Source organism: Eulemur rufifrons, chromosome 9 (genome assembly GCF_041146395.1).
Source record: "Eulemur rufifrons isolate Redbay chromosome 9, OSU_ERuf_1, whole genome shotgun sequence".
In the NCBI taxonomy this organism is placed as follows: domain Eukaryota; kingdom Metazoa; phylum Chordata; class Mammalia; order Primates; family Lemuridae; genus Eulemur; species Eulemur rufifrons.
The window spans coordinates 43,472,239-43,616,417 of NC_090991.1; the positions used below are offsets into that span (position 1 = coordinate 43,472,239).

Here is a 144,179-nt window from a genome sequence, read left to right on the forward strand (position 1 = left end):
GGCGGGTCGAGGACTCATACAAGGTCTACTTGAGGGTTATGGGCTATTAATCGAAATTAAAGGGCCCCGTAGCTGTTTTGTCACTGGGTCCCAAGCTGCCCTTCACTGAGGCAGGAGTGGGGAGGATAGGGCATGTTTGTCACAAGAGAGTTTCAACTAAGATTCAGGGCACAAGGAAAGGTATCTTACATATCATCCTCAGATAAAAAGAAAAAGGGGCTACTAACTTCTCTAATTTTTCCTAACTTGTTTATGTGACTGCCTAAGATTTTCCAGGGTTTGAGGGAAAATACTAAGCAATGCTAGAGAAAGCAACAAGGAAGTTGTGGGGGACTGACCAAATGTCCAGTCTGTGTGGACTGTGGCTCAGTCCTATCCAACTAAAACAAAAAAATGCTTGCAGTAAGCCCAAGTCCTGTAAGTAGAGTTCCCTGTTCCTAACCCTCTATGCTTGGATCACAGTTATGGGACTAATCCCTACCCATGCTGGAGAATCCAACACACCACTTTAAGAGTGGGAAGAATCTTGAGAACTGTGAAAGCAGTAGACACATTTTGAGAAGTGTTACTGCATGTCTAAGTGCAAACAGAGAGGTTTGGGATCGGGGGAGAGAGGTGCTGAAAGACAGCCCCCAGCACTCCTGAGCAGTATGGCCAGATGTCCAGATAGGAGCCTACAGCCCCCAAACTGGAAGGAGCTCTTTTTTTAATTTTTAATTTTTATTCTTTTAAAGACAGGGTCTTGCTTTGTTGTCCAGGCTGGACTTGAACTCCTGGGTCGAAGGGATCCTCCTGAGTAGCTGGGACTATAGCCTGTGCCACCACACCTGACATGGGAGGAGCTCTTTAATGACCACCTGTCCAGCCTGCTAGCTGACAAGAAGATCTGTAAGACCACATGCTTGAGTTAAAAGAGAAGCTTGACTGAAAAACGCCGCTTTCACATCCTTCCTTTGGTGCTTTTTCTCAAACAGAGTAAACCTAGGAGGGGAAAAATTGCTGTGCTAGAACTCTGGCAGCCCTTTTACAATTCAAAATGTCACTGTGACCTGTAAGCACAGCAGATGAAACACAAAGGGGAATGCTGACCTCAGTCTGACTCATAAATCCATCTTAAAGATCCAGGAAAGAAAAAAAGTCTGTTCTAAGGAGTCTGGGCCGGATACGTATATTTACCTTATATTCAGTTGGACCAAATCTCCAGGCCTTAATTGCACTGTTACACATTCTCAGACTTTCTCGTGCACCAGTTAGGTCGTTCCCAGACTTAACCTGTCCACATACTTCATGCACTTCTCCACTTGATTGGCAACCTAGACTGATAAGCACTGGGTTTATTCATGGCAGCATTGCCCATAATCTTGCTCCATGGTCAAGTACTGCTTTAGACAGCTTTTTGCTCACAATAAAGTAAAAAAGCTGGCATCACTGATAAATACAAACAGAAATGGAAGTATTTTGTAGGGTGCCTTTGAAGTGGACCTGCCCATATAAAAGACCTGAGAATGGACAGTAAATGACCTTTCTGGAAGTTGCATTAAATAACATCCACTAAACAGGGCAAAGATCATGGTCTTTGTGTAAAGGCAAGTCTTCTTTTTGCACCAACATAAAATATATATATAGTCATCAGATTCAACAAAGACTGCAGCAGGTCCTATGTCTAAACAGGTGGGAGAAAGTGAGTTAACAAAATCTTATTTTCATTTCTCTTTAAACCAGTGGTTCCCAAACTTGGAGAGCTTTTAACAAACAGATTTCCACCACCTTTTCGTGGCCCCCTTTCCTACTGATTCAGAATATCCAGGGGCAGAGCCCAGAGACCTGTGTGTTTTACAGCTTCCGCTGGACACTGAGGGCAGCCAAGGTCCAGGGCTCCAGCTCACTCAGGATGTCCAGAGATAATCGCTGCCGCCTTAATCCCTTTTATTTATTTTAGCAAATGTCTCCCTCTAGTGGAAGAGATAAGGACCCAGATAAAGGAGTTTGTGCCTGTCTCATTTGTTTAAAATCCTTCAAAATCTCATTTTAAAATGATTGTGAAGTTGATTTGCAGACAGCTGTTTAAGGAGAGAGTAGCTACCTTTGAAGGAGATTTGAAAGAAAAAGCTAGTAAAACCAGAAAGGGAGGTTACGGTTGAAAGCTCCAGTAACATCTCAAAGGAGCGAAGTCTTTGTCAGGATACATCAAGTCAGATTTTTTTAGTGGTCTCCCTTCCAAACAGAATTGAACTTACAGAACGTGTGGGGTAGTTATGGGATAATTAAAATGATAAAGCAAGAGTCCCTGGTAGCAATTACATTCTTATCTCTTTCCTGTCCTAATGTTTAAGGGAAATTTAAAAATCTGCTGTTAAGGTGAGCAGTTTGGATTTTAGGTAAATAGAATTTTGGCTCCTCCTGTTCTAGGATGACTGGTTTTGCAAGATTGTGACAGTCATTCTGAGAACGTCTCTTTACCACAGAATCCCACCCACTACATACTCTCTTATATTGTAAAAGTGATTATTTCTTATTATTGAGGTTGATATTTATTGGCTATTTGCTGTTGATTGGAAATGTGCAAATATACACTTTATAAGATCATCTTGTGTTATCTGAACCACAGGTCTATGAGGAAGGTATTATTAGCCCCATTTTACAGATGATAACGATAAAATTTAGAAAGGTTAACAGCCAAGTTGGTAACACACAGCTAGGAAGAGGCACAACCTGGATTAGAACCCAGCTATCTACTTAAATTCAGAGCTTGACTAGACAACCCTTGACCCTATAACATGTTCCACCAGCAACTGCTCCTTATTCTTGCTCCTGCCCACAGCATTATGACAAGATGCTGCTATGTGACCTGGAAACGTAGAGAGGCAGTAGCCTAGACTAGCATTTCCCTAGAATGCTAATAACCACCAGAAGATTGTACAAACATTGGGTGATAGGGGTATTGCCTCAAATAACAGGTAAAGTCTCCTGATCTCATCTTGGGGTTATGCAAAAAAAAATGTAAGGAATATAGCAGCCGTCTGGCTTAGAATAGTGAGCTTTTCCCTGGTTTCTGTCCTGAGGGGTAGCTCAGACTAATGCCAACAGGTTATTTGTACACTCACCTCTGAGCTGTTATATTTCACGCCCATTCATGCCAGCTCTATTGCCACCATGGCAAAAAGCCCAAAGTGTCACCAGTTTATTAATATTCTCAAAGGGCAAACATAGCACCAGTATGGAAATGGCCATCCTCTCAAAGGGCCTCCACTTCCTCACTGCCCAGTCCCTCCTAATCCCCTGGGGTCTGGCTTAGTTCCACAGAACTCTCTGGACACTTCCCTCAAGCAGCTCATAAACATTCTTCCTCTTATAAAATCTTAGTGGCCTTGCTTCATGCCTTTTCTCTGGGCCTCTTTCAATTCAGGCATATTAGCAATTCTTTTTTCTTGAACTTTTCCTTCTTAGATATTACCATTTTCTGGATTTCCTCCTGTGTCTCTGTTCTTTTTCCTCCTTCCAGACTGAATATGTTTCTTGAGGTTAATATGCAGAACTTACCTATTTTCTCTCTCCTTTCTCCCTAGGAGAACTTGTTCACTATATTTTATATACCAAGTTTTAGAGTAGGAAGAGACTTTAGCCATAATTCAGTCAGCTTCATTTTGCAGATGACTTCATCTTTGGCCTCTATGTGATTGACTGCCACTCATTCATTCATTTACACATTCATTCTTCCAACAAATATCATTGAGGGCTTCTAAGTACAAAGGACTGGTGCCATAAGGGAATATCAAAGAGTTTGAAAGTTGGTAAAGATGATAGGACATGCACAGAAATAACCAAGGTACAAGGCTGACTGTGGAAAGTGAGAGAGGGTGGGAATAAACTCAGAGAAACAGAACTATGGTGGCCAAGAGGGAGGTCAGTCTGGTGGAAGGAAGGAGGGCAGATGGATAGAGCAGGGATGGCTTTATGGAAGAAGTGGTGTCTGGGTCACACCATCTGTCAGATTTGATAGGGGGAAAGGACATTCTAGGGGGACAAGGAGGATCTGAACAAAGGCCTGGGGAAAGGAAAACACTGTGTAGCTCGTGAAAGCCCAAGAGGATTCATGGGAGGGGGGAGGTTGCACTTGGCTTCTCTGCAGAGGAGTGGTGGGGGATGAGGCAGGGGAGGCAGACAGATATGCTTCATGGTGTGGACACCTACGCAGGCTGGGCTGATCATGTACGCTGTGGTGGCTAGATTCCAAAGATGGCCCCAAACAATTCTCCTCCAATATGCACATGCTGCTCTTCCCATCAAAAGGTGGAACTTATTTTCCCTGCTTTGAATCTGGACTGGCCCTGTGACTGGCTTTGACCAGCAGTGACATTGTGGGCCTTCCCAGACCAAGTCTTAAGAAGCCTGGCAACTTTCATTTCCTTCCTCTTAGAATACTGGCTCTCGAGACACTCCCTCTTGGAACCTCGCCACCATGATGGAAGAAGCCCGTGTCACACGCAGCCACATAGAGGAGAATGAAGCTGTTCTAAGCCAGAGCACTCAGCTGCCAGCCATCTGGGCAAGCCCTCCTGGGTGCTCTGGCCCAGTCAAGCCCCAGATTACCTTTACTAACACCACACAGAGCAGAAGAACCTCCCAACTGAGCCCAGTTAACTCACAGAATGGTGAGAGAAAATAAAATGGCTGTTGTTTTAAACTACTGAGTTATGGGGTGGTTTGTCATGCAGTAACAGATAACCAAAATAGCTACCCATGGGGACACCTTTATTTGACTCATGGGGTAGGCTTGTAACCAATCTGATTCCAAACAGAGCCATGAAAAAAGACTTATTTCCTTTCTGGTGGCAAAGCTAAGAGGTGTGAGGCCCAGGAGCTCTCTCTGTCCTATAAAGAAAGTAAATTCAAAACAAAGAAGTTGGTAAGGAAAGAGAAGCATTAGTAATAATATAGTCAGAGAGCCCTGAACAAGTCTAAGTTCTGATTCTACAGCAGTAGGCCTGAGATCAGCCTGCTCAGCTCTCCTTCCCCAGTCAACGGAACTGTTCCCAAGTTACGCCAGCTAGTTTGAATCGCGTTTCCATCACTTCACAACCAATAAGACTTGATTAAAATGCTGGCCCAGGGTTTCTGAGGACTAAATTGATAACATATTTGACTACATGTAGCCCGTGGCCAACTCTCAATCAAGAATAGTTTTCTTTCTCCTTTTCTCTTCCTGATCACACCTATACCTGCAGAAGTCTTTGTGGTTGAAGGGGAGAGGAAAGAGATAAAAAGTGCATAAAATGCAGGTTTTTGTTGTTTTTACCCCCAACTATTAATACCTTGTGGGCTACCTGAGGACAGGAACTATTTTATTCATATTCCTATTTCCAGTGTCCAGAACAGGATCAAGTACAGGACAGGGACTTTTAAAATGTTCATTGAAAGAACAAGCGATGAGATGCTATATCTTTGTCTGAGGTGGGAGGGAAGGATGGATACAGACAGTTAAGGGAAGTGGAGGGAAATCACATGGAATGATTTTGGTCCCTTCAGGCTTCCACATAACACCTCCCCCCACCCACACACCCAAGCCAGCCTGTGAGAGCCAGTCTCCGTGCTGACTGGACAGTCGTTCCAGACAACGTCCTCCGTCTTCCCCCACCTTTCATCCTGACATGCTTGTTTTGCCCTCACTTTGCAGGACTCTCTTCCACACTTGCCTCAGGTCCCTCCAAATCCAACATTCTTCTAGACTCTGCTCTAGAGCCTCAGACCGTGGCTCTTCTGTATGATTTTTGGTTGAGTCTGCTGTTCCGGGTTGGGATTCCCCTCCCTTTCCCTTACCTGGCGCCTTGTTTCGTTGGATGGTTCCTCCCTTTAGAGTGAGAAGTGCGCAGGTGTGAATATTGGATGAACTCAACCTTCTCAGATAACAAGGCATAGTTTTGACTACAGCTAAAGGTACTCTTAAGGGGGCTGCATGGTATCGTGATCCAGGGCATAACTTTGAAATCAAAGTGCCACGAGTTCAAATCCCAGCTCTGCTTGGCCATTTATCATAATAATTGTGTAAATGTAAACAAAAAACGTAATCTCTCTGAGCCTTGGTTCTCTGATTGTTCTGAGAATTGGACTAAAAAAACGGAAATAAGATTACCTTTTAGGACTGTCCTGAGAACTAGAGCTGAAGTAGGTACACTGTCTTACCGGGGAAGGCACTCCAACTGGTAGCTCATGTTATTCTTGGTGGGGCGATAAATCTGGACTGTACAGTGTCACATCAAGGAGCTTGAACTTGATCAGACTATGTCACTCTCCTGCTTAAAACCTGTCAGTGCCTTTCTTTGCTCTTAAAAATCCAAGACCTTCACCGTGACCCACAGGCTGTGTGAATGGCCCCTGCCTGCCTCGTCTGCCTCATTCGTCCCACTCTCCCTGTTCTCCATGCTCCAGCCACTGTCACCTTCTTTCAGCTCCAGAAAGGGCCATGCCCCTCCCCACCTTGGGGCTTCCTACAACTAACAATAAGCAAAGTCTGTAACTTCCAACGCCTTTAAATGACTATTCACCAGGAATGTGTGTGCAGAAGGGAGAATGTTGTTTAGAGTATGGAGACGAAAGAAAGGTGTTTAAATACCTTCATGCTGTGGTGTTGAAGACTGTTGCTTTGTTCTTGATTTTGAAAGTTAGAAAAATGTACTTTAAAAAATAAACAATGTGGTTGTTTTCTTAGCATCCATTAAAAAAATATTTGTTATTTTGTAGAGAGGGGGTCTTGCTCAGTAGCACCATCGTAGCTCACTGTAACTTCAAACTCCTGGGCTCAAGCCATCCTCCCGCCTCAGCCTCCCAAGCAGCTGGGACATCAGGTGCACACCACGCCTGGCTAATTTTTAAAATTTTTTTTTGTAGTGACGGGGTCTTGCTATGTTTGCTCAGGCTGGTTTTGAACTCTTGGCCTCAAGTGATCCTCCTGCCTCAGCTTCCCAAAGTGATAGTGATAGAATTACAGGCGTGAGTCACCACACCCACCCTTATTCCTTCTTTTTTTTTTTTTTTTTTTTTTAGACAGGGTCTCACTCTGTTGCGGGGCTGGAGTGCAGTGGCACCATCATAGCTTCCAGCTCCAGGAGGGTCCAGAATGAGTAAACCAATCAGCATTGTCTATCACCCTCCCACAATGATTGGTTCTGGCCTGAGCCCTTGATATTAAAAATCTTCAGTGGAGGGCTGGACACGTGAGGACAGGAGTTCAAAACCAGCCTGGGCAACATATGAAGACCCTGTCTCTATACAAATTAGAAAAACTAGCCAAGTGTTGTGGTGCAAATTCTCTCACCACAACATAATTAAATTAGATATTAATAACAACAGGATATCTGGAAAATTGCTGAATATTTGGAAATTAAACCTAACTCTTCCAAATAACCCATGGGTAAAAGAAGAAATCGAGGGAAATTAGAAAATATTTTTAATTAAATGTTAATGAAAAAACAATATAATCTGTGGGATGCCTCTAAAGCAGTCCTTAGAGTGAAAATTATAGTTTTAAATGGCTTATATTAGAAAAGAAGAAAGGTCTCAAATTAATAATCTGAGCATCCACTTTAAGAAACTAGAAGAAGAGCTAATTAAATTCAAAATAAGTAGAAGAAAGGAAACAATAAAGATGAGTGGAAATAATTTAAAAAAACCAGAATATCAGTGAAGTTAAAAACTGATAAATTTCTAGCTAGACTGATCAAGGGAAAAAAAAACCCAAAAATTACTAATATCAGAAATGAAAGAGGAGCCATCATTAGAGATCCTACAGATATTAAAAGGATAATAAGGGAATATTATAAATAATGTCTTGCCAAAAAATTCAATAACGTAGATGACATGGACAAATTCCTTAATGATAATAAATTAGAAAAACTGACACAGGAAAAAATTTTAAATCTGAACAATCTCGTATCTATCAAAGAAATTTAATTCATAATTTAAAACCTTCTCACATCTGTAATCCCAGCATGTTGGAGGCCGAGGCAGGAGGAACCCTTGAGGCCAGGAGTTCCAGACCACCTGGACAACATAGCAAGACCCTGTCTCTAAAAAAAAAATTCAAAAAATTAGCTGAGTGTGGTGGCACATGCCTGGAGTCCCAGTTACTCAGGAGGCTGAGGTAGAAGGATCATTTGAGCCCGAGAGTTTGAGGCTGCAGTGAGCTATGATCGTGCCACTGCACTCCAGCCTGGCTGTCTCATAAATAAATAAATAGATAGATAGATAGATAGATAAATAAACAAATATTTAAAAACAAAAAGAAAAGAGACACTTCCCAACCCCTTTTATGAGTCCAGCATTACCAATGCTAATATCAAAAACATTACAAGAAAATTACAGAACAATATTCCTTAAAAATATATTAACCAATGGATATCTTTTTTTTTTTTTTTTGAGACAGAATCTCACTCTGTTGCCCAGGCTAGAGTGCTGTGGTGTCTGCCTAGCTCACAGCAACCTCAAACTCCTGGGCTCAAGCAATCCTCCTGCCTCAGCTTCCAGAATAGCTGGGACTACAGGCATGCATCACCATGCCTGGCTAATTTTTCTATATATATTTTTAGCTGTGCATATAATTTCTTTGTATTTTTAGTAGAGACAGGGTCTTGCTCTTGCTCAGGCTGGTCTCAAACTCCTGAGTTCAAACAATCCGCCCGCCTCAGCCTCCCAGAGTGCTAGGCTTACAGGCGTGAGCCACCGCGCCCGGCCACCAATGGATATCTTAATTAGCTTGAGCTAATCATTCTGCAATATGTGTGTGTGCGTATCATAACATCACATTGCACCCCATAAATATATACAATTATTTGTCAATTAAAAATAAAATAAAAAATATATTAGCCAATCAAATCCAGCAATATATAAAGATGATAATGCATAATAATTAAGTGAAGTTTGTCCCAGCAATGCAAGATTGGTTTAACATTTGAAAACCAATTCATTTAATTAAACAAGTAGGCTGAATAAAGGAGAAAACTTATATGATTATTTCAATCAATGCTAAAAAAACATTTGACAAAATTCAACCTGTACTCTTGGTAAAAACTCCCAGCTAACTAGAAATAATAAGGAATTTCTTTAATCTCAAAACGGGCATCTATGAAAAACCTACAGCTAAAGTTTTGTTGTTGGTTTTTTTTTTTTTTTTTTTTGAGACAGGGTCTTATTCTGTCACCCAGGCTAGACCCAGCACAGTGGATTCTCGACTAGCTGGAACCAGCAGGGCAGGAGGCACAGAAAGGCAGAGCAGCAGACTGTCAAAGAACTCATTAATAAGAAAATAATTTTAAAAGTGGGGCCAGGCAAGGTGGCTCATTCATGCCTGTAATCCTAGCATTCTGGGAGGCCAAGGCTGGAGGATCACTTGAGCTAGAAGTTAGAGACCAGCCTGAGTAAGAGCTAGACCCTGTCTGTACTAAAAAATAGAAAAAAATTAGCAGGGTGTCATGGCATGGGTCTGTAGTCCTAGCTACTCTGGAGGCTGAGGCAAGAGGATCGCTTGAGCCCAGGAGTTTGAGGTTGCTGTGAGCTAAGCTGATGCCACTGCACTCTACCTGGAGCAACAGAGTGAGACTCTGTCTCAAAAAAAAAAAAAAAAAAAAAAAAAAAGTGGGCTTTTGCCTTTTGAACACCTTACAAAAGGAGATATTCTAATAGTCACTGGACAAGCATATGAAAAGATCCTCAACATCTTTAGTTGACAGAGCAAGACCCTGTCCACAATTAGATATTACTACACACCCACTAACATGGCTGAAATTAGAGTGGCAGTACCAAGTGTTGACTAGGATTTGATGCAACTAGAACTATCATACATTGCAGGTGGGAACGTAAAATGACACAAGTGCTTTGAAAAATAGTTTAGCAGTTCCTTTTATTTTTATTTTTTTATTTTTTTTCTCTACTATTCTCCAATAATTAGGTTTTATTATGTAAAAGATATTTAACCAATAGTTAATGAATTAATGAATGAAGGAATGAACCAAAAAACAAACCTTCTCGGGGTGCAACATCAGACCATGGAAACTAGTGTGGCAGCACAATTGCATGAATAAGAGCTGAGTTTATACTGTGATGAATTATCTTTTTTTCTCTTTTTTTGTTTTTCAGCTCATTATGGGGGTACAAAAGCTCAGGCTATATATATTGCCCATGCCTCCCCATCCTCCCAAGTCTGAGCTTCAATTGTGTCCATTTCCTAGACAGTGCACCCATCCCCTCCCCCCACCCCATCCCCCCCAGTCAGAACTTCAAGCGTGTCCATTCCCCAGGCAGTGCACATCGCACTCATCAAGTAGGTATACACCCATCCCTTCCCCCCAGCCCCGACCTCTGTCCGATACCCAATTGGTGTTATTCCCAAATGTGCACTCAGGGAAACCAGTTTGCTGGTGAGTACATGTGGTGCTTATTTTTCCATTCTTGGGATACTTCACTTAATAGAATGGGTTCCAACTCTCTCCAGGAGAACCAAAGAGATGCCATATCGCCATTATTTCTAATAGCTGAGTAATATTCCATGGTATACATATACCACATTTTGCTAATCTATTCATGAATTGATGGGCATTTGGGTTGTTTCCACATCTTTGCGATTGGAATTGTGCTAGCAGTTCCTTTTAAAGTTAAAGAAATATACTTATCACATGACCCAGTAATTCCACTCCCAAATGAAATGCAAACAAATGTCCATAAAGACTTCTATACAGTGCGCCTTTTATTCAGCATAATGCCTCTGAGAATCTTCCAAGTATTGCATGTGTCAACAGTTCATTCCATTTCATTGCCAAGTAGCATTCAGTTATGTGGATGTATCACAATTTGCTTATCCATTCACCTACTGAAAGGCATTTGAGTGCTTGGGGGGCGGATTATACATGACATTGCTATCAACATTTATTTACAGGATTTTATGTGAACAGAAGTTTTCATTTCTCTTGGTTAAATACCTGGGGACTGCTGGGTCAAATAGTAAGTGTATGTTCAACTTTATAAGAAACTGCCTGACTTCTTTTCCAAAATGGCTACCTCATTTTGCATTCCCAAATGTAAGTAATGGAGCAAAACTCATGTTGCTCTGCATCTTTGTCAGCACTTGGTATTTGAAGCCTACTCTTTTTTCTTGAGACAGTCTTGCTCTGTAGCCCTGGGTAGAGTGCAATGGCTTCATCTTAGCTCACTGCAACCTCAAACACCTGGGCTCAAGTGATCCTCTTGCCTCAGCCTCAGGAGTAGCTGGGACTACAGGCACGCACCAGGACGCTCAGCTAATTTTTAGTAGAGACAGTCTTGCTCTTAGACAGGTTGGTCTAGAACTCCTGAGTTCAAGCAATCCTTCCTCCTCAGCCTCCTGGAGTGCTAGGATTACAGGCATGAGCTACCACACCCAGCTGAAGCATATCCTTAACATATCACTATCAATAAATGACAGTGAACACATGTCCAATCAGGTATATAATACAGAAAATAGAGATTTGGACAATGTGATACAATATAACTAAGGTTGAACTAATAAATACTTTGCAATTTGTACATGATAGTGAAAACATCATTTCAAGAAGGTGTGGAACACTTATAAAAAATTGATATTTTAGGCCACAAAGAAAACTTAAATACTTTCCTCAAAGTAGAAGCTGTACCATTATGTAATAAATGTCAAAATAACGAAAGTTTAAACAGCAATAAAAATAAATAATTATCTAGAGGGTACTAAACACTTGTCAAAATAATTATTGCTTTGGATCAAAGAATAATCTTCCCCCCCCCCCAGGGAAAAAAAGGCATTACTTGTCTCCTGTTCTTTGTAAAACTTTCTTTTGTGTACTGCAGAGACATGTGCTAATTACAAGCCCGCGGTAGAGATGTAGAAATAACCTCCTAAAAACTCCGGCGACTGCACAACTCTCAAACTCTCGGCGTCTCCTAGACTCCCATCTCTATGGTTGGTATGTGACCTGTCCACACTCCGGAGGACTCAGCGAGCACGGCCAATCATCAGACCACTTTACATGCACGTGGTCGGAAGTTTGACTTACTATTGGTTAATGGCGGTAAAGCCCGCCCAACCACCTCCGGTTTGCTCCTTTAAGTAAGCGCTGTACGGGCTTTTGAGCCTTTTCGCGTCTGCAAAGGCTGGGAGGTTAGTTATGTTCGCTGACCGGGCTGTAACGGCTGGGTGGGCCCGGGAGCTGGGTGCAAGGCTCGGGGCCGGCTAGCCGTGATGACATTCCAATTAAAGCACGTGTTAGACTGCTGACGCGGGTGATGCGAACTGGAGTCTGAGCCGGCTGCAGCGGAGATGGAGGGGGGAGGGGACAAGCCGGAGGGCGCACCCCGCTTACCCTCTACGGTTGATCTTACAGGTTTCGGCCCGGCCGAAGACGTCAGATCTCATCGTTCTACGCCCTTTTTTGTTCCCTGTTCCCCTCAATAAAATGGCTTAACCCCAACGCTGGTGTCGGTATGTGTTGTCCGCGACGCGCTGCCTTTGAGCCCCCGTCGCGCCTCCGCGTGGCGCCGGGGGTCAGGCTGCAGCGCCAGAGCATGGGCTTGCGCATAACTGGGGCCGCCTGCTTCCTCCGCGGGCGGCCCTTTTAACCGCGAGCGACATGGCGGCTGCCCGGCTGCCGGGGTAGGCAGTTTTCCAGGCTTTTTGCGACGACTCTGGCTGTAACCCGGCTTATACCAAGACCGGAATGCCCCTGGTGGGTGGGGTTGACGGTGATACTGTAGCCTTTGCCGCATAGTGAGTGGCCCACCAGTGCACCCATACATTCCTCTGCCCTCGCTGAGTTGCATTGGGAACCCTGTGCCTTCCCCGGAAGTCCCAAACTGTCGCCCTTTAGTGGCCAGTGAGAAACGTGCAGGTTCAGTTAAAGGCAGTGTGGGGTGGCGAAGGGCCGCGGGGTACTACAGAGGACCCGGATGAGTTTCGAGTTTTAACTCCTGGCTAAAGTGTAATCGCGACCTATTAACACAAATGAACTGCTTGCTTATTTGGGTACCGTGTGACAAGTGTGGGTCTAAAGCTTTGGGCAAATTAAAACACGGTTGCGAAGATGAGTTACATTTTATGTATAGCTGGGTATAATACCGGAACCTAAATAATTACACAAATCACTTGTTCACAATCCAGGTGTTGCCATTGATACAAGATCTTCCACGTGGGCTTCCACGTGCTGTGCATCAGTTCTGTGTACAAGGCAGCAGTGGTGGGCAAGGAAGCCCAAGTGCTTTATATTCAGTAACTGAAGGGCCCCAAATTAACAGGATTACTAGGTGATTAAGGCTGTGAGCTCCAGGTTGGGAGCAGTTTTGAACTTCAACTAGGTTCCTTAAATGTGGACAGAGGAGATATATATATATGTATGGTGAAGACTGCCTTGCATCCTTATAAGGACTGGGCCGCAAATCACCCAGTACACCAAAGCTGCTATTGCCAGGTGAGGGCCCAAGTGTTCAGTACTGTTTATTCTGTCCCTATTATCTGAACAGGATTCCGTAGAAATAACTTGGATGCTTATCTAGTATTTGACATGAGATATTTATTTTGTGAAACAATGCAAGCGATTGTAAGTCCCCACATACTATTTAAGGTGCAATAGGGTACAGTCGTGTAATCTCTTTACACAGTAGTGCATTTAGTCCTTTGCCTTTAGTTATTGCACAAAAATTATAAAGACCAGTGAACAGGACTCTTGACAGGCAAATTGGCCCACACAATGAGAAATTAGAACAGTACACAGACTGGAATGGTCAAACAATTTAAGTCAAATGTTTTAATGGTGCAATTAAAATAATCAAATAAGGATTCAAATATACTTTTTCAATATATTAATTTCTTTAAGGTCGCGTTCAGGCAAGGTGCTGCTTAAAAAAAAAAAAAAACCACTATTAGCTTTGTCCACAGATGTAAATTATCAAAAATTACCCAAGGTAATTTTGACATCGCAGCTTAAAATAACCAAAAAATGTATTAGGTTTACTTCTCAAAGCAAATTATACAATTAGAGAGCCCCCAACCTTGTAAACTAAACATTCTGACACAAATGCACAAAATTAAGTTGGCAACATTAAAGAAAAGTCACATTAATTTTGAGTATGTAGTGTTGAGCAAACTTTTGGTCTTGACTTAGAGGGCAGTTTTCCCTTTTGGCCATCAGAAAAAGAAACTACCCACAAAACTCACCCCAACCAATTAGATGAACAAAGCATTTAGATTCCTATATAAAAGCTGGAGCACACAGGAAACGCCAGATGGGAAGACTGGCTCTGGCTTTCTGGCCCCACCCCATGAGAGAACAATCTAGTTGTGTGCAGTGTTGCTGTTTTCACATATGCTCCTATCTCAGGAAAAATCAGAATTAGTTAGAAACCAGGTGATTGTACCTCATTGGTAAAAGGCTTGGGATGGTTTGATCTCATGGCTCTGCCTAATGTTCACATAAATTCCACTGTCCCTACCCCAGCTGACAGTGTGTTAGTGTATGTTCTATGGCTACTTGCTTCCAAAATGCACAATTTAATGTGGAAAAAAAGTTGCTTAACACCAATGAAAAGGCTCACAAAATTCCACTCCCCACTTTCCACACATGTCACCACACTGACATTCTCTGGGAGTGTGGAGGGCTGCATACAAAGTGTAGAAGTGAAAAAATGTTCCATTGTGCACCGCTGCCTGAGGAAAAGGTTTGGAGGAGTCAAGGAGGCAAGGGGAAGCCTTCCAGCTGTACAGCTTTGTTCTTAATGTGCTCATATCCTGCCACAAAAACTGGTAGACTTAAAAAAGCGATGGTGTGAATCACCTGTAACTTTTGGATCCACTATGATGATTCTTCCATAGTCTCCTTTGCCAGGTCAAAGCTTCGCAGTAGGCAGTCCAGACACCTGTCACTGGATGCAGGGAATGACACCTCACAGTGGAATGGGCACCGGCAGGCAGAGGGCAGAAGCAGTCCTTTAAGAAACTGGCTGTGGCACATTAAAGGCCAGTGCTACAGCACAGATGGTGGCCAAGAACCCCACACCTTAAACTTTATCTCATAATACTGGGAACGTCCAAGGTCATCCATCATGGCTGATCTGCTGCCTCCACAGATGGGTCCTTCAGGAGGCAGGAAGTGGAACGAGGGTCCATGGCTGAGTGCATTATGGGGATATAAACATCATCCATGTTTGGCATGACAAAAACTTTCTGCAGGAAGATATTAAAGAAGAGCCATGTGGAAGAATGCTTTGCCAGGCTGTCATCCTATTTTGTTCTGATGAGAATTTTAGGCCTTGGACATGTTTTTAAAAATACATATGAAAACTTCCTACACATTCCAAACTAATTCTCCCACCATACTTTAATTTAGAAAGAGTTGAGGAATCACACCAGTCCATGAAGACCAGAATCCAATAAATCAGCTTTGAGGCAGAAGCAGCCTTTCATGTACATATAATAAAGTCACTCATATGAATTGATAAATACTCAACAACATTAATTTAGGAGAATTGGCCTCAGCTGCTCACAGTATTTCCAAATTACTATGTTCAGAACACATATTCCAAGTGAATTTATCTCTTTAAATCCTAGCAATGAAATGTAAGCTAATTTTTTTCCAAACCAGAACCACACAAAGCTATATATGAAAGAAATCTATAGTGAGCACCCAAAGGATAATCAGTGACTGACAGTACAGTGCTTTGCCTCTCTGTTTATAAAATAGCTTCATGTATGAATGTTGGCAATGCCTTCAGTCCTCATGAATGCTCTCTGACAAAAGCATAATTGAAAACTAGCAGGTCACTATGGGAGGGGGCATAGCTTCAGCTTCCCAACCTGTCTCAAAACTACCAGGCACCCATCTCTGCCCCCTCTCCCTTTCTTTTGGTCCTTGTAGCCCAATACCCCCAAAAGGGATGAGCCAGCCACCCAAATTCCTAGTGTAGAATCTAGGAATCTAAGAAAAAGGAAAAAACTGAAGGCAAGAGGTTTTTCCCCCCTAACTGGCTTCACAGTACCTTTCCATTTGGTGATAACATTATGCTTTTTCAGAAATTGGTTACGTTTAATCTCTAGCTTTTGAATAACATGATTTTTTAAAAGGTAGTAACTCAAAATATACCAAAAGAATGTAGGTCTTCTTCAAAAGGTGAAATTCATTACGAAGTGAGTAGTTTGCTAATCCATAAAACCTTGACAGACAACTGGTGCCTCAAATATCTGATAAAAATTTAATGGACATAGTTCATCGCAGGACCTCAGCTGCGCTGCTATTATTATCTTTGGCGGCAGAATGCAGAAAACAGGCTTGGAGAATAAACTCTGGCTTATAGACTCCAAGACGGCACTAGCCTCTGACTCGGGGGTGGGGGGGGCAAGGGCAATATATGTAACCTAAACTTTTGTGCCCCCATAATATGCTGAAATAAAAAAAAAAAAAAAAAGACTGCACTAGCAGCTATCCAGGGGAGGGACACGCCTGATTCATCTAGAGGCTCCCAGGGTAGGTGGGACCTGGCACACAGAAGGGTTCCCGTGAATGTGTGTTGAACTGGACAAACTGAGCAAGGTGGACACCACACCAGGGCAGTGAGCAGCTGCCCTGACCACAGCCCAGGTGCTATTAGCCAATGCAGGCCTCACCTGGGAAAGAACCAAGTCTAGCGAGTTCCAGCAGGCTTACTGTACAAAACATCATCATTTTGCCCTCTGATCCACATCTTTTGGGTTTCCTCTGAAGGCCACTTTGTAACGTTCTGTGGATAAGTTTCAGGGCTTTTGAAACTAAATCCCAAATTTTATGCTCATGTTTGATCAAATGTGTACTCTCCTAGGATGAGGTCCATAGCTTTCATCTCAAAAGAGGATCCTGACCCAGATGAGGTTCAGAACCTCAATTCTACGCAGAGGTAGGTTCCCTTGGTGTGAAACACTAGATAATACGTTTACCTGAAACTCCTGCTCCAGTTTCTTCTCTATCCAGTCTGTCACGTGAACTAAAGTTACTTCTCTCTCTCCAAGTTTTGGCCGAGCTTTCAGCTCCACATATGGTGGCTTCCGGAAACCATACCTTTTTGAAGACAAGTAATAACCACATTTAGAAGCAAAGAAAGGAAGTAGACAAGCATGGACAGCACACATTCCTCATTCACACGGGGGTTTAAAGTGTATTAAAGTCAGTATTTAAAGTGTTCTCTTATTCTGAAAGCCCCTCCAAAAATAATTTAACACAGAAAGTTTGAACCATGAGCTCCCTGTGTTCCCTGGATGGTGTTAGGGTTGGGCTGGATTTAGAACAGTTCTGACAAACTAGGAAAGCCAGGCAGTGCCACTGGAAAAGTCCATGACATGGGCATTACTTTTTGGGTTTTGTTTTTCCTAAAATGGCAATGACCTTTTTTCTATTTTTATAAAAGTAGTATGTGTACATTACGAAATCAAAACATACATACAAGTAGATAAAGCAGAAAGGGAAAGATACTGCCTCTGCCTGCATGTCATCCTGACAGAGGACCCTGAGAGAAGTGGGCTCAATTTCCTCACTCTCCTGTGCATGTCGATTGGTAACGTTCCGCAACCTGCTTTTTCCCCCACACTGTGCCACTCTGTGGCTTCCTAAGGGAGCAGACTGGCCCTCAGAACTGTCAGTAAAGTATCTACACAACACCTTGTGTGCTAGCAAACCATCTGAAAACTTGAATCTGTCATAGACCAACGTTTTTAGAAATACAAAAAATGTCAAATTGTCATAAATGTTTCTAAACACTCTCCATATCTATATTTATCTCTGTGGATCAATAACATACAATTTGGCACTTGAGCATGTGTTGAGTGGCACTACCCTAGAGGCCCTTTTTTTTTTTTTTTTTTATGTGCAAGTGTCACTTGCCAGTGAGGCCTCTAATTTTACCTGCCACTGAGCAGTGGCATTTGTAACTGATAAATCAAAGAACTTGGCAGTAAGTGGAAGAAATGTTTTACCAACTCTTTTTTTTTTTTTTTTTGAGACAGAGTCTCACTTTGTTGCCCGGGCTAGAGTGAGTGCCGTGGCGTCAGCCTAGCTCACAGCAACCTCAAACTCCTGGGCTCAAGCGATCCTACTGCCTCAGCCTCCCGAGTAGCTGGGACTACAGGCACGCGCCACCATGCCCGGCTAATTTTTTCTATATATATTTTAGTTGTCCATATAATTTCTTTCTATTTTTAGTAGAGACGGGGTCTCGCTCTTGCTCAGGCTGGTCTCGAACTCCTGACCTTGAGCGATCCACCCGCCTCGGCCTCCCAGAGTGCTAGGATTACAGGCGTGAGCCACCGCGCCCGGCCTACCAACTCTTACTATTAAAAATTTTTTTAGGCCGGGCGTGGTGGCTCACGCCTGTAATCCTAGCACTCTGGGAGGCCGAGGTGGGCGGATCGTTTGAGCTCAGGAGTTCAAGACCAGCCTGAGCAAGAGCGAGACCCCATCTCTACTAAAAATAGAAAGAAATTACATGGACAGCTAAAAATATATATAGAAAAAATTAGGCGGGCATGGTGGTACATGACTGTAGTCCCAGCTACTCGGGAGGCTGAGACAGGAGGATCCCTTGAGCTCAGGAGTTTGAGGTTGCTGTGAGCTAGGCTGACGCCACGGCACTCACTCTAGCCTGGGCAACAGAGTGAGACTCTGTCTCAAAAAAAAAAAAAAAAATTTTTTTTAAAAGTTTAGAAGATTGTACAGTAAGGAATTAACAGTGGTTATTTCTGAATGGTAAGATTATGGGCTTTTATTTTTTTTCCAGGTTGTTTTTTTCTCATTTCTTCTAATCTCTCACTTTTTTTTTAATAATGAAAATGTTACTTAAAAAATAAAATCTAAAAGGGTGTTTTTAAGTTTTATTGGGTAATACTAATATCAATCATCATCAAATGGTTACTCAATTTAAAAAATCCTCTTCTGATCATTCCTACAAACCCTAATAAACACCAACAATATATATAAATACTAGCATGTTGGTTTTACTCTATGATAGAACACAGAGCTATATATATTTTTTGTCTTTTCATTTTTTTCCCTGTTTATAAACCTTAATAGAGCGATATTTTTAATGTGAGTGTAGTTTATGGTACAATGAAATCTCTTATGCAATCATTGTATATACCATGCCCATTTCATAGGACTTGGAATGTTGATTTTAAATTGATATTCACAGATACTGATGGTGGACCATGAATGATTTATTTTAGTTATTCTCAACCCTGGCTTAATCACTCCCAACTCCCCCCAAGATCCTAGGGGATGGGCCAGGCCTATCTGTATTTTTAGCAAGTCCTCCAGTGATTCTAACATGCAGCTGGATCTGAGAACCAACTCCTCCGACAGGCCTCCCACCACAAATAGCAAGTTCGCATGTTCCTGCCTCCTCAACATCCAGGTCCAACTCAGGGAAGGCCCCCAACTGTCCCGATTCTGCTGGATACGTGACCCCATCCAAAAAGTAGGGATAACAAGGGCACCCACCTCGACTGGATGCTACGAGAACCAGGGATGCAGTTACAACCCAGGCCCGGCAGAAAATAAGAGCTCTTTCTACAAATGACAGCTGTTACTACTGGTGGAACAGTTGGCTTTAGAGAGGGGGAAGACCAAGAAAGGAAACGGCTCATCCCATGAACTTCATGTATTTACCTTAACTTTTCCTACTGTGTGAAGATGAATCTTTAAATATGAACTAGCCAGTCACAGAAGAAAGTACAGTCAGATTTACAACTAACATAAAGGTCCCATGAAAAATGTTTAGAAGTGCTTCTGCCCAGGAGAAGGTATTTTCCATAATCCCAAGGTTGAGCAGGCTGGGATTTTTATGGTCATGCAACAAGAGGAATCACTTGCTGTCCCTAAGGGCCCCCTACGTACCATATTCGGTCAGTCGGGGGTGGTGGAATGTTGACTGCCAAGGTTCCTCTACATTCCTGTACTTCAACAGTTAGCAGAAGGGGTGTATTGGAGACTTCTTCAATCTTCTTTTTAATGAACTCTGTCTCCGTTGCTTTTTGGAAATATTTTGACTTGGTAATTTTATCAACAAACCTCATAATCTTACTTGTTCGATGACCTCCAACATACCTTCAAATGTGGAACACAAATGTGGGTGTTAGTAAAGACCTCTGCTCTTTCACAAACAGAAACTGGAGGCTGTCTGTCCACCTTACTTGAGAGCAGCACTCCTGGGTTCTGCGCTGGGTGAGTCCGTGTTGGGGGCGCCGTCCTGTGCATTGCAGGATGTTTAACAGCCTCCCTGACCTCTACCTAATAGATGCCAGTAGCACTTGCCCCCCAGTCATGACAATAACAAATGTCTCCAGACATCGGCAAATGTCCCCTGGGGGTGCCAAATCACCCCCACTTACTACTTTAAAGAAAGTATAAATGTCAGACAGTGTCCAAGTCTTGAAAATGGAGAGAGCTGGACAAAGTCCTCATGCAAAAGGTTCTCACCTTTCCTCCTTTATACCACTCAAAATACAGAATAAAAATCCAGGCCGGGCGCGGTGGCTCACGCCTGTAATCCTAGCACTCTGGGAGGCCGAGGCGGGTGGATCGCTCGAGGTCAGGAGTTCGAGACCAGCCTGAGCAAGAGCGAGACCCCGTCTCTACTAAAAATAGAAAGACATTATATGGACAACTAAAAATCTATACAGAAAAAATTAGCCGGGCATAGTGGCGCATGCCTGTAGTCCCAGCTACTCGGGAGGCTGAGGCAGTAGGATCGCTTAAGCCCAGGAGTTTGAGGTTGCTGTGAGCTAAGCTGACGCCACGGCACTCACTCTAGCCTGGGCAACAATGTGAGACTCTGTCTCAACAACAACAAAAAAAAATCCAGTGTCCGATTAGAGGAATCTCACAATCTCCATACAGCGAATAGCAAATCATGCTCCATCAGCAGGTACACAAACCAGTAAACTGACTGCCTTTAGGTGGTGTCTTACCACCTCTGAGTGGCAGTTACTTTTCAAAGGGCTTGGGACTTCTTTTTAAAAAATGCTATCTCAAGCTGACTTGTTAACAGGCCAAGAAAACAAGCTTTTGTAATCAGGTCACATCTACCACAAGACTGCCCTAAGAAGGGAGAATATTTGCTTTTTAAAATCCTCCCCAGTTCCAGAGCACAAGGCATAATGGTAAATGTGTAGGGACAACCAACCATTCTTAAGAAGGGCAAGCAGCTAGATTTTTGATAATGCACACAAACTGCAGCACCAGCTCCTCAAACAGGTGAATTTTCTTCTCAATTCCTGTAGGATTTCAATAGTGAATAGGTTGATATTTTCTTACAGAAGTTTCTGAATCACCTGGCTTCTAATGATCGTGGTTTCTTCAACTCCCTTTAAATAATGAAAAGATCCTTATGGAGAAGCTTTTTAAGCACAAAGTAACAGGTAAGGAGAGGCCCCCAAATGAAGTTCATGATCCAAAAGATCAGCAAAGTCATCCAGTTTTCAAAAGTCAACAAAGAAATCATCTGAATGTTTCAGTTTTGTAGGAACTAGCAGCTCAAGAAAGGCAAATGTGACCCAGCTGAAGGGGAGCAGGGCTGCCCCCAAGCACAAGGGAGGCGCTGTGTACTCCATGCTGCTTCTGAAGACCGAGGCGAAGCTCTGCACAAGCAACATGCGTCCGACTTTCTTTCTTACTCACACAGTGAGAAAGACATTTTGGTTGGGACTCTCTTAAATAAGGAAAGCTATACAGGTCTTTTCGCTTTAGAGCCTAGAATTTAAATAAGCCACTGACACTGTTATCAAGGCAAAAACCGTTCACTCAGCGTGGAAGAAGGAAGATCAGAGAGGAAGGAAGGGAAACAAGGCTCACTTCCAACTTGTGCCCCGACCCCGGGAGGTTCCAGGAGCCCTAGCCCACTCACCCTTCGGCTCCTGGGAGAAGCTGTTTGTCTCCCCCACTGGGCTCTGGAGCATCGTCTTCATCGGAGGAGCCAGCGCTGGAGGACTCCTCGTCGCTGTCGGCCAGACAGAACACCCTGGGCCTGCAACTGCACGGGCAGAGAGTCACCACCACAGTCTGCCCCTCACCCCAGCTCCACTCAGAACCAGAACATGCCCCATGCACACACGCTCAACGCCACAGGGGCAGGCTGTAACCGTCATGACATGTTGTCACTCTTGCCAACCCACCAAAAAAGAGGCCCAATCCAAGAATCCTTGGGTTGGCATGGTTGCTCAGGAGACTCTTTAGCGCCAAGTCCCATGACAGGGTCACAGAGGACTTGGGCCCAGAAGAGTCTGCTCTCGAGCGTGGTCAGAAGCACAGGTGAAGGGAATGTGACGCAATCCACACAAATGCAGTGGTTTCACCCGTGGGTGCAGTGCAGCCACATGGGAGGGGGAATGGAAAGAGTGGATAGTTGCAAGGGTGAGGTGACAGCTTATGTTGGTGACATGACCACCTCTCACCAATGATGGGAATGTTCAGGCAAGTCCATTGACACTGGCTGTTCAACAACTATGACGCTTTCTGGCTTAGTTGCCTCCCAAATTAGTTTTGCCTCAAAACTCCTTCCTTACATATCTTACCCTACATGGGCTGCATCTCCTGAGAGTCACAGAAAAAGCTAACAACCACAAGGAATAAGTCTCAAAGGCCTCTAAGAAGCAACTGACATGAGAACCCAGGAACTTTCTTGGAAAAGTACCAATTTAAAGACGATTCTTTTTATTAAAGTAACAAAAAGCCTCCTCGGAGAGATATGTTCCTCGCTCATCTTTCCAGGTTAGACACTCCATTTCCAGAGACATGGGGGCTGCTGGTCACCAGCAGAGGTGGCAATCAAGGTACCCCTCTGAGGGCACTGGAGGCTTCTCAGCCAAGCTTTGGCCCCACAAAAGGCAGTTCCCTCTCTGGACTGTGGCTTTGCTTCAGAGCACCAATAGGGCCATTTCTGAGGCTCAGAGACTCAATTGGGATGAAATGAATGAGGGGCAGAGTAGTCTCTGAACATTATTAAGCAACCAAATGGTTACTAAGCAGAGGCTGGGCCTTATATTTTTGACAAAGACAATTACTTGGACAGAGGAAGGCAGCAGAGCTCAGCTCTTAGCTCCCTGCAGCTGCGATTCTTTGGTTTTCTTCTGAGACTGTCCTTGGGCCACCAGAAACCCACGGGGATAGTCATCTCCTGACCAATGGGGGCCAAGGGAACCCAAGGCCAGAGCACACATGCCGGTATGGATTTGAAGGCCCAGGAGTGGCCTCAGACCCGTGTACTGGGAGGGCAGGACTGAAACCTCCGCCTCTGAAACAGGAGCCCGTTGTAAGAGGACCTGGAGGGTGTCCTCTCTGGCAGGACACACAGATCCTCCTCAACCCCAGCTCTGAAACCTTAGAGCCAGTGCTCCAGCCAATAGGCTGGACTTCCATGTTAAAGGGAAACTCCCTCTGCAGAAACAAAAGCCTCTTGTCCTTGGCCATGGGACAGCAGCTAAATGACGCTTTCTTTCTCCTTCCATCAGATGCCTGGCTGGTCCAGGAAATGCTTATGTGCATCAATCACAGAGCCATTTCAGAGTGTTCTGTGGTTAGGCAGCCCTCACAGAGATCTTTTATTTAAAATGTATATAGCAAAATCTGATTCCCGAGAAAGACTAAACTGGGTCTTGAGGGGAGGAAAGTCAGAGACATAAATCCCCCCGCAAATCACACACCCATCGCAGACACGCATCTGACTTCTCCATCTGTATTATGGCAGTGCTGTCTGGCTCTCAGACCTCGTGCTGCCAGGTATGGAATCTGTCCCTACGGCAAGGTGGTCTGCCCCTCATCCACACAGCACAAAAGGCTGCCTGCAAGGTCTGGGACCACAGTGAGATCTGCTGAGCCTGTCCTGTCCTGTCCCTACCAGTGTGTGTCATCTGGCAGCTCCAGACCCTGGGCAGAAGATGCCAAAGGCTGAGCACTGCGGTAAGCTCTCAGGTTCCCAGTTAATCCTCTGCAGGACAGAGCACAGGACAAATTTTGTGGCTTGAAGTAAACAATTTAGATAATGCTGTATCAGTTAAACCAGATCAGATGATGTGAAATTCTGATTTCGACCAAGTGGTACCTCTACTCTCTGTGCCGGGAGCTGTGCTGTGCAGCAACCAATACTTATTGTGTAGTTAAATGTTTAGCTGGTATTGTTTTATATCTGAACATGCATTTTATGATCTCAGCCTTATGATTTCAGCATGAACATCAGAGAAACAAACACTGCACATCCTTCTAGAAGATGCGCGAGAATGTAATGAGCCTAATTGTTTTAAACACACCTCAGAATTCCAGATGAGTGTGATAGCCTTTCAAAGAACCACCTTAAAAGGCTTATTCCAGTTATGCTGCCTCTGCTAAAAATCTTTTTAGAAATGTATTTGGAGTCAGACACCTAAGAAAAAGTACATTATTTTATCTCTGATACTCTAGTCTCGGACCAAATATTTCTTGGTCTCATAATCACCATCACTTATGATGACTTCCAGCAATTTTTCCAAGATCCAAACCATCTTACAAAGCAGGATGATTTGCTGTCACTCAGGATAGTTAAAAGACTCCAGAAGCAATTCTAAAAAGCAGCTCCAATAAATGCCTTACTGAAGAACGGATAGTTAGATGAAGCAGCCCTGTGAGGTGTTTGCTTTGTGGGGGACCACACTCATAGGAATCTATTAATTTTCTTTTACTTGAGAGAAATCAGTCCCATACATCTGTCACAGACACACATGAACATATACCCACAAACTAGAGTGAGTCGCAGTATCAACTGCCAGCACCCAGTGCCCAGAACATCAGGGGTCTGGAGGCAGAGGGGCAATTTGAGGGACACAGTGGACTACTGACCCAATGCGGAGGTGAGAGGGGGCCACCCTCTGACTTGGGGATTTGCACACTGGGCCTGGACTGCAGTCGTAGAGCAGGAACAAGCCAAGTGCCTTACAGGAAACACTCCAGTCCAATATCACTCTCTATTTAAAGACCACCCAAGATGCAGAACGTTGCCCTTACTGACTCATTTTGTCTTCTTCTGGTCAATTCCTAAAGTTAAGACTGCTCAGCTCACTACCTGAATTCCATTTCGGTACCTTACTGCCCCAAATTTAGGTTAACCACAGTGTGTGACAAAAAGACTATCTGGGAAATAAAAAGACTAAAGGAAAAATGCCCCAAAGTATACAGTGGACACACATTTCAAAGGGAAGAATCTTCACTAGAATAAAGCAACACAGATTTCAATTTCTCAATCTCACCCTCAGGGTGCCAAGGTGAACAAACTTCCTACCAGGAGGAAGGACTCTCACAGGTGGAGCAGCGTCTCCTCAGAGACTCCCCAAGGCGCACAATCATTTGCCTGCTTGAATGGTACTGAAAAAAGTAATGAGAAAAAGCAGAGGCCCTGCCAGGCAGGACACCTAGTAGTGGACCCTTACTAGGAGTGGGGCCCCTGACAGGCGGTTGCGGGTTGAAGCACTTTGAATTAATATTAAGGAAGATGTCAGTACCAAAGATCACATGCTTAGTACAGATACTACATATGCTGACTTTTGTCCCTCCTCTGTGACAGCCTCAAGGTGATTCAGGACTGAGGAAGTGAAGTCGATTCTAAAATCACTCTGGGATTAGGTTCTTAACCATGATGGGCTTTCAGAGGCTGTCAGAAACCGTGAGCCAAATGGTGTATGAGGATCCTTTCTGGAATAAGGATCCAGAGCTCTCAGATTCCCAAAGGAGTCCTTTAAGCAAAAAAGAGTTAAGAGTCCATTTTTCCAGGCTTTTTTCTCTGAAATGAAGTGCTTTTGGATTGCATTCTTCCTAGCTTTTAAAATTAAATGACAGCCAATCACATACGACTATATAATTTAACACCCTTACAGGAAGCAAAATATTTCATAACAGATTCTTCTAGGAAAAAAAATGGTACTTTAGAAATACATTAAAAATTAAAAATAATATCATCAGATTTCTAAAGCAGAGGATTTTTTTTACACTCAGTCTGGAGAAGTGTGGCTTGTTTGGAGACATGTCCATCCTCCGATCAGCCAGAGTTTATGAACTTGAAACTGTACCAAGAAAGCCACGTGAATAAACAGTGAATGTGGAACATCTAAGTGGCAAGGACCTCAGGGACCTGGCCTTGTTGCAACACCTGATGCCCCAAGACCCCCTTTCCAATGGAATCCCTGCACCTGTGTGCCAGCACAGGGCTGTTTCCAAAAAAGGCTCTTTGCACAAATGCTTCTGACTGAAATTTGCTCTGCCACACTCCCATTTCATTAGACCTCATTTTCAAGACCTCTTCTGCCTAGGGTGCTTCATTTTCTAGGCAGCTGGTTCTGGAACGCTGCTGTCATGAGGCTGGAATTATGGTCCTTGGCTGTTCGTGTGGGTGGGATGAGGGCAGCAGCACCAGAAGTGGAGTCTGACGAGCTCTGGACCCCGGCATTCAAACTGGGGAAGTCTGGAAGACTTTCCCTGCCAGGAACACCTCTTAACTACTCCCAATCTCAGCTTTCTCAGGCCTGTGGACTGTGCCTTTATGTTTGGGAACACAATGAAAAGACAGGTTTCCTTGTGGCTTCACATGGGACCAAACAAGACTTAGAACTTATAGGGTATGAAATGCTACATGGAGAGTTGATAAATACCACTCACCAGAAAATACAAATCCACAGATTGCCGAATCCAAACACATTTTAACAAATAGAAAAATGAAAGGAAAACAGCACAGATACAGGTTAGATTGCACACAGCAGGTCAAATTCTCCAATTATTAAAACAGGAACATTTCATTAAGTAACTTGGATAAATCAGAATAATCTAAGAATATGCTCAAATGTATAACCCAACACCTCAATCTGCTATACACAGTGTGACTAAAGACGTTAGTTCAGAGCCGTAACTAAGCAAACATCCGAGCGCCTGTGTCTCATAGGTAGACCCTCAGGAGCTGGCGCCTTGCAGCATTTTCATCATCATACTGTCGATTCCTTGCAAAGGGCTAAAGCTATGAGAAGCAGACTCCAGTCAGCATTGTTAATTTGGTAGAAACAATAATAATCATTTAAATCTGTAGTGAGAGCCGTCATTTTTAAGGTATGGAGGGATGTAAAAGTTCCAGCTTATCCATTGTAGGTGCTTAAGGAAGAAAAATCAAGCTTCATTAATTATCTCACAATTTTGGAATATTTACTAAATCAGACAAACTCTAGGCAGCAGATTCCTCTACAAAGAGAGGAATTTACCAAGCAAATCAATATTGTATTATTTAGGGAAAATGCTTCTCAAAACACTTTAGGAGCACCCTCTTGGCTCCAAAATCAATTGTCTAATTATAAATAATTCTGACCTTGTGATTAAAGCAGATAGATCCCCTGGGGACCTCAGCCTGCTCCACACATTGCTGTTTGTGGTTTAAAGCTGAAAAAGGAGCTTTATTAGTGATCTATACTGCTTGTCTGAGTTGGTGATGCTGTCTGGTAATTAGATACCATGTGCACCACCGTCAGCACTGAGGTCAAAAGGACCTGTCACAGCTGAGCAGAGCTGGGGACTCACAGTCTGCTGGGGATGAGACTAGGAACCGTTTCCTGAAACACTCTGAGGTCCAGAAGCACTTACACAGATGCTCGCTCAACATCCAGCGGCTACTACACATCAAACCCGCTTCTCAAAGGCTGGAGGGAGAGGTTGGATTAGTAAATTCACATATAGCCCCTTACCCTTCTTTGCCAATTTCTCCAACCTTCAGGGCTTCAACAAGAGGCTCTTTACCTAGTTTGGTCAAATTCATTTTGGTCTCGAGAGTCATCAGAAAGGACCCATTGTAGGACATTTCCAAATCGATCCAGAGTCCTGGAGAAATGGGGAATAAACAGAATTGTTTTCCCCCCCCCAAAAAATACATGACTATAAATGACAGTACAAAAACTTCTATTTTAAAGTTATCTACGTGGGCACCACATTGAAAGTCTATGTATCGCTTGTACTACTAACACAGGCAGGAAGAGGACTGTGAGAGTGCTGTACTATCAACACACACAAGAAAGAGTGGTCTGCGCATTTGGTCAACGGCCAGCATTTCGGTATCCCCTAAAATGGCCACGGGGAATTCAGTGCACATGTTAGCGCTAGAAGGGTCCCACCCTCTGACTTCTTCTTCTCACATGTGTATGAGAACACAGACCCAGTAGAAGGAGATGGCTCGACCCAGGGCAAAGTCAGGACAAGGTGTGCTGATGTCCAGCTGGTTACAAGGCCGAAGGGAAGTGCAGAGACGTCACTGCAAGCTGGATTGCTTTTTAAGCACACATGAGAACCACTCCCTTTCTTAAAATTATCCAGTGGAGGGTGAAGGGGTGCACAGAAAATGGTTCAGATTTAGTATGGCATGATAGGAAGAGAGACAAAAATGTTTAGAACCTTCCTTTCTTTCTGGAAATTACCTAGTAATGGAAACAAAAGAATCAACTTTCAATACCCAGGATTATCCAGATAAAGTCAGTACTCTGTACCTTAGTTTAAAAACCTGTTCCTTAGGAAAGATACTAATGGCAATGACATCATATCTAAGAGGCGTGTGGCTTCATGGAATTTCACCGTACAACCACTGACCAGTAGTCTAAAATGCAAACACGGTTCTTCTCACGACCCTCTTCTATTCGAGGATTCTACAATTTGGCAGGTAAGGCAGGCTATGCTGTGATGTTTCAGACTCAGAACCCTATAATATTTCACGGACTTTCTATCAAAATGTGATCCTTTAAGTGGGTGTTTAAATGTTAATAAACTTTTACAGATCCTCATACGACAAATGACAACATCTAAGAGGAAGCAGGATGTTCATCTAAAACCATGTTTACACACGGCGGCATTTTCAAACAATTACAGTAAATAACCCATCCCTCACATGGCCACCACCTCAGATAAAAGCACTGCTCAACCTCAGGAAGCACTAATGGTGTAATTCCTCACTAAGGGCGGACATTTCTATTTTGTTTTCAACAAATTCTTTTTACCATAATGGAAGGTAATTATTTTCCATGAGTGAGCTGGTTTAAGTGATATGAGGATCAATTGTGATTATCTTTGCAGCAACACTCATGAAGTTGCTTTCTGTCTTGCTTACATTAAGCAGTTAAAAATCATTAATGAGCTTGATCTTCAAAGGCACTATTACTGGAAATAAAGGGTACATCTGCTTTAACAAAGACATTAACTAACAGAGTCATTAATCACTCCCAATAAAAATGGGATTAGAACAAAAGACTAGATATTAATATATTTTAAACTCAATATAAAAAGAACATCAGTAAAGAAGATATTTATTGCTGTATAATATCTCCAGCTCTATTTAATTTGAATTAGCAGATTCAAACTATCTGGTTATTATACGTATTCAAATATAATCATTTCTTTTGAAAATCCTAGTCAGGTTTCGAATAAATATTAAAAGTATGTACTGCCTTTGAAACCTGACATATTGAAGTCACCAGAATTTTACTTCTTACAAAATGGAAGGTTTTGCTTGTCTGTTTTCTAAAAGAGGGGATATGGAGATAGGCTTGGTAAACTGCCAGCTCGTACCCTAGTCACTGAGACATTCTACCCAATGACGTGTGGTCCAGTGTCCCTGCCAGGAGCTGAGGGCAGGAGGGTGAGGGAAGAGCACGGAGCCAATCACATGGACTGGGGCTTGACCCTCACTGGAATTTCTCAACCTCTGCATCAGTGTCCTCATCTGCACAAGGGAGACCGCACTGCCTCTTCAGGGGAAGGCTGTGTACAGCCCAGCACCTGGCACAGCCTGGCCAGGTGGCTTCCCTTTTTCTGCTGTCGCCAGCACACTCTTATACTCCTTGCTCCAGCCTCCCTTGCCGCTGTCTCCAGGGAAGGGGCTGCGCTGGGCAGCTGCAGAGCCTGGCATCTTGGGACAAAAGGCCTGGACATCTGACTGGGCCTCCACTTGGGGGAGGGGCCTGTTCTTTATACCACTGAATATGCCCCACCAGGCCCACCCACAGGGCGTTGCTCAGCCCCGGCACTCAATCAGAATATGAAAGAGGCCAGAATGGTTTAAGAATTTATAAAAACAGATATAAATGGCAAATATTCAACCAAATTAATATGATGTGTTTGCATTCAGATGAGGGTAAGCAGACTATTTTAGCATTAGGTGCAAAGATAATCTTGCTTGTGTGACATGATTCAACAGGCAGAAAGTACCCTGAAAACTTTTGCAAGAGCACGCGAAACTTGTGCAACTTGGAGCCCAGATTAATGGGTTATGTAATGGGTGAGTCAAGAGGCCCCTGCCTTGTAAGACTGAAAGATGCAATTAACAGTTACCAGAAAGTTTGTCCTCCCCTTGGGGACGAATGTAGCCACAATGGGAAGATGGGGACATACACTGTTCCATGAGCAGCATCTTAACTCTGAGCTAAATGCTACTTAATCTAGATGAATGTAGTTACAGGGATTTTTCTTTTGTGCTCTTGACACATTAAGACTTGGTTGTGAGGCATTTCATTTAAAATGCTGCTTCTACAGCCATCTGCTGTGGGTAGTGCTCGAGGACAAAAGCCAGAAGTCGAGGAGCAGGACACTTTTTGATGCCTTTATAAAGGAGTAAGGTAGTCCGTCATGAGACGTTCTCTGGAAAGTGGGCGGCACCTGATTATCAACAAGCCCCTATAAAACTGGCACTTCATTCAGCAGCATGTGGAACATGACTGACAACAGATATGACAAGCTTTAGTCAGTCTTCCTGCAAGGACCTGCAAGGAACTCAGATGGCTGTTTTTCCACTCTTCAGCGTCATGGGGGAAGTATCGGTTACCACTGCCACCACTACTCAGAGGGATATTGAGGCAAAAACTATAGCTCATTCCACCAAAAAGTGCTTGTTGAATTTATAATGCACAATATCAGAGCTAAAGACACTGAGATGAACCTCTGCCCTCTAGAACTATATGCTTGAAGAATAAAAATGACCTAGGTCACTAGGTGCAGGTCACCCCATGATGACACAAGAGGTCATAAACATGCCTTGTGCATGTCCCCAGAGACAAGGGGTGGGTACAACCAGACAGAGGTTCTTCTGCCTTCTCCCTGGTTTTCTAGTTAACAAACCCCAGGGCATCAGTAACAGCCCTGCTGTGGCCACATAAATCTAGTAATTTCATATAGCAGTTCATTGTTTTATTACTTTTTTTTTGAGACAGGGTCTCACTCTGTCCCCCGGGCTGGAGTGCAGTGACATGATCATAGCTCACTGCAGCCTCCAACTCCTAGGCTCAAGTGATCCTCCTGCCTCAGCCTCCCAAGTTGCTGAGATGATAAGTATGTCCCACCACACCCAGCTATTTTTTTGTAGAACCAGGGTTTCACTATGTTGCCCAGGCTGGTCTCAAACTCCTGGCCTCAAGTGATCCTCCCACCTCAGCCTCCCAGAGCGCTGGGATTACAGGTGTGAGACACCGCCTGGGCCTGTTTTATTAGTACACTAAAGGCATCAGTCTCATCAGAATAGGCTTCCCAGGGCACCTGCTACTCGGAAGGAGTTAAGGGAACTGGAAGCCTTGCTCACCTGAGCTTGGTCCTCATGTTATTTGCTCCTCCATTTCCTTCTACCTATAATTATTAATAGCTGATTTTCACTATGAAAGTCAACATTTGGCATTCAAAGAACAAAACTTCTTAAAATGGAACATTTGATAATATGTTATCAAGAACAGATGCTGGAGTTCTTTGGCTCTCAGAAGAACACAGTAGTGACTGTTTTGTTCCTGGCAAATAGACTGGTGCCATATTGCTCATTCAGATACCACAGAAAATTAGCAATTCTTTGTGTTTGGATGTGTCTCTTATGACAGACATAATTTTTAGTTTTATCTACCTGTAACTGTTCTCTGAACTAGAGCTCCACCTCTTCAAGTCTGACCCAGTGGCAAATGAGCATCTCTTTCCCCACCCCACCCCGGCCCACCCGAGTTCCACAAAAGGACACATTTTCCCTCGCAAAACATGATCTGGTCAGTGTGTGCACCACATGGCCGTGCACTTCAGGCCTGGGCGCCACGCTGGCCACAGCTGCTCTCCTCACATCACTCTTGAAGAGGGTGTGGCGGGAGGGCTGGGCAGGGCACCACTGACTCTGGCTCCAGTTTCTGCAATAATCAGTTGGCAAAGTAACTTCAGCCCAGCATTGGATGACAGCACCAGGCACTATAGGTTAAGGTCTGGAACAACAGTGCAGACAGCGGACACCTGTAGTCATGACTCAGGGCATCTCTGGAGATGGACAAAGTTCCTACTCCTGGGGGATGTGGTATTAATAGTATTTCCACAAAATCTGAGAACTTCAGTTGAAACTTGGGCTGTTATTTGGGTATCTCGAAATAAGGCAGAACCAGTAGGGCCTCTGCCCATGGTGGACAGTGACTATTTGCAGACTCAGATACAGGCAACAAACATCCTGAAGACTAAATGAATTAATCTAAACTTGAGGTCCACAGTCCACACCCTTGGTTCCTTCTGACCCTGCTGACACCTGTGGGCACTGCTCTGCAGCCCCCGTCCCGGGCACAGAGGATGAAAACCTGGCTGGCTGACAGAAACAGGCCCCAACCCAGCTCCTTCAGGAAGCCTTTACTAAGTAGCAGCAGCAGCTAACACTGATGGTTTACTACACGCCACGTGTGCTCTGAGGCTGAGGAGTACAGTTAATCTTCACAACAGACAAGGCAGACACTACTGCCTTCAGCATGTTAAGGACGAGGGAACTGAAGCGTAGCGTGGTCAGTAGCCTCCCATGGTCTCTGCTGGACAGTGTAGCAGCAGGGCCCGCAGGCCGGTGGCCTGGCTTAGGCCATTGCCTCCGGCCCTGGGCCTAGAAGCCAAGGAAAGAGAGTGGAAAGGTGAGGCTGCCGATGACCTTTGGCAAGTCACCCCCACTCTGGGCTTTGGCTCCTACACGCATGGCAGGGTCCGGCTAGGTGATCTCTGATTGCTCTTCCGAGTCTGCCCACTTCTTCAAGGGATTTGAAAAGAGCTATCTATACACTCTAAATTGATTTTTATCTGTAAGAAAAAAGGTTAGAAGAGAATGTACCAAAAAGGTAACCCTGGCTATCTCTGAATGATGGGAGGATAGGTAATGTTTTCCTTTTTACCTTTTCTGAAAATTTCTGTTTTCCCCATGATGAGTATTTGTTGAATGGATGAATGGGCAAACACTGACCTAACAAAGTTAATAAAATGACTGGAAAGAGCCTGGCTGATAGGGAGGGCCTGCTAGAGCCCAGACGGCAGGCCCTGGAGACGGCAGCCCAGGAAGGGGCTGAGGGGAGGGGTGAGGCCAGTCCGGGGAGGGAAGGGTGATAGAGACAGACTTTTGGACCTTGCTGTGTGGCCTACAGGGAAGAAAGGAGACCCACGTACACCCCACAGGTAGAAGGGCTAGTTCTAGGTTGTGTGTGAAGCGGTGAGGGGTCAGAGCTGAGGGAGGACGGGCACAGCCAGTTTCCAAGGGACAGAGCTTGTCCATTTTCCAGCCACCTGCCATTGGTGGGAAGTGAGAATGCCCTGGGAAAGATGGGCATTTTCCCTCATTCACTACACTAGATACTGGTGTGTGTCCTGGAACTTGGATGGGCCAATATGGCCAACATATGCAGTTTCATCCAGAGAATTACAGACTTTACTCCTCTTAGCAGCAAGCCATGAAAGCTGAGAATAGCACTTTTCTTTCTGTTTATCATGGTAGGATCTGTTAGCTTTGACCTGTAGGATGGTAACAGGACACCACAGCCACCCACATTCTAAATTCTCTGACAGCACATCCGAGGAAGCACTGATGACAGTAACAGTAACAATAGCTAGCTCTCATAAAGTGCCTGTAAGTGCCAGATGCTGTTCTAGGTGCCTTTCATGTATTGACTCATTTAATCCTCACAATCAGCCTAGGAAGTAGGTGCCATTAGAATCACCATTTGAGAGATGAGGACATGAAGGGGTTAAGGAACTTGCCCGAGGCTGTGGACCTGGCAGTGGGCTCTAGAGCTATTACTCAGAACCAGCACTCTGTGTTGCCTCAAGAGGAGCATCCTGAGGGTAGAATAATCCAATCAGTCTATAGCCATACCACCCTGACCGTGTCTGATCTCATCTGATCTCAGAAGCTAAGCAAGGTCAGGCCTGGTTAGTACTTGGATGGGAGAATAATCCAACCAGCTGTGACCCGAATATCCCTCCAACAAATGAGCACAAGTCAGAAAATATATATATTTTGTGAGACAGGGTCATACTCTGTTGCCTGAGCTAGAGTGTGGTGGCATCATCATAGCTCACTGCAACCTCAAACTCCTGGGCTCAAGCAATCCTCCCACCTCAGCCTGTAGCTGGGACTACAGGCATGCGCCACCACATCCAGCTAATTTTTCTATTTTTTGTAGAGATGAGAGGTCTCGCTATGGTGCTCAGGCTGGTCTTGAACTCCTGACCTCAAGCAATCCTCCCATCTTGGCCTCCCAAAGTGCTAGGATTACAGGTATGAGCCATGGCACCTGGCCAGGTCTTTTTATTAAAAAAATTATTTTTATTTATTTATTTTATAGAGATAGGGGGTATCTCACTTTGTTGCCCAGACTGGTGTCAAACTCCTGGCCTCAAGTGATCCTCTTGCCTCGGCCTCCCAGTGCTGGGATTGCAGGCATAACCCACTGTACCTGGCTATCTTTAGGTCTTTATTGTTCCCTTCTTTAGTAACATTTTTTCCCTCGTTATACAAGCAAGCAGATCTCTAAAACTTTCCCTGGAAGGAGTTAAATAAAGCCCCAAATGGATTTAAAAAATCTCACTGCAGCTCTTGCTCTAGAGGATCAGTTAAAAAGTTTGAGACTTGGGTGTTTGGTGAATTGTATTCAAAGCCTGACCAAAGTTGCTGTGGGAAGCTATAGAGTTCAAAGCCACAGGGACACTTCTTAGATGCTGCAAAGCCCTGCTGTGGCCCTGCTCCCCTCTCCTTGGAAATTTCTACGAATTCAGCAAAGGACAGCCCTGAGATAAGAGACTGCTAGCTATTAGAAAATACCCGCACATACACGAATTATTTACCTTCTTTAAGCCCAACTCTCAGGAGGTTTGTGTTAGCTGATCATTTATTTATACCAGCTTGCTACAAGTCAATTTCTAAAGAGGCAAAGAGCAAAGGGCAAGAGAGGCTGCCTGAGTCAGAGGAGGAAAGGCAGCCCTGTACATGGAGGGGCAAGGAGTCTAGCTATGCAGTCAACATATGGACATGTATCTTTTAAAATTTAGCATGGGGTTAAAAATGCTATAGCTAAATCATCTGCAAAGGATTGAAATCTTTTCTAGTTTTACTTTCAGTGAACCAGAAGGGACCAAACCCAGGAACACTAAGATTTATCAAGTATAGACATTGCTGAGGGGTTACAGGTGATCTCAACATGCAGGTATTAGGTGGTCTTCTGGATTTGCAAATAATATCTGCTCTATCTTTCTCTGAAATTGATGTGATGCTAAAAACTAGAAATACAGGCTGTCAAGTAAAACATTGCTAGAGAGATCTGCTAGAGCTCCTAACTGTACGGCTAGAAAAATCTCTTCATATTTACATCACGTGTATTTAACAGCAGAAAAATGACTTCACTAAATATGATTCAAGAGCCATTTGATATAGTCAAACTGAAAAGTAGCTTCTATAATCTACAAAGTTTATAAAACATTTACTTCAAAACAACTATCACTCTCTTGAAAAACCGTAATTATTTTTGCCCCTACCTTGTTCCTAAGCCATTTTAGGAATGATGTAAATATGGTCTAAGCGGAAAGATGCTCACTTGGTCAGGATGCTCCAGTGAAAAAGTTGGGGAGAATTTTCCCTGCATGCTAATAGGCTCTTTTTGCCTACCTGGCTCGCTCCTCTTTTTTTAATAAATTCCTGCATACTAAAATTTCCCTGTCAAGTCCTTTTAAAACCATATTTATGGTTAATGTGACACAAAAGACACAGGTCTTACCTGTGTAAAATTACCATAATTTTATTTAAACTCTCTCTACATTCTAATCAACTCTTTCCTCCCACCCACAAGAGTAGTCATAAATATTATATCAGTAACATGTTTAAAAAAAATCAAATTTGAGGCAAAGCATGGAGGCTCACATATGCCTGTAATCCTAGCACTTTGGGAGGCCAATACGGAGGGCTGCTTGAGCCCAGGAGTTTGAGATCAGTGTGGGCAACATAGCAAGACCTTTTCTTTACAAAAAATAGAAAACTTAGCCAGGTGTGGTGGTGTGCACTTGTAGTCCCAAGTGCTTGGGAAGCTGAGGCAGGAGGCTTGCTAAGCCCAGGAGTTTGAAGTCTCAGTGAGCTATGATGACATCACTATGCTCTATCCTGGATGACAGAGTAAGACCCGTCTCAAAAAAAAAAAAAAAAAAAACCAAATCTGAGAATGTTCCTCTAGCACAGAGCCCTGCTCTCAAAATATTGTCTTTGAATATACAGTATATCTTCATTTTTCAAACATTTACTAAGCACCTACGGAGTATATTAATAGTAAGAAACATAAAGATGTAAGACATGAAGGTCAAATTTTGCAACCTAGAAGTCGGGGGAGGTAAGGGTATGAATATATATGAGGAGAGGCAGCTCCTGGCAAGGGTCCAGGGCCGGGGCAGCTGCACACATGAGGCCGAGAGAGGCTCGTGCCCTGGCAGGGGCTGCTACTCACACAAAAGCCCAGGCCCTGTCAACTGGCATTCGGGCATCTTTGGGGTGCAGGAGGCCCTGTAATTACCAAGAGACTAGAAGGCTTAGGAGGGGGAACCATCCAAATCAGTTTAAGACCATGATTGTTAAGAACAAAAGATACTCCATAAGAACTAGGGTGGTTAAAAAAGTCCCCAACTGCCTCCAAACACAAAGCCTTGATATTGAACCTGCCAGGATGGAAATACTTCGGTGTTCAGATAAATGGTCAAGTCCTCTCCAGAGTCAATTAGGAGTTACCTTGGTGATCAACATAAGGCTTGAAGGCCTGAAGGATTTTTGGCACAGCCACTCCCATGTCAAGTTCCGTCAGAGTGAGCTCATTCATAAAGTAGGGGAGCTGGAGGGAAGAAGCAAAAATGAGTGAGACACGTGAGTAACCTGCTAGAAATGCTGATGAGTTCGAAGTCAACATGCTTTTGGAGGGGATGGTGGTCAAGGTTTTGGGTACACATCATTTATTTAATCAAAATGTATTGTGACCATACCATGTACTAAGATCGTCCTCCAGACAGAGCCTGAACAGGTCAGGCAGATGCCTTGCTCTCGTGGGGTTTATACTGGACAGGCAGCAAGGTAAATAAGTAGACAAATAATCTAATTTCAGAGCATGATTAGTGCTACAAAGAACATGAAGGAGATAATCGGACAGAGGGAGTGTGGGGTTGGTCGGGGTGGCTATTTTGGCTAAGGAGGTCAGGGAGGGCTTCTCTCAGTGGCATTTGACAGAGATCTGCCTGTGGAGAAGGAGCCGGCTGCACTGGTTAGGTTAACAGTACCCAGAGTTGGCTGAAGTATAGGAGAATGGACCTCTCTTAGACTGCTCATCGGCAGTAAGAAATTGCTACAACATTTCTCATAGGCAAACTTACCACATGTATTAAAATTCTTGAAAAAATAGCATCCTTTTGACCCCGTGTGGACATTTTCTATCTGGCCCCCCAGGCTCCACACTCCACCCTGAGTGGCTGGTCTGTGTGAGCTGGTCAATGGCCTTTCTCACCTGCCTGCTTCTGCCTGGGCATGGTCACTGGATACCCAACATGCAGGGGATGGAGAGGCACAGGGAGAAGAGTTGGGCATTTGTCCCCTCCCTCTAGTGAAGGCCACAGCTGCCCTGCCTCGGGTTCCCTGCCTTTGCCCCTTCAGGGAGAGTACCAGCTCCCCACTCCTGCCAATCCCAGGGTGTGCATTCTCCCTCAGGGTTTCTCTCCATCTGCCCACACCTCTATAAATCTTCCCTTCAGTACACTCTCCCCTCGGTTACTTATTTAAGTGCATAATCTGCTTCCTACTGGAACCCTGAATAGTACTCACCCCAAACCTATCAGTAGGAAATTATTCTACAGAAAATAACATAAAAGCACTAGTCTCATGCTTAGAAATTCCTACTTCATCTCAAGATTATCCATCTATATTTCCTCCACCTGGATTTGTGGGTGCGTACATATTTTTAAAAAATCTTCACTCCATTCATAATTTTAGCGTAAGTTGAAAATTAGCAATCCAGCTCAATCTTTTTTCCCAAATGGTCAGTCAGCAATCTCAACCCATTTAGTGAGTACAGTCTGTACTGTCAGCTTTCAACAACACCAGCTTCCCACTGTTTTCCACTAGGATCAAACTGCTTTGATTACTGCAGTTTTATAATACATTTTTAAGTCTGGCAAGTCCCTCTCCTTTCTTTTCTCCCAGAATTTTCTTGTTTTCATGAGTATTTTTCCAGTTGAACACTAGGATACTTTTATAAAATTTAGAATAAAATTAAGAGTGTTTTTTATTTAATTTTTTTTTTTTTTTGAGACAGAGTCTCACGCTGTTGCCCGGACTAGAGTGCTGTGGCGTCAGCCTAGTTCACAGTAACCTCAAACTCCTGGGCTCAAGCGCTCCTACTGCCTCAGCCTCCCGAGTAGCTGGGACTACAGGCATGAGCCACCATGCCCGGCTAATTTTTTCTATATATTTTTAGTTGTCCAGACAGTTTCTTTCTATTTTTTTTTAGTAGAGATAGGGTCTCGCTCTTGCTCAGGCTGGTCTCGAACTCCTGAGCTCAAACAATCCACCTGCCTCGGCCTCCCAGACTGCTAGGATTACAGGCATGAGCCACCGTGCCTGGCCAAGAGTATTTTTTAAATGAAACATAAACTAAATATTTCTAGTAAAACAAGGTAGCATTTAGTCCAGCATGGATTTAACACCTAACATGGCTAGATCTCTTCACCTGTTTCTCTGCAAAGAAACAAACTTTTATGATTCACCAGTTAGAGAACTTCGTCTCTGAGTTTTTTGTGGGGATGGAGGGGTTACATTAAAGAGGTTATAATGTCTGTGATGAACAAAACGTGAGAAGAGACAGCATTCAAATGTGCATTTTTGAATTGGTGGTTGCTGTATTCGGGAAACCTTTTTCTGATGCATCCATGTTGTTAGTGGTGTTAGCCTCTCTACCAACCTACAGAATGCTACTTGGCCAAGAATGTAACCAAAATCTTACACACCTACCACAGTCCTTTTTGTCTATTACTGTCATTCTAATGCCCAGTGTTTCAGAAGCATGCCAGGTCAGAGAGATTTCCAAGGGCTAGCCAGGGAAGAGTGCCACCTCCAAGGGTGTTTTTATGGGAACATGAGTCTGATACAGAGGCCCAGGAGCGAATATAGACAACAGGAACATAACCATCCCTCCTCTTCCTCTGTCAAACACCACCCCCCTATTCTACACCCTCTAGTCCCTGCAAAGGCAAAGGAAGGCCTGAGACAGGATCTGAGACAAAGGAGGACCCTGAAGGGACTGGGGACAGCTGGCAGGAGAGGGTAGGCTCTAACTACCAGTAAGAAGAATGGAGAGCAGAGACCAGAGGGCCTGGTTTCCCACTTATTCACCCATCTACCCAACCCCAAGATTCTAGAACATCTATAACCACACGCCCTCCCCACACTCCCTCCTGGTTCAGATCTCTGCCCTAGAGCAGCCTCCTTCTGTTCAGGTCACTCCTGTTCTTTTCAACCAGCAACTATTTTCTTCGCACCCAAAGTATACCACAGTGAGACAGGAACCCAAGGGTACATTCTTTACCCTCCTGAGTAAACTCAACCGGGGACTGGACCTTCAGGTGCATGGCACCCTCTCAGGTGGTGGGTGGTAAGTCAGAAGCCATATGCAATCACAGCAGCATTTGCTGACACAGGCACAAGAGGCCATAACCGCTGAGGGCCCCAGGGTGGTACTTGAGCAGCTGGCCAAGGGCAAGGGTGCACTTGCTGTTGGTGCAGAAACTCAGCTTGCTTCAAGCCCATCATTGGGCACCAGATGCACACACAGGGCTGCTCTTTCACAACATGAGTCATTATGACGTGCAAGGGTGACAATGCGAGACTGCAGAGCAAGGGCAGCAAAGTGTTCTCCCTACGTCAGGCCTTCAAAGGAAACCAAGAGGTGGAGAGATCTGTGTCGCAGGGGGCAGCTCAGCCTCCTCCAGGCACCACTTTTCTGTCCCCATTCCAGCTCTTGACTGGCTGTTAACCATACCCACTCACTAGGTTTAACGTTTAGCTCTTCCCAGGGCTATTTGGTTATTTGGTGCTAACAAGAGTTCTTTTGGCAGGGTTGGTAACAGCTTCAGAATTTGGTAATATCCTTCTGCTTTCCTGTTTATTCTGTTGCCAGGGTCTCCTCTGGTCTGCAGGGCACATCTTGGGCCAAAAGCTTACGTGGGGGGTGGAGGGCGTGGAGACACGCTGTCGGGGGCAGTGAAGAGAACACAGTGTCCACCTCTGAACTCTGGCACTGCTGGATCCAGGCCAGCAGTTGGAGAGTTTCTCCATTCTAACTATTTAGTACTTCTGACCTCAAAAGACAAAAGGAAGCTTAAGTTTGTGAACTAAAAAAGCCCCCATGACCGGCAAAACGAGAAAATGAAAATAGAAGACTTTCTCTCAACTTCCTCCGGGAGGAGGGAGGCTCCCTTATCCTACGATTCTCCACCAACAGGCAGAGGCTCTGGAGACTTCCCGCCCCAGAGAGAAGAGTGGGACCTCTCAAGTTGGTTTTGTAATGTATGTAACGGGGAGCGGTGTCCTGTCTGGAGCTCAAGCATGCCCTGCTTTCCTTTTGCATGCTGCCAGGTGCCACCACCCTCCTGCTCAGGAGAACTCCTGCTCAGAGCTCTCCATATGGCAGGTTTGCAAGAGAAACCAGCTCATGGGGGAGGATCTGTGTCTCCCCGAAACTGACTCCAGGAAAAGAGCAGGGCTGGCGTCCATGTGCCTTGACCTGGGGACTCAAGCCCGCCATCGTTTCCAAAAAGGGAAAGAGGCTGAGTAAGCTCTGGGTAGGCTGCTGACAGCTCATCCCCCAACACATGGGTCATGGCCACTTGCTGATCCCCCCATGGAACTAGCTAGTAGAAGCAGAGTCAACGCTCAACCTACCTCAAGAGCACAAACAGGCTGACACCTGTCAACAGAGCACTCCCAACCCCCGGCCCCAATTCTGCATCGTAATCTGCTCTTCTGACTCAGAAGGCAGCCCCACTCCCAGGGCTGGGGAAGGGATGACACTGGCCCACAGATGGTAGACAGAGCTTGACTAAGCCAGAAGAAGTTCTGTTCTCTACCAAAAGGAATGACAGAAATCAAACTGAAGCTCTCCCGTGCCCCTATCTTCTCATTTTCTTTTACTGTAGCTCACAGTTCCTTAATCTGGAGCCCTCGAACTCTCTGAAATCATGAGCAAAATTTTGTGCATTTTTCTAGGGAAAGGTTGCTGCTTCACAAAGGTATCTATCATCCAAAAAAATTCAGAGCCACTGACATAAGCCACTGACCATGTAAATATTCAGTAAAGATTCGGGGATCAAAGTGACTCTTCCTTGTCTGGGTCTTCATTGGGTCAAAAATTTACTTCTAAGGAATCTCAATGAGGTCTCTGTGGGCAAGTGAGCCATTAATGACAGTCATAGGAACACTCTCACAGTCTACACTCACTTCCAAGTGCGCCTGGACATGCACCAGGAGCATTTCTTCAGCAAAGAGAGAGCCCAAAATAAAGCACCATCTGGCCAAAAAGTAAAGGTCAATCGCAGACACATTTAGAGTGTAGCGCTAACTTTCCCAGCTTTGAGAGGGAGCATGGCTTAGGAAAGAAGTCTCAGATGAGCTGGTATTTTCCTCAGTGTGTATGCTATGTGGCCTAGACCACCGTGGGGCTGGGTGGGCTCTGGACATATAATTTAAGTTTGTCTCTAACTTAAATATGACAAAATTATATAAGACAAATCAGTTACAAGAGCTGATATTTTCCCAAACCAAATTCTGGATTATCACCTAGAGTGGACAACGAGGGCAACACAAGAAAAAAATTAAACAGGAATGCCCACTAAGTCCCCGATGCAGTCAATCATAAGATCAAGGTTAGTCTGTGATCAAGGTCAGACGTGTTGTGTGAGAAGGACTTACTACCCTCACGTGTTATATGCTTAAACTAAGTTAACTGCACTTAAGACATACGGGTACAAAACTTCCAGAACTTAAGAAATACAGAGAGTTATAAGCCTCTTGTGTGGAAAGTTATACCTTTATTTTGCTGAGTTTCATCTGGATCTTCTTAGACACCAGATCAGACCAGTATTTCTCTCCTAAGAAGTCCCAAAATATTCTTCCAAGCAAGGCATTCACCCAGGCTTCCTGTTCTTCCTCCTCAGAGGGTGGAGCCTCTGGCAACTGGCAAAAGAAAAGGGACCAAAATTAGCTAGAAAGCAACTGGAGAATAAGACAGGTGCTTATTTTTATAAAGTCACTGAAGGTCCCTCCCTATAGAAATGGGAGACCACGTGAGTTGTACTGCTTCCCTGTAAATTACAAGTCCCACATTGTATTGGTGAATAGAAAAAGGGAGAAACAAAAGCTGCCACCATAGCTAAAACCTCCTCTTTTGTCTATTTTCTTTTTCTACCAGTCTTCCTGTGAACCAGCTACTCTTTTATACAACTAGCACAGACAAATTTCCCTGCCCCCAAATTAGATTGGTATCAACATTGTACATCAATGACATATCTAATCAAACGTCTGCCCACCTTCTGTCCGGCTAAGGCCTGCACATGTAATTGTTAAGCTGGTCCTCATCCAGGCAGAACCCCCAGTTTCCCGATGGCCAGGACTCCTAGGTTCAGCCTGATCCTTGTGAGGTCAACATACCCTTGGGATGCTTAAAAATACTGGTGCCTGGGACCCACCCCCAGAGACACTGATTTATGTGGCCATCATGGCCATCAGGAGTTTCAAAAGCTCCCTTGGTAATGGAATGAACAGGCGAGGTTAAGAGCCACAGGTCTGGATTAGAGAGAGCTGCTCTCAGGGCTTCCACGAAACTTCCACAGTTGTTCTCACTGCTCAGCCCGGTGAAATACCCTGAGCCTCACTTCCATTTGATACAATCCATCTGAAGTGTCTGTCGTGGCCAACGTGTGAGGTAGGTGAAGAGCATGCCCATCTCCAATTTCCTCGGTTAATTATCAGACTACGGACTCTGGCCTGGAGGGGTCAGGGACAGGGATAAAGAAGGGGACAAAGAAGGCCATGCAGCAGCAGCAGAACCTCAGCAGCAGCAGAACCTCGAGGGGGTGTGGGATTTAAGTGGTGAGAACAGACAATGGGCTCAGAACTCAGCAAAGCAGCAGCAGTTGTCACTGCCCTTACTACCGCTGTCCACTGACCATGCGCCAGGCCCTGCTCCTTCTCAGTTCGCCTCACTCACATCTTACGATACCCCAGAAAGACAGAAGCTTTACGTCCATTTCAGGGATGAGAGGCCCCTAGTTCAATGGTGCAGCCTGACTCAGAGCCTTGCTCTCCCCGCTGACTACCTACTTTGTCCTCTGTGTGTGTGTTGGGGTAGGGAGGAACTAGCCCCCTTGTGTGACAAACATATTCCTATGCTGAGGTCTCTAATTAGACTATAGCCTTACAGAAATAACAAGCTTTGGAAAGCAAAAATCCAAAGATCTAAAAGTGCAGAAATCTGAATTGTTTGCCCTTTTCTCTCCCTCTATGGCTTATAAAAATACACCTGTCGGGCCCTCACCAGGTGGCTGCAGCCGTAACACACATGCTATGGCCACACACCAGACACCTTCATCATCTCCACGCTTCATACTTGTGCATTCACGCCAGTGCTAACTGCGCAGCTGTGACTGTGACCACATCACAGTTGTGTATCTGGGCCAGTAGCATAGTGCACAGGTCACTTGGTGCTCATGGATTTGACACCTGTAAGTCTGATTTCTTGTGAGTACGCTCGAGGCCTATGGCACATGGCTAAGTGCGACTGTCCTGAAGCCTGGTATTTACCAGTCACAGAGCTTGTGCATGAGCGGAGCGAACTGCCAGCACCGCCTGTCCACTAGTCTTGCCCCAGCCTGTGCCATCTCTCTCTCTCTCTCTCTCTCTCTCTCTCTGAGGGTCTGGGGGTTCACTTAGGTTTTTAAGTCACATGTCACCGCATGTGATGGGAGATATTTTATGTTCTAGGAGTCCTTAAAATTCTCATAAAAAATTAAACCCTGGTTTAAAAGAGAACATGCTAGTCATTCCATTTCAGAAGACATGGGTCTGCCTCACAGCTTTTAATGGCCATGCTTTCCTAGTGCTGTAATGTCTTCTGACCTTAACCAAGACATTTTCTCCCACCAGGTCCTGGATGGAAGGGCAGAAGTCTGCATCAGTGAATGCTCAGTCATGCCACAAGTTGTACAGGTCTTTTTGAGTCACTTTCCTCTCTGGGTAAACATCTCCACCCCAGGCCCAAGAGTAACTGGTCCAGCTTTTCTGAGGTTAGTATCTTCGAGTCCCATACAATGATCTACACAGACTTTTATGTAGCTACTCATCGCAGGACAATGCCCACCAGCCACTCAGGCAGAACTAAGTTGCTGCCCAAGTAGGACACCACGTGCCTTATTTAGATTTGAAGCCTTCATAAGAAAATACATTTACTTTTCCCCTTCTCAAGAGGGAGAGTCTACCCTTTATTAGCCTTTCTTAACAACCCTAGTTATTCACAGGAAACAGGTTTAGCACAAAATAGCAAGAAACAAAGGCTATTTCACAATGTATGTCCAAGCCAATGGCATATGATGTAAACACATTTCTGAAATAACTGACAAGCAGGTTGTTTTTTCTTTTCAACAGTTCCTTTTTCTAATGCAAGCTTCTCTCCACAGACTCATCGGGAACAAAGAAAATCTGAGAGCAGGAGAACACTGACAATTCAGCAAAGAAGCTTTATGAACAAAATATGGATTCAACAGTCTGCTAGGAAGGACTCATTTCCAATGAATGTCATAAAAATTTAAGAGCTTAAAGAATAAATGTGCATAAATTTCCTAATATTGCCATTTGGCTACAGGAAGAAATGTGAGGAGGATATTTATTTCATCATTTCAACTACATACATACAGTACGCAATGGTAACTTTTTAAAGACGGTTTTTATTAAGTAAGTTTGGAGAGTTCAATGGTTCAAAGTGAAGCAGGGCTATCAAAACTGTGAGTAGCTCTTGGTACATATTTTGTTAAAAGCCTCTAAAACTAAAGTGAAACAGTACAGATTTACTTAAGATTGAGGTGTGACACTTCCTGTTACAAATGGCTAGGAGGCCAGCCCAGCCTTTTTGTCATAGAGAGAGCACAGCACTTCTGCTAAGTTTGGCCACCTACAATCTGGTGCCACGAGGGCTCTACGTGGGACAGCCTGGCCCAGGAGAAGACACAATGGAGAACCCTTTCCCTGTGTGTGCTTCCTTGTTTCCCCTGATTATAAAAATAAATGCATATTTGTCATAGAAAACAACCATAAGCCCATTACCTTACTATAATTATTTAAAACATTTTTACTATATTTTCTTTCAACCTTTTTTCAATGTTATATATAATTTTAACAATACAGAACGTTTTTAAAAACAAAATTAGATCTGGCTACATCATTTTTTACTGTTTTCTTTATAGCTTTATCAAGATATAATTTGCAGACCATACATTTCACCCATTTAAAGAGTACAATTCATTAATTGCTATAGAAAACAGTTTTGCAGCTCCTCAGAAAATTTTTATTATTATTTTATTTTATTACTTTTTAGAGTCAAGGTCTTGCTCTGTTGTCCAGGCGGAGTGCAGTGGCACGATCAAAACTCACTGTAACCTCAAACTTCTGGGCTCAAGGGATCCTCCCACCTTGGCCTCACAAAGTGCTACAATTATAGGTGTGAGCTACAGTATCCAGACACCTCAAACAATGTACAATTACCATAAATACAACAATTCCACTTCTGGGTATATACCACCCAAAATTGCAAGCAGGGTCTCGAAGAGATACGTGTACACACGTGTTCACAGCAGTATTATTCACAATACCTAAAAATGTGGAAGCAACCCAAGTGTCCATCGATGGATGAATGGATAAGCAAAATGTGGTACATACATACAATGGAATATTATTCAGCCTTCAAAAGGAAGGCAATTCTAACATATGCTACAACATGGATGCACCATGAAGACATTATGCTAAGTGAAATACGTCAGTAACAGAAAGGCAAATACTGTATGATTCTACTTATGTGAGGTACTTAGAATAGTTAAAATCACAGAGACAGACAATAGAATGGTGGTTGCCAGGGACTAGGGGGAGAGGGAAATGAGGAATTGTTGTTCAATGGGTATAGAGCTTCAATTTTACAAGATGAAGGGAGCAGTGGTGGTGGATGCTTAATAGTATGGATGTATTTAATTCTACTGAACTATACTTAAAAATGGTTAAGATGGTAACTTTTATGTACATGTATTTTACCATAATAAAAATAATAAATTTGTAAAAACAGAGTACAATTCAGCAGTGTTTAGCATTTCAGAGTTGTGCAGCTGTCAGCACAATCAATTTTAGAACATTTTCATTACCCCCAAAGAAACTCTGTTCCTATTGGCAGTCACTCCCCATTCTTTCCCAACTTCACCCATCACCCACCATCCTAGGAAATGACTAGTTTGTCTCCATAAATTTGCCTATTTATTTCATATAAATGGAACCACACAATATGTGTTCTTTTGTGACTGACTTCTTTCACCTAGCGTAATGTTTTCAAGGTTTATCCAGTGTATCATTCCTTTTTATTGTAGAATAATATTTTATTCTATGCATATACCACACTTTATCCATTCTTCATTTGGCGAATATTTGGGTTGTTTTCCACTTTTGGCTATTGTGAATAATGCCACTATAAATATTTGTGTACAAGTTTTTATGTTGAACATGTGTTTTCATTTCTCTTGGATATGTATCCAGTAGTAAAATTGCTGCATCATATGGTAACTCTATGTTTAACCTCTTGCAAAACTACCAAACTATCTTCCACAGTGGCTGCACCATTTTACATTCCTATCAGGAATGTACAAGGGTTCCAATCTCTCCACATCCTCACTGATACCTTTTATTTTCTGTCTTTTTTATTATGGTCATCCTAGTGGGTGCGAAGTGGATCTCATTGCAGTTTTGGCACATTTTCCTAATGATGTTGGGCATCTTTTCATGTGCTTACTGGCCAATCGTATCTCTTCTTTGGAAAAATGTGTATTCAGATCCTTTGCCCATTTCTCTCTGTTTTTTTTTTTTTCTTTTTTCTTTCAAATCCCAAACCACGGAAGAACCTTTGCCCATTTCTTAACTGGGTTATTTACCGCTTCATTACTGAGTTGTAAGACTCCATTACATATTCTGGGTACCAGACCCTTATTAGATAAATGATTTGCAACCATTTTCTCCCACTCTGTGGGTTGCCTTTTCACTCTCTTGATGCTATTGTTTACAACACAAACATTTTTAGTTTTGACGAAGTCCAATTTACCTATTTTCCTTTGATTGCTTATGTTTTTGGTATCTTAGCTATGAAGATTTTACCTAAACCAAAGTCACAAAGGTTTACTTCTATTTTAAGAGCTTTATAGTTTTAGTTCTTACATTGAGGTCTATGATCCATTCTGAGTTAATTTTTGTATATGGCGTGAGGTAGGGAGTCAACTTCATTCTTTTACATGTGGATATCCAGTTACTCCAGCACCATTTGTTGAAAAGATTATTCTTTCTCCCATTGATTTGTCTTGGAATTCTTATCTGTATCCTTTTTAAAATTTATTTTTAAATTGGATATATGGCTTCATATTTTTTACTTATTATATGATAAGCATTTTCCAATTCCTTATTTATTTATTTATTTATTTGTTTATTCATTTATTTATTTGGAGACAGGGTTTCACTCTGTTGCTCAGGCTAGAGTGCAGTGGCATGATTATAGCTCACTGCAACCTTAAACTCCTGGGTTCAAGCAATCCTCCCACCTCAGGCCTTCCAAGTAGCTGGTACTGCAGGCACATACCACCACACCTGGCTCATTTTTCTATTTTTTGCAGAGATGGGTTCTCGCTCTTGCTTGGGCAGGTCTTGAACTCATGGCCTCAAGCCATCCTCCTGCCTCAGCCTCCCAAAGGATGGAAACAACCCACATGCCCATATAGGAGAGAGGCTGAAAAAACTATGGAACATCCACGCAATGGAGCACGTTGAAGCTATTTAAAAAGAAGATGGGGGTGGGGTGGTGGGGAATCTATGAACGTATATGGTGTGATTTCCAGAATGTATTGGCAAGTGAAGGAAGCAATGTATAAAAGAATATCCATAGTATACTACTCTTTGAATAAGACAGAAGGGGAGATGAGAAACAGAGAGGATAAGCCAGAAACTAAGGAGGCCCGTTCACTATGGGGCTGAGTGCGAATAGCATGGAGAGATGGAAGGAATAGGGCAGGGGAAGTGAATCTTTTCTGAATATGCCTTAGTATAGCTCTGATTTGGGGAACGTTAATGTTTCCTATGCACAAAAAAGAAAATAAAATTGAGGATGGGAAAAAGGCCCTTATTTGCTCAAGCCACAAAATTAATAAGAAACTGGCAAAGAATTATCTCCATGACTTGTAAAGGAAGGCATGAAAAGTGATACAAGTAGTAGAGGAACGCTGGAGTAGATCTTATTTTCCCAAAATGGTGCAACTGTATTTCCCATTCCACATGCTCCTCCAGGAACTTGCTACTGCTTTGGCAAGAGGTGGAATCTATGCCCCTCTCCTTGGACCTGGGAGGGTTTTCTAACTGCCTTGACTAACAGAGCATGACGGAAGTGGCATCTTACTTCTGAGACTCAGTCATAAAAGGCAACACAGGTTTGGCCTGGCTTCTTCTCAGGCGATGCTTGCCCTGAGAACCAGTCCTCGGGCTGAAGGAAGCCCAGGCCTCGTGGAGAAGAACTGAGGCCCCTGGTCCTCACCCCCAGCTGAGCTCCAATCAACAACCAGCATCTACTTGCCCTCCACGCTGGTGAGCCACCTCAGAAGCGGATCTTCCAGCCCCCAGTCTGGCCTCCCCAGCTGACCTCGCATGGAGCAGACAGAAGCTGTCACCTGCTAAGCCTTGTCCAAATTATAAATTTGTGAGGAAAATAAATAATTGTTATTGCTTGAAGCCACCCCTTTTGGGGTTCTTTGTTCTGCAGCAGTAGATAACTGAAAAAAACATCTATACCTTACCCAAGACCGTCTCCACGGCCAGACCAGCCCGAGAGCCAGGACATGGCCCACACATGCTCCAGGCAGGCCAACGGGATGCAAGAGGCCAGCGCTAAAGCTCATATACCTTCTTCAAAGGCCCCTTTCAAAGATAATTCTCTCTGTTCTCACACAACTCTGCCTCTCTGGTTTCCTAACCCATGCAGCTATCAATCATTAAATTAACAAGGTGGGGTGGGGAGATGTCGACAAGGGCTCAAGGAAAAGCCAACAAGGATGGACACGCAGCAGCACCAGCCAGCTGACACTGAGAGAAAATACCGCAGCCTACGGTCTGGGCAGGTCAGACTGGGGGTGATGGGCCTTCTGACCTCAGCAGCCCCTGCCTGGTGACAGACCTGAGTTTCTGTTTGTTGTACTGAGTCTATAAATTATCAAGAAAAGATGAAGTCATCCCTTCCTGTTCTGCCTCAGGGGGCCAGTAAGTGCAATGTGGTTTTAAAAAATTTTCATCAGACTCAGAAGAGGAAAAAAGTCTGGGTGCTTAATGGGTATGCCAAGTTGTTGGAAGGAGGTTTAGACTAGAGAGTCCTTGACAGAAATGCTGGGCAGAGCTGCTGAGTGTGACATCAGGGACCCCAGTGACCCCAGTGACCCCAGGACACAACACGCACATGTGACACAAACCAAAGAAACAATGCTCTAAAACAGGCTTTGCTTTGTTTTTTAATTTATGGAAATCTTGCAAAAAGCAAGGATTTTATTAGATAATTTTCTTATATTAGTATACAATTCTCCTCCTGATTTTCCTGAATCTGATGCGAGTCTAGACAGCCAATAGCCCAGAATTTGGGGGATGGGGGGTTCACCAGTGGTAAACAGGACATTTCTAGAACAGTTTTATACCACCTCACTCTCCCCAGAGAGAGGTCTCCTTCCCACTATGGCTGGTAACTCAGGGCAGAGGGCAGAGGCAGTGGGTCAATGGCTGGCACAGGCACATGACCTTTTTTGCCCTGGCAAGTTCATACAGGTCAGGTGAGTGGCCTCTTCCACACTAAAAGGATCAACAGAACGAATAAACACCAATGGCTGGCTAAGGCACAAAGGAAGGCACCACATGCTTCTCATTAGGAACAGAAATACGGTAACTATAAGAAGTCAAGCACTAGTCACTGAATGTGGGAAAGTGGCTGCCTGTCCCACAGGTGGAGGCTGTGCCTCCCAACAGTATACACGGTAGAGGCAGGAGGCCTCAGGTCAACTGGGTTTCAGAATGACTTGCCAAACTGGCAGTCACGGCAAGCCTCAGGGCCTCAGATCAGGTGTCGCACACTTATCACTTAGTGGCTGCGTGACTGAGCTACCTAACTTCTCTGTGCCTCAGTTTCTCCACCTACAAAATGGAGAGAATCCCATCTAGCTGGCAGGACTGTCCAAGGGCACAGAGTACTTCCATTACACTGCCTAATGGGACCTGGCATCTGGCAGTTATATGATTTATCTTGTCATAGATGATCCTAAATCAATGTCCAGTGACACTTTGGAAATAATGCTTATGGTAAATCCTCAAAGCACTGCACACAGCTGACCAGGCTGAGAATTTGAGAATCCAGTGGTTACTGAGGAATGAGACCTGGATCACCTGCGATTCTGTGACCACCCCTCTACTGATTTCCCAATTGCTCAGGTCAAAACGCTGGGTGGCACCTCGGCCTCCTTGTCAGCAATCTGCCCAGCTCTTCCTCCCACGCACACCCCAGCCCGGCCCCTCCTCACCCCCTGCTGTCACCACCATCACCTTGGTCCACCCTTCATTGCAACAATGGCCTCCCACCCTCTCTTTCCCTCCCACAGCCAGTTCTCCACCGAGAGCCACTTGTCTTTTCACACTAAAATCAGTCAACATCAGTCCTTGCCCCAAACCCTCCCCGGGCTGATCCAAGGAGGCCCTGCCGACCCTGCAGCCTCCCTGCCCGCCTCTCTTTCCCTTGGTCACTGCCCAGGCACACTGGCCTCGTTGCTGTTCCTCAAATATTCCACCCACTTGCCCGCAGCAGGCCCTCCCCGCTGGAATGCTCCTCCTACATGTAACACTATGGCTCATGCCCTGATGTCCTGCAGGTCTCTGCCCAAAGGTCACCTCCCCAAAGAGGCCCTCCCTGGCCACCCATCTAAAATAGCAGCTCTGGACACTTTCTGTCCTCCGTTATCTGGCTTTATTTTAATTCTTAACCACCACCTGATGCTTGTTTCTTGCTGTCTCCCTGAGGTCTGGGCCCTTCTCTGCCTTGTGCAACACTGTGTCCCCAGTGCCCAGAACAGGGCCTGGCACAAAACGGGCACTCAAAGCTCTTATGCATGAAGAAATGAGTGTAAGTGGAAGAGCAGAAGAGCCCTGGCCCTAGCAGCCAGCTTTACCTTTTTCCCAGCTGTGGGGCTGCTCTCTGCACTCTGCACAGGGCTCCTTTGGGGGCTTCGGCTTTCCTGGGGGACACACCTGCCCATGTACACACTGTAGTCTAGAAGCATCTTCTGCCGTACGCTGCCCACCAGCTCCTTCTGCTTCGGCTGTGACATGATCTCCTCCACGCTGCCTTTGCTGCTGCTGCGGCTGTGGGTCAGGTGCCCAGAGGGACTGTTGTGTCTGCTGTGCGCAGGCAAAAGCCCTGGAGCAAATAAGTGACGGCTGTTAATCCCATGAAGACAATGAATGCAAAGTAACCAGGCTCAGGAGAAAAGCAGCTAAAATGCTACCATAGGACTGTTTAAGAAGTATTTATAAGGTTATTCTCCACCCTGAAAAAATACCTTTTGCTTAATGACAGATAATTTTTAGAACAGTTTTTATTCCTTTCCAAGATCATTTAGGGTAATGGGAGTAAAGAAATACATCTGGGTAGGTACCTTTTTCTTTTTTCCTGGTGATCTTTTAGGAGATCAAATGCAGGACTGACACACCCCACATACTGGTGGACTTGTGATTGCTATCAGGGGCAAATAATAAATGGGCAGAAAGCTAATTAATTGTTCGTCCACAGCTCACAGCAATTCCAAAGATGCCATCTTTCGTTCAACAAATTATTCATAAGTACTTTCTCAGGGCCAACTCCATGCTAAAAAGAAGAATTAAGACATAATCCCTGCCCTTGAATTCAGACACCTAGACAGATAAATCACAATCTTCTGTTACAAGTGCTGTAACTGTAGCACGCACAAAAGACTCTAACGACAGAAAGAAGGGGTTGACTACCTCTGCCCAAGAGAGTGGAAAGGCGCTTCCCCAGAACTGACTTTCATAGTAGTGACATCTGGTCTGTCTTGAGGGGACAGTTGCCATTTTCTTGGCCCAGGTTGGGGAAGAACACTCCAGATAGAGAAAACAGCATACAAAAAAAGCAGTGACAGGGCACAGCATGTTTGGAGAGCAGTGAGAGACTCAGTGAAGTTCTATGCAGAGTACACAGGGCAGACGGACAGGAAATGAGGATGGACAGAGTAGCCAGGAACAGACTTCAAAGTGCCTCAAAAGCAACCCTGGATTTAATATTTACCCTGTTGCACTAGAGGAGCTTTAAGCATGGGAAGTGCCTGATGCTAACAATTTCATTTAGATTTACTCTGACAGTCAGGTGAAGGGTAAAGTGGTTAAAAATCAAATCATTTTATATATTTCTGAGAGGCTCCAGCCATCTGAACTGCAATGGCCCAAAGCCTCACACAGGGTCACACAAGCCATTTCTTAATTTAAATTTTAGCGAGATAATTTCTAGCACTTGAATATTTGAGATTTTACATTGTATAACTCATAGAAATAAAATTCCTTTATAATCCTTACTATCTTCATACCATTTTCATGTTCAGAATTATGTTTAAATGTTGGGATAAATGCTATATCAAAAACATTTAAAAAATAGATGAAAACTGGCCAGATGTGGTGGCTCAAACCTGTAATCCTAGCACTCTGGGAGGCCGAGGCGGGAGGATTGTTTGAGCTCAGGAGTTCGAGATCAGCCTGAGCAAGAGCGAGACTCCGTCTCTACTAAAAATAAAAAGAAATTAGCTGGACAACTAAAAATATATAGAAAAAATTAGCTAGGCATGGTGGTGCATGCCTGTAGTCCCAGCTACTAAGAAGGCTGAGGCAGGAGGATTGCTTGAGCCCAGGAGTTTGAGGTTGCTGTGAGTTAGGCTGACGCTACAGCTCTCTAGCCCAGGCAACAGAGTGAGACTCTGTCTAAAAAAAATAGATGAAAACTAAATGCAATGTGATATCCTAAATTGGATCTTGGAAGAGAAAAATGACTTTAGTAGAAAAACCAGTGAAATCCAAATAAACTCTACTAGAGTTTAGTTAATTAAAAAAAAAAAGAAGAATAGGCCAGGCGTGATGGCTCACGCCTGTAATCCTAGCACTCTGGGAGGCCGAGGCGGGTGGATCGCTCAAGGTCAGGAGTTCGAGATCAGCCTGAGCAAGAGCAAGACCCCGTCTTTACTAAAAATAGAAAGAAATTATCTGGCCAACTAAAATATATATAGAAAAAATTAGCCGGGCATGGTGGCGCATGCCTGTAGTTCCAGCTACTCGGGAGGCTGAGGCGGTAGGATTGCTTAAGCCCAGGAGTTTGAGGTTGCTGTGAGCTAGGCTGACGCCACGGCACTCACTCTAGCCAGGGCAACAAAGCGACACTCTGTCTCAAAAAAAAAAAAAAAAAGTCAAATGCTTTGGTTAAGTCCATAAATGACATGCCACTTTTGAAGTTGTTCTGGGTGGCCCCTGAGGATCTAAGGCAGTGTTTCCTGGTGGTCCTACACCCTCCCACTCTTCTGGGCTACTTGATTCTGAGCTTCAGTGCCTAGACCAGTAGACCACTGTATTTCTAATAGAAATATAATCTGAGCCACATATACAATTTTAAATTTTCTAGTAGCCACATTAAAAAGGTAAAAAGAAACAAATGAAATTAATTTGGATACATTTTATTTAACCCTCTATATTTAAAATATTATCATTTCAACATGCACCCAAAATAAAGTCATAATGAGATATTTTACAATCATTTTTGGGACTAAGACTTTAAAATCCGGCGTGCATCTTGTATTTAGAGCACATCTCCATCTGCACTGGCCACACTGCAAGTGTTCAAAAGCCACATGGGGCTGGTGCCTACTGTATGGGACAGCACAGGTTCAGACCTACCAGGAGAAGCAAGCAGTGGCTGGTGCTGAGGAGTTCTTACCCATTTGAATTTTATTTTATTCAATGTTAGGGGTTGAATTATGTCCCCCAAAAGATATGTTGAAGTACTAACCCCCAGTATCCAAGAATATGACCTTATTTGGAAATAGGGTCATTGTAGGTATAATGCATTAAAATAAGGTTATACTGAAAGTAGGATGGGCTCTTAATCCAATAGGACTGGTATCCTTATGAGAAGAGACAGAGACACACAGAGACAAAGCCATGAGACAATGGAGGAAGAGTTTAGATGCATGCAGCTGCAAGCCAAGGATCCACGGCCACCACCAGAAGCTAAAAAGAGGCAAGGAAGGACTCTAGGTAGGGTCTCAGAGGGAACATGCCCCTGCTAACACCTTGATTTCAGGCTCCTAGCCTCCTGTACTGTGAGAATAAATTTCTGTTGTTTTAAGCCACCCACTTTGCAGTATTTTGTTCCAGCATCCCTAGGAAATAAATATATTCAGTAATCTCCCTATTCATCTTGAGTTTTAGTGCTTTAGGTATTTCCAAGGGACTCCTTGGATCTCAGTGCTGGGATGGGATGAAAAGCTGGCATTGACACTGATATTATAGTCGGTCAGCAAAGGTGGCAGGTAAGGGCCCAGATTGTGTTCGAGAGGAAAGAACCAAAGCAATCTGAAGCACCATTTGAGACTCATGTAACCCACAGAACTCCACGGTCAACACAAAAGCCCTGTTAGAGAAAGCCCCAAAGTGGCTCCGTTCTAGTCTTTGTTCCAGATCCATCTAAGAAAGCTTTCCCTAATAACGCCCACACCAACCTTGTCCTTCTCTGATCTCCCACAATTATTGGTTGCACCATGCTTTTTAGTGCAGTAATTTGTGAACATCTGACTCACATAGATCAGTTTTGTCTAACAAGCACAGCACCTCACCGACAGGGGTGCTGCTGCTTTTTACTGGTTTTGTGTCCCTTTGCAGCGCCATCCCAGCTAGAGGTGAGCAAGGAGGTGCTGCATGGTTATCCACCCGAATGACCAGGATGTGACCCGAAACGTCAGCAGGCCTGAGGACTCTGCATTTCTATGGCAACCTCAGGCCTGGAGGACACGGTGTGGGTCAGGAGCTCAAGAGTGCCAGTCTGAAGCATCTCCCTGACTCACCTGCCTTCTCGTCACTGGGGTTCTTCTGTTGCTGCTTCTCTCAGAGGAGTCACACTATATAAAAGTAAAATATAATCCTAGGGAACCAGCAAAGGCTAATAAACATACATGTGCAAATGGATCCATCATTGGTTAAATGTTTTGGTACAAAGGGTTGCAGTGATCACCCTAAAAGGTAAATGAGTCATGAGAACACTTTAGAAGGCAGACAGTAATCAACCCAGGGTGGGCTTCCTTCCTTCCTGCTTGGCATTCTTTCTCTAATCCCCCTAAAGGCCCTTTAAAAATGCATAAGCATTTAGCACAAATGTCATTACCTGGTTTACTTCCAGAGACACCAGGTGGCTTCTTGATTTCCGACTTCAGCTTAGATGCCAGAATAAATCTCCTAAACCACTCCTCTTTTTCTCGGCCAGTTCTCCCAAAGAGATAGAGTATCTGATCTCGCTGGCCAGATCTTGCTCCCTCTTGAGGGTGGGGTGGCTTCTTAGGGTCCTCACTTCCCTCAGTTGGAGGCTTCTCTTCCAAAGTCTCCTTATCAGTCTGAGCCTTAGACATAAAGTCATCTTGTCGACCAAGCTCGATACAAATGGGGTACTTTTTATTCCAGATTCGTTTTCGAGCCAAACTTTTCGGTACAAGATATATCTACAGAGAAAGGGAAATGATTTACATACCAAGTAAAGACTGGCTACACTGTGCATTAATATTACACATAGTACAAATGCAAACTTTATAGAATTTTTGACTAAAATGATGAATGTGAAATAATTTCTACCACCTGTTTATAATATGACTATAGAAACTAGAATAAATTTTGGGGAATGACTTGTTATTCTTCAGAATCATTTCAGAAAGTAGATGTTTAAGAATTTGTAAGAGTTACAAACATCTGTGATTTTCAGGTAGCAGTACCACAATAATGTTTAGCTGATTATCATCAACTAAGTTTGGATATCAACTGAGTTTAATGACTCTGGGCCAAACTTAAGCTGGAAAAAAAAAAAAAAAAAAAGAATTATCATCCAGGATGGCAAGCTCATGTTAACCTTGAGTGTCAACCTCAAATTAAGAATAAATTTATACAAAAACTATTTTAAGTATTTCCATCATTTTGGGGATATCTAAAAATCATTCAGATGAGTTACAAGAAGAACAGAGGACCTATATATAGCTTTGAGGAATAAACAACTTACATTTCTCATAAAAATAAAAGTATATAATACTTTATCAAAATGTAGTTATTTTGCATATCCATAATTTTCACATTTGCAGAGCTTTCATTAGTTAGTGCTCTAGAACAACTACACATAGCTTTTTGTTTGACTGAAAGAATTATTATTATTATTATTTGTGGACATGGTTGTCTCACTATGTTGCTTGGGCTGGTCTTGAACTCCAAGGCTCAAGTGATCCTCCGGCCTTGGCCTCCCAAAGTGCTGGGATTACAGGCATGAGCCCAGCCAGAATTAACTTGAAAGGCAGAATTCTGAGTACATGATGTCCTCATTCCTCAAGGTGTGGTCCGTGGACAAGCAACATGAGTACCAACTGGGAACTCATGAAAATGCCAGCTCTTGGGCCCCACCCAGAGTTGCTGAGTCAGAATCTGCATTTAACAAGATGTCCAGGTGATTCGTATGTACATTAAAGTGTAAGAGGTACTGTCTTAAAGTATACTGATACTTATTAATGAGAAGCAAAACCAAAACCAAAACCAAAAAACCTTTTCAGGAGGGAAAAAAAGCAGTAAAACAACCAAGATTCCAATGTAAGCTCTCCTTCCAAAATTAGCTGGGCTCACCTTGCTGTCCGAGAGGTCATAGATTTTCTGGCTGATATAGGTGACCTCTGGCTTAGTTTCATTGTAGCTGGCCCTCCTGGATATATTTTTATTCGGCTTTGAAAGTCTTAAGATTCCACCCTCAAGTCGAACAAAGACTGAATGTGTCAAAGTTGCATGGTAAGTTTCTGGATCATAGTTGTAAATCTCATTCATCCATCCCTGATGAAGAAAAACTCCCATTAGTAAAATTAGAATAAACACAAATCTGATTTAGTGTGAAAATGACAAACACTGTTGTATTCAGGACACTGAAACCAAACCTGACAATAACACAGGTGTCAACTTATTGAGCACTAGAGGTGGCTAAGATAAGAGCTTAGCTGGAAGGATAATCAGGACTGGGGATTAATTTGATACATTTTTGATAAATAAAAAATCTGAATGGCAATGTCTATTATCCTAAACAAAAGGTTCTTTTTTTAAAGCTTACAAGCAAATCAGGAAACTCAAAAGTTTTGTTCATGTGACTGAGCAAGTCTCTCTGCTTGACCTCCTTTGCGAGTGAGTAATCCCACTCAGTCCAGCCTTCTTAATTAGCCAAACAAACGCTCTGCCCAGCTCAGCTGCAAACAAACTTTGAAACTTCATATTAATTTATGTTACCATTCTAGGACCCAGGGAACACCTAACATTCCATTTCTATCTCACTACAATATATATCTCATTGAAACCATGTAGTAAAGCAGATTATTATGAATTAAGCATTAAATAAATCATAAACATTAATATAATCCATAATATGTCAAAGTTTAAAGATATATAGAAACTTGAAAGAGTAAAATTGTGCCCCAGGTTCCCTTCACCCCCACTAAATGGATATAAATGTACTCACACACTGATTTTTAAAAAGAGCAAACATATTGAAATGTCCAGACAAAACACACACACACACACACACACACACACACACACAGAGCCCTAACACACCATAGAACTGTGCTAATGTCATAGCTATAATCAATATTCATCATTTAACACTCTGCCTGCCCCAAAGTATTTTTTCAGACATGGGTAGCCCATATCTCTTTAAAAGAAGTTCTCTAGGAAATTTTAATTGATACATTCCTACTCCCTTCTTGTTATAAATATCTTTGTAATGAGCAGAGAGATGCTAAAGATCACTACGCTGGAGCTGGGATTGCCATTCTTTTTAAGGAATAGCCATTTCCATGGTAAGCAAACATCTCACACTAAAGTCTTGAACTGAAAGCCTCTAAGAATGAGGACTCCTCAGAATTCTCTTTTATTTATTCATCCTTTTGTCAAACCATGCATTGAATCTATGTGCCAAGTAATGTCAGGAGTTGATACAAAGATAGATAGACAGACAGATTGACTGACTACAGTGCGGTGGCATCATCATAGCTCACAGCAACCTCAAACTCCTGAGCTCAAGAAATCCTCTTGCCTCAATCTCCTGAGTAGCTGGGACTACAGGCACACGCTATCATGCCCTGATTTTTCTATTTTTTGTAGAGACAGAGTCTTGCTATTGTTCAGGCTAGTCTCAAACACCTGGCTTCAAGAAATTTTCCCACCTTGGCCTCCCAAAGTGCTAGGATTACAAGTGCGAACCGCAATGCCTGGATAGATACATAGATTTTTAAAAAGGACAGGATCTTGACCCAAGGCTGCCCCAAAACAGTAGAGAAGAATTAGGTCTTTATTCCACTATCCTAGAACCCCACTAGAGTAACCATGAAAGAGAAAAGTTTTCAAAAAAAAGAGTACCTAAGTGTGAAGTAAAAATGGATAAATGTACCTCTTTGTCATGGGGGAAAGGGTGTGAAATTTATGAGCCAATTATACAGACTTGCACACCTCAGTAGATTTTTTTGCATGAGCTGAGGAGATCTCTTCCTCCTCCCAATGAGTCACTGCCAGGAACAGAGTCTATTCAGCAATACTGAATGAGCAAGCAGTGGCCATGGGAAGAGGGTATAATCTAGGTGCTTGTAAAAAAAAAAAAACAGCAATGATCAGAGCAATGAAATGAAAAGGAGACAAACACTGCAGATCACAGTGGGACCTGGAGTGGATGGTACGGTCAGGGTATTCGTTTGGGTGGATGTCTTTTTGCTAAGTGTAGAACTAAGTACATTCTTTGGTTCATAGTTTTTTGTATTTTTCATTGATCTGTTCTTATGGCGAATTACATTCATTGACTTTCAAATGTTGATCCATTCTTACACTCTCAGGATAAATGATGCATTTATTGGTCATGCTGGGCTGAAGTTGAATTGTAATAGCTCACAAGAGCTGATTCTACACATCTCTTCCCAACTCCATGTTCAGTGACTTCATGTTGGTGGCTTGCAATTGGCCAGGGTGGGAGTTTATCTACCATGGAAATAAATAGGCCTTTTCTAATATAAGCTTTTAATGCTATTAATTTCCCTCTAAGCACTGAGTAATTTTTGATATGTTGTATTTACAATTTCATTCAATTGAAAATATTTTCTAATTTCCCTCATGACTCTTTTTTTGGAACCATAGGCTGTTTAGAACTATGTTTAATTTCCAAATATTTGGGAATTTTTCAGATATCTTTCTTATTGATTTATAGTTAATTTCATTATAGTCAGAGAATATGCTGTATATAATTTCAACTCTTTTAAATTTGTTATATGGTCTATCTTTTCCAAGTGCACTTTAAAAATATGCATTCTGCTGTTGGGCAGAGTTTTCTATAAATACATTTGTCTTTTCAGACACAAACATGTTCACTAAAGATCTCCTGACACAGAATATACTTCTTATCTTCTTATCCAATTTGGCTGAAGAAAATATTGTCTTATATATAACAAGTTTACTAGGGCTAAAGTTCTAAAGACAACTAGATTAATGAAGAACTTGAAACAGGTATGATTTTTCTGGTACGCTTTAGAGCTGTGTTCAAGGCCAGGTTATATTTACTTGCATAGCTACTAAAACCAAGAAGAATCCATGGAGGGAAGGAAGTAGGAGCTGATGAAAACATCTTAGGGTCAGGGAATCAAACGGCAACTTGCCATCAGTGTCATTTATGCACATTTGGCCATATGGTCCCCTGTACGGGATTCCTCTTCTTGAATCATTTCGCTCTGAGTGTACATCTCTGGCTACCTGAATAGAGGCTACCTGAGGATAGAGAGCATGTGTGGTATACCCCTGTGGTCTATCATAACACCTTAGCTGAGATGGTCAACATTCATTTAATAACTATTTTGAATTATGATAATCATAATTTGATATAAGACAAATATTACTGCAACAATATATCTGTATAAAATATTTTTCATTAGTTTCTAGCTATGTAGGATCACAGAGATATGTAAAAAAGCCAATAGAATTAACACGATGCTGGAATTTTGGACAAAATTCCCAGCATTACACTTATCATCCACTCACCACCACCGAAGGGAAAAATGAGACAGGCATTATATTATGAAGTTGTTCTCAAATAAAAGGACAATCTCTGCAAAGTAATGTAAGCTGTGGAGAATTTTTCTTTTTGAAACTCCTGAGATTGTACAGGTTAATTATCTGATTTATGAGTAAGAGAAACTTAGTGATAAAAGGTTGTTTCTCTCCAATTGCTTTCATTTTGTCTTTCCTAAGTGAGAAAATGAAGAATTATCCAGAGAGGTGCTGTCCAATGGAAACTGAATGTGAGCCATAAATGTGAGTCATGAAAATATGTAATTTTAAATGTTCTAGTAGCCACACTAAAAAGAAAATAGCAGGTGAAATTCATTTTAACAATATATGTTATTTAACCCAAATATCCAAAATACTATTTGAACATGTAATCAATATTAAAAACTATTACTGATACTTTACATTCTTTGTTTCATACCAAGTCTTCAAGATCTAAACACTTAGAGCACACCTAAGCTCGAACTAGCTGTACTTCAAGTGCTCAACAGCCATGTAGGGCCAGTGGCTACTGTATTAGAGACTGCAATAGGGGCAGTTCTTGGATTTGAGCATTTTTAGCCCTAGATGCTTGGCTCAACCAGAATGGGCAAAATCTTCCTCTTTCCTCTTGGGAACAATTCTAACAACATGCAGTCTTAATGGTAAGATCCATCTAACTCAGTACACGGCAGTTTTATGTTGTTTTACTAGGTGCTTCAAATGAGAGAAGATAATCTAAGTAATCTCCAGATGAAATAGTCTATTGTAGAAATTTGAAGTCCTTTTTAAAAGCTAATCTGCACTATTAAAGACTCAAGAATATTAATAAAAGTAATCTAAATAAAATGCTTTTTTAAAACTCTGATAGTTCTAGAGGAAAATTATTAATAAAAGGTAATCAATTTATGGACAAAGTTTTAGCTTTGTTCTTTGATTTTTAGATTTAGAAAATAAGACACACGGGTATGTCTTGGGACACAAGGCACTATCAGCTCATTGGTTCACAGGACAGACATGCTCAGATGACAGCCATCACACTGTCCAATTTCTTTTGTCCCAACAAACTGCTGCCCAATTACTGCTCCTAGGAAAATCCATGTCCCTGCATAACAAGAGCAACCATTTCCACAGTGCTTTGGGGATTCGGTTTTTAGCCACAAAGCTGTCACTTGACCCAGCAGCCTGAGCTACTACCTTAGCTGAAGAGCAGCCGCCACAGAGTTCTTGCTGGGCTGGAGCCTGTGTCCTTACACACGACCACAGTTCTGAGGTGAGTATAAAGTTATCCTTCTTTGTGCACAGCTCTGACAGACACAGGTCACCCTCTAGCACTCATCAAATTCCAGGAATCCTAGAACAACCTGATTCAGAGGCATGTGAAGGAGAGAACGGTACTTTCACAGTGCAAAAACACAAAATCCGACCTTCTACTGCACTACTGGGAGGCAGAGGCGAGAGGCAAGAGGTAGGCCTAGGAAGAGCATCTAAGAAATGCCTTCCCTTGGGAAAGCCTGGAGGGGCCCCAGATTTCCTTCTTCCACTTGGGCCTGGCCTTCTCCCCGTCCCTATCTTTTCAGACTCACCAGTTGCTGTGGTTTCTTCTTCCTTTTCATCTTCAGTTTTCCTCCTCCCTGAACTACCATGCTCCTTTCTTTGTGTTAAAGATCTATCAGAGGCTAAAGCCTACAGCTACCAAAACCAAATAAATACAACCCACGAATCAGGATTTGAACTGCATGTCTGTTGTGAACAATCATTTGTTATCTTCAGTGAGATCCTACCTTGATCACATCTAGTTACGTGAAAGGCCACTGGACAAAACACACACAAAGCACAACCCGCCTGCCTTAACAGAACTGCTGAGAGTCGGACAGACCTGGGTTCTAATCCTGCCTCCACCACTTACCAACTAGGCTCACCTGTAAAAGGGTCCAGCACGACCTCTGCCCAGCTTCAAGCCTCCCTGATCCCCACCTCACTCTATGCTAAAGTCAAAATGATTTTTCTCCATACTGACAGTACTTTATTGAGGTACAATTTGCTTATGCTTAAAATGAACAAATCTTAAGCATATAGGTTTTTTTTTTAATGCTAATACTAGTATTACTAGTATTCATAACAGTTGCTGACGTTTTAGCTCACATTATGATCCAGGTACCTCAGGTGCAGTATCTCCTTCACTTCTGCCTACCCCCAACGATTTTACAGGTGAAGAAAGTGGCGAGAGAAGGTGACTGATTTGCCTCCCAAAGTCTAGAGACTGGCAATCTGGGACGTAAACCAAATGAGGCACGGGGTCCTATCTCAGCTCCACAGCACAGTCCCAGCTGCAGTCTGGCTAGGGCCCAGTCACCCCTCAGGTCATAGCAAAGATGACATTCTCCCAGGAAGCCTCCCTGATCACCGAGGCTCAGCCCTTTGTTACTCTTCTCCTATCACTGTGTCTGTTCACTGCCTAGTTTACTTAACTGGGCTACAAACTCCACAAGAGCAGGGATCATGTCTGTCAATCACAGTTGTAACAAATGTCTGTTGATTAAATACATGAATGAAACCTAATTCAGAGAGGGTGGCTGTGAGGATTAAAGGAAGTCTGTGGAAAGCATGAGCAAGCATGACAGGCTGGTGTGCCCCTCGTCGCCTGTGCGTACAGTGCCAGCTGCCTGAGTGCAGACTAGCCAAGGAACAAGCTGAAGCCTTCATGAATGCAAGGAGCTGGAGAGGTTACTTTTCATAGAGAAAAACCAAGTTAAAACTGCACAAAATAACATAGAACAAGTAAATAAGTAATCCCAGAAAGAATCTTAAGAATAAAATGTTAAAGCTTCTCAGTACAGAAATGGAAGCCCGGTGATTGGAGCCCAGATTTCCTGGCTATCTAAGGCTTTTTCCAGTATATTACAGGCTTCGATAGGAAACCTTGAGAGGATCACAGGAGGTGCTATTCAATCCAGGTGTCCAGGCTGCATACTGGCCTTAGGAAGGCTCAGGCCAAGAGGCCAGCCAGGCACAACTCTCCTTCGGTCCTTTCCAATTCTGTCCCCAAGGCATCCCTATCCACCTGAAATCAGGTTGTTCTTGCAGAAAGCAATTTCCCAGTGCAAACCTAATCACCTTTGATACCATTAATCAGCTAATTTTTTCCCCCAAGACTTGACCAACTCTTTGGATTTAAGCTACACATGGAATTTCCAGATTTCAGTGATCAATTATGAGATCTTGAGATTAGCACAGCAACCCCGAGGCCTTCACCCTGTTCTCCATATAGTGCCCAACTATCCACTGCTCAGCTGTTCTAGAATTCTATTTTTTTGAGACACAGTCTCACTCTGTCACCCAGGCTAGAGTGCAGTGGCATGATCATAGTTCACTGCAACCTCCAACTCCTGGGCTCAAGCAATTCTCCTGCCTCACCCTCCTGAGTAGCTAAGGACTACAGGTATATGCCACCATGCCCAGCTAATTAAAAAAAAATTTTTTTTACAGATGGAATCTCGCTAAGTTGCCCAGGTTGGTCTTTAACTTCTGGCCTCAAGCAATCTTCCTGTCTCGGCCTCCCAAAGTTCTGAGATTACAGGCATGTGCCACCACACCTGGCCTGTTCTAAAATTCTTAACCCTGAACTTCTTACCAAGGAATTTTTCCACCTTTATTTTGTTATGAGACATAAGGGTGAGTATTAAAGAGATATAGCACATAGTTAGCAACTCATTCCATTTCAACAGCTCAACCAAAAACACTCAGAGATGCTCTCAACCACACTAAAGCAGCTCAGACAAATCTTGTTTCTTTCTGAAGCTGGAACTGTTAAGATGGAGACAGTGCATGTCACTGGGGACAATGACCCAGTCAGCCAGGCTGCAGCTCTCTGGCCCACAGACTGGTCCTGTGATGGCATTTGTAAAAGGTCAGGGCTTTCTCTTCAATTCTCTGCTGGATTTAGAAGCCACATATGACGGAAAGTACAAACCACAATCTATAAAATGGTCCATTTAATACTTGGAAAGATTAAAAGCTACAATTAACCTTTTCCAAAATAATAAAGTCTGGAAGAACTACTGTTGTGCTCACTTTCAGTTATAGTGCCAATCAGGAGTTCAAGGCCAATGCTCTCTTGCCCCGCTTGATGCTGAGCTGGCCAGAGAAAAGTGCCGGCCCTCTGGCCTGAGGAAGCAACGGGAATTTCTCTATCTTTAGTGTGCCGGGGGCCTGACTGACACCAGGAACACCACAGTGCGTTTTCACCTACTCTTATATTGCTATGCTGGCATTGACTCTGCCTGCCATTCAGATCCCTTGTGTCATTCCTTCATCTAGTCTACCAGGGAAGCAGCAAATCCTAAACACAAGAACAGAGCCAGGACCTGAGGCCAGTGCTGCTGAAAATCATCTCTGAAGCACACAAAAAAGGTGATTACTCTTCAGTACCCAAAACTAAAACATAAGCAGGATTTTGTCTTTACCAGGCTTAAACCCTTTTTGATGTATTAACAGTTTAGAACTGGAGTCATCAGTTAAAAGACAGCATCACAGATCACAGAGTTTGAGAATATGGCAGGAACAGCCTAATAAACTTTACAGAACTTCAGATACAAATTTGATTTTATCCACGAAACACAAGCAGATCTACAGCCATACAGAATCCACACTATGAATGACAACCTCAAGCATATAGACAACATTCAAAATAAATGTTGCTCAAAGATACTATGAAGAACATTAAAAAAAAAAAGTCTATTAGGGGAGAGAAGCATCAATGCCATCCACATCTTCCAACTGCCTGCTTCAAGGTCACCTTCACACAGCAGTGACATCAGAAAGACTGGAATCAGGGCTAGAGTCACAGACTGTCTGGGAAAGTAGCCTTTAACCCAGCTTTCCCATCTTCAGGGCAGCATCTCCCAAACCCAGGCGACCATAGAACACTTTTTAATTTATAATGAATTGGCAGATAGTAACAGACTAGGCAATAATGTGCACACAAATTAGAAAAATAAAATAATCTCAAATACAGCACTGAAATAACCAAGGTCTGAGTTATGTTAATACATGATAAACATTAAATCACATTAACAAGTGTTGAAATTTTAAGATAAATAAAGCAAATCTGAACTTTTCAGATCATACATCTTTATCAGTTAAACAATTTTCTAAGTATGTACCAGCAATATATACCTTTACTTATAAATTATATACATGTTCTAATGTAATACAGCTTTTATAAAAAATAAACAATAGAAACAAAGAGAAAAAAATGAAATATTAGCCTTTTTGCTAATTATTAGTTTTTCCATCATGACAGCTTCATACTGTCTTCAGTTGACACCTTAAGGACACAATATTTATACTCAGAGGGAGATTCATCGTTGATGATAATGGATGTAAATCCATTATTTCAAATAGTCTCAACGATAATTTCCAAAGTTGGGGCCAAAGGTCAATATATGGTCATTTATATGTTAAATATCTGCAAGGCTCATTTACTTTCTTAGCTAGAAAGAGCAAAAATAGATGACAGAAACTTTAATATTTTCTTGACAGTGTCTTCAGCAACCCATTTTCGACACCGCTGAAAGAAGCAACAGAATCAAACAGTGAGTTAACAACAGTGGCCTGGGCATCAACACAAAAGCATGCTCACGCCCTGGACCATCTGCTTGCAACCTCATCTTTGGGGTATAGCAAGCCTCTTCTTCTTTTTTTTTTTTTTTTTTTCTTTTATTTCTTCAGAACCAACAGAAGAGAAGATTTTTTTTATTTTTTATTTTTTTTCTTTTATTTCTTCAGAACCAACAGGAGAGAAGAAGCAAGCCTCTTCTTAATGGTTAGTTATTATACAACAAGAACAGTCTTCAATGTATCCAGTACTTTCCTTATGTATTAAATATAAATTTGACAATGAAAAGATAGCTAGCATTGATTTTTTTTTCATAGTTAATACCTTTCTCTTCCAAAAATTTTTGAGAAATCCTAGACCCACAATGTCCCATAGCCTCTTTTCTCACTCCACAGATGACACCTAGAATAAAACCAAAGAGGATGGCCCTGGAATACCTCACTGGTATTGAGGATGCATTTTCAGGATGCCATAAAGTGTATTTATATACAGGTAGAACAAAATGACAGTTCAGCCACGCCATAAGTTAATGAGTTGAATGGAAAACTGGCAAAACGTTGATAACTGTTGAAACTGGGCATTGGGTACAAGGGTAGGGGCGTTCATTTTACAATTCTCCCTACTTTTTCTGTATATTTGAATTTTCTAAAATAAAAAGTTAAAAAGCAAAAGTTCAAAAAAAGTCATTCTGGGATCACCTGACATCCTTAACCACATTGTTCCTAGAATTCAGGAAGCACGTTCCACACAGTTGCCTCTCCAGCCAACTGCAAAACGCAGGGTAGCTGCTTATAAGGGAGAGCAGCCTGCATTGAAACACCTCCCTGGATAAACTTCTCCAGCAACAAGGGGCACCGAGAAACAGCCATGTTTATAAAAGCCATGCATAAAAACTCAAGTAACACATTATAGGGGCAGGATATTTTCAGTTAAGTATCATGTAGAAAGAAATGCTTTTATGCTCATTGTACTCATACTGAGGGTTATAAAAGCCCAACAAAAAGCCATCCAAGTCTCTTTTGGCTATAATAAGGGTGTTTTCTCCTAAAGATTTTCTCACTCTAACTTCTTAAAAGAATTTCATGACATTGAGAATAAATTTACAAGTTGAAATTTCTTCCCCAAATTGATAATGTCCACCCTATAAAATTAATTCTTTTATATATCAAAACCAAAGCCTGTATTCAAAGAACCTAAATATTTAGAAACCCTATACCTCTAAATATCTAAGGGACACAATCTAAAGAAAAAGGTTCTCCAAAATTCAGTTCTATTAGTCTCCACAATGGTGTAAATATAATTTTAGTCCACCCTCTACTTCTAGGCCATATCTTTTAAATAGGGACAGATTATCGCTCTGTACACTGACATCCTACTGCTATGTTCTGCTGGTGGTTTATAAATCCAAGATAAAGAATTTGCTCATAAATATAATTTAAAACTGCATCTGAGTCACACACTCAAACATAAATTCAAGAACCTTATGAAATCTTCAGGAAGCTTTTCATGATAAACATGGAAAAGTCAGTGTGCAAGAATGGCTCTGAATTAAATATACTCCTTGTCAAGTGAGTAGAGTACATTCTTGGGGAAGGACCATCCAATTTGGTTAAGACTACTCAGCAAACAGCCCAAGGCCAAAACGCTGACTCTAAATGCCTCATTCTCCTCACGCCCAAACCCACTTGTTCCCAGGCATCTATTAATAGCTCATCACCCAACCTAAGAACTCCAGAAAGCTACCACATGGGGGATGGTGCTACGACCTCTGCGGCACACACGGGGCTCTCTGCCCGGAGCTAACCTACCCTGTCCACCATGCTCTGAGTCCTGTGAGCTTCTCCTAACGTTTCGGTCTTGGCCCTCACTTTCATGCATTCACGTGTCACTTCCTGCTGAAGGCCTGTGGCAACCTATCTCCTATTTGCTGCTTCTCATCAGCTATGAACTCCACACACTAAGAACAAATGGGCTTTGGAAGAGGTCCTAAGAGTTCCTCTGTGGACTTTGTGACAGCTCTTTGGCCAGACAGAGCCCTTTCCTGCTCATATTCCAGACAGTACAGCTGCTGACCAGCTGGGTTCCAAGGGGAAGATGTGGAGTATCCTGAGGCCTAAACAACCATATGCCAGTCTTTGAGAACAGCTAACGACTTGGCTACAAACTGGTCTTTTTGTCTTATTCCACATACTCAAGACTACTGCAGTGCCATTTTTTAAAGACATATGTCTGCATTGTGAATGGAATAAGAAAATAGACCCAATAAAGAACAGAAAAGCCTTATTTTTCTCCTCCCTTTCCTCATCATGTGAAGTCACACAGAAGAAAAACTGCCTTCTCTTTGAATTGTTTATGAAGCCAATAAAGGAGCCATACTGTTAGTCTACTCCAGGCTGCAAGCACTTCCTGGAACCGTCAATGAGAACTTACATGGCTCAGAGGTTCAAAACCACATGGCTTCCTAAAACACTCCCTGAGCACCCAGCTCCCCGCCTGATGGTTCATGGCTCACAGATGAGTCTACTTAGGAGGTAAAGTATGGAAGATCACTCTCTAGGGCTGGGCCTCTGTATTAGAGATCTAGATCACAGGCAGGTGTTATATAGCCCCCTGTATCAGTGAGGTTCTTTTAAAGGTTTCCTACCTGCCCTCAAGAACTGCATCATTATATCCTGTATAAAAACTAACTAAATAGGACCAGATGCACAGAAAATAACTCAAACCAGCTAACTCCCAAAGTCAAACTATTTTCAAAAAGTGGCTCTTTCCACTTGCCCTAGAAACAGGTTCATAGACCCGTTTTATAAGGAAACGAAGGCCTAGCTCCTGCATCACTTTAAAGTGATAGACTTGGAGGCAGAGTAGAAATCTATAACTCATCACCATGCCCATTTCTCCAACTCTCCACTTAGCACCCACCATTCTTCTACTCCCTTTGCATTCAGGAGGGCAGCACTGTGTGAGCACTGGTCAGAGGAGAGCAGACTTGTTGTCAGACGTCAAGTTTCAAATCCTAAAAAAGATGGACCATTTGGCTTGTCCACTTTGGTGGCGAGAGGAAAATAAGCTTATAGAAAGCTGTACTTTTTAGTAATTATTTTTCATCTTCTTAAAAGATCATTCCTATTAACCTCTGACTACATTTTTTTAAAAAAAGCAAATAGCAGGGATTTCTTTTTTTTTTTTTGAGACAGAGTCTCACTTTGTTGCCCGGGCTAGAGTGAGTGCCATGGCGTCAGCCTAGCTCACAGCAACCTCAAACTCCTGGGCTCGAGCGATCCTCCTGCCTCAGCCTCACGAGTAGCTGGGACTACAGGCACGCGCCACCATGCCCGGCTAATTTTTTCTATATATATTTTAGTTGTCCATATAATTTCTTTCTATTTTTAGTAGAGACGGGGTCTCGCTCTTGCTCAGGCTGGTCTCGAACTCCTGACCTTGAGCGATCCACCCGCCTCGGCCTCCCAGAGTGCTAGGATTACAGGCGTGAGCCACCGCGCCCGGCCTAAAAAAAGCAAATAGCAGGGATTTCTTTTAAAAGGCAACTTCAGCAGGAGATGACAGGGTCAATATCAACTTATTGTCTAAATTTTCAGATAAAATCTATTTAATAATTTCTCGTTCATCTACTCATGCATTCATCCAACAGTTACTTATCACTGGCCTAGCATGTGGCAGGTACTGATGATGCAGAGAAGACCCTAGGGCATGGGTTGGCAAACTGGGCGAGAGACCTGTTTCTGTACAGTTTTATTGGAACACAGCTATATCCTTTCATTTACATAATATCTATGGCTGCTCTCCAATGCAGAGCTGTATGGTTGCAACAGAGACTGTAGGGCCCACAAGCCTAAAATATTTACTATCTGGCCCTTTGAGAAAAAGGTTGCTGAGCCCTGCGTGGAGCCGTAAGATGGCAAGAGCCTGCGCCCCTGAATCAGTATATATGGGAGGCCACTGACTCACCTGGAACACCCATAACAGACTGCTATGTGGACAAGAAAGAAACTTCTCATTTGTTACAATAACTAGTTTTATCTTAACTCATACATAAAGTAAAGCACAATGTTCAATAAGAAAATATAACAGAAGGTAAGTGCTCAAAGTTAGACTCCACTACTTTCCTTTTCTTATCACAACATTTGAGTCCTAAAGTTACTGTCAATGCTGCTAAATGTTTTAAAGTGCTATAGTTTTTTAAATGGTTCCCAAGAGTATGATCTTCCATTCAGTAAAAATAATTAAGCCCAAAGAGCATTTGCATTTGAAATCTTTGACTTGCAACAGATAACATACCCTTCTAATCCTTTGTAGTGTCCCTTTCTAAATAGAGAATGTATTTAGCTAGGTTTCTAAAAACAGCCCCACACACCGAACAAAAGACCTCAGGCTAAAATGTACTTTTCCCCATTTGTAAGGAAACTATTCTAAATTAGTTAAGGCTAAGAATGAAAAAGATTTTTTTTTTTTTTCCAAAATGATCAGTAAGTCAAACATCAATTAGGAAGAATACTCATAGGCAATCTAAGACAATTTGCTTAGATTAGAGGTATCAGTCTATGAAAGCATTAAAGTACTTGTTCTCTACAAGGAAAATTCAAATATATATTTCTCAGGCACTGTGGGCAAAACATCTTCCTTAAGAGAAAAGGTTGGCCCTCCTTGGCTCTACCATTCACTAGCTGTGTGATTTTGAGCAAGTAACTTAACCTCTCTGGGCCTCCATCCTCGTGAGCATATACCCTAACTGAAGAGGGTTGTGATGAGGATTGACTTAGATAATGTACCCAACACTTAGCCACTCAGCATGACAGTGTTGCCTTTACTGTTTCAGTGATCAAAGCAACCAGACTGTGTTACAACGTTAAAATACCATTCCACTGGCACCCTCTGTGTAGTTAGTAAACTCTCGACATAGAGCAGTGATGGATCAATACCAAAGATTGACTGGATTAAAATCAGTATCTTCCCAAGACAAGTAAGTACTCAAATCGGTTTAAACTGAATGCCACGGTCAGTCTTTAGGCATCGGAGTAAGCATAAGTCCCATTTTTCTTTGCGAAAGTTGGCGCTAACTCACTTAGAGGGCACGTACTTCAGGCAGTCACAGCACCAATCCTATCAAGAAAAGCTTGGCAATCATGCATACTGAGTCACTTTTGCTCCACTTCATATATTAATGCTAGGCTTAAGGGTGTCACATCCTCAAGACTCAATGCCAGCTTCTCTTAAAAAAGAAATAGGCTCATAACATATTGTCATGTGAAAGGAAAAAAGGGTCAGAAGGCAAAATATACAATTCCATTAAATCAAAACAGACAAAAAGAGTGGGTGAGTATGCATGTGATGTATATACTCATACATGCAGAAATTAAAATTAAAAAAAAAAGGCTAGGATATATACCAAATCATTAACTATAATTCCCATCCACTAGTGTGATAAAAAATGATTTTTTTCTTTGAGTTTCTTGGGTTTTTTAAACATTGACCATGTGTTTCTTTTAAGCAAGGAAAAGAATTTATGAAATTTGAAAAACAAACTATTTTGGATTCTGAAAGAGTTCTTCCCCTTGTTTTTTGCAATAAAGAGAAATTATATGCCATTTTTGGAGCACTCTTATTTAAATAGAGGAGAGGAAAAACCTACTAATTTAACAAAGAAACCAAACAAGCTTTGAACTTGAAAAGCAGAAGATTAAAATCAATAATTAAGGTTCAAAACTGCTCCAGGGAAACTGAGTTCTTTTTCGTACATCTCCTGTAACACAAGGGCTCCTCCAGGCAGGTCTAGGCCTGAACTTTCTGCAGAGAGGTGTCATGGGAAAAGCAGGAAGAGGGCACACCAGGGCTCCAACTCCTAATTCCAACTCCTAACTCCATTACTTAATGAAGTGGCAAAAACCTTGGACAAATGACCACCTTTTAGAATCTGTGTCTCCTCATATGTAAAACTGGAAGCATCAAAACCCTATAGGTGATTGTGAAGTTGAATTAGATAACTTTTATAGAGCAGTATTCTCTAAACTTTTCTGATTCCATGCCCTATCTATAAAAACATATGAAGTCAGCTCTCTGTATCCACAGGTTATGAATCTGTGGATTCAATCAATCACGGATCAAAAATATTTTTTAAAACTAAAATATAATACAAATTAAAAAAATATAGTACAACCATTTACATAGCATTTACATTGTATTAGGTATTATAAGTAATATATAGATGATTTAAAGTATATAGGAGCATGTGTGTAGGTTATATGCAAACACTACACCATTTTACACCAGGGGCTTGAGCAACCATGGACTTTGGTATCCTTGGGGGTCCTAGAACCCAATCCCCCATCGATACTGAGGGATGACCATATATAAATGTGTGTGTGCATATGACATACAAACTATATAAGCTACTTTTTTATTGTGTGCTGTACTTTTATATTGTATATATTATGAAACATATACAAGAAATTTTTAAAATATGCATAAATAAATATAAATAGAAGTCCTAGTATTTTCTTCGTGCATGCTGATGGATTGTCCCAGGCACCCCTCAGGAGGCCCAAAGCCTGACATCTGACATGCACTGAAAGGTGACATCTCTTTCTCCAGCCCCTTCCCCACTGAGCACAGGAAAAAGAAACACCAGCAGGGCCAACTACCAATGATGTGCTTTCTCTTTCTCCTTCCCTTCTCTTGCAATTCCGAGAATACTTATTCCTTCTCCAGGGTCTCAAGAATATTTAACTCTAACACACTCAGAAATAACAAATCCTCAGCAAGTAGCAAATCCCTGGCAAATTTAGAGACAGACCAAAATAGAAACAGGACGTAACCGTTACTCTCTAGAGCCATGAAGTTCTCTGAAACACTACTTGGTAAATCCATAAAACTTGAGCTAGAATGAGGTTTATCACATCAGTCTCTTAGGTACCTGGAGAATGAAAAAACCTCAAGGTCTTAAAAATACCACTTGTGCAAAAACCTTTAACAGCTAACCAAAAAACTTAAGTTAGATCTAAAATAAGGCTGTATGTGAGCATACGTGTACAAGCCAGCTGCTGGGGAGAGGCTTACCTTTAGTATTTCAGGTTCTTTGATATCCAGAGACCTTGTGTTCCAGTGTTGCAGATTTTTATGTAACTTGCGATATTTATGAGCACTTGGTGGTGTAAAAAACCAAATCATGCAAACCGCAGTCATGAATCCAAGGCCAATTCCCAGAAAGAGTCCACTCACGTAGAGGGGGAGGGGAAGGATGAGGTACGCATAGACACACATTATAAAGAAGCCCAACATCTTCACCGGTAATTCCGGGTGCTGCATGGCCGAGTCCGCCTCGTCTTCACTGTCAAGAACCACCGTACCATCGTCCAGGAGCACCTCTGGCTTGAGAGAGATATCTGTTGGTTTATCAACTTTACTCTCCCCGTCTATTTCCAAATCAAAGTCCTCAGTGTACAGTTCACAAAACTCTTCATCTTCTTTGCTCACTAAGGCAGACAAAGAACATTTCTCAAGAACTAGAGAGCTTGTCTTCAGGCCTAAATCCTTCAGACTGCTCCCCTGGGAACTTCTCAGTTCTGCCTCTCTTGTGGGCTCATCGGTGGATTTGGGGTGGTCACTTCTGGGGATGTTGGAATCGCTTCCATAGCCGTCCCCCTCGGAGTCACCCTCCTCCTCCTTGATGCTGTAGTTGTTATTGCTTTCCAAGTGCCCGTTCAAGCTAGACAGGTTGGAGAGTTCTGAAGCACTTGAAGATAAGGCTTTGGGCCTATGGCTGCCACTTTCTTCCCCTATAATTTTACTAAGAAGCTGAAAAGGCTCATATATGACTTCTGAAAGGCGTCGTTTAGTGTCTTCAATTTTAGCCTCCATTTCGGGCACTTTAAAAAAGGAGCGAGTATCGGAGGGAGAAGTCAGTGGGGAAGAAGGTGCAGTTTTGGAATCTCCACCTGTGTTTCGAGGCTGCGTGAATTGCTTGAACAGGTGTAAATTCAGTTTGGAGTCAGGTGGCTTGTAGGACACAGTATCTGACTCCTGCCGGGAAGTGTCTGTGGACAGAGACTTGACTAATGTTTTCATCAAGTGCCTGTGCCTTGGGGTATGTGGGGATTCTTTTGGCTCCACCTCAGTTGACAGGGACTTCACAAGGCTCATGAAGGGTTTTGCACTGGAAAGGGCGGAGGTTGAGGCACTGGATGAGAGGATAGGAGACTTGGAAGGAGAGGACAACGGAGAAGAAGAACTGGTTTTCTGCTCAGAAAGGGATGACACACTGGGAGAGCTAGCTAAGGGCCCCGATGAAGACGACCCTGGGGACAGAGCCAATGGCACTGTACTTAATACCTGTGCTGCCAGAGGAGGGGACTCCAACAGCTTTACAGTGTTCTCGGAGACGGGCAAAATGGCAGGAGCCTGGGACATGGACAGTCCATCTGCCAGGATGGGCAAGGCAGCAGGGCCAGCAGGGTCATGGCCGCCTTGGGGTTCAAAATAGAGGTCTTCCTTGGCTTCGAGCCCTGTTACAATGCTTTGGTCATCCAGCCCCTCCTCAAAGTACTCTCTGAACTCCTCCTCCTCTTCCTCCTCCTCCTCCCCGGATGCCGAGAAGTGAATGGCGATGGTATCTCGGGACACGGACCTCTGCACGTGTACTTTGGGGACTGATGGTTTTGGCATGTCAATGGTTTTCTCTGCATGGCGACCATTCAGACTTGTCATTGCCAGCTTCACAAGGGCTCAGGCTCTGTGAAAACAGTGAGAGAAGCAGAAGTCAGAGAGCAGTTTCTCTCCACAGGAGACACCATCATTTGCAGACAGGAGTCCAGATGAAGCTCAGTTTAAGTGGTGATTATGCTTTTACCTGGCAGATGTCCACTGTTTGTCACTTCAGTGGGTTTAATGGTTTAACTCTCATTAGATAAGCTCTAGTTAGGCATTCTCTTTTATGAGTAAACTACAGACCAGTGTTATAAATGCCATACAATCTGTCTTACTTCACAACACCTGAATAATCGTTTCCTCCCTTTTAACTGGCTCATTTCGGTCAGCAGTTCTCTGATTTCAAGTCTTGAAATACCTAAACAATAGATGTTACCAGCATTACTTCAGAAGTCCAACAGGATGAAATGTATTATCCTGGTGATTTTGAGGATCTTGGAACAAAAATTTCACCAGCGGGTTTCTAGCTGTTAAAGAGCTAACCCAGGAGGGGCACTGCTTCCACTACAATTGTCACAGCAATCCTAACGATTATGTGGCTTGGTCTCCCTCCAACACTCACAATATCTTGCCATTGCAAATAGGTAGCAAAGTATCCAAGTGTGGAAATCTGTAAACTCACTGCCACGGCCTGTTCGCTTCTTTATTCTCCAAATGGTAGGTACCACGAGGCCAGAGTATTTAGGCGGCCGTGAACACAGGGCCATGTTTTGGGGCTTCAGGATAAAGCAAACATATTTTAAACTAATCCAAGATTTAAATGGCAGGAAAATGAAGTTATCATTTCTGTGACCCACCACCAACCAATAACTCTACCAAGGGCTGTGGTGAAAGACATGGAAACTACGCTTTCTGCCCTCTTGGAGCTTAGTGGCTTGTAGCTCCTTTCTGGAGCTTAGCTGGAGCGAAGACAAAACGCCTGAAAAGCTGGGCAGCAAAATAAGATGCCAAGCCCACCCGTGACATCTAGTACCTTTCATCTCTCCTTATTCACGATGGCCCATGTACTGGGAACCAGGCATCGTGACAGGCCTTACTAGACGGAAATTAACACCACATCCTGGACAGAGACCCTGTCAAAAGAGCCAAAACACAGGGTGGACTCCAGGAGTTCTGAGGAGGGTGAGACCAATGTGGAAGGTGGGACACCCACCCAGTCTTTGGAACTGATGGGTGGGTTGTGCTAAACGGGCATGATCAGGAAAAGGGAATGGACAAGGGCATGAAGATGGCAGGGGCAGGGTGTGTGAGGCTACCTGGATCTACTCTGCCCTCAGGACAGAGAGTGGATATGGGGAGCAGTGGAGGCTACCGGGACCAGACAGGCACTGTGGGGCAGTGGAAACAGCACCCACCCTGGGCCCAGGAAATAGGGCTTCTGGTACATGCTCCTTTCCAGCTGACTCTGTGGGACCCTAAACAAGCCATAGGCTCTCGGGTCTCAGTATCTTCACCTGTAAAATGGGGCATCTAGGACAGGAGACTTGGAAAGAGAGGACAACAGGGAGGAAGAACTGGTTTTCTGCTCAGAAAGGGATGACACACTGGGAGAGCTAGTTAAGGGTCCTGACAAAGACAACCCTGGGGACTTAATACCTGTGCTACTGGAGCAGAGGACTTTGAACAAGCCATGGCCTCTCTGGGTCTCAATAGTTTCATCTGTACAATGGGGCATCTAGAGCCTTTCCAGATCTAAACCCCTGCATGTTTGTGTTTACAGGTGGTTGCACACAACCCAACATAATACACTTTACAAGTAACCTACCATAGACAATCAACATTATGTTGCTTGCTTATTTATTTTGAGGAGCTCCTACATTTAAGTCCTCTGCCAAATATTAATGTTCAAAATGCTGGTCACTGACACTGCCATCAAAAAAACATAAAACGGTGGGATGGGGTGGGAAACAGTGACCCTGGATCACGAGAAGGAGGAAACCCTCTAACGATGACAAGAATTACAGTCCAAGGACCCAGCCACAACATGGACACATCTGAAGCTATACATTTTCAGTACCAAATACTTCAGAGAAATTACTTTCATTCAAACTTTCCCACAGAGTTTTGCCCACGCTCCTTTACCACCCTCAGGCTCTCCTATCTCCACTGGATCCAGGAAAAGAGAATGATTTCTATCCACCAACAAAGCAATTGAAATCCAGGAACTGGTGGCGGCTAGAAAAACACAGTCTTGGGTCCAGGACAATTCTTCCCTGTTATCTTTCAGCTAACAGGTTTGTAGGTTTAGTAAGAAGAAAAATACCAGAAACAACGTGTTTTTCATTTAACTGTCACCTAGTTTTATAAGGGTAATTTAAAAAGAAAATTATAGAGGTAATTTTAAAAGAAAGTTTGGTACTTGATAATTCTCAGTAGGCTGAAAAATAAACTCATTTAAATTGCTTTCATAACATAAAGGATGATATGTAAGGCTCTGCTGTTCTGAAGCCGCTTCACTGGTAACTGCAGCTGCAAGTGAAGGCAATTGTTGGCACAAGGCCAAGGACAAAGCGCATAATTTTGAGGCTGAATGGACTGAGTGGTCCTCTGTAGCTGAGGGTGGGATGGCCTGGGAATCCAAGGGCAAAGACAGGCTCAGTCCAAGGCCAAAGGGTAAAAACAGCAGTGCATCCAGAAGCCTGTGGTCTTAGCAGCAAGGCCAGGCCCCGTGGAATAAAAAGCTGGCATTTGCTCAGGAAGCTGAGTTATTCTTTGTGCAGAGGCCTGCTTGCCCAATCCTCCTCCACACAGTCAGGCTCCCTGACTTGCCTGTTATCGAGACCTCTGCTGACCTTTGACCAGACTGTCACAAGGTCTGTGTCAGCCAACGGGGCCCAAGCTGGGCCTCTTGGAGAGCTGGTGCCAGGCAGCCAGGTGGGGGCCTACCATGGTCACTGTCTTTCCCAGGGCTCAAGCAGTTCAAGTAAATGACCCTAACCCCACACTGACCAAACCTGGCTCTTCTCCTCTATATTTTTACTGAAATAAGCCACGTGAGGCTAGACTGCTAGAGCATCACTACTACTCTTTAAATACAAGAAAATCTCCAGGCTTCTGTTTGTTAATCTGCAAAATGAGGAGGGTTATAGAGCAGATAAACAAACGCTGCTTCTGGGACCAAAATTGCTGGATAACACGGTGTGCTAGAACCAGAGTCCATGGTTTGGGTTCTAGACATGCCATCAAGTAGTCACAGCCCCCTCTTCCTGGGGACCACTCCAAGCCCCCTTCTCTCTGGCCGGCTGCCATGGCCAACAGAGCCGACCCTGCCCAGTCTCAGCCTGGCAGGACAGCTGAGGCCAAGAGGAAAGAGCGCCTGACTGATGCCTAGGGAGATTACGTGGTTTGTCCAAGGGCACAGCACTGAGTGACTGTGGGAGGACCGTCAGACATGTGCTTCCTGACACTGAGGTCCAGACACCCTTCCGCCGCAGGAGGCTGCCTCCTCAAGCATGTCACACATGCTCTTTATTCCTGCATTGGCCCAGCCTTGGTACCTGCCCTCTCTGCTCCATCACAGACAGCTTGCCCAGAGCTAAGACCTTGGTTCTGAACAGCCAGCATGTGACCAGTCACATTGAGATATGAAAAGTCCCATTATCCATCTGACAATCTGCCACCATAAAAAATGACCAGCCTCCTGCCCTCTACTCCTAGAAACTCAATTATACCCAAGCTCGAAAAATGAGACAAGCTTTTCTATGGCCCTCAGGAAGTGAAATGCCAAAAAAGGAAATTTCCTCCTCAACAGCCTCTTTTTTCCAAAGCTGCCAGCAGACCACAAGACCTCAGGTTTTAACACTGACCCCTGCATCTTGTGAGGGGAGGGCCTACAGTTCCCGTTGTCACTGCTCCCCTAGGTATGATTTCCTGCCAGAGATGTGTTTAAGCAAAAGTCTGACATGATCAAAGTGGTGCTAAAGATTAATCACACCCAGTCCCAGAAAGGATGGGGGTGGCAGAGGCAACGTGGAAAAACAGCTCAGAAGTCTAGTGTCCGGGAAGGCAGGCTCCACTATCAGGCCCACCATTCTGCCAAACACAACTAACACTAAATACAATTTTTTTTTTTTAAATCTTCTGAAAAACTCTGACCCTTTGGCAACTAAGCAAAGAATAATAAGGTGAAAACTAAGGAAAATGGGAAAACAGAGAGATGAGCTCTAAAGAAGCCACTTTGACCACAAAGCACTGACCAATCCTGGCAGCAAATGGCACTTTCATTTTAATGACCTCATGAGCTGAAATCAACATCCAGGGGTGGTGGAGGTGAAGCACTAACTGGAAACTCTTCCTCAAAGAGCTGGGACCCCAAAGGAATACGGCTCCTACGTATCAGGGGAACCAGAAGCAAACAGGCCCCCACTTAGGTTGGAGGCCCAGGTCTGCCCGCTGCGAGAGAATCAGGGAACCACAACCAGAAACCTCCTTCAAGGTGGTCTTGGACCAGGAATACCCCCAGGGGCCTGGCAGAAGCAAACACAGATCCTCTCCCCACGAACACACTTTCATCTGAAGCCTCAAGTTATTCCTAGAAATACTTTTTCAAACAGAAGGAACAGCAGGGCACATAATCGAAGGTAACCAAGCAGACAAGGCAGCAAGACTGAGGACCAGCAGGAATAAAAGATGACAGAAAAACAAAGACTTCAGATAATGGAATTATCAAGCCCAGACCAAAAAACAAGTATGCTTCAAGATGAGTTTACAATATCTACAAGGAGAATTGCAGGCAAGCAGACCAGTTTTCAGCCTAAGCATGAGGTAAGAAATGCCTATTAGATGAGAGGGTTGGACATGGGGCTGGAAAAAAAGGACAGACGGAAAGAAATGGGAAAGAATAGAATAGGACCAGATAGAAGACGGGAGGACTGAAGAAAACACAAGGCAGAGTTCAGATTGACTCAAGGCACTACAGACATGAGTCCAGCCTCTGCGAAGGCAGGCAGGGGAGATGAGGGAGTGTGGCAAGTAGGTAATGGCCCCCAAAGACATCCACATCCTAATCCCTAAAACTGTGACTATGTTACTTCCCATGGCAAAAGGGATTTTGCAGATGTGATTAAGCATCTTGAGATGGGAAGATTATCCTGGATTACCCGGGTAGGCCCAATGTAATCACAGGGTCCTTAAAAGATGGAAGAGGAGGGCAGAAGACTCAGAGAAGGAGATTTGAAATGGAAGCAGAAGTCAGAGTGACACGAAGAAGGGGCAGGCGTCAAGGGGTGTAGGCGGCCTATGGAATGGAATAAAATATTTGAAATCATATATCTGATAAGGGGTTAATATCCAGAATATATAAAGAACTCTAACAACTCAACGTAACAAGATAACCTGATTAAAAAATGGGCAAAGCATGTGAATAGACAATGCTCCAAAGAAGATATTCAAATGGCCAACAAGTATATGGAAAGATGCTCAACATCACTAAGTATTAGGAAAATGCAAATTAAAACCACAATGCACTTGACCAACCTCAAAAAAAAAAAAAAAAAAACCAACACAATAAGACATCACCTCACACCCATCTGGATGGCTACAATTAAGAAAAGAAGAAAGAAAGAAGTGCTGGCAAGTATGTAAAGAAACTGGAACCCTTGTGCACTGGTGGTAAGACTGTAAAATGGTACAACTGTTAAGGAGGATCCTTAAAAAGTTAAAAATAGAACTACCATATAATCCTTCAATCCCACTTGTGGGTATATATCCAAAAGAACTGAAAGCAGGGTCTTCAAAAGGTATGTGCGTACTCATGTTCACAGAAGCATTATTCACAATAGCCAAGAGGTGGAAGCAGCTCAAGTGTCCATCAACGTGTGGTATATGCTATATAAAAAATGGAATATTATGCAGCCTTTAAATGGGGGGAAATCCTGTCATATGCTACTATATGGATGAACCATGAAGACAATATGCTAAGTGAAATAAGCTAGTCACAAAAAAAACAAATACTATATGTATATGATTCCACTTATATGAGGTATCTAAAGTCATCAAATTCATAGAATGGAAAGAAGAATGGTGGCTGCCAGGGGCTGCGGGGAGAAGGAAATGGGGAGTTGTTAATGGATACAGAGTTCAGTTTTGTAAGATGAAAAAGTCCTGGAAATTGATTGTACAACAATGTGAATATACTGTAATTAACACCACTGAACTGTACATTTAAAAATGGTTAAGACAGTAAAATTGGGCTATTGTGTATTTTACCACAATTAAAAATAAAATCAGGCCAGGCATGGTGGCTCATGCCTGTAATCCCAGCACTTTGAGAGGCCAAGCAAGAAGACAGCTTGAGGCCAGGAGTTGAAGACCAGCCTGGGCAACACAGTGAGATCCAACCTCTACAAAAGAAATAGAAAAATTAGCCAGGCATGGTGGTGCATGCCTCTAATCCTAGCTACTTGGGAGGCTGAGGCAGGAGGATAGTTTGAACCCAGGAGTTTGAGGTTGCAGTGAGCTATGATCAGGCCACTGTACTCTAGCCTGGGCTTTAGAGCAAGCCCTTGTCTCAAATAAATAAATAAATAATATAAAATTTTAAAAATTTAGCTCTTCAAGACTTTACAATGAAATAATTTCATACTTTGAACTACTTATCATGCCAAATAAAACAATTCTATTCAAAAACCTTACACTGTTTTTTAGTGTTTACAATATAGTGTGGTTAAGTTCTAAGACAATACATATAAATGCATTTATGTTCCCATACTTTTGCGGGGGGGAAAAGCTACTTAGAGCCATATGCTCTCTCAACATTAGTCAGTATGTTTCTGGAAAGCAGGATGTCTCAAACTGTTCTGTCAAGGGGTCTTTCCTAAGGTCTTCACCATAATTCCCCATTAAGGTTACTATCCCGATAAAGAAGTTCATCTCTCTCACTAAGAGGGAAAATTCTCTCTCCAGAATTTACATAGCCTATTCTATACAGTCTACAAATAAGAAACAAATCAATGGCTTCCATCTAACTTGAATTTATAAAAAACAAAGGCCTCAAACAGGAGCTGAATGCCCTGTCTATCACGGACTCCATGAGCTATGAACATCAGTGGAATCAGAGTGAGAATACCAAACATCAATGAAGTTTACTTTATTTCTAGTCACCCAAAAAGGTTATCATCATTAATTAGGGCATGAAAACCCAATCAACAATAAATCAGACTGTACAATGAAAAATGAGAACCATTTCAAGGCTCAATGTTGGCATTTATTAACTCAGAGATAATAACCTCTCTGAATCTGGTTTTTGTTTTTGCTTTTTTCTCTTTGGTCTAATTTTCTAATAATAACTGCCCTTCCTATCTCAGCTGTATTTGAAACAATTCAATCCTGTGGTCCTACAATCAGAGCCATAAAAAGAGAAGATAGTTCCTTCCAGGCCACTCAGTTATCACCAACACATGTGCTTGGTCCTCCCATACTAGGCCAAATACTAATGTGGCAATTATTATTATTTATTTGTAATTCATATACTAGAGGAAGTACTGAAGGAAGGAAGGGGAGATGGGGGAAGGTGAAGAGGGAAGAAAGCAATTTTGACTGAAAATGGAACCAGCCTCTGGATACGGAGAGAGGGTAAATACAGCATCTTAAGAGGCAAGACTGGTTTGGTATGTGCCTCATTTCTCAGGAATATCCCTAATCCATCAAGGTCATTATTAACATTCTTTGTTTTTGTAAAATTCATCCTGTTAAATATTTGCTGCCTCTGAATAAGCTTGCTTTTGGACATTTGATGTATGAGTACCATCTGCTAGGTTACGCTGTATCAGTCAATAGTTTCAATCCAAAAACTTCTCTTGGCTGAGGAAAAAAGGCAAGCAGCATTCTATTGCAGAGGATGTCTTAACACCTCTTATCTGTACATTTTTTAATAGGAGTTGGTTTTGTAAAAAGGGGAGAAGAAGCTGTAAGACTGTATTTTTCTGCCTTGATGCCACAAAGGAAACAGTGAATCTGGTCAAAACCAACCACAGCAGGAAGCTCTGATTTAGTCTAAAAATCTCTCAAGTACACCTTAATAGCTATCCCTTGATTCATTTAAATTCAGTGAAGCAGCTGAGAATTGCCAGCAGCCATTCTAATCTGTTAATACTCCACATCACAAACAAAAATCAATATTGACATCATAGATAATGAACTAGCTCTAGCCTTAGTTTCATCTCAAGAAAAGAAAAAGAAAAAACAAGACTACTTTCAGCACTGGCAAGAAACTCAGAACTTCTTTCCCATTAGTTACTATTTAATAAGTTCCCAGGCCCACCACACTCAATGTCTCTTCCAACCCAGCAGGGTCCTGTACTACTACCAACACAACACAGGGTTTTTACCACTGAGAAACTAGCAGGTCCACCCCCTTCCGCCACCTCTAGGACCTTTTAACTTGCCACGAAGAAGGCCCACTCTGGGAAGAGTGTCACATTCCAGAGGTAAAAGACATTCAAAAGCATCACATCAATATAATCAAAATTTTGCTTTACAGATTGCTAAATTGTTCCCTTAATAAAATCAAGTTCAACTCACAGTAACTCATTTAAAACCAGGTCATGCCTCCAGTACAACCACACAAGGCCTGTGGAGGTTTATAAAAGATAACTTGGTGCCATTCACTGGGGGGAACTCAAGGAGACAACAGATGGACATCGTAAAATGGCATCTATATGAGGGCCCCAAAACCTAGGTTAAGTAATGAAAACTCAGGACAGGTATGCCCAAATCAGATAGTGCTAATCAAGTAAAGCAGTCTAGAAATAACTTTTTCTTTTTTGACAGAAAAGTCATGTTTGTGACTTAGAAGATGTAGAGCAAAGAATATTGCAGATAGGAAACGCCAGCACATGGAAAGGCACTGAAATGGGACAGGAAACAATTTGGTTAGCGACAGCAGATGGGCTTCACTGGGGTTTATATCTGAGTTCAGGGGCAGGGAATCAATTGTTCAAAAGTTTTAAAGGCTATGTGTTTGAATTTCCATTTAAATCTTAGGAAAGAGAACCACTGTAGGTTCTAGAGAAGTTTAAAACTGAGCGTAAGCATCTTTTCTTCAGGTGAACGAGTGGCTGGAAGCCAGGAGAGTGCAGTGCTGAAAGCGGGAGGAAGAGGCAAGGTAGTGGCTGTGGTCACAAAACAGCACCTTTCAAAAGCTGATGCTCCTGGAGTAAAATGTTACATTTTACATTTGGGAAAGGGTACATGCTGTTCCTTATTCAGTTTTTATTTTTGTAACCATTTTAAAAGTTTGAAATTATGTCCAATTTAAAAAACAAAATGAAACAAAAGTAGCATTCCCTAACCACTGTTTGGCTTTGGGTCTGTCATGTATGGCTCCCCTCCCATCCTTGCATTGTCTCCACCAGTGACAATTATCAAGCATGGTTATAGGTAGCAAGAGGAGGGAGCCAAAGTTTTATCATTCCTTAAATTTTTAAACTTTATTTAAAAATAATTATAGACACTGAGGAAGTTGCAAAAGTAGTACAGAGAGGTCCAGGTACCTTTCACTCATCATTCCTTAACTTTTAAAGGCAAACCTTTAAAGTCAAATTCCAAGTGGTTAGAAAATCAGATTCTAATTGCAAACCACTGGGTTCACCCCTGTAAGAAAAATGCATTTCAACTGACAGAGTAAAACTTCCCCTTATAAGGACTTTCAATAGCCTTTCTAAAGGTCTTCAATGGGCAAATTTATGAAAGCATCTTCAACAGATTCTTCCCAAGTACATGAACAGGAAATTCACCCAAAAGTTCAAATGGCCAATAAACCACCAAACACCAAAGCTCAACCTTACTAAAAACAACAAAGAATTGGAAACAAATCAATGAAATAATTTCTGTCACCAAACTCAATGATTAAAATGTGTGTGATGCTGGCAAGGGCACAATGAGACAAATCCTCTCCTTGCACTAGTAGTTAGAACGTAACTATTAAAGACTTTTCTGAAAACCAATAAAATTAGAAACAAGAATATTAATAAAAACTTTTCTGTGGTATAAACAATGAAAACAATTGTGTGGGAACTACTAAGCACCACAACAATGTTCATACCCATACACACCAGGCTAAAAAGGGGGAGGGGAATTAATGTTAGTTTCCTCCATATAATAGGCTTATCAGTAATTTTTATTTGCTACTTTTAGGTATTTCCAAATACTTTTGCAATCTGGAAAAAAACTGTATGTAAATGCATATCAATCTTTAAAATATTAATCATTATCTTTGGAATATAAAATTGCCCTAGCCTATCCCCCACACCTTACCCACAAGAAAACTAAGGCATAGAAAGATTCATTTTTATACAATCAGGTCACACTGTATATATCTATGTGTGTATATAATCTGTTTTTATATTCAAGATTACACAGTGAAGTAATCTGGCATATAGGTATCAGCAAGGCCTTTGGTTTTGGTTCTACCAACTTAGTAGCAGTTTGGCCCTTAGGCAAATCATTTACCCTAACCAAGCCTCAGTTTCTCCATCTGTAAAACGGAAATGGCAACATTGTTCAGAAGATTAAATGAAACAGCTTAGGCAAAGCATTGAGCATGACTCCTGGTACAGAGCAGGCCTTCCTGTAGCTATTGACTGTCCTTGTAAGCATTTCTTCAAGTCAATAAACATTCTTTCATATGTGATTTTTAATAGATATACAGAACGAATGTTCCTATAATGCAATCATTTCTACACAGGATACAACTGAGAATTTCTGGCTGTTACAAATAAGGCTGCAATACTGCACATGATGCTATACAAAAACCTTTGACTGCCTCTCTTATTATTTCCTTAGGAAATATTTCTAGAAGTGAAATGAAAGGGTCAAACAGCATATATATAAATGTCCACTTCAGCTTTAAAAAAAACTCATTGTAAAAAACTTCAAAAACAGATGTAGAGGAAAAGTGAAAAATGTTCTCCTCCCCTCAAAATGAACTGTTTTAGAATGTACCCTTCCAGACCTTTTGTATGTGTTTTGTGTGCATATAAAAGGTAATATGCACAAAGTTGTTTTTGTTTTCACTCTTAAACAAGATCATGCTATACACATTTTGCATTTGTTTTTCACTTACTATTTCTTGGACCTCTTCCTACAGCTTACAAATGTAGACTGACGGGTACACACATACACATTTTCTACATAGTATAGATATACCATTGTCTATGTAATCATTCCTTTATTGATAGAAATTTGGAGTTTTTACAGTTTTCGCCACTAGAAGCAAACCTTCTATATAAATCTTTTTTTCTTTTGAGACAGAGTTTCACTCTATTGCCCTGAGTAGAGTGCCATGGCATCAGCCTAGCTCACAGCAACCTCCAACTCCTGGGCTCAAGCAATCCTCCTGCCTCAGCCTTTCTTTTTCAGTTAGAAACACAACTTTTTATATAGGCATGAACAGACTTAACCTTGATATAGTGCAATAAAATCTGGTAAGTATAATCTTAAGTCAGATTTTTATTTACAGGCAATGAATCAGAGGCCCAAAGAAGATAATTTTCAAAAGATCAGGTTTGAGAGATGTATGTGAGTGTGTGTGTGTGTGTGTGTGTGTGTGTGTGTAGGAGAAAGCAGTACAGTGAGAGAAAAAGGACTTGGTGAGGAGGAGGTGAGAGAAGGCACGGCAGAAGGCTTCTCTGGGGTCCCACGTGAGCTGGCCCTTGCAGACTTGACAAGCTGACCAGCAGAGATGAAGTGGAGAGTCCCAAGTGGAGGACAGAGCATGAGAAAAGGGACAGAGGCAAGACACCCAAGGCCATGTTTAAGACCTGCAAGGTCAGGAAATACTGTGTTCCAAGCAGGGGCACGGTCCTAACCTGGCCACTTGGCCCCCTGCGGTGCCCTCTGGGGAACCACTTGCCTATAGGCCCCGAGAGGGAACATGCCCCACTCAACTCCACCACTTTGTGGATCGTACCAAGAAAGGACCTGAGCTAAGGAGAGCGAAGTGATGAGGTAACTTAGCCCAGAAGCTCCACCCACCTGTGAGGTTCTGACGCTGGCTCAGTCAGTAGTGGAATCAGTCCCTGAAAATACAGACCGAGTGAGGCCACAGGCTGCATCAGGATGAGCTCCAAGGAGAACCAAGACCCTCAAATGACACTGATGGAGCTTCCCACTTCACCTTCTTGAGGCTGGGGAGTTCTGCTGTAAACTGAGGAAGCCCTCCTCCATTGTCTTCAAGGAATTTTCCAGAAGGCTCTAAATTCTACCAGTCTGTGATTCTATGATTCAATTTCCATGGAATCGAACATACTTAAGATTCCTACTTTTCCATTTTGTACCAGAGAAATTCTTGGCAACTGCTAAAGTCAAGCAAAGGAAACCAGAGTGCACTTCAGCTGACTAATGTGCCTAAGGCAATTAAGTCAAAATATTTTTCAAATAATATTGAAACAGCTCATCTCACATTAACAAATACTTCTAGACCTCCAGACTCATCTTGCTTAGCCCAGCTGCAGAAACATCCCTTCTGTGTTCTGCTCGTAGGTGAGAGCTGCCGAGTCCAGGAGGAACGAGACGCAGAGATGCAGCACCATGTGTGCGGAGGCACCGGGGAGGGGCGTCCACCTGGCCTCCTCCAGCACTGCCCGCCCCCCACTGCCAAACCACACAAAAGGAGGCCCTGCCCAGGCTGCCCTGCTCTGGCTGTGATGGAGCAAGGCACCCATCGTGTTTGCCACCCAGCACTTCAGTCACTCTCACTCTGCACAAATGTCACTCCAAGCACAGCTTCTCAGCTTTAGCCCTTTCTGAGTCCAAACCATTCCACCTCCACGTCCCCACCCCTCACTTCTCCACAGTACCCTGCTGAGATGAGCCCCTTATCCTAATATGGACACAAACAAAAACAAACCTCCTACTCTGCCCAGCTCTTTTAAAGAGTGGGGGAGAAGAGCAAGATAGAGACTGGCCTAGTTTTTAAGAGCTACTTTTCAGACCAAGCTACCGTCTGGTAGGTAGCACTCTCTGAATCATTAGCACTGCTATCTGCTGCCCGCCCAGACATCTGCAGCTCCACCTCCCAGCCTGAGTCACTCCCACCCTACCCTTGCTGGGCAGGGCTGTGGGAGGGGGGTGGGTAGGGGTTGCTGCAGATCCCAGCCAAGAGGTGGCTGCAGATGCAGACCTGGTCCATGTTGTTCAACCCCACACTTGATGTTTCCAGGATATTCCTGAATTATCTCTGATATCCTAGTTAGATTCCCCCACTGATGTGATTCCAGGCCTTGTCTCTCATACAGGCCTCCAATTTTGTCTCCCTCCTTTCTCCCTGTCAGAAGATGGCCTTGACTCTAATTGACTGGGAAGGCAGTAGGAGTTGCCATCTTGTCTCCTATACCCAACTACGTATGCCTATCATTATTTCCACCCTTCCATTAGAAACTTTTCCATCCACTCCTCTCTATTCCCCACCCTCTGAGCCAGCCCAGGTCCAAACAGGTCTAATTCTAAATACAAAGGACCCATCTGTCCCCTTGTTCCTGCCCATCCTAACCGCACTCCACACTCATTCACTCTCATCCATCATGGGACTGCTGCTCTTCCAACCACCTTGGCCCCCAACCCAAAGGGTCATCTCTGATGTTCTCTTCTTATTTATCCTCCAAACCTCTTTAGTTATGATGCTGGGACCCTACAACAAGGGGACCTGTCCACACTCCAGAAAAAGACAATTCTAGAGAACAGAAAGCCAAAGTCCCAGTGGATAAACCAGATACTTCTTATCCATCTGCTTCAACAGAACTTCTGGAGTCTGAACTCCAATTTTCAAACCAGCCCAAGGACTTGAGTCTGCTTTGATTCATGTGTGAAATTTTACCATTTAACAGAAGCAAGACCTTGGAAAAGTACAAAGGTACTGGCCCTAACTGACCCAGACACACAGAAGCCCAGGTAGCAGTCAGAGAAAATGCTTCCACTCGGAACCACTCCATGTAGCAGAGTGGTCACAAAACAACCGGACACAAGAAGTGTCCTGGGAACAGCTAAAGATCTACACTCAGCTATGAGGGACTGATTCAATGACTTCCAGACAGCACCACAGAAGAAGGCATCAAGTAAAATATGGGAAAATTAAAAATTTGTCCAGAGGATACAGCAAAGCATACAATACCTTCTAATTAGCATGCATAGGAACTTGGTGGTCACTCGCCAGTGGAAGTTAAATTCCAAGGTCAGGGTACAAAGTAAGCTACCCGCAGCCAAATTATCCCTGAGAATCTCTTGAGTCTCCCACAAAGTACTGTATACATGCTTCAGGCAACCATGTGTAGTCACTGTTGTGCCTATTCAAGTTTGAAAAACTTCTAGACCAACTAAAAGACAGAACCAAAGGAGCGACGCAGGCTGGCCATTCACACCACTCACTCAGCCCTAGGAAGACCAACAAATCCCTCCCGTGAATGGGATGGTCTGTGGGGCTCCTGCTTGCCCACAGCATCTACTCCATCTTGTTTTAGTATTAAACTTCTGTAACTTTAATATATATTAATAAACGTGTTTGTTGTGATGATTAAAGTGGAAGATGGTTAGATTTCTGAAATGAGGTGAGAACTGAAAGGGCCCCATGGTGCAAACTGCATGGAAAATCTAGTTAAGAACTCACACTCTGAAATTAAACAGACCCAGCTTTGGATCCCAGTTCCACCTCTTATCAGCGTGTGACCCTGGACAAGTTACTGCAAAAAGCCTCTTTTTCCTCATCTATAAAATAAGGGTAATAGTGCTTACCTAACAGGGGCTGCTGGGAGAATCAAGAAATAACACTTAACATATGTAAGCTATTATTTTTATCAGCATCTGCAGCAGGCACGAGCACATCTTTTTTATCAATGCCAAGTTGGGCGGTAGACTCACCAGCACGTTATCAAGAATCAAACAGACAGCTTGTCTCCAGCCTTCTCTAATCACCAGAACTAGATTGTCCTCACTGTCTGACTTTAGGTTTAGTTCAGGCAGCTGTGACCATTAAGAATGACAAACACAAGGGCAATGTTAGAAATATGGAAAGGTCTATTGTAATACAAAATGAGAAAGCAGAATTTAGGATGCTGTGCCTATACATCACCTAAGTAAAAAGAACACCCAGTCAAGAGGATCCTACGAGGCTACAGAAACTAAGTATTAACAGTTGGTGTTTCATCATGAAAGCATTATCTTTATTGCTTTTAGTGCAAAGCTGGTTAAAAGGATCATTTTTAAAATGAAGGCACTGGATAGTTTCCTTAATCTGTTTTTCTGTACCCTCCCCATGTTGGCCACATGTTTTGTAAGATTCTAATAATGTTTAACAGTAATTGATTAATTCTGTTTATTATTTTTCCATTTCAATACTGATCCAAATTTTAGTCAACAATCCATATTTATAAAGGGTTCATAATAATATGAAATCAAATCACTGCCACAGGTGTGATGCTGGTAAGCATAGCTAAACAAGCAGGAAATAATCAGCTACTTAATTTCGATAGTCAAAGGCACTCACTTTCAAGGTCAACCTCATTCTAAAGGTAGTGAACATGTTCCGTTTCGGGAGTGAGACCTGATACCAGCTCTAATAACAATGTCTAGAGTTAGACCAATCCTGTCTCAGAAACTCCTATTATGTCATCCACAGCAAATCAGAACTTGCAGTCAGCATGAAACCATACAGAGTTGCAATTCCACACAAAAGCAAGGAAACGTGATGGTTTGGGTAGCTTGTTTGTCCTCATCCTGGGTAAGTGGAAGGTTTCAGCCTTCTGAAATGTTGAAAATGGCCTGGCTCCCGTGGGTTCCTTTGCAGATGCCATGAGCCTAGGTCAGTTCCACCTAGCAGAATGCAGGTGGGACACACACCTGATTATCCCTAATCATTACCTTCACAGCTCTTAAAGGGTAGATGCATTCTGGGATTAGGTGAAGGAGAAGTGTACCAGAAAATCCTAGGAAACATCTTAAACGCACAGATGACACAGACACCCCTCTCCATCTCAGGGCTTATCATGATTGGGGAGTTCCACAAGTCATGGATTAGAAGACATATAATTTTGGCCGGGCGCGGTGGCTCATGCCTATAATTCTAACACTCTAGGAGGCCGAGGCAGGAGGATCGCTCGAGGTCAGGAGTTTGAGACCAGCCTGAGCAAGAGCGAGACCCTGTCTTTACTAAAAATAGAAAGAAATTATCTGGTCAACTAAAAATATATATAGAAAAAATTAGCTGGGCATGGTGGCGCATGCCTGTAGTCCCAGCTACTCGGGAGGCTGAGGCAGTAGGATGACTTAAGCCCAGGAGTTTGAGGTTGCTGTAAGGTAGGCTGACGCCACGGCACTCTAGCCCGGGCAATAGAGTGAGACTCTGTCTCAAAAAAACAAAAACAAAAACAAGACGACATATAATTTGAAAAACCTCCTCAGTAATCTTATACAATCCTACATGTGCACAACCATACACACTACACACACACATACACACCTACCCAACACCCACCCCGGAACTGAGACTCACTGGTCTAAACAACAGGAACACACTACATTTACTTTATTTTTAATTTTATTTAACTATTTTTAATTTTTTTTTGAGACAAGGTTTCACTCAGCTGCCTGTGTCAGAGGGCAGAGTGATATGATCATAGCTCACTGCGACCTCAAACTCCTGGACTCAAGTGATTTTCCTGCCTCAGCCTCCCGAGTAGCTGGGACTACAGGCATATGCCACCATGTCTGGCTGATTTTTTTTTTTTTTTTACTTTTTTTGTAGAGATGGGGTCTCACTATGTTACTCAGGCTGGTCTCAAACTCCTGGCCTCAAGTGATCCTCTTGCCTTGGCCTTCCAAAGTGTAAGCATGAGCCACTGTGCCCAGCCTTGCTTTAAAGACACACATATATACACAGAAAGAGGCAGTGGAATCACCAGTGTCTCAGTTGGACATATAGCACCAGCTCTTCCCGGGTACCAATCATTAGTTAATTCAGTAGATACCCATGTTAGAAGGCACACTTTAGAGGCATTTGCTTCCTAATAGGCTACTGCTCTGTAACTACATCCAAAAAAGGAAAATCTCCATCCAAGTCAATCACTCAACTACTTTAGATATTTTAAATGAGGAATCAGAGGTGGGCAGCTGCTTCCCAGGCACAGGACACAATTGGACCTTGTTCTGCTCCTGATCTTCGCTACACTTGCCTGCACTGCTTCCCTCAGAGCTGTGGCCTTATCTGCTGGGGCCTGGTCCTCCCAACCCAGACCCCAGGTACAGAGTTGTCCCCAGCCAGGGCCTACATGGATACCCATTCCTGCAGGTCTGTTTTACTGCTGTCTCGAAGGCCAAAAGCAGGGTAGAAAGTAGAAATGAGGGGTAAGGAAGGCAAGTGGAATTAAAAAAACTTGGATGCATAAAGGAACAAGACAAAAGCTGTTTCTTACCAGATCAGGGAAAACAAGCACAGGAGCATTTCATAACCAGAAATATGAGTACGCAGTATGGAACCAAACTGTCTCATCTAATTCTGGAGGCTCTATAAACCTGATGGCTGTATCGGGGCTCCATCTGACGTTTCAAAGAAATGAATGCTGTAAAGTTGTGATCGTGATGTTTTTCTGTTCAAAAGTCTAATAACTGCCTAACAGCGGTATCCTGCCCTTTCCAGACGATTAGTGCTGAGTTTGTTGTTGGTTTTTTTTTTCTTCTAGCTTATGTGGGTCCTCAGAGAGTACTGTCTGCCACAGCAAAACACCAAAACAGGAGAACTTTCTGGCCATCCATGTGCAATTAGAAGCCCATTAAACACCACTCAGATAACTCAACACCCCAAATTGTCCTCCACAGTACAGCTGACAGCTGAGGCTAACTGGAAAGGGCACCAGCTCAGGAGCAGCCTCCCTGGGTCTGAATGAGGGTCATAATGGTGAAGCCCCACCCCTCAGCTTGTTGAGAGAAAGAATAAATGGGACAGCACTTCATAAACTACAAAGTTTAGGGAGTGACTGCCTGGGAATGTCGTCATTAACCACACTGCCCTCTCCCCCAATGGATCTTTACGATGGAGCAAATTACACCAACAAATACTATTACATGTTCTCAAAAGATCCTATCAACTTGGCTGTTATTCTATTTAAATAAAGATGTATAATGGTTATTTTTTTCTTGAGAAAATATAGGGTTTTTTCCTCCAAAAATTTTATGACCTCCATTTTAGTTTCTGCAGTAAAGAACACCATTATGTACTGAGTAGTGCATGGCCCAATCAACTAACACAGCAAAAATTATGTCTCAGAGGAAAGGCAGGCCAAGGGCCTTAGAGATCCAAATCAGTCATGCTCCTGGTTTGCCAAGATCTATCAGAGGGACCCTGACCAATAAACACAACTAACTTTTAGAAGGGCCAGTCCTCTAAGTGCTTTACCAATACTATCTCTTTTAAGCCTCACAACTCTGCAGGGTAAATACCATCATTTCTTCCACACTTAGAGATGAAGAGAAAGACAAAGTGGTTTAGACAACTTACCAATGTAACAAAGCTACTAACCAGCAGAGCTAGGACTCCCACTCCAAGGCCTGCTCTTAACCACTGTGCAACACTGTCTCATAAGCTATTTCCATTGACAAGCTAATCTGGAGCCAAAAGAAGCTTTCCACAGTGCTCTGTGCTCTAAAAAAGGGTTCCATCCATTTAACATTTACTGAGCACATTGCTGGAAAGATAAAGACCTTCACCTTAGCTACCCAGGGAGCACCAATTTCAGGAAGACCTTGAGCCTGAGGACTCAGGCAAGCACTGAAAGGTGCTAAAAGAAAAAGTTGCAGTAATGCAAAGAACAGGCTACAAAACACTTTAGTCTATTGTCATAGACCCCTTAATACCTGTTTGGGGTAAACAGCAGCCTATTAAGAATACATGCTCCATATTGTGAAGACTTTCTTACAGGACAGTAAACCACAGTTTTTAGCAAAAAGAAACCCAGCAGGCTTAGATCAGCCTCAGTACCACCTATCCTATCCCACCCCCTAATTCACTGCTCTACATAAGTATAATAAATGTTCTACTGCATGTACTAAAATTACAAAAACTCTAAAATTCTGTACATCCTTTTTTATGTGCTATGGGAACATACTTCTATCTTTAGGGAAGTTAGTTACATCAGCCTGGGACTTTACTGAGACACTAAAAGAGGCTACATCAGATGAGACTCCCTATGAAGTTCCATCTGTAGCAAATGTTCATCCATATTACTGATTACCTGGTGACTTTGCTGATGACTTTATCTTCCCTTCCCTTCCCCCTGCCTACACTGGCTGTCTGAGGCAGCTGCTACCACATATTTTCCCCTACATACACCATGAAATGTCCATCTTAATGGCTCAAGGTACAGTCAGCGCTCTGTATCCACAGGTTCCACCATCCACAGATTCAACCAACTGCAGATGGAAAATATTCAGGGGGGCAAAACAATAAAAAATAACAATACAACTAAAAAATAATACAAATTTTAAAAAGAACACAGTATAAAAACTATTTACATTGTACTAGGTATTATAATTAAACTAGAGGTGGTTTAAAGTATGAGAGGATGTGCATAGGTTATACGCAAATACTACACCATTTACATAAGGGACTTGAGTATCCTAGAATTTTGTTATCTGAGGTGGGTGTCCTGAAACTAATCCCCCATGGATGCCAAGGGATGACTGGATGACTATACTACCATACAGGAACTCATTTAAAACATAACTCTTAGCTAAATACAAACTTGTATTTTTCCCTCAATTTATTATGTATACAAAACAAGCATTTGGATTTAATTAAGATCTACAGCTCTCTTAATTTCAAAATTTATTCACAGTTACAGGTCTGTTTGCACCACCATTTTAACGTAAGCCTTGTTGGTTGGACACATGGAATTTAAGCTCTGACATGGAGGCAAGGATTTAACATTCAGGACTCCTTTGTAGCCTGTCTTAAAATTTGCACACTATGAGCTTAGATAGGGGTGGAGAGGCATGACAATCCAATAACCAATGCAATAGCTAGGAAGAGACATAAAGGATACCAAGAGATCACAGCCACCAGGGAGACCTGATCAAGTCTCAGTATAAGTCATGGCAGGATCCCCCTGAACAAGTGGGAATGGGGCTGACATACCAAGGATGAGTCCGAGTTGGCTAAGTGATGGTAGTGTGGGCATTCCAGAGAGAATGGCATGAGCAAGGACCAGAGGCAGGAGCATGGCTTAATGGGGGGCAAGTATGGTATACATAGCATAAGACTGGAGAGGGGGCCAGTAGCCAGGTCATTCAGGGCCTTGAAGGCCACACTGAGGATCTGTTCTTTATCCCAAGAGCAATGAGGAACAACTGAAGGGTTACTGTATGTGGTCTGGAGGCAGGTATGGAGGTGGCCAGATGTATATTTTGAAAAGCTCACTCTGGCTGCCGTGTGGAAAATTAACTGGAAAGAGGCAAGAAAGGGTTCAGGAAGTCAGTTAGACTCTTACAACATTTTGGTGAGCAGCCTGGACTAGGAAAGTGGCTGTTGAGAGAAAGAAGGGATTTGAGAGTTAGGAGATAAAATACGTGGGACTTGGTGGGCTGGTTATAGGAGTAATGAAGAGAGTGTTCTTAAGTGGTCCCATTCATCAAGTCCAAGAATAAGAGAAAGATCGGGTTTAGGGGAACACAGTAGGTTCAGTTTGGGACATCTTAGAGTCTGAGACACTTGATGACCTCCCAGTGTGATATCAGAAAGGTGTTTACAGTTCTAGTTCAGTAACTGATACTATTACATGCCCATCTAGACACGAGACTAACAGTTCCTTACAAATAACCTAAAACCAGTAGAAGGAGAACTTGCTGAATGATGAAGCATTTTATTGAAGTCATGAACTTGTAATAATACTGTGCAAGCAACATATACAACCATTTCAGAAATGTCTGCATAAATTCAACTTTTTGAAACACATCTTCCAAGAAAAATTTAATTCCATCTACTATTCAACATAAAATTTTTTTTAAATTTTGGCATCAGAATTTAAACTAGGCAGCAAACAAGAAACTTCAAAATGGAGAAAGAAAAATAACTGTTTCCTAAAACGAGCAAAGAGGGATTTCTGCTGCATCACCCAAACAGCTCACTAGTATGCACTCAAAGTTTTGAGTTAAGGGTTTAAAAAGAGAACTTTTGTGGAAGATTTATGTCCCAGATACTTCAAGACACTCCTCACTTAATCTTCATGGCCTATGAGGCAGGAATTATGCTTCCATTTCCCAAATGAGGAAACTGAGACAGAGAAGTTGAATAATTTGCTAAGGCATCATAACTAGTAAGGGCAGAAATGGAAATCAAAAAGGTCTAGGCAACTCCTTTTACCAGTGCTCAAGACCAGGAAAGGGAGGAACCATTTCCCTGGTGCCAGGCCTCTTGTCTCGGAGGTCAAATGTTGAGATGTTTATTTTGAAAAGTTTTTTTCTGTTATCTCTTGCATTTCAGCAGTTACATTCTTAGCCTCAAGATAACCTTAATTTTTAAAGAGCTATCTTTGTCGATTCAATCCTCTCTGCTCCGGTTTCTTTTTTTTTTTTTTTTTTGAGACAGTCTTGCTCTGTTGCCCGGGCTAGAGTGCTCTGGCGTCAGCCCAGCTCACAGCAACCTCAAACTCTTGGGCTCAAGCAATCCTTCTGCCTCAGCCTCCCGAGTAGCTGGGATTACAGGCATGCGTCACCATGCTCAGCTAATTTTTTCTATATAGATTTTTAGTTGTCCAGCTAATTTCTTTCTATTTTTAGTAGAGACGGGGTCTCACTCTTGCTTAGGCTGGTCTCGAACTCCTGGGCTCAAACGATCCACCCGCCTCGGCCTCCCAGAGTGCTAGGATTACAGGTGTGAGCCACCGCGCCTGGCCTGCTCTGGTTTCTTAAAAGTTTTACCTAGACACATAATCATATCCAAAAAATCTTTGTAAGTTTTAGTTATATAATAATTGCTCATAGGATTTAGATCAAAATGTAAACTCAAATCTGGAAAAAAATCCCAAATGTTTGTTTTTCAAAAAATGCCTACTGCATGTTTCCAACCAAAATCCACTGAAACAATGGTGAATAAGCTACCCTAACTGACAAAACAATTTTTTAAAACCAACTTATTTTTAACTCGCAACTTATTTTCCTAAAGAAATAATGTCTTGAGGTAAACTCCTTGTCAGGCCACAAAAGCTTAACAACTCAAACCATCAAACAAGGAGGCTATGTGTGCCAACGGGAATAGTACACAGTCCTTCCAGACGGCAAGTATGTGCACTACCTAAAAATATGTCAATGAAATCATGATAAATGAGGGGAACAAAACACAAACTAGTAAGCACACTGATTACACAATGTTTACACATGTAAACGAATGCCTGCTATGCTAGAGTGATATGAAGCTTAACTTTCCTCTATGGTCTTTTTATGTACGTGTGTGTGTGTGTGTGTGTGTGTGTGTGTAAAGCTCTTTGAAAGTAAATGTTTAAAAGCCTATGAACCCTCCAGGCACCTGAGATAACAGCACTTCTCAACTTGGCACTGCCCACAGTGGACCAGCCCATGGCAGCCTGCCCTGGCTCAGACACTGGGCAAGGTGAATGAGGGGACACTGAAGAGAAGCGGCTGGAGGTGGAGTTACAAAGGGAAGGAGAGAACAAGTGGCAGGTGGGCAGGTGGCCTCAGGCAGGTAGGATGGGCCCTGGTACAGTGGAACAAGCACGTACTTCCAACTTGGAGAAACCCAGTGCAAACCCCAGCTCTGCTGCTTACCAGATGTGTGACCTCAGGCAAGTTACACAATCTTTCTGAGCTTCAGTTTTTCATCTGCAAAATGGAAAAAATGAAGTCTACCTCCTAGCGTCTGTGTGGGGATGAAAGGAGTTCTACAAAAGCCCCGGTACAGGCTTCTCCTTGATTGGCTAGTCCTCTTCCTTCCTTGACTGGTTTAGCATCAGTTTTGAAGGGGCAAGCAAGGCAACAATACCAATGAGGTGTTGTGGAGATTAAAGGAAGATGCATGGCAATGGACCCGTCATCAGCAGCCCTCTAGCAATACTGGTTACTAATGTACTCTGGGACCCTGGGTAATGGGAATAACTGCAGGGCTGATTAACAGGTCACATGTGTGAAAAAATGTTTTGAACAGCAGCATCATTACTGGCAGAATTACACTGCTGCCTAAAAGACTGTTTTATAATTTTGGGATTCAATGCTTAAAAATGACATTCAGAAGGAAAACTGCCTCGGGCCAACAGCTACAATTCCTCACCCTGTGCCCAGGCCCCTATGTCTGGGATTCAGGGACAAAGTCAGCTGGCCTTTAGATGCAGTGACCACTCCAGGGAAAGCATTTGGGTGGTCAGAGCTGTTGAGGGGTCGGTTTGAGCGTCCGGAAGACAGTTAGGCATGCACAACATAAGGAAGCTAGGTTCAGCGGCTGAGCTCAGAAGCCAGCCAGGGAGCAGGAAGGTGCTCAGTTCTGCTTTGAACCACAGCCAGGAGGCCAAGTGGTAACTTCATCTCTCCTATTCTTGCAGCAGGAAAACTGACAATAAGAAAAAAACCAGATATGACTGGATCACTCTCTCAAAAGAACACTGACACCTAAGTCCTAACTCCTCAAAACGTCCTTCAACAAACCTGTCAAAATCTCTGCAAAGAAGCCTCATTGAATTTCTTTTTTTTTTTTTTTTTGAGACAGAGTCTCACTCTGTTGCCCGGGCTAGAGTGAGTGCCGTGGCGTCAGCCTAGCTCACAGCAACCTCAAACTCCTGAGCTCAAGGGATCCTCCTGTCTCAGCCTCCCGAGTAGCTGGGACTACAGGCATGCACCACCATGCCCGGCTAATTTTTTCTATATATATTTTTAGCTGTCCATATAATTCTTTCTATTTTTAGTAGAGATGGGGTCTCGCTCTTGCTCAGGCTGGTCTCGAACTCCTGAGCTCAAACGATCCGCCCACCTCGGCCTCCCAGAGAGCCCCTCATTGAATTTCAATACTTCAAAGATGATTGTTACTCCCAAAATTTGTTGCAGTAAAAATAATAGCAGCTCAAGCGTCACATCCTCAGAAAGACCTTCCTAACCAGCTCATCCTAAAAGAGGGGCCTCACCATTCCCTTATTCTCTTTTATTTCTGAGAACATTAGTACTGCCTGACATTTGTATTATATGCCTACCTACTTGTTACCTGTCACTCCACAAGTGGCAGAAACTTAGGTTTACTCACTGCTATGTTCCAATGCTGGCACTTAAATGTTTATTGGTTGAATGAATGAATGAATGAATGAACACTGCACATAATATCTAAATAACCTATTTATGTCCTTTTTAGAAAATTCCATACAGTTTAGAAAATAAACACATCGTTTACAGTTGAGTATATTTTAGAATTGGGTATCAAGTTTTATCTCCAGAATGTAACATATTATGACACTGTTGCTATGAGAAAGTGAGACCCAAACTTAAAATCCAGATCATCTCTTCTCAATAGTATCCTTTCCAGGAGCACAAGCCTTCCTAACTGAGGACTTCAGACGTGGAACCTCTCTTTTTCACAGAACCACTTTGTATAACGTTGTTTCTGCTGGGAAAATATACTTCTTTCAGGAAACTGAAATTCCAATCCAGCTGCTATATCAAAGAAAAAATCCTTCTAGAAAAGGAGGGGAATACTACTTCTAGGTGGTGGTAGCTTCTTAGATCTTTATCACAAAAATAAAGGCTCCTTTGCAGGTCACCATGTATCAGGGGCTTGGAAGTAGAAATCAAAGAGCTGTTGCCACCAAGAGGACTCCAGGCTCTAGACCTGTGGCTCTAGGACCTGCCTTTACACCAGAGTCACCCCACTCCCAGCCCATGCAAGGCCAGTGGAAAAGTGCAGCAAAGGACTTTAAGCAGGACACAAATCCAATATATGCAGTTTTCACAAAGCACTTTCTTAAAAACATGTCTTCTCAAATGGAAGAATTCTGAAATTGTATAATACATAATACAAGCACAAAATGCTTCCTTTATAACTAACATAAAAAGTAATTTATCTAACAAATTAATTTTAGGCTCTAAAAACCCACAAGGTCAAAAGCTATACCAGTCTTTTCACTCTAAAGGAAAAAAGCATATGAATAACCAGTAAATAAATACGGGGTTGGTATTGCTTTTTCAAGTGCACATAATAAAACTGCCCTTAGACAAAAATATCTTCTTCAAAAAGACCCTTACAGGAAATAATGGACCTCAGTTCCTTAGGTGAGTGGGGAGTTGTGCCTTCTGGAAGCACTACTGTCAGATTGCACAATTCTCTCCAAATGAGACCCACAGGAGTTCAAGACCAGCCTGAGCAATAGCGAGACCCCATCTCCACAAAAAATATTTAAAAATTAGCTGGGCATGGTGACACGCACCTGTAGTCCTAACTTCCCGGGAGGCTGAGTCAGGAGGATCGCTTGAGCCCAGGAGTTTGAGGCTGCAGTGAGCTATGATCATGCCAGTGCACTCTAGCCTGGGCGACAGAGTGGGACCCTGTCTCAAAAAACAAACAAAAAAAGGCCTGACTCACAGGTTCCAGTCCCACTCTTGCTAATGAACAACCAACAAGGTACATTCCCAAGCAAATGCCTCAACCCTCCAATGAAAAATGGTGTTTGGTCAGGCACAGTGTCTCATGCCTGTAATCCACACTTTTGGAGGCCAAGGGAAGAGAATCACTTGAGCCCAGGAGTTCAATATCAGCCTGGGCAGTATAGTGAGACACTGTCTCTACAAAAAATTTAAAAAAAAATAACATTAGCCAGGCGTGGTGGTACACGCCTATAGTCCCACACTTGGAAGGCTGAAGCAGGAGGATCCCTTGATCCCAGAAATTCAAGGCTGCAGTGAGCTAGGATCACGCCACTGTACTCAAGCACAGGTGACAGAGCAAGGCCCTGTGTCTTTAAAAAAAGAAAAGAAAAGAAAAGAAAAATGGTATAACAGCAGCAAACTCCCTTTTTAACATTCTTTTTGAAACCTTGCATATTGTTATTTTAAAAGGTTGTTAACATCTACATGCATGCAATGCAAAATTTGGCCTTTATGTACATGTGTGATTTTCTGAGGAGAGAGTTCACAATGTTCAGAGTGCTAAAGAGGTCTGTATCCCAAAAGAAGTTAAGACACCATTCATTTAAAGGGTGGCAGAACTTTACCCTTTGGATTATTTCAAGAAACCAAAGTTTCTCAGAGCTGCCTCTGGTGAGTTCCTATCAAGTTAGGAACTGTTTGGGGTCAAAAACTTTCCCCAGGAAGAGTATCAGGAAGCCAGAGTACTAGGTCACACAATCCTCTTGTGGGTGTGGATCCTTCCCATTACTGGAGCACCCTACAACCTGCTGAACCTCACGGCTTACACAGCCCCTGAAATCAAGATGGCAAGGCGGTAGGGTCTTCACTTAGGATTCTGATTCTTGAATTTGTTTTGCACTCATGGATGTTGACGTTTTCCACTGCAGGCTTTGACATTTCATAAGTTACTATTTTTTCTCAGAAATACATTATTTAATCCAGCTTGCCAAGAAAGATCAAAATTAATGTTGAGTCTTTGAAGCTTCAGTACATCACTCAAAATGCAGGGCACATCTCCACAGAAACTTTCCTCCTAGGCAAGCTTTCTTCTTCGACTGAGGGTTTCTACATCAAAATGTAACCCTTTAGTCACTGTTTCCACTGTTCTCTGGTCCCCTCAACAAACCATGTCCCAGGTATTTAAAATTTTTTACATCTTGTAAGAATAACATATATATATATATATATATATATATACCGACTCCCGTTTTTTAAATTTTATTTTTAATTTTTGTTTTGACAAACTCTTGCTCTCTATGTGCTTTTTCAAACATTTAAATTTAAATATCACACAAATTACATGAATGCTCCACTTCCACCAATCCCAGCTGCTGAACCTGCTGTGATCACACATCCTCTGTTTCTAAAAGCCACAGCAGACAGTGACTTTGTTACTCTGAAAAATCTCACTTTCATTCCAAGTCTACCCAGTTACCAATAGTCTTTCACACATATGGCAATTTTGGGTCTTTCTTCAAAAATATGGCCAAAGGTACAATAAATGAGGCTGAAAAATGACTGCTTTCTGCTTGCTCTCCTAAGCTACTACCTTCTACCATTTTTTTCCCTAAACCAAAAGGTACCATTCTATTTTATAAAAAGGTACCTTTACACTATTGTTTCCAGAATGACTACATGTACAGAAGGAGAAATTACAATCCACTTAGAAAATTACAAAATAATTTCTAACTCTATTTGCTATAATTTGACAATTCTATCTTAAGAGTCTAAAAAATGTACCATTGCAAGATGTCTCAAACCCATTATCCTAATTGAAGTCTATTTAAATGGAATAGTTAGTTCCTTTTCAAGTCACAAAAAGCACATATAGAACAGAGATCCTTCCTATTAAATCAAGGAATGCTAGGCTTATAAAGTACATGTCACCAATGCAGTGAAGATTTTAGACTCAAATATCTTCTCTATCATGGCATACGTGAATGATGATCTAAACACCTTCAAATGCTACTTACAAAATAAAGTATGGAACAATGCTCCTTTAAAAAAAATTGAAGTCAAGAAAAGCAGACATGTTATAGTCACTGCCAGGTTTTTGTTCTCTACATGTTTTATTGTTTTCTTTTTAATACACTGGGCCTTTCACTTTCCAGTGTTCATGGAATGAGTAACCCTAAACATTTGACTTTGGAATACACTGCATATTCTGGTAGCTTCCCACTAAAATGGGTCTGTGCCATAGGAATGTAGACTGACTGGACCAGAGGGAAGAGAGCCCAAAGGCACAAAAGGGAGCAAAGGAAAGCCTGCAAAAGGCACACAGACTACAGCAAAAGATAATCTACACTCAGATCATTGAGAGCAAAAGCCATAACTCCCTCTGTATTTAAAATTCACAGTGCTGACTCTTCATTAATTTTAGATGAATTTCACAGTAGGTTTTCTGTAATTACCAACAGCTTGCATTACTAGCTCATGAGATGGCTCTATCAATAAAGAGATCCAGTTTCTTAAGCAGAGCCTCCGGGATCACATGCTCACCTTCACGTGAAGGTGTGTGCTGCCAACGGCCTGTGGAGTCCTCAGAAGCAATAAGGCAAGGAGATTTTCCTTCAGAACCCTTTAAGAACCAGATCCCTGACCCCCACCACCCCCTGAGCACTGAAATTCAGAGAGAAGCAGCAGTTTAAATGGCCAAAGGCGGAAGATCATTCTTGACCGTAATTTAAATTTCTGCTAACAGGGTTCTGCTACCATAATGCATATTTGTCACCAGCGTTGTCTTATATATTGGGCTGCCCCTGGAAGAATGGTCTTTCTGAAGGCAACAACTCTGTCTTTACTGTCTCTGACAAAACTGGAAAAAAGACTATAAAACAGAATCATACTTTCATGAGCAGAACTCACCATCACAGGACATACATGTGGTTCATGAGGAAAGGAAGGAGTCAGTGACTAGCAATGGCAGGTGTGTGTTCTGGACCCGCCAGAAGCTGCAAGAGCCGATCGCTGGACTCCTGGCCTGGAAGGGGTGAGCTGAGACCCTAAGGCATTCCAGGGAGGGGCAGGATCCACCACCCAGAGTCACACAGCTGGGAAAACCAGCCTCCCAGGCCTCTGTCTACCTCAGGGACCCCTTTCTGGCTGCAGACAAGAATTTGCCAGACCCAACAGAAAAGCCAATGACAGGGAACAGATTAATTCAGAACGAAGGAGAAAGAAGAAAGAACGCAGAGGAAGAAGAAGAATAAAAGAGATAAAGCCCCCAAAATGAAAAGAGAGTCCCTGTGAGAACTCAGAGGGTCAGTTAAGGTGCTGGTCAAAAGAAACTAACTAAGGAAACCAAGAAGGAGAAAATATCCTGGCACAGGATTCTGGCTAGTAGAACAAGTTTCTCCAATGCTCTCCCCACAAAGATCAGAAGGATTTGAGGAGGGGAGAGGAGCCAGCAGTGAGGAAAGGGAATCTCAGGGGTCCAGGGATGACCTGGTGTGACCAGGGAAGAGAAGCCAGGCTTATGCACAGAACTCCCGTGGTGAGGAGCCTGAGTTTGTTCACTGGCGCCGTCTGTGCTCCAGATTCTTCACCTACTGTGAATCGGTATTCTAAAGCCATTCTAAAAATCTGGCTTTGGAGCTTTTTAGACTAGAGGTACAAGAGATTTTAGTGCTGGAGTTCTCCTTTAACCTTCCTCGGTTGAAGGCTTTTTGAAAGCCTAATGAAGATCAAAGACATCCCCCCGGCCCCCACACACAAATACATGTACACAAATATCCACAAGATTTCACATTCAATTTTTGAGGAGACACAGACTTTTCCCTTCCTTCTCCCCAAGGTTAAAAAACCCAGATGTAAAGAATTCATTATATTGTGATCTAGCACCTCTTGTATTATCCTGGATAGGGTTGGAGCCCGTTCTACTAAGTGAAGTATCACAAGAATAGAAAAACAATCACCACATGTATTCACCATCAAATTGGTATTAACTGATCAACACTTATGTGCACATATGGTGTAATATTCATCGGGTGTCGGCCAGGTGAGAGGGGGGAAGAAGGGATGCATATATTCATACCTAACGTGTGTGGTCCGCACCATCTGGGGGATGGACACGCTTGAAGCTCTGACTCAGGTGGGGCAAAGACAATATATGTAACCTAAACATTTGTACCCCCATAATATTCTGAAATAAAAAAAATTCATCGTATCGTTTTGAGTAAGAGGGGTAGAGTTTTGATCTACACCCCTTTGGATGATGGGTACATGGTCCTGGGATATTTGGGCGGGACAGAAGAAAGACAGTGGGTGAAGTCCTACTCCAGGAAGATAACTGTCTTTTAGTGTCTCCCAAAGCTTTGCCAGTATTTTCACTTCTGGCAAGACTGTAATGGGAAAATAGCTGGTTATTTCTAGACACTCAATAAACAACCAAAAAATTGAAAAACAGATTACAATCGCAAAACATACTTCAGTGAGAGAAAGAATGAGAGAGATAGAAAGAAAAGAAAAACTAGCACACTGATTTAAGCTATCAATTTGGGAAGAAAGAATCTAATTAATCATTTTATAATTAAGAATTTTTCATGCTTAATGCTATTCAAGGGATTAAAACACTTGCTTTCAGATTCTTCAAAGACAGTCCCTAAAAGGAACAGCAAAGTAAGGACCCATTTTAAAGATTCATAGAAGGCTGACTCTCACGACAAGACTCTGGGCATGCTCAATGTCAGCCCCCAAGTACAGCCACTGTCTTCTAAGCAACAGCATCTGCTGAATGCCCAAGGGATAGCTGGATAACCAGCACATACTAACCAAATGTGGAGATAACCTATTTTATAAACCCTTTACCAAGGCTCAAAGAATCTGTCTTGAAATCATCCCAGGGGATGAAGGTTCCTAAATCAGATTTTGGGCTTCCTGCTAGTCTGGCAGTGACCCTCCCTCCCTTAGCAATAGCATCACACTCTGAGAGACGCTGAAGTGTACCCTATGGTGACTGGCTGACCCAGGTACCTGCCCCTTAGGAAACTAACACTTTTCATTCCCACTTCAAATACCAACTTAAGCACCTATATAAATGAGCTCATAAAATAATAGAAACCTGTAGCCAAAACATACCACTTTTCCCCCACAGCTTGCTAGAAAGCAGACATCTCACTCAATATTAACCAACCAACAAAGCCGCCTGCTGTGTGCTTACTCAGCACAATGTTGAGTGACAGGCTAGGACACCCCACTGAAGCACTGTGGGAAGGAGACGAGGGGCAGGAGAGGAGTACTGGGAGGGGAAACTGAGGCCAGAGGGTCAATTCTGACAGATACCATAAAGTGGCTAAAAGTCTTATCAGGCCACAGTAGAGCTAGGTTTTAGAAATAGTAAAACTTGCAATTTCTAGAAGGCTCCTTCAAAGTTGTGGGTCAAAAAGAAAAAAAAAAAATATATATATATATATATATATAATAAAGTATGTTTTCAATTTCATTTTTTGAGAGTAACACCCTGGCATTAAAAATTCATGTAGTCCTTTTTGGAAGGATTTCTCAACGATCTATCCCAGAAAATTTGGGCCCTGGACTTGCTATACTTGGTGCTAAAACAACCCTATCACCTAACTCAGAAACGCAAGACGTGTTTTTTTCTTCTCTGAGATTTTACTGCCACAAATCAGACCTCCTGAAATAAAATTCACTTCAGGCTATCAAGCGTCCTATGAACACCACTCTCGATCACAGTCAAGCCTTAAGACAAAAGCTAGGGTCACCAAATGAGTTTGGTTTCTGGCTCAGAGCATGATCAATAGTCATTTCTGCTGGGAGTTGTAGCCTTAAAAAAAAATTAATGTTCCTGCTTTACTATTAACCTACCCCATCAGGATTGAATACCACTCATCATATCCCCACAGACATCAGCCTACTCTGGGAAATTAAAACAAAAGCAACTCCTTTCCCATGGGTTTTCCACTACTCTGACTTATTTTCCACTTTAATCTTGCCTCTGAACTTAGCCAGGGCAAGAGGCTCAACTTTCCCTGAGGACAGCTCCCTTCAGCTTCAGAAAGAAGTTTCTGCTCTCAACTCTGCAGAGGGGGTGAGGAGGACGGGGAAACCAAGGAGGCAGCCACATCAAATTAGTCACTGTCATGGACTAATATTCAAGTGGTCATTCCTAACAAGCATCTGGGCACTAAGGACACCAAGATGGCTTCTGTTGCAGTTCTGGTGAGGGGCATTTCCATCACTTTTGTCGAAGGAAACAATAACAAAAGGCAGGAAATGTCCAGCCTGATGACCAACGGTCAAGAGCAGGTGCTGTGAGCCAGCCTGCCTGACCACGAGCTCTGTGCTTCCTCCAGGCCACAGCCACAGGTCCTCCTGCCCTCTGGATGGCTTTTACCTCATTCACACTGTCAACTAGCTTGTTCCTATTTGTCATTATTACGTCCAACACACACTTTCCTCTACCTGTTCTCAGAGTTTTAGAAAAATTATCAGCAAGGTAGAATTTATCACATGGTCCACTTGTAATAGAATTCACCTTAGGCTCATGCCGATGATCCTAGCATTTTGAGAGGTCAGGGCAGGAAGAGCACTTGAAGCCAAGAGTTTGAGACTAGGCTGGGCAACATACTGAGACCCTATCTCTACAAAAAAATAAGCAGGGTGTGGTGGTGCATGCCTGTAGTTCCAGCTACTTGGGAGGCTGAGGCAGGAGGATCACTTGGGCCCAGGATTTTGAGGTTACAGTGAGCTATGATCGCGCTACTGCACTCCAGCCTGGGTGACAGAGCAAGATCCTGTCTCTAAATAAAAATAAAAATGAAAATGAAAAGAATTCACCTTGTACAAACATCTGCATGGTCTGCTACACCTGCCAGAGGGCCTATTCTAAAATCTATCTATGGAAAAGAACATTGTCTCCTAGGTTGAGCAGGCAGCATCCTACAATGACATAACCTGCTCACCTCACCCCTCTTTCCAAAACAATTGAAATGTTTTCCACTAGGTTTCCATGACCAGAGTACACAGAATGAATCGCTCACAGGGTTTTCTTTTAGGGCCAGGTGTACCCATACTACTTTGCTTTAATTCCAAGCCTAACTACCACCAGGTCACATTTACCTGGCTGTACTGTTAGGGTTTCCAGTGCATGGAGACATTAGCTGCTCACCTGCGGGCATGAGTTTACAGATTCCTGGGCGCCTCCCTCAGTGGTGTTTCTCAACCAGCTTTGGTGCTAGTTTCCACTTGACAGGCACAACTTTGGTGCCTAGATCGCTGCTAGGTCACACAGATCTGCTTGTTGTCTGGTTCTGCAACTTTCCTATGCACTTTTCTCTTCTGCCCTCTTAATATACAGCTTAAAGCCTTCTTAACCAGACTTACAAGTCTCCCAGAAAACATATCATTCTAGTCTTCATTAAATACCTCCTCTCTGGTTATCAGAGGCCCTGGTCTGGGGAACCGGTTCCTTCCTTCCAAAAGAACATTCTCTAGGGAACCAGCTAGTGACAACTCATACCAATTTTCTCTTTCAGAGTCAGTCACAAAAGTTGTAGAAGAAATTTAACCATCTTAGCATCAAGCCCTGCTATTTCCTACTCATAACTTCAAAATTCCCAGGGAAGACCTAGGTCCCTCCTGTTTCCCTGCCACATGACAGGCGGATCTGCTGAGCACTGGCAGGCACCCAGCTCATCTGGAAATCAGTATCAGGAAGAGAGAGGAAGCAGGAAGCCTCCCTGTCTGCAGTATCAGGTCTAAACACGGCTGCCCTCTTCTCTCCAACAGGGAATCTCCCAATAGCAGGAAGCCTCCCCTCACACCCCTGCTCCCAAGACACAAGCAGAATTCCCTCCTACTGCCTAGAGCTCTCTTTAGTGTCCAGCAGGTAGTACTAGGAGCTACTAACAAACACTTGCCAAACACCCCCATAGGCAAAGTACTCTGGTTTGCCGATGGGTTGGAGTGAGATGGATAAGAGGGAGAGAGGGGCACAAATATGAGCACAGAATCCCTACCCTCTAGGAAGAGAGGAAGATTACCACATGCTGACTGTGGGCTGAACATGGAAGACTCCAATTATGAGGTTCCAAATTGGAGTCCCATGCTACCAATGACACATTCAGTGCCTCCTGAGGCTGGGCACAGGAAGCCCAACAAGACGAGAGGGCCACCCTCAAACCCCATGATGGCAGGTAAATGTCTTTCATGTCTAGGACAAGGGCATGGAACGTGCTTCCTCAGAACCTGCTTTCATAGGACAGCTCTAAACCTGCTGTACAGCTCCACTGACAAATCCCTGTGGAGTTTCCTCCCCCCGCCCCCATTTCCCTTCCTGCATTATTCCCTAAAAACTACTCAATCCCTCCAATAAACCCAAGCTTTGAAGAGCATTGCTCAAGTTAAGTTTCCCCTTGCTTTGTAGTGTGTTTGCATTCATTCATTTGCCCAGCAAATATTTAAGAAGCATGGCCAAGGAGTCAGACACTCTGCTAGGTACTGGTACGAAATGGTGAGCAAAATTGACAAGGTCCCTGCCTCTCTGAAGGAGAGGGAAAAGCAGGTATCTACTAAAGAATATGTACTGACACACTAACAGGGATTAAAAAAAAAAAAAAAAAGTGGGGGGTGGAGCCATTTCCTGCAGAGGGTTCAGTTCCTGAAAGATCCAGCTCCCGTCCAGCTGAGAATGGAAAGGCAGTCAGAGAGCCTGGAATATAACGAACCAGGAGAATAGAGCCAGAGGCTGAAGGCGGAGGCAAGAGGGGCTCGATCACACTAGCACCTAAACATGTTCAGACTGTAGATCTTGTCCCAGGAGCAACAAGAACCCTTCTTAGGATTTGAGCAAGGACATGACATGATCACACTAGGAATTTTCAACCACCACTCTGACTGCAGTGTGGTGAAGAGATTAGAAAGGAGTAGATGTGGGCAGGTCAGTGAGGGCTGCTGCAGGCTTCCAAGCAAAAAGATGGATGTTTGGACTAGAGTGGTGGTGGTGAAGCTGGAGAGGAGAAAACCATTGCAGAGATGTTTACAAGATAAAAATCAATAGCACTTGGTACGAGACTATCAGATGGGACTATCGCATCTACAGTGAGGAGAAATATCAGTTGTCTCTGGCAGAATACACTAGCTATGCAAACTCTGCAGCTCACTAGCATTATACTTTCCTTAGCGCCTACTTTTTGGAGTTTCTAGATAAATTTAAAGCCCTTCTCTTATTTATTCCTCAATCTATTCCTAAAAGTGTCACCCATTTTTAACACATATTTATCAAGCATCTGCTATGCACCGGGGATAAAGAGGTGACCAAGACAGCTAGTGCCCTCTACATCTGTCTCCACTGAGGCCCTGGGTGTTGCCCAGAGGCAGCCTCTAAATCCTGTGGCAGCGAACACAACTCCCAAAATGGGGGTTGGAGGGGTGGTTGTCATCATCCTGCTTCCTGAAACCTTCCTACAAGCCACTTAACAGACTCCTCTCTACCTCCTAGAGACATTCCACAATGCAACAAGCAGTACTAAGCAGTATTTCTCACCGAGATTCACTCCTCATTTCCTGAGCCCTAGGAGACATCATGGCATCAAATCAAACCTCCCCAGGTCTCTGAGCCTTGCTCTTAAAGGAAGACCATGAACCCCATCCACCAGGTGGTTCTTCCTTCTGCTACATAAGCAAACTCCTTCTCTTTAAAAGGTATTGAGTTTGGGAAGTACATGTAACATTTCTTGCCCGGATTAGTTTGTGCTGGGTTCTTTCCTTTTACTGACATTGGTGGTTTAATAAACCCTGGAGCTATACTGTCCAATATGGCCACATAGAGCTATTTAAATTGAAATTAATTAAAATTAAAGCTTGAGTTTCAGTTTAATTAATTAAAACTAAAGCTTCAGTTTCTTGGTTGCACTAGCCACCTTTCTAATATTTAACAGTCACATGTGGCCTAGTGGTTACCGTATTAGAGAGCACAAATCTAGCACACTCCCAACATTACTGATAACTCTGCTGGGCAGTGGTGCACAAAGGTGCTGCTTCAGGGTTCTTTGCACATTTGATTTGAATTTCCCCTTTAAAAAATAAAAATTTAACATGCACTTTCAACATATTAACTTGTATCCTGTTTGATTTTAGAAGTGAATGCTATAAATTAAACTTAAAGTAATATATACCACAAAAACACTGGTTTTTAACCAGTTTCAGTTTAGGCTTTGTGTAAAATTCATTGGCTAAGAATGTTTTAAATAACTTGTGACTTCACTGCAGGCAAGAAGAGAGATCATAATTTTATAAGCCATTGTGGATACAGACTTTTTTTTATATATGTCTTACACACTGCTCAAAATTGTTGATATTTAGTAATACACAGACTAACTGGTCATCTGGAAAGAACTCTAATTGCTTCTGCCTTCTTCGCATAAGCAAGTCTATAAGAGGTTCCCAAGAAGTGTTCATTTCAGATTCTGAATTTCAACTACCTAACACCAGCCCTATAATTATGCAGCATGCAGGATTTTTTTCTCTAGGAGAGTATCTACCAAATGATTTTACAGTCCAAAGATACATTTCTACTATGACAGAAAATCCAACAACAAGGGGAGGAGGGAGAGGAAAAAAAAAAGAAAGTCCCCCAACAAAAAATGCTTCAGTGTGAAACTATCTTGGAACAAGATTAGCAAAACTTGGTAATTATGGAAACTGAGTGATAGATGCATGGGGTCCATTATATTGTTCTTTACTTTTGTGTATTTTTAAAAGTTTTCCAGAATAAAAGATTAAAAAAAAAAAAACTAATGTAATTACACACAAATTTGATCAGGTCTAACAAACACTTTGCAGGATAATTATAACTTTAATATGGCTAGGTTTGTAGCATTTTACTGACAATCCCAAGCCAGGCCAAAGAACCAAAACCAGTGACCTGTTTTATGAAGTTCTCCCCTGTATGATCTGGAGATGTGGCTGTTCCTCTGAATGAGAAAACACCACATCAAATCCTGGCAGAGATAGGGTTTAGGAAGGTTGAACACAGCAACTCTGAGTTGTCATGTTTTGATCACCTAGTAATAAGGCCATTGGCCTCTGTCCCATCTCTTATCAGAAAAAAAGGCTAGAAATCCCCCTCCCACATCCAAACACTAAGGCAGAGAGCTGCAGGCAGGAGCAGAGAACAACTGCTTCTGGTCCACCTTCCTCCATGTTGAGCACTGCACTCGCTGCAGAGGCTCCCACAGGTAGGTCCAAGCCTCCCAGGTACGGGTGCTGAATGCTTAGCACATTACAGAAAGTCCAACACCAAGCAAGTAATTCTACCTTGAAAGCCTCCAGTGGACACTCTTATTAGCCGTCTTAGTTTGACCTTCAACCCTATGGTTACTCTACCCATGGAATGATGGGAAGTGTTGACTAAGAACAGAAGCTCATCCACTCCAGATCAAGTTCCCTACTGCCCCGAGAGTCAGCAGACCCTAACCACAGCCTTTCTGTCCATGCCAGGCACTGCTCTCGGGGCTCATTCAACCCTCACAGTCACTCAGAGGTGGGAAACTGAGGCCCGGAAGGGTAAGAAACTTCCCAAGATCCCTCGAGCAGTGTCTAGCTCTCAAGCCCCTGCTTTCCTCTCCACACTGTGCTGCCCTGTGACATGCCCTCTGGAGCCTGGCACCTTTTGGGCCTGTCCTTCCCATCTTCCCCTCTCTGCCCCTCCTCATTGCAACCACACTATATCCACATCTTCCTCCCTCTCTTGAAATGCTCTGCCCAACACTCCCAGTTGCCAGCTCTTTCCCCATTTCTTTCTCCATGCCCTGCTCCTTTCCTTCAGCGAAAGAGTTCACACGCGTTACAATTTAATACACACAATGCATCTGTCTGTTGACTTGTTTATTGTCTAGACTAATGTGTTATGTGCAGGCAGGGATCTCATCTGTTTTGCTCCCCATCGGATTTCCAATGCCAAGCACGATGCTTGGCCCCAGTAGATGCTCAGATACTTGTTGAATAACTGATAATCATTGTTCAGTCAGTCCTTTCAGTAGAAAGATTTCTAAATTCTCTATTTCAAGCCCAAAATGAAAAATATAACCATCTTTAGGAATGCTGCTTAAAAGACAGCATTAGGTCTAAGAAAGGACTGAAAATTGAGTAAGAGAATGAGCCAGCTTATGTCAGCTTTAAATAGCAAAGGAGAAATGAAACTCTTACAAAATGCATATTGTAATTCTGAAAGGTTATTTGCAAGAGCAATCCAAGGGGTGGGTTTTAATCTCAAATCCTAAGTAAGCTTATGACTGAAGACAGCACCTCTTACCCAGTCCCATTCTCAACTGTTAAAATAAGCCGGAGAAGCACTCGTGTGTTAGTCCCAATAATCTTCTTAGGCGAAATCCCTTAGAACCAATATTTCAGGCAAAGCCAACAAAGGTTACCTGGTTGTTTCAAAGCCCCCCAGGTTTCCCATCCTGCTGGCTTCCACATGGAAAGTTAGATTCTTCTCTCAATCGTCCCACTTATGCCCACAATGACCTGGCCTATAGCCTTTGTTCACCAAAGAAAATCGTTTCCTTTCAAGGACTTAAGTCTTATGCAACTCCCATAAGAGTTATTCTTTAGGTTTAACAAAGTTCTCCCAATACAAGTAGTCCTCCCTTATCCAAGGTTTCAGTTACTCAAGGTCAATGGAGGTCCAAAAATATTAAATGGAAAATCCCAGAAATAAACAATCTGGGAGTTTTAAATTGGCGCCGTTCTGAGTAGCGTGATGAAATATCTTGCTGTTCTGCTCCATCCCACCCAGGACGTGAGTCATCCCTTTGTCCAACGGATGCTACCCACCTGTTAGTCACCTAGTAGACTTAGTAACTGTCTGTTATCAGATTGACTGTCTTGGTATCACAGTGTTTGTGTTCAAGTAACCCTTATTTTACTTAAGAATGGCCCCAAAGCACAAGAATGGTGATGCTGTTAATATGAATATGCCAAAGTGAAGCTGCAAAATGCTTCAAGTTAAAAGGTGAAAGTTCTCGACATCATAAAGAAAGAAAAAAAATCATATGCTGAGGTTGCTAAGATCTACAGTAAGAATGGATCTTCCATCTGTGAAATTGGGAACAGTATATTTTTATACTTGTTCTATTTTTTATCAACTATTGTGTTAATCTCTTATTGTGCCTAATTTATAAATAAAACTTTATCATATGTGTGTGTGTATATATATACATATATATATATATATATATGAAAAAATATAGTGTATATAGGGTTTGGTACTATCCATGGTTTAGGGCATCCACTGGGGAGCAATACAAGCTGGAGTTCTAGGCCCAACTACATGCCATTGATCTTGCTGTATGATTTTGGACAAGTTATTTAACTTCTCTGAACCTCAATTTCCTCATCTTAAAATAAGAATCATAATAGTATCTACTACTCTATAGGGTATTGTGAGGTTTAAAAGTACAAATAGTACCTGGCACATAGCAATTCTCCATAAATGATAGTTACTCATATTGTTATCACCTGTCATTGCTTTTTTTCTGCTTTTCAAAGCACTATCACAAACATCCACCTGAGTCCTGAATGAAGTCATTTCCTTTCAACCATTTAATTTCTCAGATCCTTAGATTCATATAAATTTGTATAACTTGAACTGGGGTCAGGGGGTAAGAGGGGTCTAAGAAATCTAGCCCACATTTTGGAAGAGAGACCTCTTAAGGCCCAGAATGGTGAAGTGATGTGCAGCCGGTGTCCTGCCTCTGCCCAGTGCAATTTTGAGTAATCCACACAGCAGTTGGGAAACGCGAGTTTCTGATGATGAAGTAGGGCTAACAGTTGAAACCGCCAGGATTGCAGCCAGGATTCCCAATAGCAAGGCCCATGTTCTCTCTACCCCACCAATGCCAGTCAAGCTCTTTTGTACTTTCATGACCTAGCATCCCTCTCATTAATGGTGTTTCATGGACATTTCATGCAATGTAATTAAGCATTGTAAGGAGTTTGGAAAGGAGCAACACAGAATCTTGTACATAACCTTGAGTTGCTTTAAAACTCACATGTAAAATATTCACATCAGTGTAGGTTTCCAGCCTTCTTACAACAACATTTCTTTTTAACTTGGGATTTTAAGTTGACAAAGTCCTTAATGAATAGGCAAGACAAAAGGAGCTGTCCGTCCATGGCTTGTTGGTCCCTAAAGTTAATGCTTCTCACGGGGACCACAGTCAGCCAAAGGACAGAGCTCCAGGCAAATTGGAAAACATTTCTCCAGCCCACAGATCATGGATTATGGCATCTTATGAGATGCTCCCAGCTTTCCCCAGCTAACCGTTCCTTCTGTCATTGGAAAGCGCCAACTGTTACTGGGTGCTAAGTCAGGCCATGAGCAAACTCATTTAATTCTTACAGCTACCTATAAATAAGATACTACCATAGTTCATCTAATCTAAAACCACTGACTATAAAACACCATTACTTTATGTACCAAAAAAGGAAGCCACTGCCAACTACAACTGTAAGATCCCATAGATTACGGTTTTTCCCAGAGATGTTAAGATGAGATAAATTGTAGTCTTAGCATTGTTGAAATGGCAATATCGTCCCACTTTACAGATAAAGAACCTGAGGTACAGAGAAAGTAATTTACCCAAGGTCACGTAGCTGGTAAGCAGAGCACAGGGATACAGACCCAGTAAGGCTGGTCACCTTTCCATGGCAGTAAATCTGATTCCCTAACAGCCTCGTAAATTACCCACAACTGCAGTGGGCAGAGAAGCAGGACACTGGCTGCTAACTTTGGCTCTACCACAAGCATAGGAGCTCATTAACTGTGGCAATTCTCTGAATATCTCTAAACGTGATCTTTCATAAATCCACTCAAGAGGGGCACTGCACTAGACTGTCTCTAATAAACTGCCATTCCTCTCCCAGGGAAAGCAATGTGGTACAATGGAAAAACCACGTTGTGTAATCAAAGTCCAAGACGAAATTCCTGTTTCACTATTTAACCAGCTTGTCACCCTGAGCAAGATATTGAACTGCTCTGAGCCTCAGTTTCTTCTGTAAAATGAAGCTATCACCACCTCCCTTAGAGGGCTGCTCCAGGACTGGAGAGGATATATATAAGGGGCAGAAAGTAGTACCTGGCAGAGTTGGAACTCAACAATGCTCTCTTTTCTACACCAGTCTTCTGTCTTGGGACAGAATCAAAAAAGTAGCATTCCCTATGACCTCAACAGCTCCCCAAGGACCCTCAGGAGATAATCAGGATCAGACAGAAGGAAGTAGACCCTGAAGGATACTCAAGCAAAGAAAATGAACTGGAAACATCTGGAGGACAAGGGACAGAATTTGTTTAATAAATTTCCTAATTTTTGAATAAATGAATTGATAAAGGAAAAAAAAAAGAAAGAACAAGCACTTACAATCAAAAGACACAGGCCAATAGACATGAGGATGAATACAGTTTTATACTGAGCATGACAGAAAACTGGTCTCTGAAGATTCAGTTTGATACTGAAAGTAATCTACAGTGGGAAGAATTTCCCCATTACTCTGTTATGTTCTTACATTAGGTAATATTCTGTGTATTTCTCCCCTTTCTGTCCTCAAGGGCTTCAGAAAATCACCAAAAAACAGGAGCTTTTAACTTGCCGGGAAGGTAAATCATATGGCACATAGAAACAAACTCTTCACCCTTTTTTTCATTCCATCATATCTATAATGCCTAGCAGTTTCTGGCATACAGCAGACTCAATAAAATTTAGTTGAATGAATATTTCTTTTTTGATTCCAGGCAGTTGCTTTTTGTCCAAAACATTCTACACATTTATTCTACCTAAAAGCCTAATCTTCCCTGCTTCTTCTCTGGACGCATTCTAATAACAAACAGTATGTTTGGCATATACTGTGTCTCTAATTTCCTCACATGATGACATTCTCCTTGCTCTTCACACCTCCAACACTCAGCCCAAACCAAACTCCTGAATTTTTCCTTCCTCCTGGGATCCGTCCCAGCCCTTGGGTTACTTGTTCATGGACTCAATTACCACTATCTTCTGAAATGAATCAGTTTGTTAATCTCCTTCCTTTCAGGCATGGCGCCTCTTCCTGGAGATAAATGTGCAAGCAAGTTCAGTTAGTTCACCCAGAGCCTTCCACATCCCCTCTCTCCAAGCCTTCACTGACACTCCCAGAGAGGCTCAAGTAACAAGAAAAAAATCCCACTCTATTCCCATCACCTCAGGAGGCTTACTTGTTTTCCATAAGTGTACACCAACTGCCGATTTGTGGAAGAATTTGAAAGAATACTGAAATAGTCTATGGGCTGGGTAAGAGCTACTAAAAATGGCAGTTTCACTCTTCCAATATGAGATAAGCACCCCTGTGCCATGGAACTCTAAAACTCACAATCCTAAACGCCTCAAACTCCCTCTAGTCCAAAGTTCAAGACCACCTGTCCTCTATTTTTCCTTATCGTTTTCCATTTAAAAGTCACTGGTTGCTTCCCTTCCAGCTTACACCTGGCTCCTGAAATGAATCTTCTAAATCCTTTGGGAATCATCAAAACATGTAAAAAGGCTCATTCCTTTCAATTCGTGTGCAGAGCTGCGATGGTGTCAAGACGCTGGGACTTGAAACATGAATATGGCACGACCCCTGCCCTCAAGGAGCCCACGCTTGTCCTTCAACTCTACAAAAGTATGTCCTCCCTTGCAGTGTCTGTAAAACGTAGTGACAAAGTACCTCACAGCTCTGGAGAAAGCGCGAGGGTGGAAACAGACTTTGCCCTTACATTTGATGCCCTGTAACCATAACAACCGATGGTTTAAGTAACTATCAACCCACCGAGGGGCTAAGCTTTACAAAAACCACTTTCAAAAGGGGAAAACTCCCCTGCACCAAGTCCCGCCTCGGCCGTGCGCTCAGGGCGCCGTGTGTGGTGCAAGGTGGCCGGCTGGCCCGTTCCTTCTCCCGCTCCCACCGTTTCGTTTCCGTGCTCCCCAGCCAGCAGCGCCGGCGTCCACCGTGACACCGCGCTCCCAGCAGGGCACCTGGCGTTAGGCCTCACCCCAATGTCACTTGTTAACCTTCTGATCCCCCGGGTTTCGGCACGCCGCCGCCTCCCTTCCAAGCACACAAACCACCCCACGGCCACCCGCGTTTCACAGGAGTTGGTGAAAAACAACCGAGGCGCAGCCAACCTCTGACAGATTCGCGTAAAAGTAACTGCGGTTCTCCACTTCTAAGCATTTCCATTCGTGGGCGACGGCGGGTGGCAGGAACCGGAGACCCCATTCAGAAAACTGTAAGCCTTTTTTCTTTAGCTGGCGTCTGACAGTGCCTCCCCGCCCGGGGCTGAGCCAGGAGCCGGGCGCCCGGGACCGCAGTCTGAGGGGACGGGCCGGCGGGCACCTCCGGCCGGGATCAAGCCCACGCCTCCCGAACCGGCTCCGGGAGAAGGAACGGTTTGCTTCGGGGCATCGCGGGTGGGCGTCCGGGTCTGTACCTGGGCCATGACAGCGGGGTGGGAGCCAGCCCCCCGCGCTCAGCCGCGCCAACGGCCGCTGGAGCTGGCCGGTACCCTGAACCCTGCGGCGTCGGGCCGCCCCCAGCCCGGGCCTTCTCCGCCCGGCGCTCCCTCCCCCGCCCACGCCCCCGCTCGGCCCCGGGCGAGCTCACCCCAGATCCGCTGGCTCCCTCATTGTACTCCGCCGGGGCCCGTGCTCCGCGGCAGCCGCGGCTCCGGCTTCAGCTGGGGCTCGGGCCCGGGTCCCGCAGCCCGCCCGCCCCCAGGCACTGGCCGCCCCGCCCCGCCGACGGACCCGCCCCGCGCCCGCGGCCGCCGCTGCCAACCAGAGGGCGACGGGGGCGGAGCCAATGGCACGCCAGGCCCGATCAATCCAGCTTCCATCGCGCGCCAACGAGCGGCCACGGAAATGGGCGGGCGATTCGTCAGGTCTATGAAAGGGGCCACCGCCCTCGGGGCGGGGGAGAGGGGCGTCGGGAGGCTTACCTCGAAGAGTCGTGAGTGGAAGGTGTAAGAATTTGCCAGTCCTAGCCGGGCTGCAGCGCTTTCCCCTGCTCTTTGCACTTAATTTCCTCTTCCTGCAGCCTAGCAACAAGTGCCCTTGCAGGGTGGGGTGGAGGGGAGATGGGGGGGAAGGAGGACTTCGGAAACTTGAGTCTCTGAGAACCAGGAATGTCCCGCTGGGCAAATTCATTCGAATTTGGGGTTTAGAGGGTCGTTAGACACATCTGTCCCTGTCCAAGTCCAGAAATTGGCTTTCAAAGGCAAATTTCCAGTCTCCCCCAGTATGTGCTTCCCTCACCCTCATCCAGTTCCGAACTGACCCTATTGCTAGTTCTTAGAGCTTATGGCTCATCTAGTATACACTACTCCTTTTAAAGAAGCAGTATCTGAGGCCCAGAGAGGTAAAGAGACGTCTAGAGGTAAATTCTCACTTAAAATGAGCTTCCTGAGATGGTGATGTTCATGTTACATTTACCACCTGTGAACCTGGGGTGGCGGGCAGGACTGGCACATCGGGAGAGTTCCCCTGCTTATCCATATTGCCTGTCAATCAGTGCGCCTTCTACATCAGTGGGTCCCAAACATCAGCATCAGGTCATCCTGAAGGATTTTAACCAGCAGATCCCTAAGTCCCACCCCAGAGCCTCTAATTCACTAAGTCTTAGGATGACCTGGGGAAAATATGCATTTGTTTTTCTCAACACCCCTGCCCCCAGGTGATTCTGATGAGGTGGTACAGGGGCCACACTCAGGCTCCTATTTTGAGTCTATCATAGTCATGAAATTCAAATTCAACTGCCAAAAGAAAGCTAAACTTTTTATTCTCAAAATTGGTAATATGGTTGGGAGATTTTCTAGTAAGGGTAGAGGTCACCTACTGAGACACTCAGAACAGTTTCCTGAATGGGTCATGCCAAGAACTGAATGTAGGACACTGGACCCGGATGAAGCACCTGCTGAAAGCTTGAAATCCTGGCTGGGGGAAGGGCAAGACTGAGGCCTCCAGCCCTGGGAAGCCAGTCCAGTTCTCTGACCAGTGAGACAATATGTAAATATACTAATGGCAAACACACCCTTGCTCACTGTCATCACCAGGCCCAGTCATAACCCTGGAAGGATGCCCTGCCTCTCTGGTGCCTCATTCCAATGCCATCAAGCCCTGCCCACCCTTCTGGCCACAGTCCTCTCCTCCTCCCAGAAGTCACTGCCCTCAAACTTGGAGGTCAGCCCCTTCCTACCTAGAGCCCTCCCACACAGATTTCAGGCTTTTGGAACGGCCTCCACATAATGACCCTGTTTTTGCTGTGGTATCTGCTGGGTGCTGTGTTTGCCAGGGACAACTCTGCACACAGATAGATCGGCTTTATCAGGATGGAGATTACAGGTTGCAGACATCACTGCCTGGGATCACTGCTAGCCTCCATTGGCCTTTCCAAAGGAAAAGGAATTCTTTTTCTGAGACAGAGGCTCGCTCAGTTGCCCTGGGCAGAGTGCAATGGCATATCATAGCTCACTGCAATCTCAAAGTCCTGGGCTCGAGCCACCCTGCCTCAGCCTCCCAAGTACCTGAGACTATAGGCAAGTGCCACGACACATGGCTAATTTTTCTATTTTTAGTAGAGTGGGGGTCTTGCTCTTACTTAGGAGGATCCTAGCCTCAAGCAATCCTCCTGCCTTGGCCTCCCAGAGTGCTAGGATTACAAGCATGAGCCACTGTGCCCAGCTGGAAAAGGAATTCTTGTCCCAATAGGAGAGGGCTTTACCCATGGATGTCTAGAAATGTGCAAGTAGGGCAATTATCAATGAAGAAACAGCCTGAAGGACTTCTGGGCCACATCCTCAAACCCCCACCTCAGAGAGAGAGAGAAAGAGAGGGTGGGGGCCCTGGAGCTGCACCCCAGCAAGTGTCCTTGGAAGCTGGCAGTGTGCATCTCAGAGTGTCGACCACCCTCCTTGCTCATTCCAAGCTCTACATAAATGTTAGATTAATGAATACATTATCAACCTAACCTCAAACTAGGGGCCAATAAGATCTAGCATAACCACTTAGGAGCTCTTCTTTTTGAAAAGTGAGGAATTTGGATGCTTTGAAAAATAAATGAATATATGATAATAATATTAATATTCCCTACCTATTAAAAGGTTACTGCGCACTAGACACTATGCCAAGTTCTTTGCACATATTAATTCAGTGAAACCTGTATAGTAAGTATGATTGTTATTTTCGCCATTTTATGGATACAGAAACTGAAGCTCACAGAGGATTGGTGATGTGTCTAAGACAGCAGGGTCAGTTAAAGGAAGAGCCAGCATTCATGACCCTAACCACGAGGCTCCTCCAAACTGCTCTGCCCCAGTGCCTGCCAAAATGTCCTGTCTTGCTACCAAAATCAGGATGGATAACATCGAAAGGCAAAAGAAGCAAATATCACTAATCTTCATAGAAATGAAGTATAATACAGGAGCACTGCCTTGGAGTTTAAGTTCCATTGCTCTAACTTACCATCTGCTTAACCTTGAACAAGTTATATAATTAAATCTCTTTAAGTCTCAGATTGCTTATCTATAAAATGGGAATAACAAATTCTGCCTCCTTGGGCTGGCATAAAAACCAAGATCAAATGAAGAATATATATGAATCTATAGGTAATTTGAACTTACAAATGAAAAGATTTAGAGTTTGGTATCTGTGACTCATTGTAGTGACCTATGACAAAGGTCAGAGACTGTGATGCTAAATTCAGATATCGAGCCAGATTCCTCACTTTGTGCCCCAATAGCTGCTCTATATGTTCAGCATGTATGAAGTGAACTAAATTTTTCCACCCACAGTAGGATCTTAGGTCACAGAAATGCAAGCCCAAGTTAATACTCTGCCTTGTTTCCCTACTGGCAGTACCCCCACCCCGCTCCCCTCAGGCTCTCTCACAACCCAGGTTTCAGCCCTTGGTTAAGGCAACGTAGGTTCTGGTATACTTGAACGATTCCCAATTATGACATTTCAAGATAATCTAGTCCCTACTTTCTCTTGAATCTCTAAACAAACAAAAAATGCTCTAAGATTTTTAATTCTGTTTTTGACACTGAATTGTACTTTTGGAGGGAGAAATGGTTAAATACAGAAAAACAAAAAGTTGATCCACTTGTACATCTAACAAAGGTTAGGGGTCCGTTTTGCCACAAGCTACACTGTTAATCAGCAATCACTGAACACTCAGTAAGTCTCCGGTGCTGGGCACTGGGAATAGGGACGAAGACATCTGTAGACATGCCCAGGTGAACTTGAGACACTAGATCTAGTACAGAAAGACTCACACATTGATAGATCATTATAGGCTTCCTCAGAGGCTAGCCAGGAGCTATGGGGGAACACAGAATAGACTCTTAAAACCCCTGGGGAAGCCCAATAATGTTTTACAGGTGGCCAGATGAAGGTTATTACAAAGAGAAACCAGAAGGGTGAAAAAACCCAAGTAAGAGTGTCGTCACCAAAACCAAGGGAGAAGAGATTGGAGGAAAGAGTGGTCACAGCAACAGACACCTCAGAAGGGTCAAGGTGGAAGAGGTCTGAAAAGTATAGTTTGGGATTTGGAAATTAGAAGGTTATTAGGGTCACTGACAAAAGCAGTGTGGGGTCTGGGCGTGGTGGCTCACGCCTGTAATCCTAGCACTCTGGGAGGCTGAGGCGGGAGGATTGCTTGAGCTCAGGAGTTCGAGACCAGTCTGAGCAACAGTGAGACCCCCGTCTCTACCAAAAAGAAAAAGGGAAAAAAATACATTAAAAAAAAAAAAAAAAAGGCAGCGTGGGAGTGTCCGGAAATGCAGAGTCGCTAGGACTGGCCTGAGGAGAAGAACTAAGGCAAAAGGAGAATGAAGAGGGTGAGCAGCAGAGGATGGATGGAGCAGGGTCCATGGAGGCCCAAGGGGGCAGGGGATGGCCTGGGTCAGGAAGAGGGTTTCCTCTCCCACGACATAAGCTGGATGCAGATAAGGACAAGGACAGGCGGGAGAATTCATTCACATGTGCAGGGCAGGAAGCGGAGGGAACTGTTTTAGCCCTGAAGTAGGAAGCAAAGTCGTCTCTTTAGAGTGGGTGGGGAGGGGATAACAAAGGGACTTTGAGGGAAACTGTGAAAGACTGGAAAATCCACTGAGAGGAACGAAAGAGGGAGCTGCCCAAAGGAGAGGGAGGCCCTGCAGGGAGGACTGGGTGTTTGCGGTGGCACCAGGTCTGGGAGTTGGGTGGATGGCTCTCTGGGGCTTGGCCTCTGGGCCCAGGTACGGACAACCCGGGGTCGGGGTCAGGAACAAGAGAAGTGCGACACAGCTGGGGGCACTGACGATAGGCGGCTGAGGTATGGGTCATGGCTTCTATGCTGGATGGAGGCAGGAAATCCAAGGAGGAGGAGGTTGTCGGGAGGAAACGTGCGGCTGCAGGAAGGTTGAGAAGAACCAGACTGTTCCTTCAGGAGGGGCAGAACCGAGGTTTGCATGGGGGAACCATTCTGAGCGATGATGAGCTCAGGTGTGGCCACGGACTTGGAGTTTCTAAAAATGCTCAACTCCTGGGCTTCCCCTCCCAGTTCGTTTATGGGGAATAATCAGTCTGAGGACCAGGCGGCCCCCAGCACTTTCTGTTCACGCTGCACCCGCACTGGGCCAACTATCCAAGATGGGGCGGGGAGAGCATCGTTCTGTGCTGATTTTCCTGCTGAAATGAAAACCTGCTAATAATCCGATGGACTCCCAACAGCCTCCAGATACGAACATTTGTGGGAAGAGCTCCTTGAGGGACATCGTTGGGCTTTAGAGACGCCTCACCTGGTGGGTCGACACTCTTGCAAATAATGCCCAGCCGTTACAGAGCAGCAGACAGTGGTGGTGCCGATTATTTACTTTGCTAGTCAGCCTGAGACCCGAGGTTATTAAATATAAATGTCTCAAAGCTCTGTCCTTCCAGGATCCACTGGGGAACTGTGGCTTCTAATTGATGCGGAGCAGTGCCAGAGTGGAATTTCCAGGGAGCAAGACCGACATTTTCCTCCCCGTCTGTCCTGACTCTGTTCCTGGCCTCTCAGGGTCCCTCCCACGGCTCTGCTCAGAGAATGAATTTGCCTGTCAGCAGATACTCCCATGCTTTCCCTATGACCTTGACATTGTCCTCCATCTTTGCTGCCTTCCAACCACAAGGCTGTCTGCTAGTGACCACCAGTCCTCCTGCCTCCACTCCAGCATGGGAAATCCAACCTCGAGCTTGCCCCGAATCACCCCAGAGCATGATTCTTATTCCAGGGACGGAGGGTTAGTGGCACAGCCAGAGGGTGTCAGCCCCAGCCCTGTAGCTGGGGCCTCTCAGTCCCACCAGAACACACTGCCTCTTAAGTAGCAGTGGTGGGAGGGCTCAGCTGGCCACTTAATGACATATCCATCCACCTAAACACAGAGGAAGGCTGGTTTTTTTATTTTCAACCTTGAAAAGATGATTTCTACATCCTGATATAGAGTATCTAGAAGTGGGAAATGTCAGCTCCCCACCGGGTTGTTAAACAGAATCGTGAGTGGAAATGATGGGATTGCTAGCCTTTGTCATTTCCATGTGGCTACTCAGCACCTATTTTATTCAGAAGACAAAGATGGCCTATATTTGAGAGCCTAGGCAAAGAAAATGTTTGAGTCTGTTTTGTCCAGAGTTGCCCAGAAAGCAGAGCTTGAGACAAAAGCTCATTTGCAAATGCATTATTGGGGGGTGTGAGCACAGGGAGCATAACTGATGCTCGGGGATGAAGGCAGAAGCATCTGAGAATTTGTCATTAGGGTGGCCACATTCCTGGCTGCTTGATCTGGAGGCACTGTCTAAGAAGCCCTGTGAGAAGCATCTCAGGACCCACCTCCAGGGCAAAGGGGAAAGAGAAGGCATTTACCCACCGGCTCCCGCTCCCACAGCGAAGGGTCTGCAGAGGGGCCTGAGCCCTGCTTCCAGAGTGCACTGGCTTGGCACTGCGTGGGTTCCCATACGTTCTAAGCTGCAGTGTCAAAAGAGGTGCCCTGGGCTGGGGCTGACAGGTGCCAGCTGCAGGCCCGAGGCAAGATACTGTTGGGTTGCACCTGCCAGAGCTGGTAGGAGCATTCACAGATCTGGCACCACTGCAGTGGCTGCAAGATCTCAAGTGGTGTTTAAGAGGTGTCTGGGAGAGAGACTATTTTCAGAAAGTGGGACCTTTCACTATACAAATTTGGAGCCAAAAAAGCTGTCATCTTAGGATGGAGGGATATCAAATGTCTTTTAACATTATAATATTCTTTCTAGGGAGGCAGCATGAGGCTAGTGGCTTCGGGGTCATTTCAACCTGGGCTCAGGGTCTGCCTCTATTATTTCCCAGTTGTGTGGCCTTGGAGCAGTTATCGAACCTCCCTGAGCTCCTGGTTCCTCATCTATAAATTGCAGATGTCCACATTCTATGTTATCGTAAAGATTCGGTGTACATAAATTACTTGGTATAGCATCTTTACATAATAGATACCCAAATAATGGACGCTGTTGTTTTTCACTCTAGAGAAAATTACTGGCTATGGAATGTAATGCCTGCAGGAAGACAATGGGGTGATGTGCTTAAGCCTCAAAAATAGAAGTGAAAGAAGATATCACATGATGGCAGGAAACCAAAAAGGACTTCTAATATCCAAACAACCAAACAGCCTCTATCCCCAGTGACTACATATCTTGGCGATTCCAGGATAGCATCCATTTCAGATATTCTCTCTTGTCTCAGTTCATGAACTCACATTGGAGATATAGCCACCTTGATCTTGGACCAGAAAACAGCATTATAGGTCTATTCTATCAAGAGAGGAAAACATCAGCCCTAGTTTCCTCTGCTCCACCTAGCCCTGGGGTGTCGGAAACAGAACCCTTCTTTCCCAAGGAGGTTTTTCCTCTAACACCTCACCTGAGGAGGCGGCTTTGTTTGCACAGGTGAGCTGATGAACAGCCACAGGACTTTCAGAAGAACCAGACACTCAAAGCACAGTGAATACCACACAGCAGAGGAGGAACCAAAATGCACATGTGGAGGGCTCCCCCCCACCCCTAATCTCCCAGCAACCCTCTCTCCTGCTGGGCCTGTGGGATCCACCGCAGCAGGAAATGGTTTTTCTCTTATGAATGTGATAGAAGCTCATTTCAGAGTCTTTTTAAAACACAGAAACATAGAATGAAGAAAAATCTCATTTTCTTATGACCTAATAATTGTCAACATTTTGTATTTCCTTCTGTTCTTTTCTAAAACATGGTTTGTTTTATATAACTGTTGTTTTATAGTATACATATACTATTTTGCATTCTCTATTTAAAATGTAACAATGTAACATAATGAGCAGCAATATAGCATAAGGCAAAAAAAGGGCTTGGCTTGGAGACAGAGGGTCCAAGTATTGATCCCAGCTCTGCCACTTACCACATGACTTTGGGCATACAATTTACCTTTTCTGAGCCTCAGGTTTGTCATCTGTATAACGAAGATGATAGTCACATCCATTCTCTGCCCCCTACTTTTCTGTGTGGTCCTCTAGACTGTAGCCACTGTGAGCGGTGAGCCCCTTCTGACTGGTCCTCTGCTGAGTCCCTATGGCCTGGTTCTGGCAGATTAAAGATGGCCATAAAGTCTTGGCCATTCCCTCCATCCACAGCTAGAATTTATTTCTCCAACTCTTGGAATCTTGGGCTGGCCTTGTTTGGAAGCCAGCTTCCAAAATGGTCCCCCGTCATTCTCACTTCCTGGTCACTACTGCCCTTTCATAATCTCCTCCCGCCATGAATCAGGGCTGATGTGTTTGGAAGGCAGCTATGCTCACCACTATACCACCAACGCAGGGCTGATGTGTTTGACAAATAGAGTATGGTGGAGGTGACCATGTATGACTTCTCAGGCTAGCTCATGAAGGGCATTTAGGCTCCTGCCTTGGTTTCTTGGATCACTGGCTTGGGGAAAAGCAGCTGTCAGGTTGTGAAGACACTCAAACAGCCTGTGGAGAGGCCCTTGTGCAGAACTGAGGACTTCTGCCAACAGTAAACAGAATTTGTCAACCATGTGAGGGGATCCTTGGAAATGGATCCTCCAGTCCCAGTTGAGCCTTCAGCTGAGTGCAGCCCTGGCCAACATTTTGACTACAATCTCATAAGACACCCCCAACCAGAATTGCTCAGAAAAACTGCTCCGTAATTCCTGACCCACTGGAACTATGAGAGATAAATGTTTATTGTCACTTTAAACGACTTAGTTGGGGATTGTTTGATATGCAGTCGTAGCTAACTAAAACACCCTAAGATTGGCTTTGTCCAACAGAATGCAGCAGCAGTGATATTCTGGGACTTCTGAGTCCAGGCCTTAAGAAAACTGAAGCTTTCACTTCCTGCCCATGGAGCCAGCCACTCTGCTGTAAGAAGCAGCTCAGGCCACAAGGAGAAGCTACAGAGAAGAGAACTGAGGGACTCTCAGTAAAAGCCCCTGTGAATCTCCCTGCCAACAGTCAACACCAACTGCCATCGCTGTGCATGAGCCATCTTGGAGGCTCCAACTGAGTTGCCCCCTAGACAACTGCAGCCTTAGCTGTCACCGCAGCGAGCAGAACACAGGCTGAGCTCAGTCAACCCACAGAAATGTGAGAGGTAATAAAATGGCTGTTGTTTCCAGCCCCTGGGTTTTGGGGTGATGTGTTCTGCAGCTCCTGGCACCTAATTGGCTCTTGAGAAATATCTGGTGAATACGTGGATGACTCTCGTTGGGTCTCAGCTTCCTGTTTTAGAAATGGCAGGGGTTGCTAGACCATCCATGCTTTACCTCCTCTGAGTCTCCATCTCTCCGCCATGTCGGCTGCTTTCCCGGCCACCTACCACAGGGTCGCGCTCTGTTCTTGCAGGATTCCGCAGTCTGTGGCATCTCTGCTCCCACCCTATGCCAGTTCCTCGTTTCTTTCTGAGGCATGCACACCCCCGGGCACCTGCCTCCTCGAGAGGCTGTCCCGGGGTTTCCATCACGGGGCTGTGTGACTTGGCAGGAGGACAGTGGCACAGGCCCTCTGCCTTACAGACGGCACCTGCTCGGTTCAGCCAGAGGAGACCGGAAACATTCCCAACGCGTCCCTGGGACACACAGGCAACGAGTAGGACAAATGCAGCCTGTGTTTGCCATCTACCCTTCCTCAAGGCCAAGTCCTGTAATTATCTTTTGATTAGAAAATGACTGGTCTCTTTCACTGTATCAGGGGCCAGGCCGAAGTGTCCTAAAGTAGAGATGAGGTCTCTGCTTCTAAGAAGGGCTGCTCGGCCTCTGGTTTATTAAGGTTTCCTTGTTTGCCACAGAGGCGCCACGATGACCTTTATTGGCAGTGCCTGCAGGCATGTGGGGGGAGGGGGTAGATCTCTATGATTCCCATTGAAAAAATACATTAATTAAAAGGAAACTGAGGCCTGGAGAAGTCAAGTAGCTAGCCTAAGGCCACAAAGCAAACCCAGCTCACTGGTGAAACTGGAGTCACCACCCTTCTATTTCCAGTCACCCACTTGACGCTCCTACACCCACCTGGCCTCTGAGCAGTCATGGTGTGACCCACTTAACTCATTATTCAGAAGCACAGGAGGCCCTTCCTGACTATAAGTCATCCGCAAATCACCATCATCACCATTTTAATTAGTAAGGCCTCCCTCATTAAGCTGTAAAGTTACCTGTCCCAGACGCTAGAAAGCCATTCAGTTTCTGGAAGCTGGAAGGGACAATGACATTATTCATCTATCCAGCCAGAAAGCACAGATTGAACACCCAGTGGGTTCTAGGTGCTCTGCAAGGTGCTAGAGACACAGCAGAGCACAAAACCCAGGCCCTGCCCATGAGGAGCTTGCAGTGTCGTTGGAAATGCCAAAGCCCTCCCTCTGCTTTTATGCAAATTAGGATGGTGCATGAATGTCACAGCTTGTGGCATAGTTTTCATTCATCACAGAGCAGAGGAGAAAACAGTGGCCCCCTCCTTACGCTCCAGACTTGCCCACCTGCCTGCTGGATCTGGCCTCTTGGATGCCGATAATCATCTTGTGTCAAAATGCCTCAAACGGAGCCCTCGGGCTCTGCCCACCCCATCTTTGTCAAAGGCACTACCGCCCACCTACCCACTCACCCAAGTCAAGAAGCATGAGTTGTCCTCGATCTCTGCCTTTCCTGGTCACATCCAGTCCATGAGCAAGTTCCAGGTTGGGCACATCCAAACGCTATCCCAAATCTGTCTCTGCAGCCATTGTCGTCTCTCACTTCGTCTCTCTGTACTCAGTGATTGCTCTTTAAAATGATAATCACAAACCTCAAATGGGCACTTGACCCTGGCCAGCAAGCCTGCATTTCCTGAGTAAGTTCACTTTCCCACTCTCAGACATCTAGGACGCTCTTTCTGCAGAAAGTCTAACCTCTCTGGCTTCCTGAGAGGTTCCTGCTGCAACCACGTCCTCTCTTTCGCCTGTATAATTGAGGCATCCCGTCTACTGGATTGCTCCCGTCAACACACAGACATACTCTAGTGTCTCCCTCCTGACACGGCCCCTGCCCGTTGCCCATGGCCTCTCCCACTGCTGCACCACTCTCTGCTGTCCCTGACAGCAAAACTCCTCCGAAGAGTTCTCCTCTTCCTCTCCTATCATCCTCTTTTACCTGCTCCAAAGCGGCCTCTGCCTCTGTCCCTCCCCAAAACTGCTCTTGTCAAACCACTGGTGACCCCCATCCTGCCAAATCCAGAGGTCACTTCCAGGTCTCTGTCTTACCTGGCCCTAACCCAGTCCTTTGCAAGACATCCATTGGTCACCTCTCAACTCATCCAGGCCTTGTTTCCTAAGACTGGTCTCTGCTGTTCCCTGCAGGCCATGATGGGATGGAGACAGAAAATCCCAGCACCCAGGTCACCCATTTCTGGTGGTCCAGCAGATCAGACTTGAAGCAGGACCTCAATCTGTCCATTGGTGCCACGAAATGCAAGAGTGGAGTATTGGCCAGGGCAGGCCGTGGGGTGTTAATTACAATCACCAAACAGCATCCCCACGAACCTGTTCTCTTCATCTTTTACAGAGGACTAGAAATAGAAAACTTAAAACGCTGATACGAGGAGTGATAGGTTTGCTGCTGTTTCTTTTTCCCCCTCTCAGTTTCCATGATTGGTGTTTGGGCAACAGAGAAAAGTTGCATACCGGAAAATAAAGTGCCTGATAAAAACATTTGGCCCTCGCCCGTGTGGATCTTGCCTGCGGGTGGCGAGCAGGGAGGAGTCCCCACTGGGCAGCAATTCGTCCATGGAGGAGACCTGCTGGCTATGGCTCTGAAGGACGTGACAGCCGGGGCCTGGCTGGCGTCATTCAAGGTTCCTGCGCAGCTGGGATGGATGCTCAGTGACCTTTTTGAGAACTTGCTTATAGAATTCATGTATCTGCTGTAATTCTGTTTAACCTTCTTGCTGACAAAGAAGTGTCCCAGGGAACAACTTTCTGGAGACCAATCCACATCTAATCCCAACCCTTTTCATCATTATCTACCTCCTTCTCAGACCTCTTCACCTTTACCTGACTCAGAGGCTTCAGTTCTCCTTCCTGAAGATGAAATCAAGGCCCGTTGCCCTGGCAACGCATTTCCTTTGGCCCTGGCTTGCAAATCAACAGTGGCCTTGGTCCCCAGTCCACTCCTGGGGTGCCTGTGTATTTCCTTTGTGACACTTATCAAAAGAGCAATTGGAGTAATTATTGGCGTCTCTGCCCCTGGACCTTGACCTCTGTGAACACAGGGATCAGATCTTGTCGCTCCCTCCTTCCCCGAGACCAGGCCCAGCAGTAAACACTCGTTGCTGAAGGAATGCCCTGCTCTCCAGCCCGTCCGCTCTTCTCTGTACCTCAGCTCTTACAGACACAACACGTTCTGGCCAGCTGGCGTTTGGGAAGGTCCCGTCTGACTCCAGCCTTGTCTATCAAAAGGACAGAAAGAAAAAAGTTCCTGTGTGCTGTCTTGAGATATATTTAGGCTAGAAGCTGCTGGGATGACCCAGAGTTCCTGTTCTTGCTCCACAGTGGTGTGACAGACATCATTTCTTGCCATGCCTCAGAAGCTTCAAACTAACGAGTCCCATCAAGGGAACAGAGTAGCACCATGGAAAAAAAAAAAAAAAAAGGCACAAACTGTCTAGTCTGAATCCTTAGGATAAAGTTTCCAAGGCTAGGGAGGAAAGTAAAAAAAAAAAAAAAAATCCTTATAATATATCAGGGGGAAGGCTGGGGACAGTGATTCCTATGACATTATCTCCAAATCGACTAAAACTAATACAACCTCGCAGCAGCATTTGTTTAAAAGAGTGAACTCTCTCTGCCTTAAAAGAGTTTATTTTCTAAACCATGTGGGATATATAAAGATAGGTAGACATTCCTATTCTGTGGCCAAGTCTGGGAAACAAGAGAAGGGGGCATGCTAAGTTTTGCTGTCCCTTAAGGACTCTTGAAGACTGAAAAACCAAGATCTATTAAGAGGAGAGTGATGTTTTCCAAAGTTTTCTCTTTTGGGGACCAGCTGCACAAGTGCTGTGTGACAGGCCCAAATGTGGCTGCTGATGAGTTGGCCATGGGAGGCCTGTGTGTCCTGGGAAAGACTGCAGCAGGGGACCGGATGTGCCGGCCCAGTGGAAGAAGTGGGGGAGGGATAGGGATGTGAGTAGAACCAAGGACTCGTGTGTGTGTGTGTGTGTGTGTCTCCATTTGATGCTATGACCTCCCCCAAGGGACTACCTTCAAATGCTCAATGCTCATCTGTGTTCCTAAACACAAAACATTCTGTTATTTAAATGAAAGCTAGCAGGTGAGTTTCCCCACTATGAAGGGGAACACTGGTCATTTCCAGAAATTGAACAAAGAATGCATCAAACTATGGCTAAGTGTGTAAAACTGTCACAAGAGTATCAATTATAACTCAGAAAAGGATTCTCAGAAGTTTTTTTTTGTTTTTTTTTTTTACTTATTTATTTTTTTGAGACAGAGCTCTATTGCTCCTGGTAGAGTGTAATGGTGTCATCGTAACTCACTGCAACATCAAACTCCTGGGCTCAAGCAATCCTCCTGCCTCAGCCTCCTGAGTAGCTGGGACTATGACACAGAGCTAATTTTATTATTTTTAATAAGATGGGGTCTTGCTCTTGCTCTCAGGCTGGTCTTGAACTCCTGAGCTCAAGTAATCCTCCCGCCTTGGCCTCCCAGAGTGCTAGCAGGCATGAGCCACCACACCTAGCTGGATTCTCAGAAGTTTAAAAGAATGGACCAGATCTCTAAGATCCATTCCAGCTCTATAATCCTATTTAGAAATACATAAAAGTCTCCATAAAATGAAATCGATGGATATGTTTTTTTTTTTTTTTTTTTGAAACAGAGTCTCGCTTTGTTGCCCAGGCTAGAGTGCCGTGGCGTCAGCCCAGCTCACAGCAACCTCAAACTCCTGGGCTCCAGCAATCCTTCTGCCTCAGCCTCCCAAGTAGCTGGGACTACAGGCATGTGCCACCATGCCCAGCTAATTTTTTCTATATATTTTTAGCTGTCCAGATCATTTCTATTTTTTAGTAGAGATGGGGGTCTCACTCTTGCTCAGGCTGGTCTCAAACTCCTGACCTCAAGGGATCCTCCCACCTTGGCCACCCAGAGTGCTAGGATTACAGGTGTGAGCCACTGCGCCCAGCCGATATGTTTTGTTTTTAGAGGACCTTAACTCTTGTTTGATGGGGAGAGAAGACTAGGCAAAATTGTTCTAGAAAGCTACGCCTAGGCCAGGTGCGGTGGCTCACGCCTGCAATCCCAGCACTCTGGGAGGCCGAGGCAGGAGGATCCCTTGAGCTCAGAAGTTCGAGACTAGCCTAAGTACGAGCTAGACCCTGACTGTACTAAAAATAGAAAAAATTAGCCGGCTGTTGTGGTCTCAAAAAACCCCGAAAAACAAACAAAAAACACTACCCCTTTTTTCTGCCTTTCTCACTAATTAGGCCAAATAGAAATCATGAGTCTGGCTTCTCTTGTAGACTATAGGATCTTTTTCTATATAGATTATTTTAAGCTTCTTATCGTAGAAGTTTTCAAACACATACAAAAGTAGAGAGGATAGCAGAATAAACACCTGTGTGCCCATAACCCAGCTATATCAATGAGCAACACACACCTAATCTTTCATCAACCCTCAACTCCTCCCTCAATTAAATTATTTTTAAAGAAATTCCAGATATATTATTTCTTTTGTAAAAACTTCACTACATATCTCTAGATAAAGGCTCTTTAAAAATATACCAGTATAACTACAATACCATTACCATGCTTAGAAAAATTAACAATAATTCCTTAATATCATAAAATATCCAGCCAGGGTTTAAGTGTTCCTGAATTTTTTTCTTCATATTTGGCACTGAGTATTTATCAAGAGTCTTTAAAAAGCTTAGACTATTAAGTCCACTTCTAGAAATATTTCCTGAATCCAGAAAAGGCTTTCGAGATAGAGATGTTTTCAGCAGCGTTATTGATAATAATGGAATCTTGAAATACATTAAATGGGCACACCGGGTGAACAGTTAAGTCAGGGTCACACCCAAGGAAATAGCATCGTGGTTAGAGAGAAGCAGCGACGCCAGGCAGATTTGCTCTACCATTTCCTCTCAAGCTGTCTGACTTCTGGAAACATCATTTTACCCACAGATAAAACATGGGTAATAATAGTACCCAGTCTCATGGGGTAGGCGCAACCATTGTGAGAGCTAAGTTAACATGCACAGAAAACAGCAAAATGTTTGCCTGGTTCCAAGTGAGCCCTCAAGATATGGTCGCTGTAAAATATGCAGCAATAAACACGTTTGTGAAGAATTTGTAGTACCATAAAAAACATTATAATATCAAGTTTAAAAATGATAAAACAATTACATACACACTGTAACCACAGCCACGCAAAGTGTCTAAAATTAATGTGCCAAGATAACAGTTTATCGTTGACTGGTGATTCCTTACCACGCTCCCCCCATCCCCATTCTGCTTTTGTAAAAGAAATGCAAGCTCGTTACAGAAAATTTGGGAAGTCTAGAATAGGAAAAGAAAAAATCCAAGGTTTGATCAATCAATAAGGGGGAATGTTGAGATTTAAGTCCACAATACCTATGACGCGCCCCCCGCCCCCGCCCCGCCCTACTATTGGCTACCAAGCCCGTTAGCGCTACCTGGTGGTCAAACTAAGCAACTATTCTTAGACGACAACAACAACAAAATCCAGTGAAGAATTACCTGGACAATGATATAGCTTCGTAAGTGGCATAAACGTTTCGCTGGGTCTTCTACCGTCAGGCTTCCAACTCAAGGTCCATCTCAGTCCACGGACCCAGTGGGTATCCCAAGGGCCTCATGTAATCGTCCTCAGGTGAGGAGAAACGTGGCTCAGGTATTTCATATGACTGGCTAGTCCATATACATGCTCCATGCATCTAGCCCACTCTTCTCAGAGCTATTCCATGCTCAGTCTGAGCCCTTCTGGAAACTTGTCTCCACTCGGTCCAACGTTCAGACAGGAGCCCAGTGTTTATCACCAGTGCAGAGAAAAGCTGGCACCTGCCCGCTAGAAGATCACTTGAGACAACTAGGTTCTCCTCCGTAAGTCCACCCACATTGGAACCCCCACCCCCAGGTTACCCCTGCTCTGTAAGGAGCCTACACTGGCTGTGGGGCCTTGTTAAAGTCACTCAGTGCTGCCAGGCTCGGCTCCCCCTCCTGTAAAGTGGAGGGAGTGGAGTGGACCTGACCCTCCCAAAGGCTGGCGCCAGCACCAGCTGCATCAGAAGCATTTGGGACACTTTGACATAATTTTTGTTGCTTCTGCCCCGAAATTCTGACGCAGGCAGTCGGGGATGGGGGTGCTGGGAATCTGTAATTGACAAAAGCTCGGTGGGTTGGGGAACCTCAGACTCTCTAGATGATATCCTTTCCGGAATTGCCAGTTTCTGTCCTCTTCCCAAGGAGTCTGGAAAACTTCCTCTTGAGTGTGGCATTGTTTCAAGAGTGACACATGTCATCCAAGCAGGGCTCTGGAGGCAGACGGTAGATTTCCTCCTGGCTCTGCCCCTTAACCCTGCTAAGCCTCAGCCTCTCCATCTGTGAAAAGAAGATGATAATATTAGTACTTACCTCTCAGGATTGCCTTGAAGTAAAGGTTATTTAGCATAAGTACCTAATTACATTTATATTTACATTTAATCATAATTATTTAATATATATGAAGCCCAGAGCCCTTAAAACAGTGTCTAATACATAGGAGATATTAGTAGCAATTATTTTAATTATAATATTGTTACACACATATGGGTTGCTTTTAAATAATAATTTTTAAAAGGTACACGCTCACGCCTGTACTCCTAGCACTCTGGGAGGCCAAGGCAGGAGGATTGCTTGAGCCCAGGAGTTGGAGGTTATAGAGAGCTATGATGACACCTCTGCGCTCTACCCAGGGTGGCAGAGTGAGACTCTGTCAAAAAGAAAAGAAAAGAAAAGAAAAAGTGCAACTCTGCCATGGTTTGAATATTTGTGTTCCTCCAAAATTCATGTTGAAACTTAATTCCCAATACAAAAAGTAGGGCTTTTAGGAAGTGATTAGGTCATGAGGGCTGTGTCCTCATGAATGAGATTAGTGCCCTTATAAAAGGGCTTGAGGCAGTCTGTTTGCCTTTCTATCCCTTCTGCCAGGTGAGGACACGGGGGTTGTCCCTTCCAGAGGATGCAGCAACAAGAGCCATCTTGGAAGCAGGAGGGAGCCCTCAATAGACACCAAATTTGCCTTGAACTTGGACTTCTCCAGCCTCCATAACTGTGAGAAATAAATTTCTATTATTTATATCCCCTGCACTCCAGCCTGGGTGACGAGTGAGGCCCAGTCTCTAAAAAACACATGCACACAGAATTTATTATTTACAAATTACCCAGTCTGAGGTATTTTGTTATAGCAGTGGGAAGAAATTTTGATAAAGAACCTATGGGGTGTAGTTACAATACAGGGTTCAAACCACCTGCCAACGACCCTCCCAGAGTGAATCCAGGTGGAATATTCATGTCATGGATGAGCTGTGTCATCTATGAAGTGATCTCCCAAGGTAAGGATGAGTAGTGGGTACCTGAAGGGGACATAGGAACAGGCATGACCAATTGTGATTGGGGCAGTGTCTCAAGGTGCAGGACCAATAAATGATGACACAGAACAGGGTTTTCCAAAGTGAGTACCACTGTGGTACTCAGATGTTCCTGGAAGTCCAAAGACCAAAGTTGGTCATTACGGTCCAGTGGCCACACCATGGTTCTGACTCTATCCACGATGGGTCAACTGACATGAGTGCTCAGGATTCTAGCTATTCTGTTTTTTGATGGAAACCAATTCAGTGCAAATCAAATCTGCTAGACTACAGCCCTGTGAGGGTGGGAATTTTGTCCTTGTCACCACTGTATGCCCAGACCCTAGAATTGTACCTGGTAAATAGTACGTGCTCTTAAGTGTGTGTTTGATGAATGAATACATGAATGACTGATTAAAATTGGGTTCCTGAATTATTGATATTTATCCAACTCTTGACAGTTTAATTAATGAAGTAAGTAAGCTGATAAAGAAGTTTCCAGAAAGGTAAGGCCTGAATGAAAGCCCTGCCTGGAAAGATGCTCTACTGACTGGCTGATGAACAAGGAAGACCCCTCCCTACGCTGTCCCCTGCTGCACGGAGCACTGGGACTTGCTGGGGGACAGATACCTGGGCTTCCACTGCTGTGCTGGGAGGTCACAGGTGGCCAGCTGGCCCCTGCCTGACTCTTCCACCTCTGCTCCCTGATTTTAACTACTTCTCCAGTACATCCAAGAGTTCCTAGGTGAAGTGCCAGGCACAGGCTGAGGGGGTGGCTTGTGTTTGAAGCGCCATCAAAGAGAGAAAAGCAACATCTCAGAAACACGGATGAAAGGCTCCTGGGAGGCAGGGTTTGACTTTCAAAAGGTCATCAGCCCACATCGAGAGCACCTGCGGTTCTCAAAGCACAGGGCTCTGCACAGAGATTGCAGCTATTTTCTTCTCTGATGTTCAACACCGTGATTAGAACTAGGCGAGGACACCCCGAGGTCCCATGGCAGCCCACCTTGGAGTTGAGAGGGCTGGACCACAGGGCCCTGGGGAAGCGAGAGCGCCGTCGGGGCTGTTGCAGTCAGAATCTGCCGTGCCTCACCTCCGAGCGCACCTGGGGAAGGATGCCTTCCCTGTCTCTACAGGCAGTAGAAAGAGCATTGTCCTGAGAGTCCAAGGCAGGGCCTGTCCCCCTAGTGAGCACAGGGTGAGCAAGACGGAATTATCCTTCAGGGTGAGCTTTCCAGAGCACTGGATCAACGGACCGACTGCTCCCCCTGGCTGAAGGCCTTCCTGGCTGGGGTACATCATGAAGTCACTTCTGGGATCACAGGAAGAAGCGGCAGCCCCTTTCTCCACAGCCCCACTCTCTGGGCATGTGCCCAGGAATGGTCCCCTCTCATCCAGTGGGGACGCCTTCCTCGAGCTCCAGGCTTGATTTTCCCTAGGTCCCGACTGTATCCTCGGGCCTTTACCCATGAGCTGCAGCATCTGCCCACGGAGCCTCCTGCCTCTTCCGCCTTGTTGCAGATTAAGGGACACCCTCACCTGAATTAGACGCTCTTTTAAACGAAGTACCTGTCAATAACGTCCTTGAAATAGTTGGGGAAATTTGAATATGAACTGGATGTTAGATTATCAAAGAAATAGTATGACATGTCAGGTATGATAAGAATATCGTATGTAGGAAAGTCTCCTTGTTTTTAAAATGAACACTGAAATATTTAGAGGTGAACTGCCATGAAGTCTGAAATTTACAATCCTTCAGAAATAAAATTAGAAAAAAATCTGGCGAGATTTTCACAATTGTTAAACCCATGTGATGAGCATGCGAGGCTTGCTGTATATTTGCAAGCCTATATAGTATAACGCGGAAAGAACAAAGGTCGCTGAGAAACCTTCCCTGATCCCCCAGAACTGGGTTGGGTGTCCCTCTCATGGGGTACCGTAGTTCCTGTCCTGGTCTGACATTAGTCACCAGGGCACTTACAGTCTTGAATTCCGCTTCTCTCATTAGGCTAAGGCCCTTGGGAGTACCATAGAGTATGGCAGAGGGTAGATACTAATATAGGAGTCTTGAGAAGGAGGGAGGAGGGAGGAGGAGGAGGGAGGAGGGAGGAGGGAGGCATACAGCAATTCCTCAACCCTTGTTTATTATGCTGAACTTTCTAAGAGGAAGCCAGCTCTCCTGTCTGTCTTCCTTTTCCTTGAGGGCTGTACCAGAGTGACAGTGAGAAAACAGGCTGGCTTTTGTGGCCACCTTCACTTACTGCATCCCAAGCACACCCCCAGCCAAAGTGCTCATGGAAATTGAGGCCAAATATTTATGTCCATCACACAAAAATGTATACATGAATGTTTTTAGCAGCATTACTCATAATAGCCCCCAAAAGGAAGCAACCTAATGTCTACCAAATGATGAATGGATAAATAAAATGTGGCCCATCCATGCAATGGAATATCATTCGACAATAAAAAGGAATCAAGTTCTGATGCATGCGACAATGTGGATGAACCTTAAGAACATTATACAAAGTGGAAGAAGCCAGTCACAAAAGACCACATATTATCTGATTTCATTCATATGAAATGTCCAGAACAGACAAATCCATAGAGACAGAAGGTTGACTAGTAGCTTCCTGGGGCTACGGGAGCTCGAGGAAATGGGGAGTGACTGCTAATAGGTAGGGTGTTTCTTTTGGGGGTGATAAAAATATTATAAAATTGATCGTGGTGATGGTTGCACAACGCTATGTGGATATACTAAAAAAACCTCTGAATTCTCGCTTTAAAGGGGTGAATTTTTTTGGTATGTGAATTCTAGCTCAATAAAGCTGTTATTAGATATATCTATAACTATATATTTATGGCCATTACCCAGTCTGTGCTGCTGGCAGTAAGGCAGACAGAGAGGGACATGGGGTTGGCTCTCCTGGTTTAAAATAGAATAATATAAGGTGAACTGGGATTAGGAACGAGCGTGTAACAGGGCCTATAAATACCACCTTGGCTTTTAGCTTCCAGGTCCAAGGTGCCGGTTAGGGCTGTTTACCCATGACCTTGCAGGAGTAAGGCTCAATCTCAGTCTATTTACTAAAGAGCCAAGTGTGATGCTGTGGAGATGGGGAGGAAGAAAACTCCTCCTGTGATGCCAGAACGATATAATTAAAAACATAAATCACACTTTCCAGGCTTTGGAGGCATTTGTCATGTAGCTTTCCACAGGCATAGCACAGACCAGGCAGCTTGAAGAATTCTGTGAAATTGGAAGAGAAAAGGAAGGGGCACCTCCAGAGTTGTGGGCATGGTGGGTGGGGAAGGACGGAAGGGAAGAGGACAGATCAGCAGCAACTAGGGGACAGGGAGGGCTGGCCTGGATTCAAAGACTGGTGGTCCACGGCCAGGACATGTGGGTGGGCTCACAGTGTTAACAATTTTCTTAATCACTTGCCTTGAGAACATGAGCTCTAGGAGGGCAGAGATTTTTATCTGGTTCATTGTTGCATCCCATGGCTGGTGGGCAATAATTTTTGTGTGTAAGTTGAATAAATGAATATTTTAAAATTAGATTCGACTTCCATATCTGGCCAAGCTGGAATAACAGGGACCACACAGAAACAATTAAAAAACTGGACAAAATACAGTTGACCTTGAACAACACAGGAGTTAGGGTGCCAACTGCCTGCACAGTAAGAAATTTCAGTATAACTTTTGACTCCCCCCAAATTTAACACTAATAGCCTACCATTGACTAGAAGCCTTACCAATAACATCAACAGTCAATTAACACATATTTTGTATGTTCTATGTACTAATACTATATACTGTATTCTTACAATAAAGTGGAGAAAAAAATGTTATTAAGAAAATCGTGGCCGGGCGCGGTGGCTCACGCCTGTAATCCTAGCACTCTGGGGGGCCGAGGTGGGCGGATCGTTTGAACTCAGGAGTTCGAGACCAGCTTGAGCAAGAGCGAGACCCCATCTCTACTAAAAATAGAAAGAAATTATAGGGACAGCTAAAAATATATATCGAAAAAATTAGCCAGGCATGGTGGTACATGACTGTAGTCCCAGCTACTTGGGAGGCTGAGACAGGAGGATCCCTTGAGCTCAGGAGTTTGAGGTTGCTGTGAGCTAGGCTGACGCCACGGCACTCACTCTAGCCTGGGCAACAGAGTGAGACTCTGTCTCAAAAAAAAAAGAAAATCGTAAGGAAGAGAAAATATATTTACTATTCATTAAGTGGAAGTGGATCATCATAAAGATCTTCATTCTCTTCATCTTCATATTGGGTAGGCTGAGGAGGAGGAGGGAGAGGATGGGGTGGTCTTGCTGTCTCGGAGGGGGCAGAGGTGGAAGAAAATCCACGTATAAGTGGATCTGCACACTTCAAACTCGTGTTGTTCAAGGGTCAACTGTACATGAAACAATGGCTTTCAAGACACCGGACCTCAGGCAGCAGATCTCAGGGACAATGATCCTTGAGAAAGGGGAAATAAAGTGAGCCCCGCAGTGTCCCCACTAACTGCCTGCAGCCTTCACAGGCCGTGGGTGAGGAGGAGGAGCCCAGATGGAACCTGGAAGACTCCCTGAATCAAGGAGATGGAGCTGGGAGACCAGGACAGAGGCCTGGGAAGAGAGAACTTCACAGAGAGAAAGTTCTAGGAATCTGCCCGGGGCTCCCCTTGAGTCATCAGCTAAGTACTGATGAGTACAAACATGAGGAAACTACCCAAAGCCAGGGAAAGAACCACCTGAAAGGAGCAGAGAGAACAACCCTTGGCGCTCACACAGGATGAAGAACAGTCCACGTTCCTACCAGCCGGAGTGGAAACTTTGTAACTCATGGGGCATCCGGTAAAATGCAGGAGTGTTTTTCCCCCCAACAGTAGGGAAAAATTAACCCTAAATACTGCTCTGGTCCCACTTAACAAAGCTTAATAGCAAGTCTTGAAAGGATCAGACTGTTTCTAAGCCAATTACATCCCAGAACAAAACTGAAAAAATATTTATAGGAATACAAAAATATTCCAAGGTAAAATTCACAATGTCTGTGTAATAGGATCCAATCAGGGGAGAGAAATCACACAGTAATCTGAACAGGGAAAGTTTAAAGAGTTGTTAACTATAACAGGGGATTAACTATAAATGGGGAAAGAGAGCTCTAACAAATATCCCAGGGCTGAGGGAAAAGACCCAAGGCCGGAATTCAGACTTCATCAGAGAAGGTGAAATTGCAGATAAGGAAGCTCACTGGGTCATGTTGTGCTGGGCCAGAGCTGGTCCATAGTTGCCGGTCGAGCAGGAAACTCTCGTCTGGGGTACAAGCAGGCTGAGGCTGGTGGGCAAAGAACCATGGTCAGGACTGGCAGGCAGGAAACCCTGCAGCCACCAGGGTGCAGATGGGCTTGGAGCTGGAAAGTCAACCACCACAGGGCCTGTGAAACTCACTGAGAATCTGCCCATGGGGGAACTGCTCAAACTTGATGGGAAGCTACTCAAATTTGATGAGGGTGAGTGCCACGGGATGTTTCCCCACACTCTTGCAACCATACAAGAAGAGCAAGAAACCAACAGAAGCACAGCTAAACCAGGAAGAAAAGCTCCTTTTACCTACAGTTTTCCTCTCGCGCCCTCTACTGGCAAAGCTTAACATCATGCCAGCTGCAAAGGAGAAATTCTTAAAAAGGGTCCAGCTCAGTTATACAGGGCAGGCAATGAAGTGTAGATTCGGAGCTGAGAGGGAATAAATTGATAACTGGTACAGCCAACGTCTGACATCCAATCAATAAGTCATGCAAAGAAGAAAAAAATATGATCCAAATGATGAGGAAAAAAATCAATCAATAGGAATAGACTTTAAAATTGCACAGATGATAGAATTGGTAGACAAAGACAAAACAGTTATTATACTAGCTATTATACACTCTATATTCAAGAAGGTAGAGGAAAGACTGATCATGTTTACTAGAGAGGTGAAAAATATTTTAAAAAAGATCCAAACTGAGCTTCTAGAGATGAAAAATATAATGCTTGAGGGCATACACTGGATGGGATTAATTCAAGATTAGACACTGCATAAGAAAAGATGAATACATTTAAAGACAGCATTTAAAAATATTCAAAATGAAATGAGGGAAAAAAGACTGGGAAAAAAAAAAAAGAACAGAGCATTATCTGCCTGCTTTTCCTATTTCTCTAGCATAGGGACAGGAAAACTTTTACTTAAAGGGCCAGATATTAGATATTTTTAGGCTTGGGGGCAATATGGTTTCTGTTGCAACTTCTCAACTCTGCCTATTCAACTCTTCTCGAAAGCAACCATAGACAATATGTAAGTGAATGGGCACATCTGTCTTCCAATAAAACTTTATTTACAAAAACAGGAGGCCAATTCATGGTCTATCATTTGCTGAACCCTCTGCTAGAGCATCCAGTGAGGGCCCTGAATGTACATCCAGCACCCCAAAACGCAGCGGGCTGCCAGGGCCTGTTAGATGAGAGCTTACCCCAGGCCTCAGCCCTGTCCCCTTCTTCCTCTCTCTAACCAGCATTCTCATCCCAGATCCAAGCATAGCTAGCAGATAAGTGAATCGATTTAGCCCTTGTGGTGTGCCAAAAAATGGTTCCCCAAAAAATATCCACAGCCTAATCCCTGGAAACTCCGACTGTTACTTTATATGGAAAAAGGATCTTTGCAGATTAAGTTAAGGATCTTGGCTTATCAGGACAGGTGTCCTCATAAGAAAAGAAGCAGAGAGACGTTTGACACACAGGCACAGGCAACATGAAGACAGAACCTTGATGAGCAGAAGCTGGAAGAGGAGAGGAACGCACTTTCCCTTAGTGTGGCCCTGACAACACCTTGACTTCTGTCCAGTGATACTGATTTGGGACTTATGGTCTCTAGAACTGAGAGAAAAAAAATGTATGTTGCTTCAAGCCGTGCATTTTGTGCTAATTTGTTGCAGTAGCCCTAGGAAACTAATACAGCCATCTAGTAATTATCTCCAATAATTAGCTGTGATCATCAATAAAATCAAATGATCTCCCCCCATCCTGGTAAAGAGGTTCAGAGCTGGGTTAAAGGAGGCTTTCTGGAGCGTCTGCCTTACCCAAAGCAGGCTCCAGGGGAGCGGGAGGGCAGCCCAGCCGAGGAAGGGCATTCTTGGGAGTCAGGAGATCGGGGTTCATGTCCCCTTCTGCCGTCCTCACTGGGTGATCCCAGGCCTTTGGCTTCCTTATTTGTACGAGGGATAGAAGAGGCGGTTTCCCTCCTGGTGCAAATGCTATTAAGCTTAAAGGGGCCGGGCGAAGTGGCTCGAGGCCTATAATCCCAGAGCCTCAGGAGCCTGAGGCGGGAGGATTGCTTGAGGCCAGGGGTTCAAGACCAGCCTGGGCAACACAGTGAGGTCCTGGTCTCTACAAAAAGTAAAAAGCTGAAAGAGACTGTCAATGAGAGTATTTAGCACAAACATGTTCTGTTATGCTTGGGGCTGAGGGCGGCCTCCCAGTGGCACTCAGAGTCTACCCCTGGCAGCCACCTGCTCCAAGTATTTGGACTCACAATAATGATTGTAGAAATGGCTAACCTCTACTGAGTGCCTATGACGTGCCAGGTACTGTGCCAAGCATTTTTCTTGTGTCCTTCTTCAAAGACATGGGGGAAATAGTACAGCGGAATTTGTGCTATGGAACTAGCAAGATCTGAGCTGGAGTCTCAGATCTGCCACAATTAACTGTGTGACCTTGGACAAGTGCCTCAACCTCTCTGAGCATCACTAGCCTCGCCTACAAAATGGTGCTGCTCTTACCTATCTTCCCGAGATGTTACGAGGGTCGGATTCACGTTGAGCAAAATGCCTGGCCTGGTTCTCTTGTTCCCACAATAAGTGGAGGATTCGTGGTGAACATACATGTTCACAAAGGGGACGTGCTGTTGTCTCTCCGTTGGAAAACATCTAAGTGCCACCTGCAGCCATTCAAAGGGCAATGCTACCACTCCCAGCCCACCCCACGGCTATGGAACTAGAGGGTATTTCTTCTATGACAGCAC

At 43.8% G+C, this 144,179-nt stretch overlaps 1 protein-coding gene and 2 non-coding genes across 4 annotated transcripts; 2 read left to right on the top strand and 1 right to left on the bottom strand.

Annotated features, from left to right (window-relative positions):
* Positions 1-12,232: 12,232 nt before the first annotated feature.
* On the top strand, positions 12,233-12,302 carry LOC138392768 (small nucleolar RNA SNORD104). Its single transcript, XR_011235044.1, has one exon. It is a non-coding gene; the product is annotated as a small nucleolar RNA SNORD104 (small nucleolar RNA).
* A 194-nt stretch (positions 12,303-12,496) lies between these two features.
* On the top strand, positions 12,497-12,630 carry LOC138392782 (small nucleolar RNA SNORA76). Its single transcript, XR_011235056.1, has one exon. It is a non-coding gene; the product is annotated as a small nucleolar RNA SNORA76 (small nucleolar RNA).
* A 712-nt stretch (positions 12,631-13,342) lies between these two features.
* TEX2 (testis expressed 2) lies at positions 13,343-118,700 on the bottom strand. 2 transcript variants are annotated; one of them, XM_069482779.1, is made up of 12 exons: positions 118,601-118,700; positions 73,724-75,395; positions 57,595-57,795; positions 56,108-56,438; positions 51,846-52,093; positions 42,397-42,543; positions 37,063-37,162; positions 27,749-27,881; positions 21,910-22,035; positions 19,902-20,111; positions 16,955-17,075; positions 13,343-15,211 (listed from the first exon to the last, which is right to left on the bottom strand). In XM_069482779.1, exons 2-12 carry the CDS (start codon positions 75,368-75,370, stop codon positions 15,089-15,091), a joined length of 3,387 nt encoding a protein of 1,128 aa, XP_069338880.1. In that variant the 5' UTR covers positions 75,371-75,395; positions 118,601-118,700; the 3' UTR covers positions 13,343-15,088. The 2 variants fall into 2 exon arrangements, with proteins under 2 accessions (XP_069338880.1, XP_069338881.1); XM_069482780.1 differs by lacking the exon at positions 118,601-118,700 and adding an exon at positions 87,402-87,517.
* Between the last annotated feature and the right edge of the window lie 25,479 nt (positions 118,701-144,179).

What these genes read in the sequence shown, in the direction of transcription:
- TEX2 (XM_069482779.1), bottom strand. Translation starts at nt 75,370, where the DNA reads ATGACAAGTCTGAATGGTCGCCATGCAGAGAAAACCATTGACATGCCA. An exon ending in AAGAACCTGAAATACTAAAG is followed by an intron (nt 57,796 to 73,723) that starts GTAAGCCTCTCC and finishes TTTCTTCATCAG; the next exon opens with GGATGGATGAATGAGATTTA. An exon ending in AACTGGAGCAGGAGTTTCAG is followed by an intron (nt 15,212 to 16,954) that starts GTAAACGTATTA and finishes ATCTTCCTGCAG; the next exon opens with AAAGTTTTTGTCATGCCAAA.